The following is a 108,421-nucleotide window of genomic DNA, read 5'->3' on the forward strand; positions in this document are numbered from 1 at the left end:
CTCTACAGCAGGACCTTGTTTTTTTTTAATCCATTCTATATATAACAGTTTGCATCTGCTAACCTCAAACTCCCACTCTGTCCCTCCCCTGCCCCCTTGGCAACTTGCCTTCTTTTTCAACTGCAAGTTTCTGTAGAGGGAACCTTTTGAGCTTTGTACAAAAGTGAGAGCGATTTTCCAAATTCCTGATTCACTCCATGAAAAGGTGGGATGTATGTCCCACCCACGGCCATGAACGTGGAAGTTCTCACTTGCAAACTGGCGTCTGTATAAATGACATTTTCAGGAGAACGTCCAGTCTGGGGGGACTTCTGCATAAAAGGAGAGCGACCCTCCCGTGTCCTCACAAGGGCCAAGGGGACAGGTCTGCCTTCGGTGAGGGCCCCTCCACCGTGACACGCCCCCGGCTCCTCGGCTGACCCTCACTCTGCCTCTGGGGCCCCGTCCCCTCCTGCCGCCTTTGGCAGGTCGTGGGCAGTGGGGTGGCCCCATCAGGCCCCCGAGAGCCCCCTGACCGTGTGTGTCTCTTTCCAACTCCTCGCTCGCCCCAGTAGCTCTGGAATCAGTCACCCTGCAGACAGGAGGGATCAGGACACCCCCAGGCCCCCTGGTCCCAGCTCACCATTGTTGGGACTCCCGGCCTTAAGAGACCAGCCCCTCAGGCCCCCTCGTGTCCCAGGTAGGAGGGCCAATACCGTCCCCCAAGTTGTCCCTAACGCGCACGGCACACACAGCGTGTGCAGCTCCCCAAGGCTGGGCCGGCCAGACCCCAGGAGCTCGAGGGCCAGCAGGGTCCTAAGCATCACTGGGAACGGGAACGCGCCAGCAGGTGGTGCGTACTGGAGCCTTCTTGTTTTTCAATGGTTGGGACCTCAGTTACGGTCCCAGCAAGGAGTGGCCTCTCGGCTTTTACCAACAGACACGTGTTTCTGAGGGGGCTATGCGGCCCAGGAGAGTGTGGATCTGTGGGCTGCACCCGGGTCTGGACTGCGTAGGGGAGACTGGAGCCGGAGGCACAGGTGAGGTCACCTTTCTGGGTTAGGTGTAGGGGGTTCAGCTGAGAGGGCCGAGGGTACCTCACTCTCCAGCCCACCGCCGACATCGGCACTTTCCCTGCGTCTGTCATCCCCACATCCCACTTCCACATATACCCATTCTGACTGGTATCACACACACACCTGAATTCACACGTGTTCTGAAACGCCTGCGTTGTTTGGGATGCAGGTGTTTTAATGGACACAAATACAAGCCCTGTGGGCCCCACGGTGTTCCTGTTTCCAGGCAGCTCCTGGCTTTAAAAACGCTGCTGTGGGTCCATCTAACCTGTTACCCCTGCCCCCTCACCCCCGGCTGGTGGGCAATATTCTGTGGGGTTTCTGGTCGCCTGCCCTGCCCCCTCCCCAAGCGAGGACAGCCAGGGGCCTCTGCCTCCCCAGGTGCAGTGATGGTGGAGAGCATCCGCAGGAGTGCCCTCTACACAGCTGTGAGGACCATCCCAGGGCAGCGGGCATCACCAGAGTGCCAGGAGCTCCAGCTGCGTTATCTCAGGTATGTCCTCATGGACATGGAGGTGTCCCTTTCCTCACCTACCCGGGGAGGGGCAGGGAATATCTGGACCAGGAGCAGGCAGGGGTGGGCGGATGAGGACATGCCTGGCTGGGAGAGCTTTGAGATGCTGTTCTGCGTCAGAGTTCATTAATTCCAGGAGGACAACCCGAGAGGGACACGTGTGGACCAAAGACCATGGCCACGGGAAAGACTGTGCACTGAGAGGAGACCCCCCCCCATGCCCGACCTTAGCCAGGGGGCAAGTCGAAAACTTCAGAGCCATTTGGGTCCCCAGCTCTAGGGCCAGTTCTCCACCCTCTAGTGAAAACTTCCTGCTAACTAGAAAACAGGGATCCAATAAGAGTGACAAGCTTGAGCAGCGAGAAGGGGTGGGCCCCGGAGCTGGGGGCAGCTGGCTTCCGGGAGGAGAAGGCGCGATCAGTGGGCAGACGGTGGGAGGATGGTGATACAGCCCCGCTCTGGCTCCAGTTTCCTGGTGAAGGTGGAGACGTGGGTGTCGCTCAGCCGCAGGGGGGACGCAGGTGGGACCGCGGGCAGAGGAGGAGGGGTAAAGTCACGGCAGAGGGTAGGGGAGCAAGGGTGCCTGCCCGTGTGTCAGCCACGCTGGGGTCTGCCCAGGGGCGGGGCCAAGGGCAGGAGAGAGGGGAGGGAGGGGCGACGAGCAAGGGGGCGAGTCATTCCCTGAGACCAGGCGAGCTCTGGATGAGGCTGGGGGGCGGTGCTAGAGCCGGGGTGGGAGGGGGCGCTTGGGTCTCTTTTCCAGATGAAGTCAGGGGTCCTGGGTGTGAGCACAGGAAGGGGGGGCTGGGTAGGAGTATTGGGTGGCTGGAGGTGAGGCAAGCAAGACAGCAAGACCAGGGGGTCAGATGGTCCGTCGACGTGGGTCATGGACACTAGGGAGGAGGAGGAAACGGAGCCAGCAGCCTGTGTCCTCAGTGAAGGAGCTGACCAGCAGGTGGACAGAAGGCCACACGCTGTTTTGAATAAGAAGGACGAGAAATGCCTTGGAGGCAGAAAGGATCCTGAGCCCTTCGGGATTCTGTACTGCCAGGGTGTGAGGGGAGGAGAAATAGCACCCAGGGGAGGGCCCAGGGGAGACGGCGAGCCAGGAGAACAGGAGAACGTCCCCGGAAGAGGTGACACTCGAGGGGGCTTTGCTGGCCACGGATCCCACGGTGCCATCGGTCAAGTTGGAGGACAAGGGGAGCGGGGAGGTGTGTTGAGTCAGCGAGCGTGCAGATCTGGAAAGAGGGTCCATGGCCCGCAGGCTCAGTCCCCTGGGAGCGATGGGTTAACAGGGGAAGCAAGGCATGGTGGGAGCAGCCCTGTAATCCCCTCGAGGGGACGCAGAGAAGCACTCCCAACGGCGTTCCAATAGTGCGAGCGCTTCCGAAACTGCTGGGATGACAGCTCCCCCTGGTGGTGGAGCAAGTAGACGCTCTGCAGAGGGGGCCCTGGTCTGTGCCCAGAGAACAGGGGGCAGCCGGGGGCCCCCATGCCTGCAGCTGAAGGGCGGGGCAGTTCTGACAGCAGTCACGCCCAGGTCCACCACCTACGCCTTTCACATTCTCATTACCTGTTGGAAGATTCCAGCCCAGTAAATTCATTATCAGGCGTAAAAAAACCAACCATCTCCCCATGTGTCACAGCTTCCGCAGAATGTCCACGTGAACTGCTTAAAAACTGCTACCTTGTAGGTAAAATTGATTCACTTTGCTGAAAGCCTGAAACTAACACAACGCTGTAAATCAGCTGTACTCAAAAAAATTTTTATCTGCTACCTTGGACAAAGAAACATACCTCGCTCCAATGGGAGAAGTTTTAGCTTAGGAAGGATACTGATTTAATCAATTTGAGCATAAAAATACCAGCATCTGGATTTTCCCTCCCACATTTTATGATAAAAATTGTCAACCTTAATGAATAATTGAAAGAACTTTGCAGTAAATACCCATATAGCCACAATCTGGATTCTCCAACTCACATTATAATATACTCATTTTGTCCACATACCTGTTCAGCCAGCCATTTCTCTGTCCAGTCAGCAGGCCATCTTATATTTTGATGTATTTCAGAATGAATTGGGACATCACTGCATTTCACCCCTCAACACTTTAGCATGTAAACTATTAACTGGAGTCCAATATTTGTTTCAGCCCCTTTGTTTTTCTTTTGGGGTAAAACATGCATACAATAAAACGTGCATATCTTCAGCATACCACTTAATACATTTTTGACAAATACATACACCTTTGACCCATATTCCCATTGAGACAGAATGTCACCATCAACCCAGAAAGTTCCCTCCTGCCCCTCCCCAGCCAATCGCCCCTCCCATCTCCCCCAAACAACCACTGTTCTGATTGTTCCTGTTACAGATTTGGTTTTGCCTGTTCCCGACCTTAACATAATTATAAAGTACAGTCACCCCTTTGGTATCAGAGGGGAATTCTAGGACCCTGGAGGATTCTAAAATCCAAGGGTGTTCAAATCCCTTATATGAAATGGTGTAGTATTTGGCCCACCCTACCACAAACTTTAAATCATCTTATAACACTGTATAAGTACTTATTAATACTGTATTGTTGTTTAGTCGCTAAGTCGTGTCTAACTCTTTTGCAACTCCATGGACTGTAGCCCGCCAGGCTCCTCTGTCCATGGGGATTCTCCAGGCAAGAATACTGGAGTGGGTTGCCATTTCCTCCTCCAGGGGATCTTCCCCACCCAGGGATCAAATCCACGACTTGGCTCCTGTGTTGCAGGTAGATTCTTTACCACTGAGCCACCAGGGAAGCCCCTTGTAATACCTAACACAGTGTAAATGTTATGTAAATAGTTGTAAATATTATGTAAATAGTTGTAAATACTATGTAAATCCAAGGTCGATTGGATACAGATGTGGAACCCATGGATACGGAGGGCTGACTGTATAGCAGCCTCGGGCGTATGGCAACACATTTGAGAAGCTGCTCAGATATTCCTAATGTACCTCTGGGCTGGGAACCTCTGCTCAGGACCAGGCATTTCCTCATGCTATGGATGAGGAAATGGAGTCTGTGAGCATTTTGACATTGGGGCACAGCTAGTTGGGGCTTCCCAGGTAGCGCTCGTGGTAAAGAACCCACCTGCCAGTGCAGGAGATAGATGCGGGTTCCATCCCGGGGTCAGGAAGATCCCCTGGAGAAGGAAATGGCAATCCACTCCAGTATTCTTGCCTGGAGAATCCCATGGACAGAGGAGCCTCGCGGGCTACAGTCCATGGGGTCGCATAGAGTCGGACACGATTGAAGCGATTGAGCATGCACGCAGGCACAACTAGTTGGTTTCAGAACTGGTTCTCCTTGCTGATGGTCTTCTGTTGACTGAACAACGGGGCTTCTAGAACAGTGGTCCTCAAATGTCAGCATCTACTGGGATCCCCCTGCAGAACTGGGGTGGTGTCCAACAATGAACATCTCTCACAAGCGCCCAGGTGCTAACTGATGCTGACAGTCCAGGGACCACAGTTGAGACCCATGGCTCTAAAAATCAGGTTTAAAAATCACTATTGGAAACCAATGATGTCATTCCTACAGCTGGCCCCAGTGGGTGAGCTGCATAACAGGGAGACCCGGAGAGGGATTAGATACGGGTGGTGACCACACTGGAGCGGGGTGTACTCATCCCAGTTGGCTTTCTTTTTTTAAGATCATTTATTAATTTATTTATTTGGGGCTGCACAAAGCTTTGTCTAGCTGCAAAGAGCAGGGTTACTCTTCGTTGTGGCGCGTGGGCTTCTCATGGCGGTGGCTTCTCTTGTTGCAGAGCACAGGCTCTAGGCACAAGGGCTCAATAGTTGCGGTGCATGGGCTCAGTTGCCCCGTGGCATGTGGAATCTTCCCGGACCAGGGATGGAACCCGTGTCTCCTGCATTAGCAGACAGATTCTTATCCACAGTACCACCAGGGAAGTCCGAAGCAGACTTTCTTAAGATCTTTCTCAAAGATTATACCCAGGAATCACTCTGTAGGACTAAACCCCTCACTCACTATATGCGCAGCATGGGGTGAAAGAGGTGCTTTCAGAGGAACACGCCGAACCATGTTTTCATTTAATTACTTACGAATTGATTTTAATGTGCATTAAGAAAACAGCAAACCCATGAATTCATACCCACTACATATTACTTAGATCATTTCCTCTCTAAATAAGTTTATTAAAGGGATTGATTTGAAGAACCAATATTGATAGGCTCAGAAGACAGGTGTTATAGGTATGTGGCAAAGTGAAGGCTAACTGAGCTCTGTGAAACCTGCTTCAGAAATTCCAGAGAAAGTGTAAGCTGCAAAGTCTCACTAAACAGCATGTCCTCTTTGGAAGACTCATTCTTTTTCCTGCAGTCTTTAAATCCTCATCCTAAAAGGGCTCGCAGGTGGTTCAGTGGTAAAGAATCCACCAGCCAATGAAAGAGATGCAGATTCTGATCCCTGGGTCAGGAGGTTCCCCTGGAGAAGGAAATGGCAACCCTCTCCAGTATTCTAGCCTGGGAAATTCCATGGACAGAGGAGCCTGGCAGGTTACAGTCCTCGGGCTTGCAAAAGAGTTGGATGAGGCTGACCACATACAAAATATCAGAACAACTCCAGTTATTTTGTATTTGTATTCTGTGATTTATTTTAAATACTGTTCTCAGCATCTTACAATAGCTTGCTTTCTTTAAGATATGTGACTTTACATATTTTCTGCAATTGAAAGTGCGATTTTTATAACATTTCAGGACGAGAATTCTTTTTCCTTGAGGAATACAGTTTCAATTTTATAGTGAAAGTCGGCTGGAATTCAAGACTGCATATAGGAAATTAGAGACAAATTTTCAATGTCTTTTTCATTTATAAATGAGTTGCATTGTTATTAAAAAGCAACGCTATTCAATTGCATTCCTTTCTTTATTTTACACTCCACCTCATTCCATATAGATTTGAGGCAACTCTAGCAAGAACACGTGATAAAGTTAAAATTTAAAACACTAACCCTGGGAATTAAAAGAAAGAAGCCAAGGGGAGGGAAAGTAAAAAACAAATATGCAAACTTCACAGGCCCAAGTGGGTAATAAAGTCGAGTTTCACATTTGGCTTTGAGATCCCTGGCAGCTGGAGAGAAAAGAGACAATCTTTTCATGATTTTCGTTTTGGAGAGAGAAGATGTACATCACTTCCTCAAGGAAAGCAGAGCTTCTCCCAGGACTTAGCAAAAGATGAAATTTATCAGAATGCAGGAGCATTGCATGACATAATGGATCATGTCCTTGGCATTCCTAAAACAGAACAGAATAACCTCCCTGACACCGTCAGAGTGAAAGTGTTAGTCACTCAGTCGTGTCTGACTCTGTGCAACCCTATGGACTGTAGCCCACCAGGCTCCTCTGTCCTTGGGATTCTCCAGGCAAGAATACTGGAATGGGTTGCCATTCCCTTCTCCACGGGATCTTCCCGACCCAGGGATCAAACCTGGGTCTCCCACATTGCAGGGAGATTCTTTACTGTCTGAGCCACCTGGGAAGCCCGACACCATCAAAGGTAACAGTAAACTCATCATGTTGTTTTCCCTAATTCTCATCTAAAGCCCTTAGAATCGGCCCTGGCTATAAAGCTTCACGTCAGAGTTTCTCTTTATAACCAGCCTAAGATGGTGCTAGTGGTAAAGAACCTGCCTGTCAATGCAGGAGACATGAGATGCGGGTTTGATCCCTGGGTCAGGAAGATCCCCTGGAGGAGGGCACGGCAACCCACTCCAGCATTCTTGCCTGGAGAATCCCACAGACAGAGGAGCCTGGCAGGCTATAGTCCATAGGGTTGCAAAGAGTCAGACACGACTGAAGCGACTTAGCACACCGAAGTAAAAATCCAAGTGAATTTGAGATAGGGGTCCAGTAATATTTCCTTACTGGTGTATCTTCTCTCCCTCCCGCTCCTGCTCCCCCATCACCACTTCATCCTTTCTGTTTCTCTCCCTTCCTGCTTTCTGACTTTTCTAATAGACATCTAAAACTCAGCATGGACCCAGGTCCTGATCTTCCCCCGGAGTGCCCCGTCAGTACCTCCCCTCCCTCAGCTGGTAGCCATCCTGTCCTCCTATTTGCTGAGGCCAAAAGCCCTCCCTCCAGCCCCTCATGCTGTCCATCAGGAAATCTCACAGTTCCGTCTTCAAAACATATCCAGGATCTGACCATCTGACCACTTCTCGCCACCTCTGCTCTCGCCACCCCACGTGAGCCACCAACAGATGTCACCTGAAATATGCATAGCCCCTTCTTAGGCACCCTCCATCCTGCCCCGCAGGACTCCTCCCTAATCAGTCTCGGCACAGATGCCAGGCTGGACCCCTTGAAATCATCCATTCTATCATGATGGGTGTGGGCTCAAGCCCCTGTGATGGCTCCCTCTTTCACTCAAACAACATGGCAAAGTCCTTCGTGGCCATAAGGCTCCCCCTGAGAAGGCCCTGGTACTTCTCGGACCCCACCCCACACTTTTCTCCAATCATATGATCCTTTGCTGTTTCTCGAACCACCAAACAGCTCCAGCCTTTACCCTGGCTGTTCCCCCTGGCTGTCCCAGGAACAGCCTGGGACACATTTTTTCTTCCCAGACACCTGCAAGGTTCACTTCCTTTTCAAAGATCTCTTTCTCAATGGAGCCTCCTAACTTGATTGCCCTATTTTAAGTTCCACTTAAAAGGGGGGCGCAGGGGACTACCCTGGTGGCCTAATGGTTAATAATCCGCGTTTCTACGTCAAGGGTTCAGGTTTTTTTTTTTTTTTTTTTTAAGGGTTCAGGTTTAATCACTTGTTAGGGAACTAAGATCCCACATGCTATGCAGCACAGGCCCCCCTCAATTAATTGATTTAAAAAATAAAGTTCACTTGCCTTCCCCTTCCAATACAACTTATCATGCTCAGCGGTTTCTTTTCCCTGTGGTTCTAATCTCCTCCTGGAAATCTTTATAATTTCATCATGTAATTTACATACTTATTATTGTATCAATCAGAATAGACTGGGTTACGTTATAGTAACAAAGACCCTCAAAATTTCAGTGACTTAAAGAAACAAATCTTGTCTGTCCTGCTCTAGAGTCTCAGGGACCTAGGCTGACTACACAGCCTCCATCTGAAATGTGTCCAGTTTCCACATCAGAGGGGAGGGAAAGCTCTGGGGGCGGGTGGCGGGGGGGGTCTCACATCAGCAACTAAATGCTCTGGCCCGGAAGTAACATCACGTCTCGCAATTCACCGGCGAACCAGCCGCGTGGTCTCACCCAACCACAAGACCAGGGAGCAGAATCTTACCGTATGCCCAGAAGATGGAGAACTAGGGCCATTTAGAGCAGGGGTCCCCGGCCTGCAGGACCTATCGATGGGCTGAGATGGAGCTGATGTAACAGTAACAGAAATAAAGTGCACAGTAAGTATAAGGCCCTTGAATCATCCCCAAACCTTCCCCTCTGTCCGTGGAAAAACTGCCTTCCACAAAACCGGTCCCTGGTGCCAAAAAGGTTGGGGTGATTTATTTATAGCACTAATAACCACTACAACTTTGCCTCTTTTTATCATTTGTTCCACACCACCCCGCCTCCCGCCCCAGAACATCAGCTTCACAAAGACAAGTCTCTCTAGCACCTGGAACAGTGGTTTTCACGTAGTAGGTGCTTAATGAATATTTCTCGAAGCAATGGATGGATTACATGGTTAGATGCTATCTGAAACAGAGTGTATAACTATAAATCCTACATCACATGCATATACTGCAAACATGCAGGAAAAGGGCTCTTAATCTATGCCTGGCCCTGTTCTGGAAGCCCATGAAATTCTTTTCAAATTTTTTTCCAAGGAAGGGTCCTATGGCTTTCACCAGGTTGGCAAAGGTGCCTTTAACACAGACCAAGAACAGGTGGTCCAGAAAGAAGGGGTTTGGGGTATGTCAGGTACAAAGCCAGACCCCAGGGCCAATGTTAGTATGTTAAAGGCAGCAGGTGGGTCACTTCACCTCTCTGAGCCTCAGTTTCCTCTGTGCTTTGGGCCCGCAGTGGGGATCAGCTGAACAGGTGGTCTCCACACTGGCCAGCAATTCACAAAAGCTGGGCCCTGGGAGGAGGGGTGGAGGGGGCACCTTGCTCACCCACGCGGTCAGTGCGCCATCTAGTGGACAGAGTGGGCAGTAAGGGCCGCTAGCACACACCTGGCCCTCCTGGATCTCAGGAGCCAGCTGGCGCTCAGGAAGGTTTGATGTCGTGCAAAGAGTTGTGCTCTTTGCGACCCCATGGACTGCAGACCACCTGTCTCCTCTGTCTGTGGGATTTTCCAGGCAAGGATACATAAGAAGGTTCATCTATGCACATCGTAGAGAAAGGCCTTTTGACTTTCCCTGCAGGGCAGGCTGAAACTCCAGGACTGGGCAGCCTGGGGCGATCATCTTCTCTGGGGCGATCATCTCCTCTATCTCTCTGACTCATGGGCAGCAATGGGAAATCATGCAGGAAGAACAGGACTGGACGAGTGAGGCAAAGGAGGCAGCTGACTTGGCATCAACCTGAAGGGAGCGCCAAGCGACTCGGTGATCGAGATACCTTAATGCAGCATTTTAGAAAACCAAAATTATTGCAAAAAAAAAAAAATCTATGATGAACAAATTAGCAAATCCTCAAATAAAGAGAGGATCTGTTCTCCTGATCTTTCCATCCGCCTTGGGCTCCAGGAGGGCTCACAGGGCAGTTCTGTGTCTTACCAGTCTGGCCCCGAGGAGAGCCCCAGAGCTGACCCAGGGGCACTGGCCACATCAGCCAGGGGCCAGGCGGCACCAGAGCCTGGGGTCCAGAAGCAGGTCGTCACCAAGAATTCCATGGCCCTGAGGAAAACGGCAAACTCCAGTCCCAACTGTGACTCCTTTAACCCCGGGGGAGAAGACCGGCTCACGCACGTTTCTCTGCCGTGATGGAGGTGGGCACCCACCCAGCCCTCAAGGGGCCACCATCTTTGAGCTGAGACCCATATGGACAGGAACGAGGGATTATGGGATTCTCGGTTGGACTTCAAAGGAAAACAGTGACGCCAGGGGAGACTAGAGCTCAGCTTCAGAGCAGTGAATCAGGTGAAACAGGCCTGGCTGCTCCTGGATGTTCTTTCCCCACACAGCCAAGGATGCAACTTCCTGCCTCTAGATTCCTGAGCAACGTGACAGGACACCCCCCGAGGATGTCTCCCACCCTGAGATGCTGGGGTCCCTCCACAGACATGTCATCACACCAAGTTGACACCCAGGGCTTGGCATCCTCCGCCTCGCCCATGGAAGCCCAGCTGGGGTGGTGGGGTTTATCTCCAAGGCAAACAGAGCCACCCCCATTATCCATGACTGGCTGTGTTTACTGATGACATCACATCCATCCCGGGCTTCCTGGTGGTGACTCAAGGGTGAGCTGCTGGTCAAGATGAGTCTTGCTGGGACCCACCCAAACAGGCAAGCATCTGGAGTCACCCAACCGGAGTGAAACCCTACAGGTGAAACACGGCTGCTGATGCAAGGAAGGTCAGCGAAGGGGCATCTCAGAATACCCACCCCTCACACAGCACTTTGTGGCAGCCTCTGTCCATGCCCTGTGTATAAAACTCACAGCGTCTCATTCCCCTGTCTCAAATGAGAGAGAGAAAAAAAAAAAGGCTCACAGTGGGCAAGTGTCCTGCCCAAAGACCCAGCCAGCAGGTGACAGGAGGGTCTGCTTACTCGCTGGTGGCAAAGGCAGCCAAATCCAGCCTGGAGAAATAATTTCAAAAGGCAGAGAGGGCAGAGAGATATTCCACAGAGAGGCGGGCAAACCAGGTTGGAACAAATCCATCCGGGAACTGAGATCTCTTACATGTGGGTTCAAATTCCAGCAGGCTCCCAGCTTCTTCCAAAGAAGGCTTCTCCAAACAGAGGCCCAGGAATGACTGCTTTCAGCCTGGTCATCCGGCCGCTCTGTAGCTCATCCCTTTCTCTCCCATCACAATTGCTAAAGGTCACTGACTCAGATGGGTGGGCCATCGAAAAACCTAATAAATCTACAAGAGTTCACTGTGCTGAAAGTAATGATAACAATAATTAAATTTAAAATGTGTCTGTAGGGTAGTTGCACAACCTGTGAGGGGTGTGGAAATTCCATGTCATTCGACCAACCAGGCTCGGGGCCTGAAGGTGAAGGGAAAGAACATGCCAGCAGGTCTCTCTGTTGACAGTGGAGCCAAAGCAGGCTGGAGATCAAAGGCAGCCTGGCGGGGGAGGGGCGGGGAGGGGCAGGGAGAGGCGGCTGCAGCCCCAGCATGTGAACCTGTGACCTTCCTGCAGCCTGGGGGCCCCGAAGTCCTTGGACAGGGCCACGGCCAGCCCCACACAGCTGCTTCTGACTCCTGCGTATTTCGAGGGGGAGCCTGGCCGGATAGCTGCCTCCCTGGAGAAATGCCGTGAAAGGGGGCCCTCGCTGCCCTGGGGGTCATCTGCAGGACTGTCCACCCTCCTTCCAATCGATCAGGACCCGGAGGCCCAGGGACAGAATGTGACTTGCTCCAGATCACCCAGGGGCTGTCATCACTATACAGAAACGAAATTCACCAGGCCTGCTGTCCAACGCCCTTCCGGCCATATCAGGCACACTCTGTCCCCTTTCAAGGGCAGCAGGAGACTCCTGTCACCAAGCCACCGTGGGGACAGGGCCCAGGAGCCTAGGGCTACCCCGATGTCGCGTCAGGAGACCACAACCTGGAAACATCACAAGGCACCAATGCCGTTACTTTTTCCAGCTGTATGGAGGAAGAATTCCACTAAGGTTACACCCAAGAGTTGACCTAAGAGCTCAACATCTATCTCAGTCAGAAGGAAAGGAAATACGCACAAATATTTGGTCTGCTTAATATCAAAGGTCTGAATGACCTCAGGAGTTCTGATATTTCGTTCCAAAATCTCATCTCCTTTCATTTTTTGAAGAAAGCTGCTACTATAGGTCGGAGAAGGCAATGGCACCCCACTCCAGTACTCTTGCCTGGAAAATCCCATGGACGGAGGAGCCTGGTAGGCTGCAGTCCATGAGGTCGCTAAGAGTCGGACATGACTGAGCGACTTCACTTTCCACTTTCCTGCATTGGAGACGGAAATGGTAACCCACTGCAGTATTCTTGCCTGGAGAATCCCAGGGACGGGGAGCCTGGTGGGCTTCCACACGACTGAAGTGACTTAGCAGCAGCAGCTACTATAGGTTAAATCTTCCAAAAATGATGAACTCAATTGCAGGCCTAGAGATGGAGCTATTATTTTAGTTAATAATAATGCAGGAACACTTTCTACTCAGGGCCCCTGGGGACAGTGTCATTGTTTTTGTTTTTGTGGGAATGATGGCTGACTCAGAAGTGAAGCAGGTGATTTATCTCGACGGGGTTTTTATTTGCCAACTTTGAAAAATGATTCAGAAATATACTTCTTGGGGAAAAAAAGTGAGTATAAAGTTGTGTTTTGATTTCAGTAAAATAAAAATGCTCTGGGAAAGTGGCCTAAGGATATAAACTCACAATAGGGGATTTTCCAAGAGAGTCCTAATTTTAATAATATTCTCCTCTTTGGTCTCCATAATCACATTCTTATTTGACAGTTCATGGGTCTTTTCCATTGTATTTCCGAAATCTGCTCGTTCTCCAGATGAAGAAATGTAAATATATTGAAAGTTTCAAGAAGCCCTTTTTCACCATTTGGATTTTTCATCTGAAAATACAATGACTTCAGCACAATCCCAAATTCTCCCAAATTTTAATGACAATATATATGTCACTTAGGAATGCTTTCAACTGCAAAGAATAGAAAATCCAGTGCTCACTGCCGGGGTCCCATTCATTCTCTCTCCATCATTTGTTGATGTCACTCTTGTTTGCCGCGTTGAGCTTGCAAGACGGCAGCGCTGATGTCACACGTGTTTTCTGGGAAGTTATTTGGGCGCCAAGCAATTGGCTTCCTAAACCCCCAACTGTTTTGTTTCTTCCCCAAACCCCAGTAGATATTTGTTTACTTCATTTCTTTGGCCAGAACTGTGTCCGTTTTGGCTTTCCCAACTCCAGCCTGCATAGTAGAAAACGTGCCCTTCCATGCCCGCTTGTTGCCTTACCAAGGTTATAGCAACTGTAGACTTTATTTATTCGTCTGTTTGGCTGCACTGAGTGTCAGTTGCAGTATGTTCGATCTAGTTCCCTGACCAGGGAGGGAACTCAAGCCCCCTCCCTTGGGAGTGGGGAGTTTTAGCCAGTGGACCAGCAGGGACTTTGTGTGTGTGTGTGGGCTCAGTCGTGTCCGACTCTCTGCAGCCCCGTGGAATGTAGCCCGCCAGGCTCCTCTGTCCCTGGAATTTTCCAGGCAAGGATACTGGGGCAGGTTGCCATTTTCTGCTCCAAGAGATCTTCCCAACCCAGGGATGGAACTCAGGTCTCTTACATCTCCTGTATTGGCAGGTGGGTTCTTTACCACTGGCACCACCTGGAAAGCCCACCAGGGACTTCAAATACCTCTAAATATTAATACAACAGAGAAAGCCTAGAATGCAAGCTTTTAATTGGTAAGTGCATCCTATGGAGAGTATTAAAATAGCAAAGCTCTTTCCACCATGAATTTGGGCCCCAGGTACTGCCTGACGTCATAGCCAACGCATCCTGAAAGCTTTATAGTCGTGGGGTACTCAGGGGACGTTACAAACCAGCTTACGTGGCAAAGTCTGCCTTTACGGCTCAGCAGGGTTTCCATTGATCTTCAAGCTTTCTTGTACTTCCTGGTCAATGTCAATAGGTTGGGGACATTTTTAACGAAACACATAAATTACTACTCAAGGTCTTTGCTAAATTATTAATCATTGTATGCATTTGCCTAATGGAAATTTTCACTTTGTGCTGAATTTCAAGATCCCCGGGGCTAATACTTCCCCTTTTAGTAAAAGGTTGCATTCTCTCATTGTTTATTGCTCTCACAGACCCATGGAAATTCAGAGTCAGAGCAGAGGCTCCATGTAGACAGAGGGAAATGTTACAGAAGGTCTGAGTTGTTCTGAAAACAAATTACTGAAAATGTCAGGGCCCAGCGCTGAAGGGGCCTGCATGGTGAGGTGGCACCTCGCAGGCACACGGATCCAAACACGGGTGTGTGACAAGTGGGCATGCAGAAAAAGAAAAGTTCATCAGAGACAGGCTTCTGCTCTCCCTGAAAGAGAATTAAAACGTTGAAAGACATCATCCTGGTGGAAGAGACTATTATATCACACCCCTCAGCGCCCCCTGCTGATCACATTGAGGAACTGCTTGATCAGGTGGTGGTGTGGCTTTCCTGCTGTGACGGCAAGGTCGTTGCTCAGTCACTCAGTCGTGTCCTACTCTTTCTCAACCCCATAGACTGTAGCCCGCCAGGCTCTTCTGTCCATACGATGTCCTAGACAAGAACACTCGAGTGGGTTGCCAAGGACAGGAAAGGAAATGAGAATTGCTTATCTGGCTTCGTAGACTTCTGTAAAAGCATCTCAGAGCATCTTTCTCCAAGTTTTCTCTCTCAGAAAAAGCCCTTGGTGAACGTAAAGTTGTTCTAGAATTTATTGCACTTGTTTATCAAGGAAAAATATCAGGTATACAGGGCAACACTTTATTAAGTCCGAAGAGGAAGTTTGCAGCTGTGGTCGATGTTTGGAATTTGCTAAACCCAGAAAACAAATCTGCTTAGGAAAAGACAGTCTGGAACTTTCTCTGCTGATACATTCCTGTGGAAAAAATCAAGACAAGCAGAAGAAGACTGGCCAGGCAGATCCACTTCCACAGACTGGCCATTTGCCCGTGATGCCAACTCACGGTGGTGTCTTCAGAACAACAGACCACTGTCTCCCTTTCTGCCCTTGGGCCTTCTTGAGTAAAGAATGCTCAGGTTATCTTGGCCTCTGGCAGAGTCTCTCTTTATACAGGCCAGCCGCACCTGGAGACATCTAGACATCTGGACAGAAGTTTAAAAAAAAAAAAAATCAGACAATTTTAGAACTAAAACTAACTTGAAGACCAACTACCCTATTTTCAGAGGTGGAAAAAAAACAGGCCGAGAAGTGAAAACTGCCTTGCCGGGTCCTGCACACGGACAGACAGACTGGTACAGAATCCTTCCTCCTCCCCCAGCCCTTATCTCTCCGCGAGCAGTCTCACAAGGAAACTACAGAGGCGGTTTTAGGTTTCCAGCTGACTGGACCACCCAGAATTTCTCCAGTCACAAATTCCTTAAAGGATAGATAAAACGTAACAAGAATATATAATACACAGCTGAGTTTGCAAGAAAAGAGACACCAAAAACACAAAGGAGGAAACCAAGCCCCGGGACAGAGGATATGCCCGCCCTCAGGGGTGTGCATGGACGTGTGGGAGCTGGAAACGCTCCCAGGTGTTTCAAATATGAGGTGTTTTATCTGTACGCTTCCATGCTAAGTTGCTTCAGTCGTGTCCAACTTTTTGCGACCCCATGGACTATACAGCCCACCAGGTTCCTTTGTACATGGGATTCTCTACGCTAGAATACTGGAGTGGATTGCCATTTCCTCCTGCAGGGGATCTTCCCCACCCAGGGGTTGAACTCGAGTCTCCTGCGTTGCAGGTGGATTCCTCACCGCTGACCCAGCGGGGAAGCCCATTTATCTGTGCAAGAAGGGGAGCAGACGCTGAGACCCATTCATACAGTGGGACCCTCCAAAGACCACATGTCAGTAAGAGGGGCATTTGAAAATACTTATTGGTCCCGGTAAGGAGGACAGAGGAGTTTTACTTAGTTGGGGTCTTTTTAAATTGATTGTATTGATAAATATAGAATGAATGTTCTTTCTTATTTATTCTTTTATTTTATTTGTGTCTTTGGCTGTGCCGGTTCTTATGAACAGCTGCAGCACGTGGAATCTTCGGTCATCACTGTGGCACGCGGGATCTTTTAGTTGCAGCACGTGGGGTCTAGTTCCCAGACCAGGGATCTAACCCGGACCCTTGGCATTGGCAGCGTGGAGACTTGACTGGACCACCATGGAAGTGCCTTAAATGGGGTCTTAAGGAGAAAGAAATACCCTAAGAGAAATCAACAGCCCAGGCCTGTGACGCTGGGCAGGTGCAGAGCCTGAATTTTACCTTCTTCAGTGGTGAGCTGCTTAGAGTGCCTGGTAGGAACATGTACAAAGTTTTCCTGGAGGAGTACTTTACAACTCATCCCACCTGGGCTTCTTAATGACAAAAATGGATCATTATTGAAGATGACCCCATAATAAAAAATTACCAAAATTGATAAGGAATTGATGGAGCCTCCATGATAGACAATCAGCAGATACAACCATGCTGAATGAAACAAAAAACAACCAAACCAGGTAAGATTAAACAAGCAAAAACCACACAGAACTATCTGGTAGAGACTATAAAGTAATACTGTAAATGATTAAGAGATGAAGAAATAGAAACCTAAGGAAATAACACTCTGCAATAAAACACTGGAAGATCTATGGCAAGAGATTGGATTAGTAATTTTTTAAATTCCCACAAAGCAAAGTTCAGACCTCAGTGGTTTCACTGGTAAATTCTACTAAACATTCAAAGAAAAATAAATACCAATTCTTCATAAACTCTTCCAAAAAATAGAAGATGAGGGAACACTTCCCAACTCCCTCTATAGTGCTGGCATTATCAAAATCAGTCTAAGACATCAGAAGAAAACAATACACCAATATCCCCTATGAATGCAGACATAAGAGCCATCAACAAAATACTAGCAAACTGAATCCAGCAACAAAAAAGAAGTATTATATATCATGACTGAGTGGAAAATTTCCTAGGAATGCAAGGTGGATTCAACACATAAAAATCAACCATTGTTGATTATTTCACAGAATAAAGGTCAAAAAACATACGATCATCTCAATGGACACAGAAAAATCATTTGACAAAATCCAATGCCCTTTCACGATAATAACTTTCAACAGACTAGGAATAAAAGGGAATTTCCTCAATCTGATAACTTCTAGAACTAATGAACAAGTTCAACAATGTAGTGAGTTATAACATCGAATAACAAGAATCAATTACATGTTTGTATACTTACAATGAACGGTCTGAAAATGAAAAAGCAATTCCATTTACAATAGCAGCCAAAAGAAAATACTTAAGGAATAAACTGAGCAAAGGAAGTAAACTTATACTCTGAAAGTCACAAAGCATTGTTTAAAGAAGAAAAACTTAAATAAATGGAAGGACACTCCGTGTTCATGGATCAGAAAATGTAATGTGGTTAAGATGGTAATGCTTCCCAAACTGATTGACAGAATCAATAAAAACCCTTATTAAAATCCTCAATGCTTTTCCTGCATAAACTGTTAAGCAAATCCTAAAACTGATAAGGAAGTACAAGACACCCAGATACGGCTTCCCTAGTGGTCTGTTGGTTAAGAATCCACCTGTCAATGCAGGCAACACAGGTTCAATCCCTGGTCCAGGAAGATCCCACAGGCCACGGTGCAAGTAAGCGGCTGTGCCAGAACTTACTGAGCCAGCGCTCTAGATCCCGAGAGTTGCAACTACTGAGCCCATGCGCTGCAGCTACTGAAGCCCGTCCACCCAGAGCTCATGCGCCACAAGAGAAGCTGCCACAATAAGAAGCCCACGCACTGCAATGAAGAGTAGCCCCCACTCACCGCAACCAGAGAAAGTCCGCTTGCAGCCACAAAGACCCAGCGCAGCCAAAAATTAAATAAATAAGCCTTTAAAAGAAAAAGACACCCAGAATAGCCAAAGCCATCTTGAAAAAGATTAAAAAAAAAAAACAAAGCATAAAAGACAAAATTAGAGGACTCACACTTCCTGATTTCAAAACTTACCACAAAGCTACAATAAGATAGGGTGGCACTATAGTGGTAGGATAGAGCAATTGAACAGAACTGAAAGTCAAGAAATAAACCCTTATGGTGGTGGTCAAGTGATTTTTTTGCATGAGTGCCAAGACAATCCAATGGGGGAAAGAGTCATCTTTTCAACCAATGGTGCTAGAACAACTGGATGTCCACAGGCTAAAGGATGAGGTTGGACCCTTTTGCTACACCTCAAAATTAACTCAGAATGAATCCGTAGACCTAAAACTATAAGATGCTTAGAAGAAAATATCGGGGTAAATCTTTGTGACCTTGGTTAGGCAATGGTTCCTTAGATATGATACCATAATCAAACGCAACGAAAGGAAAAAATAGGTAGGTCTTAAAATTTTTTCGTGCTTCAAAGGACAATATCCAGGAAGCTAAAAGACAACCCACAGAAGAGTGGAATATAATTGTAAATCTACATAGCTGACAAGGGACTTGTACCCAGGGTATATAAAGAATGGTGACAGCTCAGTAAGAAGACAAAATACATTCTGTTCATGCCAATGCTTTGTTACCTATTGATAGCTGTTGAATCTAGAATCTGTATATTCCCTTCTAGACTTCAGACCCATGATTTGTTTTCCAGTGGTCTATTTTATTGTTGTTTTTTTTTAACTGAAGAAAGCAAACTCTGATGCAGCTGATTTCTCATGAAATGAAGAGCATCTTGGCTTTCTGATAAACTCATCCTCCTAACATTTCTTGAGCAAAAACTATGTGCCAGGGACTGGGCAGCCTGCAATGAGCAAGTCAAAAATCAGCCTGCCCTTGGGGCACTGAAGGGTGTCTTAAGTTCTTCAGATGGGTTGTGGGTGGGAAGAGACAATCAACAAAAAAATGAACAAGAAAAAGACTAGTTAGTGTCTTTGTTTCCTGTTGCTGTTCAGTTGTTCAGTCGTGTCCGGCTCTTTGTGACTCCATGGACTGCAGCATGCCAGGCTTCCCTGTCCTTTACCAACTCCAAGTTTGCTCAAATTCATGTCCTTTGAGTAGATAATGCCATCCCACCATCTCATCCTAGGTCACAACCTTCTCCTCCTGCCCTCAGTCTTTTCCAGCATCAGGGTCTTTTCCAATGAATCAACTCTTCGCATCAGGTGGCCAAAATTTTGGAGCTTCAGCTTCGGTATCAGTCCTTCCAATGTATATTCAGGGTTGATTTCCTTTAGGATTGACTGGTTTGCAGTCCAGGGGACTCTCAAGAGTGTTCTCCAGCACCACAGTTCGGAAACATCAGTTCTTTGGTGCTCAGCCTTCTTTATGGTCCAGCTCTCACATCTGTACATGACTCCTAGCTCCTGTAACAAATACTACAAATTCAGTGGCCTAAAACTGTACACAGTTATTCTCCTGAAGTTCTGGGCAGATGTCTGAAAAGTCTTGGCTGAAACCAAGATGTCAGCAGGGCTACTGCCTTCTGGCCCTAGTTCCTCTGAAGGGAGAACCCACATACTTGCCTTTTCCAACTTCTAGTGGCCTCCTGTGTTTCTCGGCTTGTAGCCTCCTCATCCCTCTTTAAAGTACATCACTCCAGTCTCTGATATCATATTTCCTCCTCCTCCAGCTTCTCCTGTGTCCCTCCTGTAAGGAATTTTGTGATGCTAACTGGTCCATCCAGAAAATCCCAAACAATCCCCTCCTCTCCAAACCCTTACCTTGATCACATTTGCAGAGTCCCATTTGTCATACAAAGTAGCACTGACACGTTCCTCCGAGGATTAGGGCTTGAACATCCTGGGGAATCTTTATTTTAGCCTACTATAGCGAGCAATAGGGCTTCCCCAGTGGCTTGCGCTAAATCGCTTCAGTCGTGTCTGACTCTGTGAGTCCATGGAATGTAGCCTGCCAGGCTCCTCTGTCCATGGGATTGTCTAGCTTAAGAATACTGGAGTGGGTTGCCATTTCCTTCTCCAGGGGATCTTCCTGACCCAGGGATGGAACCCGCTTCTCCTGCATTGGCAGGTAGGTTCTTTACCACTAGCCCCACCTGGGAAGGCCCTGTGGCTCAGTGGTAAAGAATCCACCTGCAGTGCAGGAGATGCAGGAGACACAGGTTCGACCCCTGGGTGAGGAAGATCCCCTGGAAGAGGGCATGGCAACCTATTGCAGTATTCTTGCCTGGCGAGTCCCATGGACAGAGGAACCTGGCAGGCTACAGTCCACAGGCTGCACAGAGTCGGACACGACTGAAGCGACTTACCACAGCGTGTAGCACAGCTAGCTAGTGGTAAGCACTCTTAGAATTAAAATAGAATGCTATGTTACAGATGGCTTGGAATACTACTTCAGGTCAAGGAAGGTCTCTAGGCTGAGCTTCACATTTCCAGGAAATACTGTAGAGGGGAGAACATTCTAGACAGAGGAAACAGCAAGTGAAGAACTCTACAGCAGGGGAATTCCCCAGCAATCAATGGTTAGGACTCTGTCCTTTCAATGCAAACGACAGGGTTCCATCTCTGGTTGGGGAACTAAGGGAAAAAAAATAAGGAAAAAAACTCTACAGCAGAATCGATTTGGAATGGGGCAGGAGTCAGCGCTGTTTGCATTGGAAAGGTAAGGGAATTTTCAAGTCACATTTGCTTTTTCAAAATAAGAACACTTAAAGCCCCATCCCCTCTCTTGGTCTTTATCACGTGTGTGTGTGTGTGTGTGTTCTTTCTTGCATTTTTATTTTTAATTGAAGATAAGTGCTTTACAATGCTGTGCTGGTTTCTGTCACACATCAGCATGAGTCAGCCACAGGTATACATATGCCCCTCCCTTTTGAACCTCCCTCCCACCCCCCACCCCATCCCATCCCATCCCTCTAGGTTGTCACAGAATGTTGGGTTGAGCTCCCTGCATCATACAGCAAATTCTCTTGGTCTCTAAATGGGAATTTGCCCCAAACTGCTGTTATTGGCAGGGACCTCTTTGGTCACAAAACACAGGACAATCCTCGTGGACACCCCAGAGCGCCCATCAGGGCAGACAGCCCTTGGGCAGGCTGTAAGCTCAGCCACAGAAAGTTCAGAAGAAGAAGGCAGACATCCCAACACAAGAGCCTGTTTGGAGTGTGGCTTTCAGAATCTCATTGATACTGTCACCAGCAATTGCATCTTGCAACTTTCATTAACGTAAACAGGATTTTTGGTTATTTAAACTCAAATAGGAGCCAAGAGCGGAGAAGGCAATGGCACCCCACTCCAGTACTCTTGCCTGGAAAATCCCATGGCCAGAGGAGCCTGGTAGGCTGCAGTCCATGGGGTCGCACAGAGTCAGACATGACTGAAGCGACTTAGTAGCAGCAGCAGCAGGAGCTAAACGAGGAAACCTTGGTTGTCTGCCCCTGGGGAGGTGTGGAGCTGATTTCCAGCGAGGCCAGGCCTGCTCTTCAGGTCTGGGTTCTGGGCAATTGGAGAGCAGCTACAGTGTTTTCTCAGCAGTTACAACCGGCTTCTCACCTTATCCTGTGTCATCCCTTTCCATTGATTCACTTCACTTCACTTCACACTGAGCATCATTAAACCTCAGAACAACAAAGACTGTGGGTTTTCAAGTTTGCATGAAACCAACACGCACACCTGAGGAGCCTAACACGTGGATTTTTGAGGGCGTTCTCGTCTTTGTGGACTTATAGCACTTTTGACTGTACTACAGCGTTCATTGCAGTCCTCCTTAAATTCTACTTCCTGCACTAGTTTTAAGGTCTTGAGTCAAGGCCAGTACACTTTGTACTTCACTATGGCCCTCAGCAGGGCGCCTGGCACAGAGCAGATAATCAATACTCATTTGTTCTTGGGGACTCAGCGGCACCAGTCCTAATATTGATACAGACCAAGAGCTGACCATTCTCTAAGACTTCTAAAGGAGCAACCAGGAAATTATTTCCATAAGGGAGATTTCATTAATATAGATATCTGTTAGAAGGTCTGCCTACACTTGTGAACCTGGCCCTTCGATCAGATTCCAGTCTCAACAAACAAACTGGACCGTCTGAGATGTGCTGGTTTTAAAGCAGTTTGTTAATTGCTATCTCTTCCTGGCTGAGCTGTGGGGTGTTAAAGGTTAAGCCTCTGCTCTCTTTCTGGCTCCTCAGTTGACTGCCTTGCAGCAGAGGGTGAAATGATCCCACTCATCAGAAGGCCTGGAGGGAGGTTCTAACACAAAAGGTGACCGACCTGCAAAGTTAAGGAAGCGATTTTCAAGTTTAAATGAAAGCTGACAGACATCCTTGAAGAGCCCAGTACGCAATGCTGATAATGGTAAGGTCATCAGTTCACTCAATATGGCAAATAAGACCCACCAGGCAAATCTTATGAGTCAGATGCTAGAAATCTGTTGAGGAGAGGTAACTGCTTCCACTGCCCAAAACCTAAGGGCTCCAACACCCAAGGATCCATTACCTTTTGGTTCTCAATTACAGTACGCTTTATAGCTTGCAAAACACGATAACCTTGTCCGGGAATCCAAGTGGTTGATTCTGTCCTAAATCTAGCTGCATCTCATGCTTTCATATTCCCATCTAGGCCAACACAGTGCTTTCTTTGTGTATGTTTCCCAGTGAATTTTATAACGGGAGAAGTTTAGAAGCTTCATCATAGCCCATAAAAGATGAAATTCCACCCAGATAGAAGTTTTTTAGATACAGAATAAGATCTCCCGCTCTGGCTGGGTGAGTATCTCAGATACCAAGTAGTGTTTCAGGCTGGGAGAAGCCTGTTCGGGGTCCTCAGGCTGGGGTTGAGGTGGAGATAGAACAGGGAGCTTCAGGAGCCGCCCTAAGGAAGAGCATTACCTCCACTATACCTGCGTTCACTAGGGGCTTCTAAATCTTTTAACGATCTTGTGACTAGCAGGGTTATATTGCACTAATTTAAAAGTCCTTTTTAAATCTAAGTTTGAAAATGTACTGCCATTTCTGTAACCAGACCGTGGCATTTATTGATTTTTTTCACATTATCAGGAACTTCCAAAAAGGATTGCAAGCGGCTGCCCCTTTCCCCCATCTATGAGAGCCTTTGTCCTGAGGTCCCTCAGATCTCTGAGGTCGGGGATTCGGGAGGGCAGGAAGGGGTCAAGCAGGGAAATGAGTACAACTAGGGGACACAGCACCCGCGGAGAACGTGGGCGTCAGGGCCCCTGTCGCCAGCACTGCGAGGGGCACTAGAGAGCTCTAGGACCACAGAGGTGTGACCGCCTACGGTGCGGGCTGAAAGCGGAACAGCGTCGCGAGCCCGCCATGGACCCCTCACGCGGTCGGGGTCCCAGCTTTCCAGCGCCTCAGGTGGAGACGCCCCGCCCACTTGGCCCGGCGCGCCTCCGCCCCGCCCACACGGGGCCTCACCGCCCCGCCCACCACGGCTCGGCCCGCCTCCTCCTCATCGCCCAGGGCGCCTCAGGTGGGGCCGCCCCGCCCGCCCGGCCGCCCCGCCCACCCCGCCCGCTTCAGGTGGGGCCGAGGGGCCCGCCCTGCCCGCTCCGGCCGAGTCTGGCCGAGTTTCCTCAGCTTCTCGCCGGCGGCCGCGGCGGTAGCGCTTCAAGTTTTGACGTTTTGGCCGCCGGGTCGCGCGATTTGCACTTCCCGGCCGACGGCTGGGGAGGCAGCCGACGCTTGAGAGCCCCTCAGCCGCGCCCCGGCGCTCCACAGCCGCCCAGAGTCGGGCGGCCACGAGGCCCGGCCGCGTCCTCCCGCGTTCGCCCGCCCGGCGGCTGGAGCCATGTCGCGGGGGCCGGAGGAGGTGAACCGGCTCACCGAGAGCACCTACCGGGTAACCGGGCCCGGGACCCTGGGGGCGCCGGGGTTCGAGAGCGGGAGATGCGGGGACTGGGGAGTGGGGGGCCGGGGGTTCGGGGGCGAAGAGGCTGGGACCGTGGGGACGTCGGGGTTTGAGGGCGGAAGACTGGGGCGCCAGGGTTCGAGGCTGGGGGTGCGGGGAGAGGTCCGGAGCCCTGGGGGAGCCGGGGTTCGGGGTTCGAGGCCGGGGAAGCGGGGACGCCCCGCCGGCGGCCGGCAGTCCTCGCCCGGGGGGACGGTCGGGATCCTTCACCTTCGAGGTGAGGAGGGGACTTTACGCGGGAATGTCCTCCCCTCCCCCTCCTTTCTTTACCCGGTCCCCTCCTCTCCCTCCCGGCGCAGGAGACGCCCGGCAAATTACACATTTCACAACCAAACGTCTTCGGGGCGGGAGGGTCCTGTGTCGCCCCTGGGGCGCGTCTTCCCCACATCTTCCCCTCGGGGTCGGTGGCCTCGCCGGCCTGGCTGCGGCGCCTGACTTCTCGGAGAGCCGAGCTTGAGTTTCCTCCGAGAATGCAGGGGGAGACTCCCAGGTAATTAGCCAGCGCCAGGTGAGCGGGGCTCGGCCCTGGGGCCTGCGGGGGGCGCCACCGGGCCCAGAACTTCACTGGGCCCTCCGAGAGACCCTGCCTCACTCAGCTTTACGTTCAATTTGGCTTTCAGATATCGATTATTTGGGGAAGGTTAATGGGAGTCTAAGAACGTCCGAGGTTTGAATAAAGTTGACCCAACCTTAAGCAATGCGTTGATGGTCATTCTCTTAACTTGTACTTATTACGAGAGAATGTTTCCAGAAACATAGATTTAGGATTAGTGGCCAGTTTAGTACGTTTAAGTACGTATAAATGAATTCCAGTTTGAAATAAGATATGTGTTTAATCATCTGCTATTAATAGAACACAAAACAACTTTTGTTTTAATTCGGCTTAGGCTCATGGAACCCAAGTTCTCCGAATGCATTTGTAGCCATTTTTAAGACCCACAGTTGGGTCATTTGTATAGATTTTTTTTTTTAACCCTAAAGTTTAGTTCCTAGATTTGCAATTGAATTTGCAAGTGAATTCCGGAAATCAGAGAGGTTTATTGACTTTTGTTGGGTAAGAATAAAAGCATGAAAATAGGTTCATAATCCTTTGTTCAAAAGACTGGTTCCCTTTGTCTGAATACACAAGTCCTGTCACATATGGACTATACTGCATTCACACTAAACACAGTAGATACAATTGTCATAGCATTCTCAGCTCAGTAAGTAACCGTGACCAAAATCTGGTCCTTATTCATGTTTCCTTAGAAGAAAGCAGGTTTTAGAAATCCCAGAAATTTGAACGTTAAGATTTTACCTTTCTGTTGAAATTGTTTAGATGATCCTGAAATGGTGGGGGTAGGAATGCGTGGGCTGTTGACTGTGTTAATATCATGTTGTTACTCTTTGACTTGGGAGTTGTGGCTATTCTGATGACTGTCAATAAAGGACAGTAAAACTGTACGTTATTGAGGAAAGGAGATCATTGCAAATTTGAGTAGAATTGCACACGCCCGCCCGCCCGCCCGCCCCCAAGCCTCCAAGACACAGGCTGGTATATCTTTCCAATCTGAGATGAGATATGACTCAGGCATCTAATCCTGAAGTCACTTTTCTCTGCTTTTTCTCCCAGTTCTTCTTCACTGTCACTTTTAGTGGTGACTCAGCAGAGGGGCTGTGCTCAAGTGAATTACAATCCCACAGATATCAATTTTGCATTACCCAAAGAACTGAGGCAGGAGGAAGAAGGTGTGGATTTCATAGTTTGGGTTATGCATGTTTATCGACACTGTTGCTTAGTCGCTAAGTTTTGTTCAACTCTTTGTGACCCCATGGACTGTAGCCCACCAGGCTCCTCTGTCCATAGGATTCCCCAGGCAAGAATACTGAAATGGGTTGCCATTTCCTTCTTCATAAAACATTGTAAATCATTTTCGTATTTTGAAAGGCTGTGATACCCTGACGATCAGAGACCTGTACGTTATTGCTTTCCATTCCCAGGTGTCTTAAAACATACTAAAAGCTCACAGATGTTTACTGACTGACTTTAATCACCATTTCCTCGTTAATGTTTTAGGGTCAGGTTTAGGTTGGGATGGTGGGATAATAATTTACAGCCCCAGACAGCAAGTTTATATATAATCTATAAAGTGAATGCCACTAGCTCATGCTTTGACTATGATAGAAATGCACAGTGAAATTTCACAGATCTGATTGAAAGCCCATCATCTTTTCACCACCTCCTCTTCAGGTTCTTCCTCCCCCAAACCCCTCAAAACCAAACCTGAAAACAATTTAAGTTTAATATGGTAAGAGTCTCCCAGCAATGTGGATGAACCTGGAAAAGAGATCTCCTTGATGTTACCTGGCAAGTTAGAATGTTTTACTAATAGAAACGCAGTCTAACCAGGTGCATTTACAAAAGCCGCCTGCAAATGAGATTTTATGACTCGCATGGGTTTTGATGTTTTTTAATACTCAAATTTCTCTAACTTTGAAATAAAGGAATAAATTCTTTAGAGAAAAAGGGGAGTTATGAAGTAGTGTGATCCTCTGTATGCAGTATCAAATATCTTTAAATATTTATTTAAACATTTGCTGAGTGTTTTTCAATGTGTACTTAGACAAATGGTTACCAGAGAGCCATACTAAATCCCAGGAGGATGTGTGTTTTACGACTTTACGAGCAAATGGCAGGATAGTAAGCCCCAAAATGTCAGGTGGTGTCACTGTTGCTAATTAGAATTAAGCCAAAGATCCCTCCCCACACTTCAGTCTATATGACACCCATAATTTCCCTCAGCAGCTTGCTTGTGATTTTGCATGGGTTTTCTGATGAATGCATGCTTTAGTGGTACAAGGAAGAAGTAAAGTTTTAAAAAAAAAAAAAACCCTTAATTAAAAGTAACCACACACACACCGAAGTAACCACAGCCTTGCTGGAAGTTAGACCTGTTGGTCTGAGGAAGTTAAGGAGGACTGGATGTGATGTCACCCCTCCATTAATCTTGCTGAAGCAGCAGTGATGGGGGAAGGGACACAGAGGTCTTTGTTTAAATGTCACCTCCTCCGAGTCCCACTCAGCTTTAAAATTGAAGACAACCCCATCCGTCTCCCAGCAACCCCCACACTCACACCTGTAGTGCTCACTGCCTTAGCATATATTGTTGTTCAGTTGCTAAGCCTTGTCTGACTCTTTTGTGACCCCATGGACTGTAGGCCACCAGGCTCCTCTGTCCACGGGATTTCCCAGGCAAGAATACTAGCACGGGTAGCCCTTTCCTTCTCCAGGTCATCTTCCTGATCAAACCCGAATCTCCTGCATTGGCAGACAGATTCTTTCCCACTGAGCCCCCAGGGAAACCCTTAGCATATAATATATATTTATTTATCATGTATGTTTATCTCTACTCCAGCTCAAATGTGAGCTCCCAAAGGAAAGAAGCTTTGTTTGGCTCTGAGCACCTAGCACACAGTTCCTGGCACCCAACAGGTGTACATACTTGATGAAGAAATGAGCCTTTAACTAATTTAGTAAGCTTCTGTCCTGTGCCAGTCTCCCCGCTCCCTCCCTTGACACTTCATAGAGCATTTGTTTCATTCTAATTACACATCAGCCCTCCAGGTGGGCCTGTTTATTTACTGTTGAGAAAGTGAGGCCCAAAGCCTGAGATATCAGTGCCCACAGGCCAGTTCCCCTGCCAGCCTCCATCCCCATTCCTTGGTATAGGAATTTAGTTTGTGGTAGCCAACAAACGTGCAAACCAGTTACATTTTCATACTTTGGTGCCTAAGGTGTCACCCAAAGTTTGTTATGCTAACTCATCATCAGCAGCATATTGTGAACAAATCTTCAAGTAAGAAAATGAGGGATTTGGTTCTTTCACTGGGTAAAGCAAGCAGTCTACACCTGTGTGCTCAGTTTTGCTTGTGTAATGGTGGTTTATTTTCTCAGCTTGGGTTTAAGTGGGGATGTTTCAGTGAAAGTCCTGCCTGGTTGGCTTCCATTGTGGCCTGTGGCATATAGGTCTAGGCTTTGAAGCTGGTGGCTCAGACAGTAAAGAATCTGCCTTCAATTCAGGAGACCCAGGTTCGATCCCTGGGTCGGGAAGATCCCCTGGAGAAGGAAATGGCTACCCACTTCAGTATTCTTGCCTGGAGAATCCCATGGACCAGAGCCTGGTGGGCTATGGTCCATGGGGTCACGAAGTCGGACACGACTGAGCAACTAACACTTTCACTTATGTTTTTGGAAGCTTTTGGTCGCTGTTTATGTTTATTGCCGTTGCCGTGTTGGCTGCTTGGTATCTTCATCTGTTCCCATAACACTGCTTGCTTCAGGTATGCTGAAGATAAAATAGCATCTGCAGAAGCTTAGACAATTTGGGCTCCATGATGACTAAAAAAGGGAATTGTAAGAATCAGGTGCCAGGTAGCAGAAAGGGTTGCCAGGTATCAAATATTAAACTGCACAGCCCAGTGTTATAACATCTTGTCTGTAAACACAAAGCCAAATAATGAGTGTCTTTTCCTGTCATAACATCTTTTCTTGATTGGAAAGAGGTTTTAGAACTATGATAACATTGCTATGCGGACAGAGCAGCGTCCTTTATTAACAAGGCTGGGGCCACTCAGACTTGTGACACCATGCACAAGTTCCAGGTTGCCTCTGACTTTACATGTGTGACGTTATTCCAGGCTCGGGCGTCAGTTCTTACCCTGCACTTCTGTCATAATGAACTGCACGCAGACCTGCAGGGGAGACTGACGAGTGTGCGGTTGCAACTGTTTGGATTGCCTTTTCCCCTCAGAATTCCACACAGCTATTTATTCTGTTCAAATGTAAACTCATTATAAAAGCAACACAAATATTCATTGAACTTACCTGTTAACATTTGGAAATACATTTGTATTTCTAAACCTTTATTTTTTATTTTTACTGACGTACAGTTAAAGATTTACAGTGTGTTAATGTCTACTGTAGAGCAGTGATTCAGTTATATATGTATGTACATTCTTTTTTAAGATCCTTTTCCATTATGGCTCACAGGATATTGAACATAGTCCCCTATGCTGTACAGTAGGACCTTGTTGTTTAGTAGGACCTAAAACTTTGTATTGAACTTTAGTCTACATACTGAAAGGTTTGCTTAGGCTTTTATAGCTCACTGAATTGTCACAAACTGAACCCACATGTGTAACCAGCACCCGGATCAAGAAGTAGACTGTGACCAGCCCCGGAAGCCCCTCTCACGCCCCCTTCCAGGCACTGTACCCACTCCAAGATAGCTACTCTCCTAACTTATAGCAGCACAGGCTAGTTTGGCTTTTCTTGTCTGCCTCCTTTCACTCAATATGTTTTTTGGATCCATCCATCCGTATCACAGCAGTAGTTGCCATTAGTTTTTCTTTCACTGTGTAGTATTACAAGGCGTGACTGTATCACAGTCTGTTCTTCTTTGAGGGGTGTTTGGATTGTTTTCAGACAAGTCAAGGATATTATGACTAGTACGAGTCTGGTGGGCATCGGCCCTCATTTCTCTTGGGTGTCTACACAGAGGAGTGGAGTTCCCGGATTATCAGGTATTTAAATATTTATTCAGCTTTGGCAGAAACTGCTAAGCTGTCTGCCAAAGTGGTTGCATCCGTTTACATTCCCACCGGAAGTGTGTGAGAGTTCCTGTTGGTTGCTCTACAACCTCACCAACAGTTGATATTTTCCTTCCTTTTCATTTTGGCGGCTCTGATGGGTATATGCAAAAGTTAAAGAAAAAATAAATTCAAGGTGAAACAGTTTGCCGCAGGCTTGCTGGTTGGAGGTCTGTAACCGCAGCAGGAACGCCATCTCCCTGGGGGATTCGAAGACAGATTCAAAGACAGAATAGAGACATAGGGATCAGGTGCCTGAGAGAGGCATCAGTGGTAGTGTTCAGTAGAATCAAAGACAAATTTCAGTTTATGGACTCTCGGACTCTCATACTGAACACATGAGAAGCTTTTCTTGTGGGCTCAGGCCCGTGGCGCCGGCAGGATGGCAAGTGTTGCAGTCTTCATGCTGCCAGGAAGCTCCGTACTCACCGACGAGACCACAGGTGGCATGATAAACAGTACAAGAAAGCCCATTTGGGCACAGCCCTGAAGGCCAGCCCTTTTGGCGGCACTTTCATGCCAAGGGAATTGTGCTCGAAAAAATAGGAGTTGAAGCCAAACAGCCAAATTCTTCCATCAAGAAGTGTGTCAGGGTTCAGCTAATCAAGAATGGCCAAAAAAACCCCCCTGCTTTTGTACCCAATGATGGTTGCTTGAATTTTATTGAGGAAAATGATGAAGTTCTGGTTGCTGGATTTGGTTGCAAATGTCATGTTGGTGACATTTCTGGAATCCTTTTTAAGGTTGTCAAAATAGCCAGTGTCTCACTTTTGCCTTTATACAAAGGCAAGAAGGAAAGACCAAGATCATAAATTTTGGTGACAAAAGCACGGTAGTAATAAATTCTCATATATCAAAAAAAAAAAGTTTTCTTGTGTAAGAGGTTTGGGAGGCATAGATGAACCATAATTAAATGAACTAGACTGCTGGGAGTATAGAATCAGAGTTATTTGAACTTTCTAGTTAATTGAGTATTAAGAAGAGTTATGACCAACAAAGATCATGGCATCCTATCCCATCACTTCATGGCAAATAGATGGGGAAACAGTGGAAACAGTGTCAGCCTCTATTTTTTTGGGCTCCAAAATCACTGCAGATGGTGACTGTGGCCATGAAATTAAAAGACGCTTACTCCTTGGAAGGAAAGTTATGACCAACCTAGATAGCATATTAAAAGCAGAGACATTACTTTTCCAACAAAGGTTCGTCTAGTCAAGGCTATGGTTTTTCCAGTGGTCATGTATGGATGTGTATTGGACTGTGAAGAAGGCTGAGTGCTGAAGAATTGATGCTTTTGAACTGTGGTGTTGGAGAAGACTCTTGAGAGTCCCTTGGACTGCAAGGAGATCCAGCCAGTCCATTCTAAAGGAGATCAGTCCTGGGTGTTCATTGGAAGGACTGATGTTGAAGCTGAAACTCCAGTCCTTTGGCCACCTCATGCGAAGAGCTGACTCATTTGAAAAGACCCTGATGCTGGGAAAGATTGAGGGCAGGAGGAGAAGGGGACGATAGAGGATGAGATGGTTGGATGGCATCACCGACTCAATGGACATGGGTTTGGGTAAACTCTGGGAGTTGGTGATGGACAGGGAGGCCTGGTGTGCTGTGGTTCATGGGGTCGCAAAGAGTTGGATATGACTGAGCGACTGAACTGAACTTTTCCTTTCTGTGTGGCTTTTCTTAAAAACATACTTTACTGTTACAGGCACAATAGATTAGTTTTTAAAAGCATTTCAGTGAGTTACAGTTAAATCAAGAGGCTTCAAGACTAGTACTTTTTTCTAAAGGAAATGTTATTTTTAATTTGGGTCTTCTCCACATTTAGATTGTTCATGCTTGAGAACAAGTCCCCCAGATTATACGTCTCTGCATTTCCCACAGTTATCCATATTTTATTTATTTGTGTGTGCTGGTTTTAATCTTAGAGGCTCTTGAAAACTGATATTTTTATATAGATATATATAGAAATAATATAGAAAATATTGGGGAAAAAAACTATATTTTACTGAAACCAGAGAATTTCCAAAATTTCTGTGGATATTTACACTGAAAGTAAGTTAGCTAGAATCCCACACTACTAACTCGTACTGTCACTCCTTCAGATATTTTTCAGTGCATCTCTCCATGTCAGTCAGTATTGTGTGCTTCATCATTTCGAGGACTCTCCATTCTTCGTCAGAATTTATTCATCCACCCACCTCTGTTCTTGGACGTTAGGTCGTTGCCAATACCTTGCTATTAAAGTACTGCTGTGAACACCATTGTAGGTGAAACTTGCACAAATCTGGGGTCTTTTCCTTAAGCTAAATCCCCTGCAGGAGTTTGAGGGAGGGGTAGTCAACATATTTGCTATACATTGCAAAATGCCCTCCAGAAAACATCCCAGGCCATGCTGTAATCTGATTGTGTGAGAATGTACCTTTCCTGAACCTCAACCAATTAAGTAGATGTTTTAAAATGGCTTCCTTTATATATACATATCATATATATATATGATATGTATATATCCCATAGAGAGGTTTTTTTTAAAAAAATAGTAAAACATGTATAAAACCTATAACAGGGTAGTTTGTGGACATTGGCTGGGAAAACACCCGAGATTTCATGTCTGGCAGTCATGGGTGTAATTTCCCCTATAAACTTTGTACTTGATATGTCTGCAGTAATTACAGCTCTGCAGCCCTTGAGGCCTGTATACTTTTGTTCTTACTTTCCTCAGCCTTGATTTTATCATTCTCTTTACATTTTCCAGACATTGAGTCTGTCTTTCTGGTTTATCATTATTTTAAGGACTGTGTTCTGGTTATAACTCAAATCTTTGTGGATAAAGGTGAGACTTGTGGAAATGAGGTGAAATGTTGCTGGTTTCTCTCTCCTTCGAAAATAAATGAAAAATATCACGAGAATGTGTTCCCAATCCAGAAAGCAAACTTTTTTTTTTTTTAAAAAAGCACCCCTCGGAGATGTAAGGGATTGCTCAAGGCTTTCCAGAGCTATGTGCTGAGAAAGAACAGCTGGTGAGTGAGGGTGCCCTTGGGTTTGTTGCTTAAAATGGTTTTATTTGTGTGGTACTTTGGAGGTTAAAAGTCCCTGCTGCTGCTGCTAAGTCACTTCAGTCATGTCCGACTCTGTGCGACCCCATAGACGGCAGCCCACCAGGCTCCCCCGTCCCTGGGATTCTCCAGGCAAGAACACTGGAGTGGGTTGCCATTTCCTCCTCCAGTGCATGAAAGTGAAAAGTGAAAGTGAAGTCGCCCAGTCGTGTCCGACTCTTCGCGACCTCATGGACTGCAGCCTACCAGGCTCCTCTGTCCATGGGATTTTCCAGGCGAGAGTACTGGAGTGGGGTGCCATTGCCTTCTCCGTAAAAGTCCTAAACAGTAGTAATTCCTTCACTAAAATACGAAAGGATCAGTTCAGTTCAGTTCAGTCACTCAGTCGTGTCTGACTCTTTTCGACCCCATGAATCGCAGCACGCCAGGCCTCCCTGTCCATCACCAACTCCCAGAGTCACCCAAACTCATGGCCATTGAGTCAGTGATGCCATCCAGCCATCTCATCCTCTGTCGTCCCCAATCCCTCCCAGCATCAGAGTGTTTTCTAATGAGTCAACTCTTCGCATGAGGTGGCCAAAGGACTGGAGTTTCAGCTTCAGCATCATTTCTTCCAAAGAAATCCCAGGGCTGATCTCCTTCAGAAAGGACTGGTTGGATCTCCTTGCAGTCCAAGGGACTCTCAAGAGTCTTCTCCAACACCACAGTTCAAAAGCATCAATTCTTCGGTGCCCAGCCTTCTTCACAGTCCAACTCTCACATCCATACATGACCACTGGAAAAACCATAGCCTTGACTAGACGGACCTTTGTTGGCAAAGTAATGTCTCTGCTTTTGAATATGCTATCTAGGTTGGTCATAACTTTCCTTCCAAGGAGTAAGCATCTTTTAATTTCATGGCTGCAGTCACCATCTGCAGTGATTTTGGAGCCCAAAAAAATAAAGTCTGACACTGTTTCCACTGTTTCCCCGTCTATTTGCCATGAAGTGATGGGACCGGATGCCATGATCTTCGTTTTCTGAATGTTGAGCTTTAAGCCAACTGTTTCACTCTCCTCTTTCACCTTCATCAAGAGGCTTTTTAGTTCCTCTTCACTTTCTGCCATAAGGGTGGTGTCATCTGCATATCTGAGGTTATTGATATTTCTCGCGGCAATCTTGATTCCAGCTTGTGCTTCTTCCAGCCCAGCGTTTCTCATGATGTACTCTGCATAGAAGTTAAATACGAAAGGATAGCTGTGGTTAACTCTAGGGTAGAGGAAGAGGGGTTTTTATGTTTGTCTTACACTCTGCCTTCTGGAGTGTTTTATGTGAGTGGATTATGTTTATAATATTTAAGCTTAAAAAAACTCCTAGAAATTGATAGATCTATTCCATATTAATGGATAAAAAATTTTAAAAACTAACCTAAAATGTGTTGCTTCCTCTGTTTTGCAAACTGACTTTCTAAGGGTAAACCTAACTTAAAATCTTACCATTTTCTCTTCATTTTTCCTTGTGGGGAGCACGTGTTTAACTTTTAGTAACCTGAAACTATGAATGCAGCAGAAGAAAAATCCAACAACTAGAAAAATTCTAGTTCTTACAACTGTCTTTTCAAACTCTTATGCCTGATGTTGCAAGCAAGCAGCTGATCCCCTTCAAGGTGCAGCTGTATCCATGAACAGTACAAACGCAGGAAGAGACGTGTGCAAGGAAGAATAGGTACAAAAGTGGGATCAGCAACCTGCCAACGCTAGAAGGGATAGAAGTTCAGATGATAACATACTGCCTGTAATAAACCTGTAAAAGACTGGGGCTGGAGTTCAGGACAGATCTCAGCTAATGAGTTCAGCTACAAGCCACCCTGGCCCCTCCTGAGTTACAGGGAGGGAAGCCCCGGTCTCTGGGGAGAGGAGAGAGGAGGACCAGAGACCAACCTGGTCACCTGTTGGATTCAGATGCCTGAGGTCTAAGCTAACCAATCCCTTTCTGGCCACAAAAGTTCAAAGGACAAAAGAAAATCAGGAAAATGATAATTCTTTATACTTAAGTGCTGCAATTAAAAAAACAATTAAAATTTTAATAGTTTTAATGGACCAAATGGTTTATTTTTTCCATGGCTTCATCTTACACTTGGAGTGCCAGACAATCTATTTCTAAGTGCATAGACACTTTAAACATACAAAACAGTTGTTCTTACATGACATTCAGTCCCACTGTTGTGCCCCTAGGACTGACGACTTCTACAGCGAGCCAACCCATCCTTTGTGTTACCCCAGATTCCTGTATGTGCTCGATGATGTATTCCTCTGTTTGACCTTGCCTTCAGTTTTCACCCACCTCATATGACTGTTGTGTAGATTATATGGATACAAAAGTTGTTAGGACAGTGTATTAACTGCGAACAGTAGTTATTTTTTGTTTGCTAGCCCGTAGCCACCCTACCTGTGTTGATTTTCATCTGTCTTGTTTACTGCTTATCCTCAGCATCTAGCAGAGTGACCAACCCATAAGCGGATAAATGAATAGTGTTAATATTATTGGCACAAATTTTTTTCTTGGTCAATGAGCTGTACACTCCTTGAGGATTTTTTGAAATCTCTCATCGTGCTGATGGCACAGTAAGAACTTAAAAATATTTGTTGGGTAAACACAGAAGCTGTGTGCTGATCACACAGTTGTAATGAAACCCTCACCTGCTCCGTGGTGGGTGGAACTGCAGGTGCACTGCCGATCACGGCTACCATGTTCCAAGCAACTGTTAGGGGTGCGCCAGCTTCCCATCTACATTCATTCCTTCAGCAGCTCTCTTGTGCACCAGGCTGTGCCAAGCACAGAGGTCACCCATGGGAACCACCCTGGAGAAGGAACAGAGCCTGCGCTGTTCTCGAGTTTATAGTTTATGGCAGGACAACAGTGCCCTTCCCTTGGCCTCAGCCTGCGCGGGGCCGCCCGTTCCGCCGCCTCGCGCCTTCTGCACTTGCAGTACTGGAGGTGGCCTACTTTCACCGGTTCTGCTCTTCGGCCTTGTTTCCTTTGTCCTAGTGTTGGGAGAAAGGAGAAAAAGAGGGATGTATAAGCAAGTTAAGTTCAAGAGGACTTTCTTAGGTAGTTTGTAAGCAGTCTTGGTAAAGTTGGCTGTATGAGAGAAGTAGCTGAGAAACAACACATAGCAAAAGTTTCAGAAGTTTGATTCCCCTTACCAGCAACAGAACTATATTTAAAACAAGCAAGCTATTTTTACATTATTTTGAGTTTTTGAACTCTTTCTGATTGCAAGGGCTTGGATTTTAATGCAAAGCAGAATGACCCATCTCATGGGCTCTGACTGAGGGACATTCATTAGAATTGTTCCAGGTATCATGTAAGAGTGGTGTTTGGAAAGAACCAGTAAACTAAAAAAAGGAATATCGCTGGATATTTGAAATCAGTAATTTACCGCTGACCATTGAACAACACGGGTTTGAACTTTCTCAGGTTCACTTATACTTGGATTTTTCTCAGTAGTAAAATCAGTATTGCTGTATTGATGGAATCTGTGGGTATGGAGGGCCGACTGTACTCATATTTTCAACCATGGCAAGAACGGGTGCCCCTAACCCTCTCATTCATGTTCAAGAGTCAACTGGACTTTGATCTCGTAAAGTTCCTGTTGCTCATTACGTATCAATACTTGGGGACTTTCTAAACAAACACAGCTCAGCACATAAGACATTCTTCCTGTAGTTTCATTGCTTTTAACTCCATGACACACCTTTTTAAATTAATAACTGGGCAGACAGGAACACTTAACCAAATGGTCTAGCGCACCCTACAGCCTTCAAAGTATGTGTCTGTTGAAAGCTATTTTAAACCTAGTAACTAATCAGTCACTGTTTCCTTAATAGATACCATCTATCTTGGTAAAGTCATATACTTCTAAATGATACTCAAGTTATATTAAAGATATTTGCATTTCTTATTTTTACGATGTCAATCTAGATTGCCTGGGTATTTTTTTCATTCCTGTCTCCCTCAGACTCTGCATTTTCAAAGTCTAAGGGAGCTCCTCGCTCAGTCACCTTTGGGTCCTGTACATCGAGCATAGGGCCAAGCTCACTGTATGTGAGTTGTAAGGATTGACCAAGGCTATTGTAGTTTTGAAGGCCCAAACATGAAGACTTTACAAAGTTGTGTGTGTGTTAAGTCGCTTCAGTTCTGTCCAGCTGTTTGTGACTCCATGGACTGTAGCCCAACGCTCCTCTATCCATGGGGTTCTCCAGGCAAGAATACTAGAGTGTGTTGCCATTTCCTCCTCCAGGGGATCTTTCCGACCCAGGGATCAAATCCACGTTTCATGTCTCCTGCGTTGGCAAGCAGGTTCATTACCACCAGCACCACTTGGGAAGCCCCTGAAAGTGTGTCGGTCATTCAGCTATGTCCAACTCTTTGCCGCCCCATGGACTGTAGCCTGTCAGGCCCCTCTGTCAATGGGATTTCCCAGGCAAAGTGAAGTGATCCGTAAGTCCACATTATCTAGTATCTATCATTGCCATGATAGATTGGTCTCCCCACACACACACATACACACGAATACCAGAAAAGAAGGCGATCTCTAGATTCTGATTGAAAGTTATGCAGTAGTTGTCCTGGCACTGTGGCTATAGGAAGGATTATTTCCCTTCTTTCAAATAAGAACATGGACCTCTAGGAACCAAGCGAAAATGGGTACTAGTATTATCATAGCTGGAATTTCAAGAAGTAATTCTTTTTTAACTTCTGACGCTCAGGTATTACTTCCTTTGAATTTAAAGGTCCAAAAGTTGCTTAAATTCTGGGGCAGTGTACCCGGATCCCCTTGCTGATGGAAGCCAGTATGGGCCAGGCATTGCTTCTGCGTCCGATAACACTGGCAGTTGGCAAGCTGGGGTTGCTTGCTCTCGGTGCTGCCCTGAAATTCATGCAACTGTGTGGAGTCACAGTACTGGCTGGACCTTGGACCCGGTATAATCATCTACACTTAAAACCACAAGGAAAAGTGGTTTCAGATGATTCCACTCACAGACAGATGTGAAACTTTTGTCTGGTGTTTAAAGTTAAATGAAACTTTATAGTGTTGAGTAGGGTTCAGGCTGTTGGGTTTTTTTCCAAATTATGTTACCAGAGGATCGTGAACACTGATTGCCTATAACATGATTCTCCCTCCACAATTTTCTTAAAAGAACAACCACTGAAACCTAGTGCCGTAATTTACTGGGCAGGATAGCCCTGGGACATCATTTTTGTTGAGAGGTTTGATAATTTTGTCCAAAAGATTTGAACAGTTACAGAACACACTTCTTTCTCACCCCAGTGTGTTGGGACCTTCTTATTCTGCTTAATTGTGCTTGGCTTCAGAGCAGTTTTGGTGGCCTAAATGAGTAGGGAAGATGGAGTTTTGTTACAGAACTCTGTGTCTTTAAACAATGAAATAAAAGATCCTGGAGATGTGACTGCTTCTAGTTAACGGATCTTAAGAGGTAGCAGTACATACCTTTCTGGTTCAGGTCACTCTGCTTCTCATCACTTGATTGGTTCTTAAGGAGCTTAGGACCTACCAGGTTCTCTGAACTCTCTCAGAATGTTCTAGGAGAGGCTAAGCCCAGAGAGCTGGCCCTGTGCTTTACTAACCTCTGGCCCAGTGGCTTCTTGGGCAGAGGCCATGTGGCGGGGGCGGAGCCTGGGACCCTTGGCACCTCATGGCATCATTTCTAGCATGCCTTTTGTGCTCTGAATGAAGGACTGGCTTGGCAGAAATAATTATCTATAAGCCAAAGCCTGGCTATGGATGAAGAAAGGAAAAAGGAAGGCAAAACAATGTTTAAGTCAAAGTTTTTGAAGCTGTCCTTTGAGAGGGACGCAATAAGAATTTTTTTGCCTGGAGAAGCTTTGCCAAACTCCTTCCTCAATTGTAGCTGGAGAGACAGCCGCTAATCCAGCAGGAGATTCATCTCCAAATGGCTGGGTTTTCTTTATCTACTAATGGATCTGATTGATTGAGTGGCGGAAGTTGCTGCTAAAGCTACATGGGCTTAAGTGCTCTTCAGACCAGGAGCATCATTCTCTCTGGTTCTGGACCAGTGTTCACAGAGGACAGTAGATGGCCTGCGTCTGAGCACATCTGACTTTTCGGTGGGCAGCAGGCTAGTCAGAAATCACAGCTCTGTAGCCTTGATGAAGGTTATAGTCTTCCCAGGTGTAAGGACAAAAGTCTTCCCAGGTGGCTCAGTGGTAAAGAATCGCCTGCTGGTGTAGGAGATGAAGGAAATGTGAGTTCAATCCCTGGGTCAGGAAAGATCCTCTGGAGGAGGAAATGGCAACCCACTCCAGTATTCTTGCCTGAAAAATTCCATGGACAGAGAAGCCAAGCGGGCTACAGTCCATGGGCTCACAAAGAATTGGACAGAACCAAGTGATTTCGTGTACACATACACCCTGAGCAGCCCAGGATGTTGAGAAGAGCTGTCAAGGATTTTCGTTGTTACTGTTTGTTTTTTGTGTTTTTTTTTTTTAAAACATCTTTATTGAGGTGTAACTTATAAACTATAAAATTCACTCATTTTAAATGTACAATTCAATAAGTTTTTAGTCAATTTACAGAATTGTGCAGCTATTACCACAAGCCTATTTTACAACATTCCCGTCATCCCACAACGGTCCTTTGTGCCCATTTGCTGTCCTTTCTCATTCTCAACCCCAGCCCCGGGCAATCACTAAAATATTTTCTTTGTCTTTTCTAGATATTTCATAGAAATGGAATCATACAATAATAGGTAGTCTTTTGTGACCAGCTTCTTTCAATTTTGGATAATAGAGTTTATCCATGTTGTACTTGACTCATTTTTTATGGCATTTTTATTCCATTTATGGATGTATCATGTTTCTTCACCTGTTCACCAGTTAATGGACATTTGAATTGTTGCCAGCAAGGTATTTTTTTTGCGAACTATATTATCACCTAAATATTTAAAAAATAATTTAAATGTCAACTTGGAGAAACGTAGAGTTGGGAAGCAAAATTCACAAGGAAAGAATGGCATTTATAGGCTTTGTAAGCCTGTTATGGGGCTTCCCTGGTGGCTCAGTGATAAAGAATCCACCTTCCAATCAATGCAGGAGACATGGGTTCAATCCCTCGATTAGGAAGATCCCCTAGAGGAGGAAATGGCAACCCACTCCAGTATTCTTGCCTGGGAAATCCCATGGACGGAAGCCTGGCGGACTCCAGTCAGATGAGACTTAGTGACTAAACAACAGCAAAGCTTGTTATGACTTAGTAGGTAAAGGGCAGCGTCTTGCAGCTTCCATGAGCCTCAGGTTGAGCTAATGAAGCCACGAGCAGTGCATTCCCTCACTCTGGGGATCCTGGCCATGGCTGATCAGCCCACCTAGTCGTTGAGTCTGTGTGCCCATCAGATGAGCTGAAGGCACTGCATGCAGCCAGCTCATCCAGGAGCACACACAGCTCTTACATCATTCTAAAAGAATTCAAGCACTGCCACTGTGAGCACAGCTTGGGCATTAGACGGTTCAAGCCTGCGCTTGGTGCTGGAAGTGCAGTGATCCTTGACCTTAATTCATTTCCTTAGTTTTTACTAGGGAGACAGAGTACACAGGTAGTATCCTGTGAGGTAGAGAAAAGCCTGTTGAGGAAAGAGAAGCAAGAAACAGACCTGGAGAGAGGAGGAGGAGGAAGGTCGAGGAAGCGTCTCTGAGACCGAGGTGGCCAGATGGCCAGGAGAAAAGCCTGCAAGCAGGAGAGCAGGACCCTTGCGTTGGCCTGTTGAGAGCACAGCCCAGAGGCCACTGCGTCTGGAGCGCAGCGATGGGGGTGAGGAAGGGTGGCGCAGCCTCTGATTGCGGGCCATAGCCATGCTCTCCGTGCCTGGTCCTACCCTGCGGTGAAAAGGACAGAGGTCACTGTTGACTTTCCTCCATGGTAGACTCGGGCTCTCTGTGTGTTCTCTATGCTTAGTCATGTCTGACTCTTTGCGACCCCATGGACTATAGCCCTCCAGGCTCCTGTGTCCATGGGGATTCTCCAGGCAAGAATACTAGAGTGGGTTGCCATTCCCTTCTCCAGGGGATCTTCCCAACCCAGGGATCAAACCCAGGTCTCCTGCATTGCAGGCAGATTCTTTACCAGCTGAGCCACCAGGGAACTACCTTTATGTCTCTTCCCCTGCTTAGATAGTTCAGTCCTGGGTCCTTTTTTAATGCTGACAAGGGAAACAGTTTGTGGTACTTAAACAGTACTTTTCACCTATCAGGCAAAAAAGTGTGATAACACCAAGTGTTGGTGATCATGGCAAAATAGTACGGTGGTTGTAGAAGCACAGATTGCTGCAGCCACTTTGGAGAAAGTGTTTGACAATATCGAACAAAAGTGAAAAATCTATCATGTACTCTGTGCCCAGCGATTCTGTTTCTAGGTAAATTCTTCCCCGTGTGCACAGACATGGACAGCTTCTTGCCAAACAGTTGGTATTAGCAGTAATTTGTAAGCCCTCTAGATGTCACTTAGATGAGGAAGTCAAAAAATTGGCTTATGTGGTTGTGGGGGTCTGGAAAATCTGAAATTATAGGGTAAGCCAGCAGCTGGAAGTCCATGAGCAGAACATCTTCTTCCTCAGGGAAACCTCAGTTTCATTCTTAAAGCCTTTCAATGGATTGAGTGAAGCCCACGCAGATTATGGAGGATAATCTCCTAAAGGCTACTGGTGGTTAACCACATCTTCAGAAGTCCTACACAACAACACCTAAATTAGTATTCAGTCGACTAACTAGGTACGGTAGCAGACACACAAAATTAGCTATCACAAAGGGATACAGAAAGAAGTTAAATAGGAATAAACTCAGTTAACACATATCAAGGTCAACAGGTCTCTGAAGTATAACATTGAATTTTTTAAAAAGGTGTGACAGTAAAATTTATTATATGATACTATTTATTTAATTAAATGCTCAAGCAAAATTACCAATCCTGACTAAATATATGTGTGAATAAAATGAGTTAGAAAGTTTCCAGTCAATTAGCTGTTCCCTGTGGGTAGGTAAAAAAGATATGAGACTTGGATGGGGTGGTTAAAACACCTTGTGGTTTTGCCATGTAGTTCTGTAATGTTTTAATTCCTTTTCAGCAAAGGAAATCAACATGACAGTGTTAACCATTACTAATTCCCGGGAGGACTACAGGTAGTTGGAGAATCTTCTTTTTCTCCCCTACTCCTTCCCTTTTTTTAAGGGAAAGAAAAGGAGAAAATCAGAAATATTTGTTTGCCTGGGTAGAACTTGTCCATATTGTGTAACTATTTGAAGATTAATTATACTCATCTAACATCAAGAGGAGTTTCCCTGGTGGCTCAGCAGTAAAAGAATCTGCCTACCAATGCAGGAGGTGTGGGTTCGATCCCTGGTCGGGAAGATCCCCTGGAGAAGGAAATGGCAACTCACCCAGTATTCTTGCCCTTGCCTGGGAAATCCCATGGACAGGGGAGCCTGGTGGGCTACAGTTCATGAGGTTGCAAAGAGTCAGGCATGACATAGCAACTAAACAACAGCAACAAATCAGGGGTAAGATTCTTCCCCAAAGAAAATATTGTAGAAACTTGCATAATTTCTTACCCTAAAATAGTGATCTCTGTCATAAAAGCATTTTTTATCTCACTTTATTGTATAGTCCTCCTCAAAGAACTTATCTGGAGGCCTGAGGGGTGAGTGCAAAGGTTAGTGCCTGGGCCTGATTCTAGCTATGGGACCTTCGGGGAGGTTTTTATATTTCACGTCTCAAAGTTTCATGTCTCATCTGTAAAATGGGGGTGATAACTGTTGCATTGTTAGGGTCTGAAGAGAGAACCCAAGTGACGTGCCAGGCCTAGAGCCTGAAACATAGACTCTGGAGCATCAAAATGCATCTCAGAAAGAAAAAAGGAATTGAGTTTCCAACTGGATAGAGCAGATAATAATTACACCTCCAGTTTTCTTGGTACCGCCTGCTTCTGGAGGTTTCTGTACTCATGGTCTCTCTCACCCTGACGTGACACTTTGAGGCAGGAGAGCCCGGATCATTTGTTTTCACCTTTCTGAGAGGAAGCGGTGGTGCCTGGAGACTTCTGTGTAAATAGGAGTGCTCATCCCCCTGAAGAGCAGACTAATACTTCGAGCTCCTGTCTTGCAACGTTAATTACTATAGTTGATTCAGTGCACTAGGAGTCAGGTGCCCTGAAGAGCACACAGTAAGTGTTCCATAAATGTTAGTTATTATTTCATGGAATCCTCATACCCGTCATGAGGTAAAAATGAGTTTTTGCCACCTTACAGACGAGGAGACTGGGGCTCAGCAAGGATAGATGTGATTTGCCCAAGGATTCGAGGCCATAGTGTTTTTATGCCGTGTTCCCCCACCCCTCATGTTCATTGCTACTGGGATGGCATGTTACAAATTATTTGTTGTTCAGTCGCTAAGTCGTGTCTGACTCTTTGCAACTCAGTGGACTGCAGTACACCAGGCTTCCCTGTTGTGCACTATCTCCTGGAGTTTGCTCAAATTCATGTCCATTGAGTCTGTAATGCTACCTAACCATCTCACCCTCTGCAGTCCCCTCTCCTGCCTTCAATTTTTCCCAGCATCAGGGTCTTTTCCAATGAGTCAGTTCTTCCCATCAGGTGGCCAATGTATTGAAGCTTCAACTTTAGCAACAGTCCTTCCAATGAAGATTCAGGGTTGATTTTCTTTAGGATTGACTGATTTGATCTTCTTGCTGTCCAAGGGACTCTCTAGAGTCTTCTCCAGCACCACAATTTGAAAGCATCAGTTCTTCGGCACTCAGATGATACTAATTGATCTGTAATACAGTTGATAGCTGGTAGCCTAGACAGATCATACAGACTGTTCACATTTGACTGGTGGGAAGCATTTTTCTGTATGTATATCTTCGAATATGAGTACTTTTTCTCTAACTTAATATTTCAAACAAAAACATCTCAGTTTCTAATTTTCTTGGCTTCTGCTCCCCGTTCAAGATGGGCATGAACACATGGCTCTTCAGACCATCAGTTAGTCCACAGGCATCTGCCCTTTTGCCAGATTTACTCACCATTACTTTCCCTAAGGGCTCCCCAAGGTGGCTTAGCGGTAAAGAACCCACCTGCCAATGCAGGAGATGCGGTTTGATCCCTGGGTCAGAAAGAGCCCCTGAAGAAGGAAATGGCAACCCAGTCCAGTATTGTTGCCTGGGAAATCCCATGGACAGAAGAGCCTGGGAGGCTACAGTCCATTGGGTCACAAAAGAGTTGGACATGACTTAGCAACTAAACAACAACAGCTTTCTCTAAAGGCAGGGGACGTAATCACATACTGATGATGTCAGTCTAGAAACTGCAGCTTCCAACAACACCTGGAAGAAGGAAGTGAGATTTTCTATTAATACAAATGACTTCTATCTAGAAGTAATCTCAGTTAGCCCTGTTGTTGTTGAGTCACTCAGTCGTGTCTGACTCTTTGTGACCCCATGCACTGCAGCACGCCAGGCTTCCCTCTCCTTCACCATCTCCTAGAGCTTGCTCAAACTCATGTCCATTGAGTCGGTGATGCCATCCAACCATCTCATCCTCTGTCATCCCCTTCTCTTGCCTTCAATCATCCCCAGGATCAGCATCTTTTCTAATGAGTCAGCTCTTCACATCAGGTGGCCAAAGTATTGGAGCTTCAGCATCAGTCCTTCCAATGAATATTCAGGATTGATTTCCTTTAGGATTGATTGGTTTGATCTCCTTGCAGTCCAAGGGACTCTGAAGAGTCTTCTCCAACACCACAGTTCAAAAGCATCAATTCTTCAGTGCTCAGCCTTCTTTATGGCCCATCTCTCACATCCATACATGACCACTGGAAACTATAGTTAGCCCTTATGAACAAGTATTCATGTCACATGAAATTAAAAGGTTCCTTGTTTAAGATTTGTGACATTTTGCTAGATTAATTCACATGAGACTATTTAAAATAAAATATCAAAAATTTCAAAGATACATACAGTACCTGAATCAAGTTATAAAAAGCCCCATATTAGAGATTCTTAAATCACTTTTAAAGCTTATTCTAGTGTAACTATAACCCACAGTTTTCAACTGAGAAAAGTTAAAACAAACAGCTGAAATATCAAATAATTTGTCCTTGGTCTTGTAGAGAATTGACAAAAGAAATGGAAAGAGAAACTACTGCTTAGGAATGTAAGGTCAGCTCAGTTTAACTATCTGTCTAGTCATATTTGTATTTATGCTTTATAAATATCCTGTAGTTTCATACTGGTAAAGGTAATACTTTTCAATAATGAAAGAAAAATCTAAATGGTGACAAAGTTGAAACCATCATAAGATTGTATAATACCTTTTACAATTATGACCTGTAACTATGCATGAGGCAGAGGAATTGTATGAGCTAAACGGAGCAACTAGAAATCTGGTGGGATGTGCCTGTAGGTTCTCAGTGGCCTTTTCCTCAGTGGTCTGGGGACTAGCTAGGGACAAATTCCCTAAGGCCCAGAGTTCTTGTGACAGAACCAACCCTCTTCACTAGGAGGTGCAGCACAGGTACAACAGAGATGTTGCCAGTCGTCTTTTTTAGCCTAGAAGATCCATTTTCTTCCCTGAATGGAAAGGAAACTCATTTTGGTTCAGATTGCTTTGACACATTATCCCCCTCACTGAGCAGTAACTGTTGGAATACTTCCTAGGCTTTTGTTATTGATGGTAACAAAATAGTGATTGTTGGCCCAATAATGCCTTTTATAATGTATTTTGTTTTTATACTTGGAATCTTACGCCTTTTATTCTTTGTGCCAAACTTAAAATGGATTTGTTCATTATTGCTCTTGAGTCTAAATTTGAGTCTCTATAAACAATTCAGGTCTTGGCAAGCCTTGACACGCATGGCCTTTGACCCAACTACTGCCCTCCCCCTCAAAATTTAGGACTTGTCCAATTCACAAGGACATCCATTGCTATGATAAAAATTTTGCAGATTGTGAATTATGACAGCCACACTGCTTTTCTGTTCCTGAGTTTAAAAATACATGTACTTCAGCTAAAATAGCTAGATTAATGGCCAACAGCCAGTGGAGAAGTGGATTTTCCACTATTCAAAGAGGCCAGAATTTCCAGGGGAACCATTTCTGTAGCAAAACCTAAAATAAAGAATTGAAGTATATGTTGATCTTCCAAGCTTAAAAATTCTTGTGTTTTTTTTCTCTGAAGTCAGTGGTGGTCTTTGTCTTAGTTGAACTTTTTTACAGTTGAATCATTTGGATAATGGTTTATGCTTGGTATTAACTTTGAAAGTTCTCATGAATTCATTGTTTTTGAAATTTTAAGAGAGGAGTTATATGTAAACAGTCCAAGAATTCTATCAAGAAATCAAATTCTATTTTGAACTAAGAATAATCTTAGGAAAGAACACAGAGCTTAGCTTCTTTTTGTGACTGCTTGTCTGCTAGAAGGCAGGTTGCTCTGTATTGGTATCCTTGTACATATTACCATCTAGACTCACGTAAGATTATTGTAAGAATTTTAAATGATGTTTCAAAATAGTTTTATCTTTTTATTGGAAAGCAGCCATTTTCTAATGAAGTTATTACATTTTAAAAATTACTGAAATCTCATACATTGCCTATGGGAATGTAAAACAGTACAGCCAGCTCTGGAAAACAGCTTGGCAGCTTCCTGTGAAGTTACACATCCATCTCCTGTGTGACGCGGTGGTTGAACTACCAGGTGTTTATTCTAGAGATAGGAACACTTACATTCACTCACAAGTCTGTACGTGATTGTCCACATCAGGGTTATTTGTAATTGCTGAAAACTGAAAACGACCCAGATGGTCAATGGTGCAGTGGATAGACTGTGATACATCCATGCCCTGGACCACTGACAGAAGAGAAAGGAATAAGCTGGTGATACACCCAGCAACTTGGGTGGTTCTTAAGGACATCGTGCTGAGTGGAAAAATTAGTCTCTAAAGGCCACATACTGTACAACTCCACCTATATTACATTCTCACAGTGACAAAATTATGATGATTGAGATCAGCGGTTGCCAGGGGTTAGGTTGATTGGGCTTTATTATAAAGGGGTAGCATCCTGGAGACCTTTGTGTTATTGGAAGAGTTCTGTATCATAATTGTGGTGACGGTTATACAAATCTATACGTGTGATAAAACTTCGTAGAAACAAGGCACACACCCTGCAAATTAGAGGTATAACAACTGGTAAATCCAAATAAGGTCTGTAGTTTAACTGTGTTGTACCAATGTTGGTTTCCTGGTTTAGATGATGTACTTTGGCCATTTAAGTTCCCATTGGTGGAAGCATACATGGGACCTTTTATACAGTTTTTATAACTAGTTGTGTGCCTTAAGCTATTTCAAAAGTAAAAACTTAAAAGAATTAAGGAAAGATGATAGAAATAGCAGCTATGGCGACAGGTCCCTGTGATCAGTGCTAAGACTGACTGGCTTGCCAGGGGACTGGTGAGAGGGCAGCCTCGGCTCTGGGGCTTCATGGCTTTGCCTGTGAAGGAGGCTCAGCTGACTGGCTCCAGCAAGACAAGCTAAGTGGACTTCCAGTTAAGCGTGGCCCATTGACCTCATATGTTTTTCTTCTTTTCCGAGAGTACATTAAAATGATGGCAAAGGAACTTAACCCCCTGTAAATCCATAATGTAGATACCTGAGAAAGGAAATATCTATTGACCAAAAGCCTAAAGAAATTTGGGGTGATAGAAATGGACAGAGGTACGATAACTGCCTTACACGAACCGAAAGAGCCTGCAGAGAGGAGTGCCGCAGAGAACTGAGCCCTTCACCCCAGAGAGCCCCCCGGGCTGCAGAGCAGGCCCCACAGAAGGAGGGAGCCGCAGGGCTGGGACAGGCATGACACAGGCGGCTCACCTCCAGGCCCCTGGCTGCCCCGGCCACCGTTGTCACAGCTGCTCCCTCTGCCTGGCAGCCAAGGTGCAGTCTCAGGATGTGTTACTCAGCACTGCTCTCGACTTGGAGACCCCAGCCGAGGCACTGAAACTCAGGAAGAAGTCAGCACGGTGAGCTGTGGGATACTCAACCGCCTTCCAGACCTGGGAAAGCCGGCTCCCTGGTGACTGCTGTTTCCACCCTCCGCCCACCCCCAGGGATAGGAAGTTAGAAGTTTCTCTGGAGAGACCCCGTGGCCCTTGGTTACTGTCTCTTGGCCAGTTTCTTGACAGCTGACTCGCTGTCCAGTTGTTTTGAATGAAGCTGCCTAGTCAATAGCCACCCTGAATGCACATGCGCACACTTCCAGCCAGCGCTTTAGGGCTTGCTTCCTAAATACAAACTGTTAGTCAAGGATCACCAGACATGTAAGGAATGCCTCCAACATCAAAGACAGTTAGATACCCAACAGTGGGGGACTGGCAGGTAATAGCCCTCAAATTACAGTTTATTCAGATAAGAGATGATACCACATCCATGAAACAAGAACAGGATGCCTTTTAAAAGGAATGATCAAAAAACTTGAAAGAGCCCAAAAATATATCAAAAGTTTTAAAAACAGAAGAGTTGGAAAGTAAAGTTGAGGCTATCTGTCAGAGACAGAACAAAAAACGAAGAATCAGAGGAAAAGGGTAAGATGATTAGAGAATAAATCCAGGTTATGTGAAATCCTTCTCAGAGTTCCAGAGAATGAAGAGATGAGAATCAAACAGGAACATTTTTCAGACCTGAAGGATGTACTTTTCTCTATGGGTAGGGTCTGCTTGAGTGCCAGTAAAGTAAATTAAAAAAATACCCACACTGAGACAGACCACTGTGTAGTTTCAGAACACAGGAATAAAGAGAAGGGTTCCAGAAATAAGCCCCTTCCCCTGCCCCATCTCATCAAAAAAAAAAAAAAAAAAAGTCATATACAAATGACAGCTGACTTCTCAGTAGCAAAACTGGATATTAAAGAGAGTGGAGGGCTTCCCTGGTGACTCAGTGGTAAGGAGTCCTCCTGCCAGTGCAGGAGACACAGGTTGGCTCCCTGGATCCAGGAGGCTCCCACTTGCCTCAGAGCAACTAAGCTAACGTGCCACAGCGGCTGAGCCTGTGCTCCCGAGCCCAGGAGCCTCGGCTACTGGCACGCCCTAGAGCCTGTGCTTGCTGCAGCTAGAGAAAAGCCTGTGCGGCAGCAAAGACCCAGCACGGCTGAAAATAAATAAAATTATTTTAAAAAATAAAGACAGTAATATATAAGGAGCAATATCTTTTAAATCCTAAGGGAAAATCACTTTCAACCTGAAATACTCTGCCCACCGAAATACCAATCAAACATCAAGGTAAATATAATTTCAGACACAAGGGGACTCACATCTACCTCCTATGTCATTTCTCGGGTCATTCTTAGAGAATGATCTCCAGCAAATAGGGATAAATGAAGAAAGAGGAAGATGTGGAATCCAGCTAATGAGACTCTCGTCACATGGGAGACCAAAAAGGGACATGTGAGGGCAACAGCGTGGCAGGAAACGGTCAGGCCAGGCTGAGCAAGAGGACAGAGAGTCCTTAGGGATGTTCAGGGGAAAAAAAAAAAATGAAGATTAACTGACCACTTCGGCTTGAAAGATATCAATAGGCTTCTGTTAGATCTCATGGAGTGTGAGGAAGATGCATGGAAAAATCTAAGGAGGCATTGGAATGAGACTTGTTAATCTCAGGAGAAACAAAAAGGTGTATCAAGAAAGGAAGCACCATTCTTGGTACATTCCTTACATTGTAGTGACCAGTATTTACAAAGTCATAATAAATATTGACTATTGATTTTCCAGGAAACTGCTGTTATGTAGGGAATACTGGAAACAAGGAAAGTAGAGTTGTTTACTGTAGCAGAAGGCCAGTGGTTATTGTCCAAAGTCAAGAAGTCAAGAATATTAACCAAAACTATGGCAGTAAATACAAAAGAGCACTTTCAGTGGAGCTGTTACATGGGAGTAAGGCCAGGGGTGGGGAAGGGTTGAGGCAGGGATTATTTTCCATTTTTTGTCTAATAAAATAAAATGCATCTAATAAAATAAAAGTTGATAAAAACTTTTAATATTAAATAAAAGTTATAATGTTCTTTAACAAAGAACACTTATAATAAAAGTTATTATGTTCTTTCTCCCCTGCTAACATGTAATGGAGAACCTCTTTATCCTGAAGAATACATGTGTTATGTTTCTGCCCCTTTGAAAGTTGTGTGGTTTTTTATTCTTTGTTGCTTGGGCCTCTACAAACAAGGTACAGATTTTGGTTGAGGCGGGCAGTAAAGAGATTTGACTGGTCTACCTGGAAAGATTAATATTGTGAAGCTTATTGTTTGTAGGTGGGACAAATACATTTGGTCACCAAATATATTCAGAGCCTCATAGGAATGATTTCTTGTCTGTAACATCAGATTTAGGATAGCGTTTTAAATTTAGACTAATGTTCTAAATAGTTGCCTGTCTTGTCATAGTGCTTCTCTCTCTGTTTATGACCTTCTATTGATGTTGAAATTACGCTTTTAAAAATGAAATCCGTGACATCTGCAGAGATAAGAGCATCATGAAGCCCAGAATGGGAAACCACATCTCCACCTCCACTGCTGTGAGCACAGGCCCTGGTGCACACCCCACAAATATGTAATGAATGAACTGATGGCCTGGAGAAAATGCCAGTGACCACCTACAAAGAACGTTCCCAGCTGTCCTGTGTCCTAGAGCCATCCACAGCCTCCCTCTCCTAGTAATTGCAGAGCAAAAACAGCTCTTAGAAATGTCTGTTCTCTTGCTCAAATTCCTGTCCATGGAGTCAGTGATGCTATCCAACCATCTCATCCTCTGCCACCCCCTTCTCCTCCCACCTTCAATCTTTCCCAGCACCAGGGTCTTTTCCAGTGAGTTGGCTCTTCACATCAGGTGAGGTGGCCAAAGTATTGGAGCTTCAACTTAAGCATCAGTCCTTACAATGAATATTCAGGCTTGATTTCCTTTAGGACTGACTGGTTTGATCTCCTTGCAGTCCAAGGGACTCTCAAGAGTCTTCTCCAACACCACAGTTTGAAAGCATCAATTCTTTGGCACTCAGCCTTCTTTATGGACCAAAAATCTTCTTTATTGATAGCCAAAACACTGTCCATATACTTAAGTTCCTGTCATGCACCCGTGTTTCCTAGTGTGACGGCCATTAACTTACCTAAACCCAAAAGGAGTATTGGCTTCTGAACTGACAGCCCCCTGCAGGGTGTGCTTTGTGGGGACTGTATGTCTGCTGCAGACTCCATTTACAGTCAGTTCTAGGCAGCTCCAGGGCAGGCGTGGCCAGGGTCACGTGGCCGCACCAGTTCCCTCAGTCAGGATGGATGTGCTCTTTCCTGCTTTTGAATCAGCATCCATGACTTTGTGGACGGTACCACTGGGCACACATGGGGATCCTTGGCTATGCAGTGATGACCTCTAAAGGTTACTTGGTCTAGTGGTCACTTATTTTCTTAATTTGGTTTTTTGTTTGTTTTTCAGAATGTAATGGAACAGTTCAATCCCGGGCTACGAAATTTAATAAACCTAGGGAAGAATTATGAAAAAGCTGTTAATGGTAAGTGTCTGTTTTCTAAATTTATAAATACAGAGGGCATACAAAGCCACTCATTAAATATTTTACTTAATTATTTTTAAGTACTTGTTACTGAATTTCTAAAATACCTTTAAATTGGTACAGTTTATAATTAATCTACAGAACTTTGCAATGGTAGGATATTAGTTTATTTGAAATGAGTGAATTGAATAATAGACTACTATAAGTGACATATCTTAAATATCAGATTTTGCTTTTTGAAATTGCTTAATCTTTTATATCATTAAAATATAAACATGTTTTCTACTTTATAAACCAAATTCTTTGTAAACCAATATATTAAAAAGGTAGTTAAAATGTTAGGATCCTAAAGCATAGGAATTACTCTCCTTTTTATTTATATAGAAGAATTTCTGATCTTTGAGTGTATCATTGGGTGGGGGGCGATGTATCACTTTTGCTAGTAATATGAGAAATAAGATGTTTAGCCTGAATGGAAAAACATCTAAATTAAAAGTTGAACTTAGATTCTCATTTAAAATGGACTCAAGCATTGGCTTTTGTCTCTCTGTGAACTAGAGTCAGTTGCTGGTTTGAACAGATTTTGTTTGAGGAAGGTGATGTGCGTCTACACATGCATTCCCCTCCCCAAGGCGGGTGTTGTCAGAGATCACCTTGAAAATAATCACCAAATTCTAACACGGTCAGAACCGTTCTCCATATGTAGCACGTGTCACCCACCCGCCAAACATTCAGATCCCAGTTTCACCATCTACCCTGATTCACTGGGACCAGCATGTAACATAAGTAGAAAGCTTAGTTTCCAACAGTAAGATTTGAAGAAGCCTTCAGGTCAAGCTCTGTGTCTTTTCTCCCCGTCTTGCTTCTGTCCTTCACAATACGCCCACCTCTGGCTGCTCCCTGGGGATGTTTTGAAAATAAACCTGCGCCCTCATACCCTCAGCCTGGGCATGTGCCAGGAAAGGGGAGGTACTGGCAAGACTTGGGACGCTGGATGACAGGCGCTCTGCTGTTGCAGTCGCTGCTGCCATAAACTGCTTGTTGACTTTCCTCTGGATCTTGGTGCTCTCGGCCAGTGTCCAGCGTCAGGAAGTGCAGCAGACCTGGCCTTTTCCTCCCTCACACCCCGGGCAGTATGGATAACTTCTGTGGGTGCCCCCTCCCTCTTTTAACAAACTGGAGCCTTGTTTTGCAAGCTGACTCTCCCCTGATGAGGGGGTAGGGGCCTTCCCTGGTAGCTCAGAAGGTAAAGAATCCACCTGTAATGCTGGAGACCCCAGTATGATCCCTGAGTCAGGAAGATCCCCTGGAGAAGGGAATGGCTACCCACTCCGGTATTTTTGCCTGGAGAATTCCATGGACAGAAGAGCCTGGCAGGCTACAGTCCATGGGCTCACCAAGTGTTGAGTATGACTGGGCGACTAACACTTTGACTTTTTTCTCCCCTGATGATCACCTAGTCACAAAGTCGTCACCTTATCCATCACCATGAAGGAGAGCACTCTGACCTGCAGTTGTTTTTTTCCTTTCTAGCATGAGCTGCCTCTCTGAGACAGAGATTTATAAAGTGACGCAGTGAACAGCCCACAGCTTAGCCTCCTGCTAACAGGACTTCTCCCCAGAGCCTCTTATCACTTTAATACCTCCTGAGGCCTATTTTGCACTTCATAAGGTGTTTCCAGAATTTCTGAAGGCCATCTGTTTTTAGCTGAAGCCATTGAGAAACTTCAATGAAACGTGTCAAGTCCTTGGTAAGAATCTGTAGTACAGTCAAGGAGGCCATGTGTGCAGTGAGGCAGCAGGCACTGCTGATAAACAGCACGGTCAGGGGTCTGAGCGGAAAGTCAGGAGAGCAGGCGGGAGGCCGTGCGTGGCTGAGCGGGCTGACAGGGGCAGCAGGCCGCCGCTGCTTTCTAGTGCTGCAGACACAAGAGACAGCCTGCAAGCTGAGCCCCGGGGTCCGCACTCGCGTGGGTGCAGAGCATGGGGGAGTAGAAAACTTAAGGTGGAATGAGGTCCCATTATTAGCATATCTGGATGCAGCATCGGTTACCTGTTGCTGTGTAACACACTGCCGCTGAGTTGGATGGCTTCAGATGACAATAGTTCGCTATTTCCAATGGTCCTATAAAGGCAGTACAGTTGCCTGTATGCCCGAGACTGCATCGCAGTCAGAATCGGCTGGGGCCAGGGCTGGGCTCACCTCCTTTCTCAGGCCTGGCCGGCTGTCCCAAGAGTACAAGCCCTGTGGGAGTTATGCCTGCTTGTACCCCATTGGCCAAAGCAAGTCACATGACCAAACCACTCCTCTGTGTCCTAGACACCACCACCAGCTGGGAGGTGTGATTCATTGAAGGCCACAATTATAAAAATCCATGATGAACTCTGTGGAGTGAGACAGGCTACCCCTGGGCAGTGGGAGGCCACTGAAGCTTTTTGAGCAGAACTGTAACCTAGTGAAATCATATTTTAAGGAAAAGTTTTCTGGTGGAAGTGTGTAATTTAGGTTGATGAAATAGCTGGTCAGCCACTAAATGAGAACTAATGAGCTTCATTCCTTAAAACAGTAGCCTGTATAAAATCTCTAATATATTCACAAGAGGGAGTACAATTATGAAAATACCAGTTTCTTTTTTTTTCTGGATAATTTTTACATTAATACAGCTTTATCATAAAAGCAGGATATTTTACTAGACTAAGAAGATTTAATAGTTTTAAACATAAGTCAACAGTTAGTGAAACTGGAAAAATTCGAAACTGTTGTAACTGAAAAAATTTCAATGTAGTATGTGGATACAGACCAAAAATTTTGTTTGTGTTGTGTAATCCTGTATTACCCTTCTCCTGCTAATTTGCTTTGCAGCTTATCAGTACCTCAGAATTTTAAATCTTCCCACTAAAATATTACATACATTAACTTGACAGTTTACTGGCTATAAGCCTTGTTTTTAGGTGGAGGCACCTCTTTTTCAGTGCTAGCTGAGACCAAAGAGTCAAAGAGCACTGTGATTTGAACCGAGGAAGTGACCATGCCAGCTGGCCTTGCGTGCACTGCCTCTGTTTCTTCACTGACCTTAGGTCTGGCCCAGAATGTCTCTGCTCTGCTCCCCTTCATGAAACAGGGTGGTAACATCAGCACCCTGGGTCTTAATGCTGTCTGGTAGATGAATTAACTTAAGTGGCGAATTGGAGAGTCTACCTAAATGCTATTTGTTGTTGTTCTTTTTTTATAATTATGCTTTATGGTTATCCTCAGTTCAGTTCAGTCACTCAGTCATGTCCAACTCCCTGCGACCCCATGGACTGCAGCATGCCAGACTTCCCTGTCCATCACCAACTTCCAGAGTTTACTCACACTCACATCCATTGAGTCGGTGATGCCACCCAACAATCTCATCCTCTGTCGTCCCCTTCTCCTCCCGCCTTCAATCTTTCCAAGCATCAGGGTTTTTTCAAATGAGTCAGTTCTTCGCATCAGGTGGCCAAAGTATTGGAGTTTCAGCTTCGGCATCAGTCCTTCCAGTGAATATTCAGCACTGATTTCCTTTAGGGTGGACTGGTTTGATCTCCTTGCAGTCCAAGGGACTCTGAAAAGTCTTCTCCAACACCACAGTTCAAAAGCATCAATTCTTCCGCCCTCAGCTTTCTTTAGAGTCCAACTCTCACATCCACACATGGCTACTGGAAAAGTCATAGCTTTGATTAGATGGACCTTTGTTGGCAAAGTAGTATCTCTGCTTTTTAATATGCTGTCTCGGTTGGTCATAACTTTTCTTCCAAGGAGTAAGCGTCTTTTAATTTCATGGCTGCAGTCACCATCTGCAGTTACTTTGGAGCCCCCCAAAATAAAGTCTGTCACTGTTTCCTTTGTTTCCCCATCTACTTGCCATGAAGTGATGGGACCAGATGCCATGATCTTAGTTTTCTGAATGTTGAGTTTTAAGCCAACTTTTTCACTCTCCTCTTTCACTTTCATCAGGAGGCTCTGTAGTCTTTTTGCTTTCTGCCATCCTCAGTCTTATGAAATAATACTGTAGTAGATCATTACATTTCCTAAACTTATTTGTATATATGTATGAAGTAAAAGCTGTAACTTTTGTAATTTTTTAACTCTCAAGACCTGCAAAAATAGATTCATCTATTTGCCATGAAACTACTTTTTTGGCAATGGCAACCCACTCCAGTGTTCTTGCCTGGAAGATCCCAGGGACGGAGGAGCCTGCTGGACTGCTGTCTATGGACAGAGTCGGACATGACTGACACGACTTAGCAGCAGCAGCATCTTCAACCATACTTGTAGATTAATTAAGTCTATGATCTCTTCCACCTTTTTTCAACTTGAAATATCTTTTAAAATCCATCTTTGAAAACAATTCCCGCTCTACACAGGGGCAGAGTGGCTGGTGTGGCCTCAGGTTTTCTTCTGAGTGAGAGGAGATTGCTTAGGGATCTTTTATCTCCAAAATCCTGTGATTTCCAAGGCTCCCAGGCAAAGTGAGGTCTGTGTAAGAAGCCAGCCTTTGAGCAAGATAAAATATTTTCTCCAAAGTCACACTAAATAGCCTAGGTCTTGTTGAAAATCTTGCTTACTGCATACCGAGAGTCTCCTGAAACCCAGCCTGCTGTAAAGTAAAAGAAGGGATTGGTATTAGCAGCTTCAACTAGTTTGTCCAATACACATGCTATTATGGCATTTTTAGATTAACCCTCTGTTTCACTTGCCCAACAAGGTCATGTTAGTTAGTTGGAAGTAACAGTGGAATTCAAACCCAGATTTGTCTTGCTTTTGACATACTCTCCAACCACCGCCCACCCCACCCCCCCAAAAAAGGAAAGAAAAAGTAAACCAAATCAAGAGCAGATTTCTATACCTTATAATGTAGTTTTCAGAATCTGTTTTAAAGGAGAAATGTGATTTTTAAGATAAGTTTTCCTGTCTCTGCCAAAAAGGAGGGGAAAGAAAAGCAGAGCATTCAGTTATTTTTCAGGTAATTGTGTTGTTTTTTGAAATGATAATGCATTTCAGATTTCATACACTTTTCTCCTGGCAACAATATGGTAGTTGCTTGTGCCTTAGATTATCTGTTTCAACAGGAAAAAGTAAAAATGCCGTCAAAGGCCCGGGTGCCTAGGCCACCCCATACAAGCCCCTCCAGCTAACCGCGTTGCAGGCTTGTGTTGCTGTAAGTGACCAGCTGGCTGGAGTGGACATGTCCCAGCCTTGAGCCTGTGTTAGGAACACAGCCGCTCTGGGACTGGCGTCGAGATCAGCTTCTCTGGGCCTCCAGCCCCTGCGGCTGAAGGTTCCCAGGGCTGGTCAGAGGCAAGGGTGCCCTGGGTGCCGTCCGGTGGGGGGGGTCCTCCACCCAGCAGAGCTCTCGAGCACCACCCCTGCCCTCTCAGCCACACTCGCCTTGGCCACAAGGGACTCAGGTGTTCGGAAGGAAACCTGTATCGCTTCCTCCTTTCTGTCTGTAAGTGACTATTCTGTGTGCCACCTTCCCTCTCTAGCTATGATCCTGGCAGGAAGAGCCTACTACGATGGAGTGGCCAAGATTGGGGAGATTGCCACCGGGTCCCCCGTGTCAACAGAGCTGGGTGAGCTGACCGTCCATTACCTGTCCACCTAACTTGAGCCGCGGTTCCTGGGCTGCCGTTGTACGAACCCGGAGAAGAGCACACGGAGAAGTGGCACAAATGCAGAATAGAAAGGGGGCACTCGGGTTCCTTCGCCTCTGCGGTCTGTCCGCAGTGGAGGCTTAGATGAGGGCAGGCCACTGGGAACTGGGCTTCTGCCCCTGAGGTTTGGGCCCCAGCTCCCCCTTGAAGCGTGAAGCCTGGGAGCCCTGACCTAGATTCCTAACTGGAGGGGTGAACACCAGGCCTCCCGCCACTGACAGAGCGTTTCCTGTGAGTCACCCCGCAGAGTCCGGCTCCTTTACGCTCTGCTCTTGGCCGTCGCTGCTTCCCCAGTCGCCCTCGGTTGTGATTTTTCCGGTTTTGCTGGTATGAATGGATCCCCTGTGCACTCGCAGAGGGTGCGGGCAGCCACACCCGGGTGCGCCGAGGCTTCTCCGTACAGAGCTCTCTCACTGTGCCATCTCCAGAACCTCACACAGAAGCATCATTTTAAAAACTTGTTGAACACATCTTACTTGACAAAGGGTAACATTTCAGACTTCACAGTGTGTGTCAGAATTTGAAGGGTTCAGAAAACCAGAGGAAAGGATTGGCACAGTGTGTGTGCTTCCTTTTTAAAGAAAAGTGCGTCCCTCTCCAGTTAAAAAGTGGACCGGCAAGCAGAGGAGGGGCAAAGGAGCATGTGTGTAAGGTTCAGATAATGGGTTTCTGTGCTAAGTGTCTTGAGGGTTTTTTAGATACGGTGTTTTTCCACGATTGCTTGGAAAGCTCTTAACTGACCCATAAAAGCCATGGAACAAGTTCGAGGTGTGGTGACGGTTCTGGGGTTGGAGGCTGGGCTGCTGGGTAAGGCAGTGGATCTGGGCCCTTGTTAACTTTCTCTGACAACTTTTGTACTCAAAAGAGTTCATAGTCTTGAAACCTGTAGCCAAAAGCCTGAAGTGATGCTGAATGATCAATAAGTCAGTACTGCGATATGTAATAGAATTGGTTACATGCAGAAAATTTTCAAAACCCTGAGTAGTCTTCTGTTGGTGCCATAACTTCTGCATGCTCTGGCAAGATCTGAATTCTAGTAACCCCATCCAAAGTGGATGAATTTAATAAAATACAGTGTAAAAAAAAAAAATTACATGCTGTTATATAGACAGAAGCAGTAAAACTTAGGACGTTTGAGGGATGATTGGACTGATTATAGGTTCCAAAAATAGAACTTAATTAAAAAGAAACATCCTATTTGTGTCAGGCATCATGCAAAAAAAATGCCTGATCCTTAGGCTAAAACATACGGTGCTTTGACTCAGCGTCATTCAGTGTGCCTTTTTAATGTTTTATGGTTCTTGCCACTGTTTGAATAAGACTTCTGTTCCACACCTTACTTGATTCAGCTGTGAGTTCATACTGTTGAATCAACTGTTTCCACAGCAACCGTGTTGTTATAAACATAGTCTTAAAACTTCAGCTTCAATGAGGAAAGCCTTCGTGCATATGTATTTCATTCAGAGGGGATGGAAATTACTTGCTATGTTTCATTTTTGTTCCAAGTTGCCCTTTTCACTTATATTCACTGTATCATATACTTAATTTTCTACTCACAGCCATTCCATGAGAAAGTTCTGTCCTTGTTGGAGTTGCTTTTGGAGGCCTGACATGTTCTGCTTTTGATTCATTTAGTTTATCTTATTGTTAATGTTTAGACTAAAATACTACCCTGTTTCTGTTTAAATTCCTGTATGGAAGAGCAGAGGACAATTCATAGGAAAAAGAGAAAGACCTAAAGTAGATTGTGTCTTTCTTGTTTTTCAAGAAGATTCTCTTGTCTGGTTTCTGAACTTGTGGTATTGGTGTTAAGATCTGCAGGGGAGTGTGTGCCCCGACCACACAGTTAGCAGGTGGTCCGACTTGAGAATCTGGGCTCCTCACCTCCACACTTGACTGCGCGTCCCTGAGGCCAAGGGAAAGGAAAGAGGCAGTCAGTCAGGTCGCGGTGGGGACCTTTTGGAGAAGGAGATGACTGGGAATTGTTGGTGTCTGAGCAGCCAAAGCCTAGGGAGGGGCGGCACGGGTGCTGTTTCGAGCTCAGTGGTCTAGGGGCCCACCCAGGAACACCAGGTGTCACAGGTCAAGGAAGATGGAAATACCAGAAGTGTTACAGACATGACGTTTGGCTTCTTAATGGCTGTTGCTTAACCTTTGGACTGCTTTGCTTCATGTAGAAACTCGGGTCTTGGTAAGTGTGTGCTGTGAGCACGTTGCCTCGTCTCATCCTAGGGAGTCCCAGCGGTGGACGTGACCTCCCAGGTCTACTTTCCAGGGTGGGCGCTCAGCCCACATTTCCTCAGGGAGCCCATAGACTGGAAGAGTCATCCTGGCGGTCACGGCTCCTGCACGGGCGTGAGATAACCTCTGGGGGCAGCCACATGTGCAGCCGCCAAGGAAGGTGGCGGGGGCTGTGAGGTCGTGACCTCTGGGCGAGGGTGGTGGGCAACCCAGGTGCCGCCCAAGAACAACCCTGTGAGCAGGCCGGGAGGCCGGCCAGGTCTTCTTTTCCCCTGAGGCTGCCCACTGCCTGAGAGAGGCTCAGTGAGGCTCGCGCTGCTACAGCGCCATGTCAGCCTGCACCTCCGCAGGCCACACGCCCCGTCGTGAGTGGGGGCAGGACCGAGGGAGCGGGCGCCAACACATTCTGGGTGGCCGGGAGATGGAAGGAGAGAGTGTGCTCTGAAGTCTGCTAGACCAGAAAGATGCCTCTCTCGTCACTTCATACGTTCACAAGTGTTTGAGAACTCAAAAATCTATGCTGCTTGTTTTCATCAGCATTATTCTCTTCCATGAAGTGGGTGATATGTTCATAAGAATACACATTTTGCCTTGATTATCCTTGATTCCTCATGAACAGATTTTTTCAATTCTCTCTATTGTATCTTCATTTTCTATTTCATTAATCTCTACTCTTACCCTCATTTTCTTCCTTGTACCATCTTTGGGATTACTCTACTGTTCTTTTCTAATTTCTGAAATGATACATTTAACTCATTAATTTTAAATACAGGCAAGACCACAAGATGGCCATACAAGTTAAAACTATGCAAAGCCATCTTAATCAGTGAGAGAAATTATGATTGTCCTGTGACCTTTAAAAATGTTTGTCAGAAACACTAAAAACTCTCTTACTGTCAGTTATAAATGTATAAGGAAATGGAAAATTGACTTGGAACTTTAAAAATTTCTGTTGGCACTGTTTTGTAGGTTTTTTTGTAGAAGTCTTACACATTTTTATATATGCATTTTTAGATACTTATGGTGTTTTTGAAAGGCCTACTGTATATGGCATTTAAATTTTTTTTCTAGTCAATTCTGTTGAGTTTTCAATTTCATTCTTTGTCATTACTATCCAAATTAATTTTATCATACTTTTATAATTGTTTTATTGAGATCTAATTAATACATAGTACAGTTCACCCATTAAAGTAATATAGTTTAGTGATTTTTAGTATATTCACCAAGTTTTAAATTATCATCAGAGTCAACTTCAGAATATTTTTCTCACTCCAAAAAGAAATCTCATACCCATTAGCAGTCACTTCCCATTCACCCCCAACTCCAGCCATGCTGCTGCTAAGTCACTTCAGTCGTGTCTGACTCTGTGCAACCCCATAGATGGCAGCCCACCAGGCTCCCCAGTCCCTGGGATTCTCCAGTCAGTAACACTGGAGTGGGTTGCCATTTCCTTCTCCAGTGCATGAAAGTGAAAAGTGAAAATGAAATCACTCAGTCGTGTCTGACCCTCAGCGACCCCATGGACTGCAGCCCTCCAGGCTCCCCCATCCATGGGATTGTCCAGGCAAGAGTACTGGAGTGGGGTGCCATTGCCTTCTCCAAACTCCAGCCATATTTAACCATTAATATATTTTGTCTATTATAGGTATGGTTTTGCTAAACATTTCATATAAATGGAATAGTGTATAGATCTACCACATTTAATTTTACCAGTTGATGGACATTTGGGTTTCTTCTACCTCTTAGCTACTAAAAATACTGTTACTATGAACATTTGTGTACAAATTTTGTGTTTACCTACATTTTTCCATCTCTTGGGTATACACTTAGGAGTAGAATTGCTGGTTCATATCGTAACTCTAAATATAACCCTTTGAGGAACTGCCAGACTGTTTTTCAAATGGAATGCACCATTATACATTCCACCAGGCTTCCCAGATAGCGCTAGTGGTAAAGAATCAGCCTGCCAGTGCAGGAGACACAATAGATAGGGGTTCAGTCCCTGGGTCGGGAAGATCCACTGGAGTAGGAAATAGCAACCCACTCCAGTATTCTTGCCTGGAAAATTCCATGAACAGAAGGAGCCTGGAGAGCTTCAGTCCTTGGGGCCACAAAGAGTTGGACATAACGGAGCACCTGAGCACATACATTCCACCAGCCGTGTATGAGGGGCCCAGTTTCTCTACATCTTTGCCAACACTTGTTGTCTTTTTGTTTGGTTGGTTGGTTTTGTATTGTAACCATCCTAGGAAGTATGAAGTACTGCTTCATTTGGATTTTGATTCACATTTCCTTAGTAGCTACTGATATCAAGCATCTTTTCACATTCTTACTAGCCATTGCGTATCTTCTTTGGAGAAATGTCTATTCAGATCTTTACCCATTTTTAATTGGGTTATTTGTCTTTTAGTTATTGCATTTGCTGGTCAACTTTTAAAAAAAAAATTTGTTTTCTGTTTTGATCCTTTTTATTATCTATGCAGTTTGGGGTTCTTGACAGTCTAATTCTGCTGGTGCTTTGTAGCCTCTTGATTACCATTCACGAGAGAGTCTTTCTGGAAGGGTTTTTTTGTCATCTCATTGTTCTCTTGAATGTTGGGGTCACCTATGGAGGTATAAAGGTTTGGTCATTGAAAGTCACCAAGAAATGAAAAGTAGAAATGCCAAGTAATAGTGGTGCTTCTCTGATTTAAATTATGTTTACTTCTTAGAAAATAAAAATAATTGATATAATAGGACTTACCATTTGATAAAACTCTTGTAAGATATTTAGAACTTGCAAAGCAATAGAAATGCTCCTTTTATTTTCTTCATATTCATACAAAGTTATTCTGCCAATTTTGTGGGGAAGTGACTCAGACTTTATAGAAAATACTTTAAATATCTAAAATTTATAACCTATTCTAATTGTCTAAAACTTAAGAAATAACAGCAGGTTTTAATTTTCTGTAGGTCAGAAAATTAAATAATATATTTATATATATAAAATATATATATATTTTTTCTTTCTATATATCCTTCTCCCAAGGAAGTCATTCCTGATGGTTTTCTCTTGAAACTTAAAGCTCCCTTATGAATAAAGTCTGTTCTCCTATTGTAGAAAATACTGAGAAAATGTGTCATTACTTTGTCTCAACTGTAATTGAAACTGATAGAAAAATATTTTAATGATTCAAGAGAAATGCCAACTTTTAATCATTTTTGTGCTAAATGCTATCACTTGAAGATTTCTAATAAGAATTAGCATATATTTTGAAATTACCTTCAAATCATTTTACTGAAGCCTCACCTTTTATCAGTTGTACCTTAACTGAACAAACTAGAGCCAAGGGGCTGGCCAGCACCGACAGGTAACTGAAATTTGAGGGGGACCTGGCCGTGCCCACTTGTTCGTGGTTGTCCACAGCTGCTGTCAGGCTGCAGAGAAGTTCGGCCTCTGAGACCTGAACTGTTTGTGGCCTGGCCCCTGGCACGCCCTTATCTGACAGTGGAAGGCCTGTAGGGCCATCCCGTTGCTTAAGTCAAGACCAGCGACCATGTGAGGGGTTTGAAATCCTTCTCTCCAAAGAAAGAGCAGCTCCTTAACCACCTGGGTTTAGGACTGCACTTTCTGGGATTGTTTCTACAGACTGCTACTAAGTGCTTGGGGTTAACACACATCACAGCACAGTCCCAGGAACCACAGCGGGCAAACAGCTCAGGGGCAAAACTGCCTTGCCCTGTCAGGAGGGAGGAACGAACAAACAAACGCAAAGCCAAAGACCAGAGCTCTGCAGTCAGGATTTGGCAGGTAAAATATTTTAATCCGCTGTGTTTGTCAAAGAGTAAGTCATATGAATAATGTTCATGTGACTCAGGTTGTCAGGGTGTGTACCTGGAACTGTGCACATAAATCTTTATCACAGGTACACAGTTCCACTCTAGCAACAGTGCTCGTTTAAAAGAGGAAACTGAAGTTTGTCTAAAACTTCCAGTTTTGTCCTTAAATCAAATGACGTTTATTTTTTAAAACTTAGAAAATATGGAAAAGGTTGGAAAGGGAAAACAGAAATGGTCAGGGGAAAATATTTTGGCAAAATATTCAAAAGAAACTTTGAATCCGTTTTTTCATCTTTAAACCATAGAAAAATAAAGCTTGTTCTCATTTATTTCTCAAGGAATAAAAGGGAACTCTGCTTTGGGGAAAGGCTTCCCTGATGGCTCAGAGGTTAAAGCGTCTGCCTGCAATGCGGGAGACCTGGGTTCGATCCCTGGGTCAGGAAGATCCCCTGGAGAAGGAAATGGCAACCCACTCCAGTACTCTTTTGCCTGGAGAATCCCATGGAGGGAGGAGCCTGGTAGGCTACAGTCCATGGGGTCACAAAGAGTCCTACTCGACTGAGTGAATTCACTTTTACTTTCACTTTCTGCTTTGGGGAGCTGACAGATTTCCTGTAAGGTGTAAGAACCTCAAGGTCACATCTATTTAGACTATGTTACTTTGTTCCAATTTAGCCAGCTATTACATTATTTTGAAGCATGTATTAAATTGTTTAGGCCAATTTCCTAAATTGAGCGCAAAACAGAAGATTTTATCTCTTCAGCATCAGGGAACCTAGACAATCATAGGTTTGCTTTTGTTATTGATATGCAGTTTAAAAAAATGTTTATTACACTTTTGTCTTGTTGACACTCAAAATCCAACCTGACAGTCTTGGGTCTTAAAAATAAGAGCATGGGAGGAAAAAAAAAAAAAATGAAATATTTTTAAAGAAATGTTGTTTATTCAGAGAAGTATCTCAAACAGATTCCTAAAATTTAGGTAAAATAGAATTAATACCAGAAGCAATGAGAAAGCTAAGTTGAGCCAAAGCAGTTGTTATTGATCAAAACCATTTATCTTTTAGTTGCAGGTAAGGCTCACTTTAAAGAGATTAAACTCCTTCCCACAAAAATAGGAAAGAGTTAATAAGGAATTTATTTTATTTGCTTAACTTTGTGTCTGCCAAAGGCTTACGAACTCCTTTGATCACTGTGATATAACTCTCTAAAGCAGGTGCTATTGTTATTTTCACTTTACAGATGAGGATTCTGGTATTCAAAGAGAGTTAGATGACTTGCCGAAGTCACTCATCTGGTTAATGGCAAGTTAATTGGAGCCCAGGAAGTCTGTCAGCGGCGCAGCCTATTATGCTGATTTAATTTTCTATGCGTCGAAAAGAGGAGCTTTTTCTGAAGTGATTAATTTTATGGTGTCAGATCATCCTGTCCATTATAGTTCAGATAAAAGATTGTGTAAAATAGTAAAGCATCATACAATCTGAAACTGATTCTTCATGCAAGAGTCTGTATTTTGTGTTTTCATCAGATATAATCAAGGCTTTGTATTTCATATTAGAAACATTTATTACATGACCATGAATGTTTCTGGTCTTCAGCCATTTGGAAGTAAATGCACTTCCTCAGGTACTCTTTCCTGGTCTGAATGACTTAACAGAATTATTAAAAGTAAGGAGGCCAGTGCAAATCAACTATCCCTCAATTAAAAAAACAAAAAGGAAGAATGCCAAGGAGCACATGAAAAGATGCTCAACATCATTAGCCATTAGGGATCTGCACGTCATAACCACAGTGAGGTACCACTCCACACCCAACAACAGCTGTAATTAAAGAGACACCAGCATGTGTTGGTAGAGAAACGGGAACTCTTGCGCTTTGGTGGGAGGGGGCGGGATGTGAAATGGAGCAGCTGCATTGGAAAAGAGTTTATCAGTTCCTCAAAACAGGAACTTATGACCCAGCAACTCCACCCCTTAAAGGTCTACTCAAGACAAATGGATGCCCACACAGAACTTTCACATTATTCCCAGCAGGCACAAGGTGGAAACCACCCAAACACCCAGCGGCTGATGAATTGATAAACGAAACACTGTGCATCCACACTATGGAATGTTCAGATCAGATCAGATCAGTCGCTCAGTCGGGATGATCAGATCAGTCGCTCAGTCGTGTCCGACTCTTTGCGACCCCATGAATCGCAGCACGCCAGGCCTCCCTGTCCATCACCAACTCCTGGAGTTCACTCAGACTCACGTCCATCGAGTCAGTGATGCCATCCAGCCATCTCATCCTCTGTAGTCCCCTTCTCCTCTTGCCCCCAATCCCTCTCAGCATCAGAGTCTTTCCCAATGAGTCAACTCTTCACATGAGGTGGCCAAAGTACTGGAGTTGCAGCTTCAGCATCATTCCTTCCAAAGAAATCCCAGGGCTGATCTCCTTCAGAATGGACTGGTTGGATCTCCTTGCAGTCCAAGGGACTCTCAAGAGTCTTCTCCAACACCACAGTTCAAAAGCATCAATTCTTCGGCGCTCATGGAATGTTACTCACACATAAAAAAGCACGATGTCTTGATGTGTGCTTAAACATGGATGGATCTTGAAAACATCATAAGTGACGGAAACCAGATTGAAAGGCCACATATTTAAGATTCCACTCATTCAAAAATTCGAATCAGCAAGTCCTTAAGAGAAAAAGCAGATTGGTAGTTTCTGGGGGTTGAGGGAGGGGACAATGGGGAGTGACTGCTTAATAGGTACAGGGTTTCCTTTTCAGGTGGTGAAACGTTTTTGAACTGGATAATTGATGGTTGTACGACATTGTGAATGTACTTAATGTCACCATTGGTAAATTTAGGTTATATGTATTCTATTGCCAAGAAACATAAGTATGCCACTTCTGTTAACTCTTCAGTATAACTAACTAATTCACACTAAAAACAATATAATAGACATTGTAATAATTTGAGAGGCTAGTTGTGCACATTTCCCAGCCCTCTGTGAAGGGTTTTAGTTGGCCCCACCCACCAACTCAGAATGAATAACATGGTAAATGAATTTTGAGTTGTAAAATGAGTGAGTCATTGGCATGTAATGTACAGCAAGATGACTATAGTCAATAATGTCATCATGTATATTTGAAAGTTGCCAAGAGAGTAAAACTTCCTATCACATACACAGCAGTTTTCAGTAGCACTGTATATAGCAGGGCAGCTGGCCTTCTCGTGGTGGCCGCTTCGCGGTGTGTGCAGACATCGCAGCGTCCGTTGCACACCTGAGACTAGTGCAGTATGACATGCCAGCTATGCCTCAGTGTGAAAAACCTCTGATGGATTGTGTTGGCATTAATGGAAATTCAGAAGTCTCACTGAATTCTCACAGCAGTCCTCTGAGGCGGGGGGTATCGTTCCCACTTTTTATAAACAAGAAAACGAGAACTTAGGTTAAATAATCTCACACGGCTAGTTAGTAGTGAAGCTGGGGTTTAAATTCCAGTTGGCTGATTCCCTGGTGAATGAAGGGTTTCCTATAGACTTCAGGTCTCAGCTTTAAGGCCTCTCAGTTTCATGACATCTTTAAAAACCCTGTTGGTAATTTTGAATTTGGAATTTTCTACTCCTTAAAGCAGATCCGACAAAAGTTGGATTTCTACGCAGAAAACGAATTACAAAAGTAGTCTTTAAAACCTGGAAGCCTGGGTGTGCACCAGAAGATGTACACATACTGTTCCTGAAATCCAGTGGAAGCAAGTCCCAGGAAGCCCGCACTTGGTATTTTCTATACACTTGGCTGCCCCGGGTCTTAGTTGCAGCATGTGAACTCTTAGCTGTGGCATGTGGGATCTAGTTCCCTGACCAGGGATGGAGCCCTGGCCCCTGCACTGGGAGCTCAGAGTCCTAGCCGCTGGACCACCAGGTGAGTCCCAGGAAGCCAGCATTTCGCTCAGTGTAGAAAATGGCCTTGGCAGCAGTCCTTCTGTAAAAACCTGCTAAGGAGTTGTGAACAGCTGTGCTTACAGTAATGTCCCAGAGGATTCTGAAGCTGGGTATCCTGATGGTAGTCCAGTGGTGTCTGCTCCAGGGAAAGTCCAGAGGGGGAGGGAACAGCAGCTACCGCAGGTGTGGCACCTCTGCCCCCACAGCGAGGCAAGGATGAGAGAAGCAGGCTCCAGGATGAGCTTGGAAATGCTTGTTGATGGACTGAATGAGTGTATCAGATAAGGGTGTTGGGCTCCTCCCTTTTGACCCTATGAATCAGGTTTCTCTAGGCTTTCTTGAAACCATGACTGTCGTTTACAAGCTTAGTAAACTTGATCCCCACCTTCAGGATATCTACAGCTTAGTATGGGAGATTATGAAAATATACACACACACATAGCTTTAACACAGGAGCAAGGGCCAAGAGTGAAAGGTACAAAGCTACAGGATTCCATGGGAGGGGGTGATCATATCTGCGGGTGGAGGGGCTGCTGAGTCAGGGGGTGCTGTAATCTTGTGGTCAGCCCAGAGATGGAAGGGGGTGGGTTCTGCTGGAGGGAGCAGAGGGACGGGACAAGTTCAGCTTGCCGGGATTCAGGGCTCGTGGAGAGGATCATGGGAGATTTTGGATATACAGGTTAGAGTTATTATTTTGAGTGATAGGCTACAGGTTCTGTGTTCCTATGTCTCATTTCAAATTGAAACAAGGTTTATTAGGACTAAAAGGTTTCTGCATGATGAAAAGCTGACTGATGCTTTAGGAGCATAAGTTCAAAGATTAAAAATTATGAGATGAAAAAAAAAAAAATTATGAGATGACTAAAGAGGCAAACTAAACGACACGCTCTTTACAACTAAAAACTGGGCTCTTGATGCCCGGAATAGGTCTGTTTCTGTAACTGTTGAGTGTAGTAAGACGACACACATATATACATGACTCAGGTGTTTATAACTCAGAGCCGTGGCTGATAGTAGCTTCCATTTTTATAACAATAGAAATTTGTGACATACTAAGTAAGGTTTCTTTTTTCTCTTCATATGTATATGATTGAATGTTTTAATATTATCTCTTATTCTTTACTAGATCTCGCCCAACTTTCCATTTCATATTAATATTTAAAAACAACTTATGAGTCCTCTAGGAAGTTTAGAAACCATTTGATAATGACTATGAGAATATACTTCAAGTTTTTAAAAAATTAATACTTTTATACTGAAAAATGAACTTAAGAAACAGTTTTGATCTTTATCCTTTTAAAATAGCTGTTTTAACATAATTAAAATCTGTGGTTATATAAACTATCTTGGGCATTGCTTTTTTTCAATCTAAGTATAGTTGATTAACAATGTTGTATTTGTGGTGTACGGCAAAGTGATTCACTTTATATATTATATATATATCTATATATTCCTTTTCAGATTCTTTTCCATTTATCACAAGATATTGAATACAGTTCCCTACACTATGCAGCAGGACTTTACTTATTTATGTGCAGTAGTTTCTATCTGCTAATCCCAGACTCTGAATTTATCCCTCTCCCTGCTCTCCCCTTTGTAACCATAAGTTTGCTTGCTGTGGCTGTAGTCTGTTTCTGTTTTGTAAATAAATTCATCGGCACTTTTTTTTTTTTTTTAGATTCCACATATAAGCGGTACCATATGATGTTTGTCTTTGACTTACTCCACTTAGTATGACAACCTCCAGGTCCATCATGTTGCTGCAAATGGCATTGTTTCATTATTTTTAATGGCTGAGTAATATGCCATTGTGTATATGTGTATACATGACATCTTCTTTATCCATTCATCTGTCGATGGACACTGAGGTTGCTCCCATGTCTTGGCTATTGTGAATAGTGCTGCTGTGAATACTGAGGGGGCACTGCTGTTTTAATTGAGCCTTTCACGTGTATTTCTTTGAATTCATAAGTAATCCATGTGATCATCATTTTGATGGCTACCTCCGTCTCACTCCGTTCAGTTTTCCTCTGTTGGTACCGAGGTAGAGCCCCTGTGCTGGGGAGGAGGGTGAGCACAGTAGTACTGGGATGAGGACAGGGTTTGTTTCTTCTTTGCTTTCATGAAAAATTGTCCTTGAACAACAGGAACAAAAAAAAGCCCTTCTATGGTTTTCTGAAAAGTACATAAAACCCAGTATTCAGTAATCAAGGGATTGCAGTAGTTTTTCTTTCCTCATTTAAATATCAGTATGTTCAATTCAGTGAGTGTTCAATTGATAGGCGTTGTTCTGGTCACTAAGGCATAAATCAACAGGTAAAGGTCCCTGCTCTTGGGAACTTGCGTTCTAGTGGGTGGTAAACAGGTCTGATTTGCCAGGTGGTAATAAGGTGAGGGGCCGATGAGTGATGGAAAAGAGGGATGGGATGTAGCCAGTTTGGGTAGGGGGTCAAGGAGGTACGGGCTAGAGGGAGAGCGGCAGGCAGATGTCCAGGGAGAGTAGTCCCTTGGAGGCTGGAAGTGCAGCGTTCCTGAGGCCTTGTGAGCTTGGGTCGCAGTTTGGAAGCCAGTCGGTAGAGGTGCAGTTAAGGCTGGAGAGAGAGGGGCTGAGGGCTGGAGAGGGGCTTACAGGGGTGGGACAGGTCCTGTGGGGCCTTGTAGGTCATGGTAAGAATGTTGTCTTTTAACCTGAGGTGGGGGTGGGGAGTTTCTGGAGATTTTGAACCCCAGAATGAAAAGGTTTGACTTAGGCTTTAAAAGGCTCTCTCTGGCTTCTGCGCACAGAAGAGACTGTAGAAGGGTGGGAACAGGGAGACGGGGCGGGAAGCTGTGGTACCAGTGCAGGTGAGCAGAAATGCTGGGTGGGACTGGGCATTGGCTGCCAGGGGTGGGTCAGGGTGGCTTTCAGAGGTCTCAGGTTTGGCCTGCTAGACCCAGCGGAAATGTGAGTCCAGAGTTCCCTGTGTGAGCGTGTAGTTCTCCACCCCCGTGGACAAGACGGGCCCGTTTGCTCACCCGGGATCACTGAGACTCGACAGTGTGCCCTGTGGCTTCCCTCAGCTGGAAGGAAGCCAGCAGTCGTGAGCATCACAGCGTGCCAGATGCTTCACTTCTGTGTCCTCGTCTGAGTCTCACCGGGTTGTGTCAGGGGCTGTTTATTTACACGTCCACCTCACAGACGGTCCGGGGAGGCAGGGAGCAGCCCTCCCCACCCCCAGAATGCCTCACAGCGCCAGGAACTTGCCAGTGGGGACCCTTTCCAGAGCGCCCTTCTCCAGTGTGAGCTGGGCTGCAGGCGTGGGGTCCCTGCCATTTGTGATGGGTCATCATCTTTTGATGGCTCCTTTCCTAAAGCATTTTCTGTTTCAAAAAGTTCAGGTGCCAGAAGCAGGCTGGCCACTGACCGCTCTGTTTGGCTACTTGGGCCTGTGTGTGTGTGTTTGGGCCACGACAGTTGCGGGAGGCCGGTTGTCACCTGTTGCCCTGGGGAGGCAGTCCTGCCCCTTTAGCTTTACTTCCTGCATAACCGACACGTTGAGCTGAAATGGCTTCAAGCCGCCAGGCCAGCCCTCCCCAGTGCATCCGTGCCTCTGTGATGCCAGCCACACACCACCCCACCCACCAGGCAGCTGTTCCCAATCAAAAAAAGCCCTACTAATTAAAGCGTCCCCTCAGACGCTGGGAGACTTGCCTTTCCCTGTATTTCACACGTGCCATGCATCATTCTGTCCTCGGGGCCCAGTGGGAAAATCCAGGTCCTTTCTCATGCTTGAGTGAGGATGCAAGGGGGTCAAGAGCACAGGCTCGGGGTCAGACATGAGTCCAGATTCCAGCCCCACCTCCTTTAGTACTTGTGTCATTTGGGGAAGGTCCTCCAAGGCCTCCGTCTGAGCTCCCGCCTCCGCTCAGTGGGGAACAGAGCTCCTCCCTCTGAGCTGGTGAGGACTAAGCAAGGCCATTTCTGTGAGGCAGCCTGCACGTGCTGACCCTCTGAACATCAGAGATGTGCTCTCCCCTCTGAGCTGGAAAAAGGTAAAGAATGCTGGACTGTGAGAGCACCGGGTTACTCTGCTTGTTCTTACTCTGTGTTCCCGTTGTCCCTGTGGAGTAAGAGAGAGAATGAAATGGATTCTGGATTTTGTGGAGTCTCCCTTAAATTCACATCATAATAGAACTAACCAACATGCACCTGGGGTGTGTGGTTTTAGATTAATGGCTTTCCACTGGGAGCAGAAGCTTTGTTTTATTTCGTGTTTTTAAACTTGCCTAATTAGAGCTAGTTGCTTTAAACTGAGACAGCTGTAGTCTTTTGAAAAAATTCACTCAAAATTTTTAAGATGGTTTTTATCCATTAATACTGAATTGAAACTGTTTCTCCCTGACTTTTCTCTGTGTTGACCTCATTGTTGTGTTTCGGGGTCCTGTTTTAATTATTTTAAATAATTTACATCTTTCAGGTATAGCATTTTTAACATTTAAATGAAAATGCCTACAGTTCATTAGTGACTCTGTAAGAATAACCGGTTGTCACCTTCATTCATTATTACTAATGCTCTTACTCTCATTTTTGCTGGCTTCAAAATGGTTCTCTTTTAGCCTTAATCTACTAAGTGATGAAAAAGGAAAATGAATAATTAATGTTAATGTACCTCACGTGATATAACTAATCTTTTAATGTTGTATTTTGCATTCACATGTAAGAATACAACTGCTTGCAATCTGTATATGGATGCAAAACTGATCAATTATCTGATATATAATATATACACTTGAATAAACATTGTTCTTTTAGCTAAAATAAGAGTAGTGCATTAACATCCAACTTTTAATATCTTCATTACAAATCCTGTACTTTAACTTAACAGCACTTATTTACAGCAGGTAGGCTAAATTCTTTTAATTGCTAATCAACAATGAAGTAGAAAATGAACATTCAGTTTGCTTCCTGAACCAATCTAATGACAGAATTATCACCTAAACCCCAAATCTCTACCCTACTTAAAATAATACTTAGTTAAAATCTTCTGAATGGACATCTTTACTAGGTATTACCTTAGGTATTGTAAGACTAGATCTCTGATATTGTAGATTGCATTTGCTCTGCACCTACCGGAAAAGACTTAATTCTAAAACATCCAGAAGGGTTTCTAATGATAATTCCCATTGAGAGTTAAGTCCTGTTATTAGAATAATTTGTCGTTGTTTAGTCACTAAGTCGAGTCCGACGTTGCCACCCTGTGGGCTGCAGCACACCAGGCTCTTCTATCTTCCACTATCTCCCAAGTTTGTTCCAATTCATGTCCATTGAGTCAGTGATGCTATCTAACCAGCTCATCCTCTGTTGTCCCCTTCTCCTTTTGCTTCAATCTTTCCCAGCATCAGGGTCTTTTCCAATGAGTCGGTTCTTCACATCAGGTGGCCAAAGTACTGGAGCTTCAGCATCAGTCCTTCCAATGAATATTCAGAGTTGATTTCCTTTAGGTTTGGTTTGATCTCCTTGCTGTCCAAGGGATTCTGAAGAATCTTATGCAGCACCACAATTCAAAAGCATCAATTCTTCAGCACTCAGCCTTCTCTGTGTTAGGATAATAGTAATATTTTATCTTTAAAAGCATTCTTACATAAGCTTAAAATTAATTCAGCATGTCAGTCCTATGGGGTTTATTAGTTTCCATTTATTCTTTCTTCAGACCTTATTCAGAAAAATGTCTCTTAAAAAAGAAAAAATGTTTTAATGTTTCTTTTTCTAGCGACCTCCTTAATCCACTTTTCTTTTACTGCCACACTTCCCAAACAAGTAGTTTATACCAGCTTCTCCCTGCCTCTCCCAATCTTTACCAGAGGTCAGGAAGCTGGGAGGTGTCAAATGCTAAGTGTCTAGTATGTGTCTTGCTCTTGGCACGTCTCCCTTGTTAGGATACTTAATCCTCACAACTCGGGTTGCCAGGTGTCTGGCACTGAACCCACGGAGTCTGGGATTGTAGCTTCTTGCTTGGCAAACTGAAAATTTTATAAACAAAAATGTCTCGTTTTCTTTTTTTAAAAATTATCTTGTTTGTGGCTCAGGAGCCTCTGAGACTGGACCTCAGTGTTACTAAATCTTGGTGATAAGAAACCAAAGATGCCAGGAATTTGCTCCTGGAGGCCCTGTGGGTAGAGACAGCCCCAGGTGACAGCCGGCTCTGCTGAGGCTGCAGATGAACGCCCAGAGGTTAGGGCCCAGGCATGTGGGTTCCACCAAAGTCATTTTTCCTGGAGGCACTTCTGTAACCAGTATGCGTATAGCAGTAGAATCAAACACTACAGATGCCACCTTCTGAGGGGTCCAGCTTTCACTGGTTTTCTTCTCTTGCCATCACTGAACTTCCATGCTTTACTGTAGTCAGCCTTCCATGCATTGATTCAGTGTATTCATTAACGACCAGACTCTTAAGGCCTGTATGTTCCTGGCGGGCACCTGGGTGGGGGGGCCGGCACACAGGTAACGGAATCAGGAGATCCACTTCTCTTCCATGTGTAACTGCCAGAAGCTTCAGACGCTGCATGTGTGTTCCTCCCAGCGAGGGGCTGGTTCCTAATCACTGCAGGGCCCACGCGACTGCCGCAAATTTATTTTTAATTAATAGGCTTTATTTTTTAGAGTGCTTTTAGGTTTACACAGAACTGCGAGACCTCACAGAGTCGTCACCCTGCTCTGTCCCCTGCTCACTGTTTCCTCTGTTTTTAAATCTTGCACCGGTGTGGTGCATTCGTCACAAATGATGGACCAAGGCTGGCACATGATTAACTAAAGACCATAGTTTACATTGGGGCTCTATGAGCTTGACAAATACATAAAGTGCACCCTTACCAACCTTCGGCAGTCACTGATCCTTTTTTTTCCCATCAATGTTTCTATAGTTGTGCCTTTTCCAGAATGTCATTTAGTTGGAATTGCATATTAGGCAGCCTTTTCAGACTGGCTTCTTTCACTAAGCAACATATATTTAAAATTCCTCCATCTTTTTGTGGTTTAACAGCTGGTTTCTTTGGTTTCTTTTTAATCCCTGAAGAACATTCAGTTGTACACACGTGCCACAGTTTGTTTATCCACTGAGTTGGGTTGTTTCCAGGTTTTGGCAGTATGAATAAAGCTGCTTTAGGTATTCATATACAGGTTTTTCCACAGACGTAATATTTCTAGGCATTTGAGTAGACACCTAGGAGTACAATTACTAGGATAAGACTAGTTTTGAATATAAGAATAGTTCGAATAAATTGAGGAAGACTGTTTCCCTGGTAAGAAACTGCCTGCCTTGAAGCCGCAGGAAGTTCTGCGTTCCCGTCCATCGTGAATGAGCGCTCCTCTTGCTCCACATCGGCATCTGGTGTGTCAGTGTTCTGGGTTACAACCATTCTGATAGGTGTGTGCTGGTATCTCCTTTTAATTTGTAAGTTCCCATATGACATGGAGAGCATCTTGTCATATGCTTATTTGCCATCTGTATAACTTACATTTTAACTGAGCAGTTTTTGTTATGTTTGAGCTTTAAGTGGTCTTTATATTATTTGGGATACAAGTCCTTTATCAGATATGTGTGTTGCGGATATTTCCTCCAAGTCTGTGAACTTGTCTTTTCATTCTACTAACAGTAATTTTTGTGGACCAGAAGTCTGTGATTTTAATGAAGTCCAGCTTGCCAGTTTTTTCTTTCACAAATCATGCTTTTGGCGTGATAGCTAAAAACTCAGTGCTAAACCAAAGTCATGTGAATTTTCTCTGGCTTTATCTTCTTAAAGTTTTATTGTTTGGCATTTTACATTTAGGTGTGTGCTCCATTTTGAGTTGCTTTTTATGAAAAATGTACGGTCAGGCTCTAGATTTGTTTCTCTGCAAGTGGGTATCTAGTTGTTTAGCACCCTTTGCTGAAAGGACTGCCCTTTCTCCATTATTTTTGTCCCCCTTGTTGTCTTTGGGTTGCTTTTGAAAATCCTCCTAAATGGAGTGTTAGTTATAACCCACTGTTATTATCCTGGAGTCCTGTTGATGGGTGACGTGGTAAAGTATTGGAGAGGAGGAGCATCCTTTATAATCCCATGTTTAAATCTCCATTTTGGTTGTTTTGTGGTGTATTACTGGTTTTTAGTGGCCACAGTATGGGGGTCATGACCTTCCGAAGAGTTTCTCAGGCTTTTTTTCCCTCTCTTACTTGAGACAGGAAAGCGAGAGGGGCTGCAGGTAGCTAATTGTCCTTCCCCAGATCAGATAAGGCTTAGAAAAGTGTTTCCCTGGAGGGCTAGCCTTCCTTACTCAGAACGCAGCAAGAACAGGATAACTCTGGGCAAATTTCAAAACACTTTCCCCTCCCCACCACCAGAAGCCCCAGAGGAATTTTCTCCATTCCTTACAATACAAACTTGGTGGGGGGGTGGGGGTGCCTCCTAGAGACGAAACTCCTGAGAAGTGAGCCTGCGTTGTTTTTAACTCTCCACACGGAGCCTCCAGTGATTCCCTTGCATTCCTGGCAACCGTGGCTCCAGCATCAGTTTCTGCTCCCTGTAAACTCTGATTTTCCACATCATTCTAATTCTCTGATGAATCTGAGAGTTGTTTTTCAGTGTGTTTAGCTTGTTTTTTGTTGTGAGTAAAGGAGTGACAACTTCAAAGCTTTTTACGCATTGGAGCAGAAGCCAGAAGTGCCCTTACAGTTGGTTCTAACCAACAGCAGTCAGGTATGCCTGTTCTCATAAGGGATGGATCCTGATGGAGTCCTTTTAACTACAGTATTGTGAAAGGCTGTGAGGCGGAGGAAAGTGGAGTGTATTCTGTTTGATGGTGGGAGATTGAAAATTTTCCTTTGGAGACCCTGGGAATAAAGGTGGGGGGGGTGGGTCATGAGAGAGGAGATGAGCTTAGAAGAGTTTGGTGTCTATTTCTCTCATTCTGTAAGTCTTAAGAGTTCTTCCAAAGCATTTAAAAGATATACACACACACACACACACACACATATATATATATAATATATAAGGCTTACCAGGTGGCACCAATGCTAAAGAATCTGCTGCTGATGCAGGAGACATAAGAGACACCGGTTCGACCCCTGGGTCAGGAAGATCCCCTGAAGGAGGAAATGGCAACCCACTCCAGTATTCTTGCCTGGAAAATTCCATGGACAGAGGAACCTGGCAGACTACAGTCCACGGGTCGCCAAGAGTCAGATACAGCCAAGCATACACGCCATATTTGTATAAGGAGCAAAAAATAGTAAAACACGGTGACTAGTTACAGGCTGACAGCCTCATACATGGATTTTATTTCGGGAAGATGAGTGCTCACCCAGAAAATGGCTTGTTGATTGGGGAATTCTGTTGGCATATGTCATGCATCATGGGGCTCACTTGCTCCTCTGCCTGGGCACGCACACCTTACTAGCCAGTGTTTCTCTTCAGTGCTCAGGACAGAATCACACCCACCCAAGCCTGTGAAGAGCGTGTTCTGGTTACCACCCGCTCGCTCCTTTGGCATTGTGCCTGTCTGCATGTTGTTTATTTGCACAATTTCCATAGTGACGAGAGAGGAGCCCCTCCATCCACCTGCACCCAGGGACTTGGGTGGACAGCGCTGAGAGATGTTCTGAGATGCTGGCAGGTTGGGTCGCCTGTTGCTGGTTATTAACGACAGGCTCTGTGCTAACTCGGTGTTGATAACCCTGAGTGCATCTGGTTTTGTTTTTTTTTAACATCTCCCACCTGTGTATAATTTGCTTTTACTTTCATTATATTTTTTCTGCATCACATTAGGTATTTGGAAAACTCTCCTGATGCAGGAGACATAAGAGACACTGGTTCGATCCCTGGGTCAGGAAGATCCCCTGAAGGAGGAAATGGCAACCCACTCCAGTATTCTCCTAGCCTGAATCATTCTGACTGATTTAAGCAAAATTATTTTAAGTAGATCTGATTTGCTCAGAATAGAGTGCTTGATTTTCAAATAATTGGTTTTTGTTGCTGTTTATTATTCATCTCCAACCGGGAGTTATTTATGGGTTTAAAATAGATGTGAAAAGTATGGCCTTTTTACAGTAACTCTTTTTTTTAATCACTTTTCCTTTAATTCATATGGTGTAACTTTAGGCCCATAGTGGGTTGGCTTCCACCTTGTCATTTTATTGTCCGATTCCACTTGAAGTCACATGGAGGAAATAGCGTGTGACTCAGTCATTGCTCTGCACTCTCCAGAAATAACAGACGTTGTGAGTATCCATGATCAAATATAAACGAGAAATAACCCTTATGCCTACATGTTCTGTGTCCCCGAAGTCTGCTAGTAGTTTCCCTCTGGCTCCTCTAAACTTACATCATGAACTGATGAATAATTACCTAGTTGAAAATATATTAATAGTGCCATGACTAACCCATGTTTCAGATGAAAACCTTGTGTTCATACAGGTAATACTTTTCAAAATTTTGTTTTTTAAAGTCCATACTGTCTATTGGCTAAACATGTGTATCTTCATACAGTATTGTCCAAAATGTTAGACAGATCTGTTCATGGTTCCTAGAATTAGAGTGATACCACCAATAGCTATTATTTGTATGAATTTTAGAGAAAAAATTGATGGTAGACATTGACTTTTTAGTTGTATCAACATCATGATTTTGAAAAATAGGTATATATTTCAATTCCTTTAATACTGCCATTTAAGAATATAATTTATTCAGACTGGGTTACATTACTGTACTTACTATGAGTTTCTTCCCAAAATATTGACTCAAAACCTAAAAGGGACAAAAAGGAAATGATTGATCCCGTACATACGGTGCTGTAGTTCCTGGGACCGACACGTAGGCTCCTGTTTGGGCGTTTACTTAGTTCTGCTCCACTGGATTCTGGGCTATGCTTTCTCAACTGCTCTTTCTTTTTTCAAAACAATTTTTTTCCTCCCAAATGTAATTTATGAAAAAGTAGGTTATGGAGCTAAGAGTAAAACGTGTGTGATTCCACATCTCAGACATAAAGTAACACTTGCTTTATTAAGAGTAAACTTCTGTACATTGAACATAAAGGCTGTTTTCATTTTCTGTTCCAAGATACTCTTTGGGCAGCTTGCATAATCACAGGAAAGATGTTTTTTAATCCTTTTTATGCCTGAGGACTCAGAAGTTGCTGCTCTGAGGTCGGCATTTAAATTCCACCAACAGTGAGGGACTTAGCAGGGGTAAGGTTAGGTGTTCCATTCCTGCCCACAGAGTGAATGGTCTGTTTCACTGGGCCCTTCCATCAGGCTCTGCAGTGGGGAGGGGGCGCGGGCAGGAGGGGAGAATGAGGAGGGGGTGCAGGCAGCCGGGGCTCTCAGGTCAGGCCGAGCACCCACTTCAACAGTGCTGGTGTTCTCACAAGCCCAGACTTATGGCAGCACATATCTCGGAGTCGATGTTATATAAGATTGTAGAAATAAAGTTCTTGACAACATGAAAAAAAAAAATTGTGAACACTTTCCTCCTAGCCTGAATCATTCTGACTGATTTAAGCAAAATTATTTTAAGTAGATCTGATTTGCTCGGAATAGAGTGCTTGATTTTCAAATAATTGGTTTTTGTTGTTGTTTATTATTCATCTCCAACCGGGAGTTATTTATGGGTTTAAAATAGATGTGAAGTGAAGTTTATTAATATTTCACCTCAGATTATTTCAATACATGAAACGACATTAATGTAATTATATTCTTGGTCAGATAAAGGCTTCCTTTGTGAAGAGCTTGGTTTGTGTATTTGTTTCATGGTGAGCTTTAGGAGAACGGAATCACAGGATAAATGGAGTCAGGATCACTGAAGATGCACAGTGGGTGCCTTGATACCCTGGCGGGGGCCCTCACACTCATGCTTATCCAGCAGCAGTTCTTGGAATCACATGGTGCCTAGGGGCTTCCGTACCTCTAACCTATTAACCCAGTTATATCCTTCCAGGAGATTCTCTGTCCCCACCACCCACCATGGTCATTTTCAGCAACACCGTTCATGGTGGGCTTCAGGCTGAGGAGTTGGTTTATCTGGGACACCATGGGAGGGAGTGACATTTTACATGTAGAATTGGAGAGCCCCCTGGCACCTGGGAGGAAGGAGATCCAGAAGAGAACGGGCTGGGAGTCATGAGAAATGAGAGCTAGAAAGAGGAGGGCAGCTCCTCCGAGGTCCAGCTGGCAGGTTGACACGTGTGGGGCGGGGCGTCTGGGGACTCCCCCACCTCTGCTGGAGCAGGTCATCTAGCGAACACGGACGTCCCATGTCATCCCCACGGGCCGCCTCTGCTGGGCAGGGGAGGGCTGGCACGTTTGTCACCCAAGGAAACAGGATGAATCAGGGCGCGGTTCCACCCCCAAGCTGGCCCAAGCGATGGCACCAGGGAGGGAGTGTGACACACGGCAGGGCGTCAACCCCTAGGGCTGGCTGGCAGCCCGGAGCTGGGCTTAGAGAACATGCTGAGTGTGCCGGGGGGCATGCTGAACACGAGGTGCCCGATGGGATGGCAGGTGGGTGTGTTCAGGACGGGTTGAATTTCTGAGTCTGAAGATGAGGGACGAGCCTGGGCTGGCTGTCCTAGAGTCAGATGTTCTCAGGTGTCCCCAGAGCTGGGCACGGTAAGAGTCCTTTGCACAGAGGTGCTCGCTGAAGCCCGAGTCCAGTCTGCAGTCTTTCCCTCTTTTCCCACGTCTGCCGTAGTCATCCTCTTCATTCTCCCTCCTCAACAGCCATTCAGTTTTGCCCAAAGAGTTTCTTTTCACCTGCCCACTGAACTGTAGGATGGTCCCCCCGGCACGTTGTGTGGTGTGGTATGACTTGGTGGTGGTCCAGGTGACACTCTTGCTCCCAGTTCTTGGATATCAGACCCATTTGGTTCCTGTAGAGACCTCCGTTAGCAGAGGGAGGCTCTTGTTCCCTTCCTTCTAGAAGCCGGGAGGCAGCGCTCTGCCACACACCGCAAGAGATGCACCTGGAGCATCTAGTTGCTTTTTAGAGCAACAACTCCTTTGTCCTGGAATGTGTAGCCCCAGGAGACAAAACAAGGTCCCTGCTGCGGTTTCCCAGATTTTTTTTTTTTTTTAGATTTTCCAGAGCGATAAGAGAACTAATATAAGAAAAAGAAAATAACCTTTATCTTTTATGCCTGACAGATAATCAGATTATCCAGGGGATTAGATCAAAAATGAGTCATTTGTTCCTATAATTAGTTACTATAATGACCAAGATAATCTTTTGTAAGAGAATTTAACAATTAAACCGGATAAGTAGGCTTCAGCTTAGGAAATGGGTAAATAGCGAGAGGACAAGGGGAGTTTGAAGGCAGAGCTGGCGGGTGTTGTGGAGTGTTGTTGTGGTGGTGTTGTCAGCTGTGTCCATCGGGCGTCCACCCCTGCTGTTGGGCCATAGCCAGTGTTCCCAGTGCCCCGGGGCCTGGTGCCCACCTGCCCTGGGAGCAGCTGTGGACTAGACCTCACCCACCAGTTTACTTCCTCTCGTATCTTTACAACACACCACACGATGGCTTTTCATCCTAACATCCCTGATTTTGTTCACAGGCCGTGTTCTCATAGAGATTTCGAGTATCCACAAGAAACTCAACGAGAGTCTTGATGAAAATGTATGTGAACAGTTTTTCTATTTACCAAATATACTTATTTTATTTTGCTTCAAGTCTCAAACCTGGTCTCAATTTTTCACTTGTGTTCACAGTTCAAAAAATTCCATAAGGAGATTATCTATGAGCTGGAGAAGAAGACAGAGCTTGATGTGAAATATATGAATGTGAGGACCAGGTTTTGCTGCACCTGCCCTGGGTGGAGGGCGCCCGGGGAGGGGAACCGAGTTTTCAGGGAGGCTGCGCTCGCCCGATGGCTGAGCCTAAGGAGAGCTTCCCCACGGTTGAGCTGGCGGGGCAGTGAGTATGAAGGCTGCAGTACCCCGTTCAAACAGCCAGACAGGAAAACAGGTGCAACGTTTACCTTACAGGCGACTCTCAAAAGATACCAAGCAGAACACAGGCATAGATTAGATTCTCTGGAGAAATCGCAAGCTGAATTGAAGAAGATAAGAAGGAAAAGTCAAGGAGGACGAAATCCATTCAAATATGAATGCAAAGAGATTGAGGTAAACCTTTCAGCACTGTGTTACTTTATTTTGGGGTGGATGGTTTATACAGTTAATGGGAGGCATGCTTATCTCAGTCAGCCTATACTTTATCCATCAGATGTGCTGCTGCTGAAAGTCAAAAATAAGCATTTTGACTTGGTGGGAGCTGAAGGCCGCAGAGTTCCCCAGAGTTAAGAATAATTAGTCAAGAGCACTGGTGTTTTCTCCTGACTTCGGGAGAGTGATAAGCATTGTGTCCCCATTTTACAGATGGGAAAAGTGAGGCTTCGGTTAACTCACATGGTTGGCACTTGTAAATGTGATTTGATCTTGAACTTTCTGGTTCCAAAAGCCATTATTTTCCAGTGAAACATGATCCTGTCCCTGGAGTAAAAGTAATATTTTATGCAAATTGCCAAGTGGAATGTAGGGCCTTTGGGAACCTCTCTCCAGGCATGGGTCAGGGACCTTAATGAGAATGTTGATATCTGCTCAGATCAGATTAGGGCTCTGTTGGTCTGTCTAATGTTTATCTGCCTTCAGCATTCACTCCATTATCAAAATAAATCCTCTGTAAAGATGGCAGGAGATAAGTGTCAGGCTGGGTAGCTGTTTGGTTCCTCATGTCATACTTGTATAATTATTATTTATTTTCCTAGTATGTAGAAACCATTACTTCTCGCCAGAATGAAATCCAGAAATTTATTGCAGATGGTTGCAAAGAAGCCCTGCTTGAAGAGAAAAGGCGCTTCTGCTTTCTAGTCGACAAGCACTGCAGCTTTTCGAGTCAGATACACCATTACCACATGCAGGTGGGCGCAACAGCAAGTGTTTTCCTCACATTTAAACGCCCTCGACGTGCTTCACCTTCCATAGGTGCCCCAGTATAAAGCAAGGGGCTCGTTTTGCCAAGGAAAGAATTCTAAGGAAATCATTTTTGACCAACTTGAATGAGTAAACTTTTAGAAATGTAGATGAATTGGTCAAATGTTTGCTTATCATGTTGAATTTAGTAACACCCACTCATATTTAATCAACAGCTGAGAAATGGCACTTTTTCCCCTTTTCTCACCCATGAGCCAGCCTCTCTCAGACTCTCCCTGATGCATCTTCAGCACCAGAACCACGGGGTGAGTCCCGCCAGCCCGGACTCCACCGGGGTGGTCTGAGAGGCTCGCCTGGGGGTCCGTGTAGACGGTGTTGCTGGATATCCTGCCCTAGACCACAGACCCCGTCACAGCTTCAGGACCGCTGGACGGGGTCCTCTGTCACTCTGCTCAGGTGTGAGCTCCTGACGCCATCAGCCCCATGACTGGCGCTGTCACCCTCCTTCAGCACGTGCAGTTGTGAGGCTATCCTTCCAGGAGTCATCACAAACTGTGTCCTAGATTTCCTTCCCTCCTTTTTTTTTTTTTTTTTAATAAAACTATGGAATCTATTGGGCTTCTGTAAGCATCCAAAACTAGCAGTGACTGAGGTCAAATATTCACTGTTATTCACGATGAAGTAATTTAGAGAGCACTTCATCATGTGAGAAGCGTTCTAAAAGCTTGGATATAGGGCTGCTTCCTTTTGGGGGGAACCTGGCCTTGTATGCATGCATATATCATAGTTACATACTCCATAAACTTGAAGGAATATTCAGCTACCAAATCTAAATAGCCAAGGTCTCCAATTGTCACAGAAAAGAAAAGCAAACCTGCTGCATTCGATGACAACATTTGTCCCCAGCACTTCTGTAGTAGCTTCGGCACTGTTTCCATGGTGAGGGTGTCCACCGGTGGGGGCCGGAAGCAGCCTTGAAGCTCTCTGTGACGACACCCCGTCTCCCCCAGCGATGGGGCAACTTTCCAGAGAGCTCTGGTAGTTGACAGAGTCTTCCACACGCTGAACCTTGGGTCCCAGTTACGTTTTTCTGCGTGACGCAAGCCAAATTCCCTTCTTTCTCTACCAGGAGTCTCTTTGGTGCCTTCCCTGGCCCCAGTGCTTTCAGTGGCTCCTTGGACACAGCAGCCAAGGCCGTTGGTCCCTGGCGTGTCCAGGCCACAGGCAGGGGACAGGAGTGGGGCGAGGGGCAGGGTTCAGGATTCGTATCGGCACCCCCAGACCATGCCTGAGGAACACAGAGTCTAGATGAAAACAGTACAGTTGTTACGAAAATAGTTTCACAAAAGATGCTCTACTTCCCTCTTCCAACTAAACTGCCGCCTAGAAAGGGGGGGTGTCATAAGGGCTCCCGGGAATCCGGGAGTCCAGTCAGAGGAAGAGCCAGGCTGTGGGAGGCAGGACAGACACCTCCGCCTCAGGCTGGACGGTCTCAGCGCTGTCTTCCTGAGTCTCTGCACCCAGCTGCTGCCTGCCCAAGGGCCCCGCCGGGCTGTGGTCAGGACTTCCACTCAGCACTGTGCTGACTCCAGAGAACCACCACGCTCCGCCTCTGGTCCCCCTGTCCCGTAGAGCACCTTCTCAGGACAGATCTGATTCACCACTCCAGTGCGCCAGGCCTCTTTCTCTGGGGTTAAGTCCACTCCTGGTCCTCTTGCTCCATCAGAGGCGCTTCTCATGGAAGGGGTTGGAGGAAGACACAGGGGTCAGCAGTTCTCGGGCCCCTGAGAAACATGGGGGTTAACACAGATTGCTCCACCTTCTGTGTTAGTTCTGAACTTCTGAACCATCAACAATCCTTGTATCAGCCTGAACTCTGCCCACACTGAGGGAGACAGGAAATCCCTTTACAACAGGAGCCTACGTGCTCCTCAGCAAATAAGACACGGCAGATCCTCACAGATGCTTCAGCTACTGCTGAATTTAACTCCTCGCTCCCACACTTCCGGTGGTAAGCCAGGAATCTGAGTAGTAGTAGTTACCATTTGTGTCAGTCTTTCTAACAATACACGTTTGTTTGTCTTTGGTTTTGTTTCTTTTGAATTTATAGTCTGCAGAACTGATCAATTCCAAACTGCCTCGGTGGCAAGAAACCTGTGGTGATGTCACCAAAGTGCCAGAGAAAATCATGAACATGATTGAAGAAATTAAGACCCCCATCTCCACCCCAATGTCCGGAACGCCCCTGCCTTCACCCATGATCGAGAGAAGCAGCATGGTAAGAGCTAGTCGTCACCTCAAGATTTCAGCCAGATTTGCACAACAGAGCAAGGCCGCCTTTGTCAGTGGAAATCACGGGCCACCCGTATCACTTCCGGGGCCTACCTTTCCTCACTGCGACTTCACCCTTCCAGCAGCGCAAACACCAGACGTGGCCCCTCTCCCTCCCCGAGGCTGGGCTTATCCCCAGACACATGCTGTTGCCTGCCAGTTCTCCCCCTGCCCAGCACCAACCGCTGTCCATACAGAGATGACCTTGACAGTCTGGCCTGTTACACAGCAGGCAGGATGATCCTGGCTGGATCGCAAAGGCCAGAACCTCAACAGGCAGCAGAATGTTAGCAACAGAGGATTCTGAAAACTTTCAGGGAGGGGAAAATGGATTACTTATTACAAAGAAAAGAGAATCCCACTGAAACCACACTTCTTTTTAGAAAACTAGGTGTCAGAAAGTAAAGGACTAATGCCCTCAAAATTCTGTGGAAAAATACTTTTAAATGGAGAAGCCTCGAGCCAAGCAGCATTTAAAAGGGAGCCTCGAAACCCACAGAGACAGAAAGTAGATGAGTGCTGTTCAAGGGCTGGGGAAAATGGGGAGTAACTGCTTTAAAAGGTGGGGGGAGCTTCCCTGGAGGGCCATTTTGTAAGACTCTGCACTTCCACTGCAGGGGGCGAGGGTCCAATCCCTGGTCAGGGAACTAAGATGCATGGGCAGCCAAAATAAATAAATAAATAGACAAAAGAAGGGGGTATTCTTAAAATAATTAAAAATGGGGCATTACACTGCAAACAAGAGAATTTGGGGAAGAAAATGGAATTTAAAGCATATAATACAAAACGGCCCTGGGGATCGATCTCTAATGCCATTGCTGTGTTATACTCGGATTAAACTAATAAGGAATTTTTTACAGGTTGGGCAAGATTGTGACAGCCTTTCTAAATACCCACCAAAGATCCCCGCGGCTCCTTCAGCCAGAGCCTCGACCAGCCCTTTGATCGATCTGTTTAAGAACCCAGCCACAGTTGCACAAAACTTAGAAAGAAAAAATAATTTAACAGGTGAGCTGTTTAGTTGAATTTCCTTTAAAATACCTTTAAATTTCTTAAATATTTAGGTAAGTGTGCCTTGAGAACTACATCCCATGAGTCACAAGGAGTCGGCCATGACTGAAGCACCTTAGCGCGCATGCATGTTGTGAGCTGGAAGTGAACCCACGTGTGTGGCGGCACCGGCTCCACGCTGGCTCAGGGGACGCACACCTCCACACAGGGTCCAGGTTGATTCTAAAACTGCAGGACGTTGCGTCAACAGATATGACTTCTGTATGCTGACAGATGTTTCCATAAACATACTATTGAAAGGTGTTACATTTTCAATACACGCTTAGAACAGAGCCTCACACTGTGTTCCATATCCACTGGCAGCTGAGATAAAATCTCCTCTTTTCAATGAAACGATGAAACAGATGATAGAAATTCACATATCACAGTTGTGGTTCCTAGTCTCACCGGTAGGCTGCGATTGAATTATACTCAGTGTTTTTCATCATCACTAACAGAGCATGTCAAAATTCTCCAAGCCAGGCTTCAGCAGTACGTGAACTGTGAAACTCCACCAGCTTGAACATCCAGTGGATCGTCGAAAAAGCAAGAGTTCCAGAAAAACATCTATTCCTGCTTTATTGACTATGCCAAAGTCTTTGACTGTGTGGATCACAATAAACTGTGGAAAACTCTGAAAGAGATGGGAATACCAGACCACCTGACCTGCCTCTTGAGAAACCTATATGCAGGTCAGGAAGCAACAGTTAGAACTGGACATGGAACAACAGACTGGTTCCAAATAGGAAAAGGAGTACGTCAAGGCTGTATATTGTCACCCTGCTTGTTTAACTTCTATGCAGAGTATATCATGAGAAACGCTGGGCTGGAAGAAGCACAAGCTGGAATCAAGATTGCCAGGAGAAATATCAATAACCTCAGATATGCAGATGACACCACCCTTATGGCAGAAAGTGAAGAGGAACTAAAAAGCCTCTTGATGAAAGTGAAAGAGGAGAGTGAAAAAGTTGGCTTAAAGCTCAACATTCAGAAAACGAAGATCATGGCATCTGGTCCCATCACTTCATGGGAAATAGATGGGGAAACAGTGGAAACAGTGTCAGATTTTATTTTTGGGGGCTCCAAAATCACTGCAGTTGGTGATTGCAGCCATGAAATTAAAAGACGCTTACTCCTTGGAAGGAAAGTTATGAGCAACCTAGATAGCATATTGAAAAGCAGAGACATTACTTTTCCAACAAAGGTCCATCTAGTCAAGGCTATGGTTTTTCCAGTGGTCATGCATGGATGTGAGAGTTGGACTGTGAAGAAAGCTGAGCTCCAAAGAATTGATGCTTTTGAACTGTGGTGTTGGAGAAGACTCTTGAGAGTCCCTTGGACTGCAAGGAGATCCAACCAGTCCATTCTGAAGGAGATCAGTGCTGGGTGTTCATTGGAAGGACTGATGCTGAAGCTGAAACTCCACTACTTTGGCCACCTCATGCGAAGAGTTGACTCATTGGAAAAGACTCTGATGCTGGGAGGGATTGGGGGCAAGAGGAGAAGGGGACGACAGAGGATGAGATGGCTGGATGGCATCACCGACTCGATGGCCATGAGTTTGGGTGGACTCCGGGAGTTGGTGATGGACAGGGAGGCCTGGCGTGCTGCGATTCATGGGGTTGCAAAGAGTCGGACACGACCAAGCGACTGAACTGAACTGACTGAACAAAGCATTTCATGCTTTCTGGAGGCTTCAGTTTCAACTGTTAACGTTTCTTAACCCAGCTGACACACTCTGAATAAATCAGGAACACGTCTTGTCTGCAGGCATTTCTGATGGCTTCAGCTAGGCTCCACTCTTGCCTGCAGTTTGGCGTCCAGGACCTCAGGACTGTGGTGGCACTGGGCATGTGGGGGTCTCACAGGCCCCTTCGGGGTGAAGGTCATGGCAGACACACAGGGCACTGCTAGCGAGAGTCCACAGGCTGTCCAGCGCGTGCAGCTGTTGGGGGAGACGAGACTTTCAGAATGTCAGCTGCAAAGATGACACTGTAGTCACTCACCTTTGAAGACCATGAGTTCTGTACATATAACGTAAGGTGAAAGCATACAGCACTGTGTGCGGCCCGGTCATTCACAGGATTCTTTGGTTCTTGTTGGAAAAGCTAAATGAAAATCACTGGATTCGGTGCAACCTTGATAATTAGAGTAGGCGGCATGTCAAGCAGAGAGCAGAGTTTACATTGTAGTGTCAAAAATTTCCGAGGACGATGAAGAAAGAGATTCTGCATTGTTTTATAGTAAATAGTAGGCTAGCAAAATTTGAGTGGAAAAAAAGGTATCTGGAAAAAAATGTTTCCATTCCATTTTTTTGTGGGCGTTAGGGTGGGCTGCTAAAGACCAGCCCGCATTTGAGCTGAGACCTGACAGCGCAGCGATGGCTGTGGAGCCTGGCCGCCTGCGTGGGGCTCATCTGGTTCCCGGGTTGGCCTGGGCGCCGAGGGAGGGGTCGGTCCGCGGGGGGCGGGGTCAGCACGTGCTGCCCCACTCGAGGCTGAGCGGCCACGCTGTCCACAGCGTCCTCCTCTCTCGTGGCACAGGCTCTGGGCAGTTTGGTCTGAGCTGGTGCCTGACAGCGGTTCCGTGAGCTGTGGCAGGCGAGCGGGGCGGGGAGAGGCGCGGGCTGGGTGGTGTGGAGCACTGGCCTCTATGGGCCATCCCGAGAGACTCCGTGCAGGTGAGGCTGGGCCACACGGCTTTATCCTCTTGGTCTGAAGAGCCTTCGGCCACAGGGCTCCTCCTCCAAGAGGCCTCGGGCCAGGCTTAGGCGCTTTCCCTGTCTGTTGCTGTCTGTCCAGCCACAGGTGGAAGTGTGGGGATAGAACCAATTGGCGTCTCAGTGGAATGAGTGTGCTGGTGACATGGGGTGGCCGGGTTTCTGGCGTTGGCATCTTTGAACTCGCCCAGTCATTCTTGAAAAAGTCATCGCTGCCCTGCTTGCTTCCCACAGGTTCTTCCGTTGACCCCAATTTGCCGCGATCGGTTTCCATGGCCTCCGGACTGAACATGGTGAAAAAGCAGAAAGTGAAAACCATCTTTCCGCACACGGCCGGCACTAACCAGACCTTGCTCAGCTTCGCACAGGGAGACGTCATCACGCTGCTCATCTCCGAGGAGAAGGACGGCTGGATGTACGGGGAGCACGACAGCACCAAAATGTGGGTCCCGGGCTGGGCCGTCCCCACCCCGAGGGCTCCCGTCGAGGCCGTCCTTGAGGGCAGATAAGCGCCTCCGCCCCAGCGAGGCCACACTTCAGTGACAGTTCTAGCCTAGTTAGCTGCCACTCGTCTATCTGCGTTGTTCCCAAGCTGTGTTCTGCATGTGTGGGCATATAGAGATAAGTTTTTAAAAAATTTTGGCCATACTGCATGGCACATGGGATCTTAGTTCCCCAACCAGGAACTGAGCCCCTGCCCCCTGCACTGAAGCATGGAGTCTTAGCCACTGGACCACCAGGGAAGTCCTATCGATTTGATGCGCATATAGGAGTCACCTCTGAAAGTAAAGGCACTCGTTGGTATGTGACTTCAGATTTCTCAGGATAACGCTCTCTATGAGATCTGGCACGTGAGTTAGTGTGAATGCCAGTGTCCTCATTCCAACTGTGTGTGCACAGGCCTTCCTAGAAGGTTAAATTGAGTTTCTGTGTAGATTATTCAGGTACTAAGTTTAAGCCGAAATGGAAACAAAAGACACAAAGGGGATCCAAATAGAAATGGCATGTATGTAAGACGCCTCTGATGGGATGGGATGCAAGTGGCCCAGCCGACCCCACCACCCCCGGCCCCGAGCGGTCCCCAGGCCTTTCCGGGCATGTCTGTGGCCTGCATGTCGGCCGCCAACACCCCAGCAAGGTCGTCTTCCCCCCCGCTCTCGCCTGCAGGAGGGGCTGGTTCCCGTCGTCCTACACGAAGCTGCTGGAGGAGAACGAGGAGGAGGCCACGAGCAAGCTGGCACCAAGGTAGGAGCGCCTGCGGTTCAGCCGGTGGGGCTTGCCGGGACCCCGGGTCCCCAGGCGCGTGGGGGTGGATCTGGACGAGCGGCAGAGCCTGCGGCGACGCCACGGCTGGGCTGGCGGCTGCGGGTGCTGCTCCCCGCCTGTTCCTTCCCGATTTCCTGTCGTCCTGGCGCTACCCTCTGCTGGGAAGAGACGCCCCCTTCCTGGCCCACGGTCCCTCCCAGTCCCGCTGCCCGCCACAGTAAAGTCCCAGGCTACGCGCCCGGCCTGTCTGCCCTGGTGAACACATGTGCTGGAACGTTCTCCTGCACTTGCCCTCTTCTCTCTCTCCCTCACCAGCCGCCTGTCTTCGGTCCCCTCTCAGGCCTTTCCTCCGCCCTCTGCTCAAACATGGGGTCCTCGGGACCCGCCCTCGTCCTTTTTCCTTCTCGTGCTCCCTGAGCCACCGTGTCTGCTCCTGTGGCTCGAGTCACATCAAGGGGCTGCACTCGGCACCTCTGTGTCCCACCCAGGAATGACTGGCACTGCTGCTCAGGAGCTGGCCGCTTGCACTGACCAGGTCATTTCTTTCTCACACGACCTTGTGAGGTGGGGCCCCGGTTGAAAATTGAGGAAACGGGCACAGGGAGCCAGAAGTGATGGAGCCAGGACGAGACTAATGTAGGCAGGTCTCTCCCGGCCGAAACAGGAAGATCTCTGTGTGAGTTAGCTGGCTGTCCCGCGGGTCCTCAGAAACACGTCCCAACAGAACGTGGCATCACCTTGACCACAAACTGCCTCGGCCACGGTGTCTGCCGTGTCAGAACAACCGCCAGATCCATCCCGCTGTCTCCGGGACCGCAGACACTGCCCCAAGTCCTTCCACGACCCTTGCTCATGGCCAGCTGTGTGTCTGTCCTTTGCGGAACAGCTCAGCTGCTGCTGGCCAAGAAACAAGACTGAGTGTCTTCAGGGTGCTGAAACTCTGGCGTGCTCAGTGCTTTTGCTATATTTTCTTAAACTGGATCAAGAGTCAACCTCTAATGGAGCTAGTTTTCCTCTCCGTTTGTCAGGTCTTTTAAAGAATCTCTTTTGAATATACATGTGCAAGCCAGCAGAGACACTGGCACACAGAAACACCGACTGTTGCCTGGGAAATCCCTTGCACAGAGGAGCCTGGTGGGTTACAGTCCACGGGGTCACAAAGAGTAGAACACGACTTAGCGATTAAACAGCCAGTGGAGAAACACTGCAGTGCTGTGTGTGGTAATCTCCTCCCGCCCCACCACTGTGGATCTCTAATCCACACAGTTCCTGTCGGAGGAGACGCAGGATGCCTGGGGTGCGGGGGCAGGTCTCCTCTAACCCGCGTCCTCCGTTCCTGTCACTAGTTTGGCGCCTGTCCGCAGCGTGAGCACCACGAACTTGGCGGAGAAGAGCAGCGTCATGATCCCCCCGCCGGACTACCTGGAGTATCTGTCCACAGGAGCAGCCACCGCTGAGAGAGAAGACATCTCCCAGAAGGCTTCTAACCATAAAGCCCCGGTGCCCAAACCAGAAAGCACGCCTCCTGTGAGTAGGGCCCCGATCTGCCGGGTGGGCTCTGGGGTGCAGGGCCCCTTTCCCTCCGAGCAGGAAGGGGGTGACCCTCGGGCGGGGCACGCACTTGCTCCCAGGGCCTGCAGATTCTGTCACGCAGCCTTTCAGCCGCCTTAACTTCTGTGCTCCTCTTGTTTTTATCTTATCTGTAAATGATAGCTGGCACCCACGAGATCCATCGTTTCCCAGACTGTGTCCAGTTTCAAGCTCTCCTGCTTTTAATCATGTCTGCAATCCTTTCGTCCGCTAATCACCTTTCTCTGCACTTTCTTCAGTTTTCATATTGTTTTCTGGAGAAAGACTGAAGGTCCACAGTAGTGATCTAATCACCACGCCTTCAGGAACTGCGCCGTTTAAGCCCAGGACTGGGACAGAGGCCATGAGTCACTTCATCCATCCCAGAGACAGTGACTTTGTCTTCAAGCCAGGCCCGGTGGGCTCTGGAGGAGTTGAGAGAAACTCAAGTCCGGCTCTGGCTCTGCTGGAGCTTAGGCTCTAGTGATAAGATAAGCAGTAGACTGAGAGATAGACAAAAATGTCAGAGCTGGGAGCTCCGTGGGGGATGGAGCCAGGTGCCATGAGGACAGCGGGTGCGGCGACAACTTGGATGGAGGTCAGGGGTCAGTTCTCCTGGGATGCTGACTCAGTGATGAGGTGGGCTGTGTCCCCAGCTGTGGAAGCGTCTGGAAGGCAGAGGCAGCCTGGTGCCCCCACTAGCCCCGCCAAGAGCTCTGGGCCAGGACCTTAGCTGGGGCGATTTCCTGGGGAGCGCTGCCCGCCGAGGCCACCTCCGCAGCCAGAGCCGTCGTCCTGAGGGGGGTGCAAGCCCCGAGACCAGGAGCCAAGAGAGGCGCCTCCCAGACAGAGGGAGCCAGAGTTTACAGCTCCTGGCGGGGTGTACTCGGCAGGAGTCTAGAGGAGGTTCTTGTCCTCTTTTCCCACAATATAGATTATACAGCAGAGAAGGCGGAGAGGATGGAGGAAAAGGGGGTGACTGAGAAGGAAGGGGCTGGCCCGCCAGGAGCAGGGACGCGGGTCCCCTGTGCCAACGGGGAGGGCAGACTTGGGGCGGAGTGGCCGATGTTTGCTATCTCAGTGCCAAGGGAAAGGTCGCCCTGAGGGCAGGCAGAGTGGCGCTGAGCAGGTTGGAAAGAAGAGAATCTGTGCCGTAGCTGTTCTCAGAGGGAGAAGGGGATCGTGCTCCGGAGACGAGGGCACATAAGCGGATGGTGCTGTCATAAGCCTGGGCCGCTTCGACCGCTGCTTCTTTGTCGTGGGTTTGTTCTTTCTGTGGTGCTTGCAGGAGCCATGCACCCCCGCGGGGTGTCACCACCCCCAGGGGCCTCTGTTCGCCTCTGAGTGGTGCCGGGCGGAGTCGGTTACAGGGAATGAGGCTCTGAAAGATGGGCCCCGGGTACGGGGGGCCCGTGCCTGCCTCCTCACAGGCTGCAGGGCGGGTTTGGGTCCTGGAAATGCCATTTTGGAATCTCATTCAGAAATGTCTTTGGCTTCTCTTCCTAGATAAGCACGCTGCGTGACTCCTTGTTTTCACTGTTATCACTGCAAATCACTCCAGCTTTCTAACTCCAGAAATTACTTTCAGAAGGATAGGGAGCTTTCCCATTTTGTTGGTGAGAGATGTCAAAACTGGAGATGCTGCTTGAAAGGGCAGATCTGAAATGCTATTTCATTAAAGGGCCTGGTATATTTTAAAACAATACTCAAACTATTTGGAAATGATCTTAAGGCACTTCTAAAAGCATAAAATTCCTTTTGCTGAAAAAAAAATCAACTTACAATTTGCATGTCACAAAACTCAGGATCCAGGCGCACAGGCGTGGGCCTGCTGGTCTGCAGTGTCTTCTTCTGGATTTGATTTCAACTTTTTTTATGGAAAAATTCACACACACATGAAAGTGGAAAGAATAATCTACTGATTTGGTCCCCCAGATTTACATATAATTCATTTATAAATCTTGCTTCATCTCCTCCCTACACATTCCCAGGTCAGCAAAGCCAGTTCCAGACTTGGTATTATTTCATCTGTAAATACGTTAAAGTTCCTCTTTTCTCACAAAACCAACTCTCGTATCGTTTAAAATCGCATTAACTCCTGGATATCATCACCTGGTCACTTCAAATTTCTGACTGTCTCATTAAAAATTTCTTGATGGTATCGTTGTTCGAATCTGGACCCAGGCCAGCTCCCCACACCATCGCTGGTGATCTGGCCAAGTCTCATGACTCGCCTTTCCATACCTAGAGATCTCTGTGTCATCTCTATGTAGAAAACCCAGGTTACTAGTCCTGGAGGGTGTCCCCAGTCTGGATTTTGCTGCTTACATCCACATGGTGTCCTGTATTGAGTTCCCCTTTCTCCCTTGTTTCCAGCCGGGGTCAGAATCTGCTGTTGTTGTTTGTTGGCTGGTTTTGTGTGGCGGGAGCATTTCATCTGTGGTGGTGGCCAGTCCATCTGCGGGCCAGTCTGGTGGTTTCCTTCTGTGATGACAACCATTGATGATAATGACCACCCAGCTCTGTAACTTGATAAAGGTTGCACAGACAGACCTCAGATGTAATGGGTTAGCTTCCAGACCATCTCGATAAAGCAAGTCACATGAACTTTCTGGTTTCCCAATGCATGTAAGAGTTATGTTTACATACACTGCAGTCTATTGGGTGTGCAATAGCATTGTGTCTAAAAAAGCGATGTATATACCTTAATTTAAAAATACTTTATTGATAAAAAATGCCAGTTAGCTGAGTTTTCAGTGAATTGTAGTAGTGACACCAGAGACCACTGGTCAGTGGTCACTATGATTATGATGATAATGAAAAGCCTGAAATATGCAGCGTGTGACACAGAGACATGAATTGAGCAAATGCCCCTGGAAAAATGATGCCAACAGACGTGCCACAAACCTTCCATTTGTAAGGGGAAAAAAAAAACCAGTATCTGTGAAGCAGTCAAGTGCAATCAAATGAGGTCTGCCTGTATACTGCCTTTTAAGGTAAAAGAATCTTGCCCTGAAATCGTAGCTAACACTGGAATTATAAATGAAAACACATTTTAGCTAACAGCACTGAATTCAGAAGAAAACATGTTTTAACTTTCAGTGTTTTTACCACGTGGATAAAGCTCAATGAAGAAGGCATCGGTGTGGTTCTCACCACACTGAATGGATAGAGTGAAAAAAAATCCTGGTTTTAGATGTCGGCACAGTCCGTGATGATATTCGTTATTAAGCATTTGGCAGTTTAAATGAGTTCTAACTTTATTTTTAAACCTCCCTGTTGGCTGGATCATAACAGACTGTCAGCACCAGGAGGCCGTCTTGGGAAGCACGAGGACCAGCTGGGGAGCCTTTACACTGCGCCCACCTTTTTATTCCTTCCGCTTCCTTGAGCAGCAGAGCCTTAAGTACGTCTCTCTCCCCCTAGGCCCAGGGTGGCCTAGTGGCCGCCTCCCCGCCAGCAGGTCCTCATGGAAGCTGCTGCCCTCCCACCAGGACCGGGTGTGGGACCTAAGCTCAGCCCCTGGGCTCCTGTCTATGCAGTCCTGGCGGCCCCCAGGCAGAAGCCTGCTCCCCACCGTGTCCTGTCGCCCTCGAGTCAGTAACTTAAGGTCTCCCAACAAAGCCTGAAACCTGATGGCTTCACTGGTGAATCCTGTGAAATGTTCAAAGAATGAATGCCAGACCTGCTCCAACTGTCCTTACAAGTGAAGAGGAGAGAACTCCTAACTCATTGTGTGAGGCCAGCGCAGCCCTGGCACTCGGGTCAGGCCCCTTATTTCTGTCTCACAGGCCGGAAGGCCTTTTTCAGTCTTTGATTTTATTATGATTAGTGGCCTTTAATTTTTGATTTCTTCGAAGAACATTTAACAGCCCTACCTATCTAATGAAAAGGCCCTCCTTGTGTGAGTTCCCATGGTGATTCGTTGTTGCTGGTTTTGCAAATGTCAGAATGAGTGTTGACGAACACTTTCCTTCATGATAAGCGAAACCTTCCGTGAAAAGGGAACAGGCAGAGAGTTGATACCCATAGCAAGGTCGCAGCGACGTTAGCAGCGCACATTTCCATGGCATCAGACTCTGCTGACCGACTGAAACCTTCGGGAACACGGCCACCCGGCACGGAAGAGGGCCTGCAGGTCCCCTGGCCTCATCCGGGCGCGCCCTGGCGGGCTGATTACAGCCAGGCCTGCACCGGGCTCCAGGGAGACAAACCAACCCAGGAGTCCAGTCCAGGGAGCGGCGATGAAGGGGCCGTGGAGGAAGTGTGGGGGCAGGAGGCGGGGAGGGCTCCAGCTCCAGGGTGGGGCATCCAAAGTGGCTTCCTAGGGGCGAGCGCATGAGCTGAGTCCTGGAGGAAGAGCTCTGAGGAAACCCAAGGCCTGCGGGCGGCAGCACAGGCTCTGGTGACTGGGTGGCGGCTGACTCCTATTCCATTTCTATCGCTTCATCTCGGGAAGTAGTATTTCCTGATCCTCTGCAAACTGCCGGAGACGAAACTGCACCTCTGTCACAGCCTTCGACCCCGCCGCCTCTGCCCGCCCTGTCCTGTCTGTGAGATGAGCTCCTGCATCTCATTGGTACTGGGTCAAAGCGGCAGTCAAGCTGCAGGGCGGACGGGACGGGTAACCGGTGCTGCCCCCAGGAGAGCCCCTCGGGGCAGGTGCAGATGCCCGTTTTTCACCGGGCCCTGGTGGCCTCTTGCAAAGACAGGAGGCATAGAGTTGAGTCATCTGTGCATCAGTAAACCACCCGGAGAGTTGATGGGTCAGACAGAAATGTTCCAGAACCAGGCAGGCCAGCAGAGTGGCCACTGGACACAGGTGCTGCTGAGCACTTGAGAAGTGGAGAGTGCAAAGAAGGAACCAAGGCTTGGATTTTAAATTCGTGTTTTAATTAGTCACACGGCGAGCAGCTGCCATATGGGACAGCCAGGTAGAGCTCACTCGAAAGAGAACGAGATTCCATTTAGAAACCGATCCGGAAGGTAAGGGTCAAGGAGCAGGTCCCACGACAGGCCTGTCCAGGAGCTCTGAGGCCGGAGCCTCAGCCCTGGGATTCCATATCTCAGAGGTTCTCACGCCCTCTTCCTTAAGCTGTTTACAGCAGCTGATAACGCTGCAGAAAACCAGGGCCAAACGCTGGGGTCCAGGGAAGCTGGCACAGCAGCTTGACGTTACAGCGGTTACGTGTAGATTTTGCATTCACACAACCACCGAGCACGGCCAGTCACCCGTAGTTTTGTTTGAACACCGGGATGCTTCGGGTACCCCGGGGGCTGCCTCCCAGCTGCTGTGTCCTGGTGCTGTGAATGCTGGGGTGCGTGCAGCTCTTTGAATTACATTCTTATCCGGACATATGCCCAGGGGTGCAGTTGCTGGATCAGAGGGCAAGTCTGTTTTCAGTTTTTTAAGGACCCTCCACACTGCTCTCCACAGTGACTACACCATTTTACATCCCCACCAACAGTGTAGGTGGGCTCCCCTTTCCCCACACCCTGTCCAGCATTTGTCATTTGTAGGCATTTTAACAATGACTGTTCTAGCCGGCGGGAGGGTTGTACCTCATCGCAGCTTGGATTTACATTTCTCTAGTAATTAGTGATGTTGAGCACCTCTTCTTGTGCGTGTTGGCCATCTGTGTGTCTTCTCTGGAGAAGTATCTATTTGATAAGTCTTCTGTCCACCTTTGGATTGGGTTGTTTTTGTTATTGCGTTGTACAAGCTGGCTGGGTAAGTGGCTCAGACAGTAAAGAATACACCTGCAATATAGGAGACCTGAGTTCGATCCCTTGATCAGGAAGATCCCCTGGAGAAGGAAATGGCTACCCACTCCAGTATTCCCGCCCGGAAAATCCCATGGACAGAGAAGCCTGGCAGCCTTTAGTCCGTGGGGTCGCAAAGAGCTGGACACAACTGAGCAGTTAACACTTTAACTTGTGTGAGCTATTTGTACATTTCGGAAAGCAAGCTTTTGTTGGCAGAATCATTTTCAAAGACTTTCTCCCAGACTGTAGGTTGTCTTTCCATTTTGTTGATGGTTTCCTTCGCTGTGCAAAAAGCGTGTAAGTTGGACTAGGTCCCATTTGTTTTGTTTTTGCTTTTACTTCTATTGCCTTGGGAGACTGAGCTAAGAAAGCACTGCTGCTTTTTATGTGATTTATGATTTTTATGTCAGAGATGCCTTGCCTGACAGCCCTCTTGTTAGGACAGGGTGCTCCCAGAGCCCGGCTGGTGTATTGGTGCCCACGTTCGTGTGTGCTGCTTGTACCAACTGGAGCGGGCTCTAGGGGGCACGGGTCGCGCACCAGGGCCAGTGGCTTCAGGCGGCCCGTTAAGAGTCATTTTGCCCTCCTTCCTCACTGCACGGGCTGTTACTTCTTGCCACTTCCCCACCAGGGCTGGACTCGGATGCATCGACTTCACCGTCTTGTTCTCTGAGTGTCGTGTCCCCAGATGACACAGCTCGTGAGACCCCGACCAAGCTCGGTTCACAGTTCAGTTGAGCTCCAAGGTTTCTGCCTCGAGGGCAGCGGGGGTGCCGACGTTCAGCAAGCAGGAGCCTTCTCTAAGATGAGGGCACATAGGGGAGGGGGGACAGTGTCCTGCCCTGGGGACGGGCAGGAAGGGAGTTTCCGTTACCTGCCCTGCGGAGGCCGCGTCCGGGGTGGAAGGCTCAGCAGGAAGAACGCTTCCCAGGTGGGAGGACACACCCACCACCCCTGAGCCGCAGCCGGGACTCAGCCTCCCCCCGGGCGCCATGAGCACACGTGGGGCTGCACAGCAGGCATCGGGGAATGTCTGTAGAATGCCTGTAGAATCATAAATGAGCCCTCCATCCCCGTAACACAGGAACCGCCTACGCCAAGGCCTGCTGAGCGCGCCCTGTGGGGACAGGCCTGGGGTCATGCTGACAAGCGGGGCAGCTGCTCTGGGCTTCCCCCTGAAGGGGAGACAGGGAATCGGGGTGCCGGGCTGACTGCCCTGGCGGCGAGGTGCCCCCTCAGGATGAGCTGGCTGGCCCCGGGTCCAGGCCATGGTGTCCAGAGGCCCAGGCCCACAGGAATAGGTCTGAAAGCAGCCCTGGGCCCCAGGCCCTCTGCCTCAAGGGTCTGTACTTCCGGCACCGCACAGAGCTGCCCCCAGGGAGCGCTGGTCACCCAGCGTGACACTGCCCCCTCCTGGGCTGCCAGCTCCGAGCAAGCCCATGCGGCAGCCGGAGCAGAGGTCTGGGGGGTGAGGACACGCCCTCACCTGGCCCCTGGCCACGCGGGGACCAAGCCCCGGGAGGGCTGGGCGATGCCCCAAGGTGGAGACGGCGCCTGTGCTGCTCCGTCCGCCCCAACCCCCACACTGACGGGACTTCCTACGAGCTCAGGTCTCTGGCTGGCAGTTGGCACCAGTCTGTGGGCACCAAAACCCAACAAGGCTTCCTTCTGACTTACTGCTCCTCACGGCACCCGTCAGGACCACACTCCCGGAAGCTACCCCTAACCACCGGCTCTCACCTAGGCAGACCAGGCGAGCAGCAGCACCCAGCGCCTCCCGTTCTGGCCCTGATCCCTCAGGGGACTTAGATGTCTCCTCCCCAGTGAATGGACACAGGGCAGCTCTGCGCTGCTTTCAGCACTGTGGGCTTAAGATGTCTGTACCCTCAGGTCTTATGAAAACGTCCTCTTTCTCTTTCCCACAGAATAATGCAAATGGGTTTGCAAAGCCTCCTTTCCTCAGGTAAGTTAACTTCCTCCCTAAGGGCCCCTACTCCCAGCTCAGCCCAGGAGGCCTGGGCTCGCGACCTTAGTTCCTGACGGGGGACTGAACTTGGGCCCTTGGCAGTGACAGTGCTGAGTCCTAACCACCCAACCGCCAGGGAAGTGCCCACCTCTGACAGAGGGGTGCCCTCCTCTCTGTGGTCCTGCCTAGGGTGCAGGGGAGGGTGGTGGTGGGAGAGCCTTCCAGGACGGGCCCTCCCTTTGGATCAAGGCAGAAGCCAAGCCCATCCAGCGCCAGACCCACAGGCCTGAGGCCTCGAGATCAGTCCCCTCCGAGTCCAAAACAAAACAAATCAGTGCTTATAACAGGTGGCATGGAGAGAACCATCCCAGAACGAACTGTATAATGTTCAGAAAATGCCTGAAATTTATAAAGTGTATGTTACAGAGCAAGGGTAGTCACTGGCTGTTTTCACATCAAATCCCTGTCTTGGAGTATTTCTGCCAACATTTTTTTCTCCCCCGCAGTGGAGAGAACCCCTTTGCTACTGTGAAACTCCGCCCGACAGTGACGAATGACCGCTCAGCGCCAATCATCCGATGAGAAGGCGGCCCCAGCCTCCTGGTTCCCCGTTGGGCCCTCGCTGGGGAACGATAGGTTTGTGTGTGACAAGCGCCGTCCAGTTGTAAAACTTCACCAGAGGGCGTCTGATTTTACGTGTCTTCTACTTGAGCAAATCAGCACATTTTCTAAGTTAACATAGTTGGGTTTACACATTTCTTTAAGATAAATCATAGTTTAGTTACAACTCAATCATTTAAAAGTTTTTTCCTATTCTGTTCAAAAATAGTAAATGTCGTTCCAATCCTTACTGTATCACTTTTTAATATTCTGATTATTAATAGCCAGAGTAAGAGATAGTGGATGCTTTTGTGACTGGCTTTCTGCACCCAAATGCAAATGAGATCACAGTTTTATAAAGCATGTGTTCTTAAATAGCATTATGTTCAAAGAAAATACTGTATAAATTTGCATCCTAGCATGCAAATAATCTTAAGCAATATAAATTATGAGGATATTGTATAACACTTAATTCTTTTAACTTAACTTTAAAATTTCTGTTTACTATAGCCCTAGCCAAGATGAAGCATCCCACAGGTTCCCACGATTTAGACAGCTCTAGAGCCCTGAGGATCCGCCTGGCCCTGTCACAGCCGGGGTCTTAGTACTTGAGTAGTTCTCGGACAGACTGAGCTTGGTACTGTTACCTAACTAGAATGACCCACGGAAACCCGCCAGGCTGTGCCTCACGGGGGCCTGGTTCACAGGGTGGCACCTGCCTCGGGAGACTCCACGGGCGGGAACCAGGCCTCTTGCTAAGCTAGTTGACCAAAATTACCTCCAGCACTGTTTACTCCGAAACCTCTCAGGGTGCAAGTCTCTCTCCTTTTCAGTTGGTACTGAGACGGCCAACAGCCCAAATAAAGCCGGCCGGGGGGAGCATTCCAGCCCAGCCCCACCCCGCGCGCTGGGCCCCTGCAGTCACGGCAGCGCTGGGTCGGCTCTGCTGTCAGGCCGGCGCCACCTGGAGGAGGGGACGAGGGGCAAACACACACCCAGGCTGGGCGCCGCGGGGTCTCGCTCCTGATGGCGGCTCTCGGTTCTGCCGTGATGTCGTTCCTCTCTAAGCGCGAGAATGACTGAGCGCAGGTAGACGGTGTGAGGCGTGGCGCTCCCAAGGTTGGTGCTGTCCTCGCGGCTGGTGGGCCACGCAGACGACCCCTCGGTGGTGGGGGTCTGGGGCCGCGTGAGGGCCCTTGGGGCAGCTGTCCAGCAGCAGCCACCGTGTCCACCAGCCAAGATGCTCGGGTCAATCACGGGCCTGGCTCCTCTCCGTTCATGGGGCCGTTTCCTTCCCACTGCGGAGGCAGGGAGGCATAGTGGGCAGGCTCTGGAGGCTCATGAAGGGGCGGGGGTCTTGCACCCACTTTGGCAGTCATGCGGCTGTGAGGCCGCAGTGCTGGGGGTCTCGGGCCCTGGGGTCCCCAGGCCGCGCACACCCCCCTGCTCACAGGACAGAGGCCAGGCGGTGGGTCCTGAGCATGGGCTGCGTGCTCTGCAAATGTCAAGGTATCAGGCTTCATTGTAAGAATAAAACTTGAAAACGAGCACTTCTTTGAGCTGTGTGAGGGAAAGTCACCCACCCGGGACGGTGTTGGGGGGTCAGGGCTGGGGAGGCTCTTTTGTGACAGTGTGCACACACTGAATAAGCAAGACCAGATAAACAATGGTATGGATCTCATTTATTTAAAACAGTATTTCTCCCCTTTCTCAAATTGAAGACTGCGAAAAATAAAAGCAGTGCTTTATTGAGCGTCGTCGCCTGGGAGCGGAGCTGCCCACGTCCTCACTCCGACTCCTCCCTGTGCCCCTCCTCGCCCGCCCAGTCCACCCGCCTCACTGCACAAAACAGTCCAGGAGCTTCACCAGATAAAGCTACTGTACACGACATTTACATCAGAAAAAGCGGGGTGCGGGAGAGCCAGGTGTGCTCTTCCCTTTAAGTGAAGTTGGCTCCACAGTTGGGGCATCTTCGCTTCCTCAAGGCGAAACAGCAGATGAACCCAAAGGGGAACAGGACGATGGCCAAGAAGATGCCCAGGAAGGTGAACGAGTCCTCCAGAACCCCGACCCTGCGGAGACAGGGGGCGCTCGGTCAGGGCGCCGCTGCAGAGGAAACGCGCAGGGGGCGCCGGCCGAGCGCTCGGCCACGTGTTCTCTCAGACAAGGAACGAGCAGCAAGTGCTGGTTCCTATAAACACTTACATCGCTAAGAACACGAAACCCAAGTCACTGTACAGTATTTTTCCCACTGTTGTCAAGTTTTAGACTTATTTTTCCATTCCCTAGAGGGAAATTCCGGGAACAGTGATAGTTTGGATTGTGTGTGGCTTTTACTGTGGGAGGAGGGGGCAGCAGGTTCACACCATGTCACTTACCTTGGGAGGTTGAATCTCAAAGCTCCTCTTTGGAAAATTTGGAAAAAGTCACATTAACCCTCCACGTGCCCAATGTATGACCCCCAGGACCACGAGGGGCCAGCCCCCAACCACATCCCCAAGAGGTCACCACCCAGGGCCGGGGTCCTTCTCCAAGGCCCCAAGGCGGGTGGAGCAGGAGCTGCCACGTGCCCTGACAGCTGCAGTGAGACGCCTGACGCCAGCCCCCAGCCCCAGAACCGCTTCCCTCCCACCCCGGAGCTGCAGGGGGCAGCGCTGTGGGAGAGCAGGGACCCACCCACCCCACGCCCTCCCCATCTCCCTGAAGCCCTGGCGCCCACAAACGCCGGCAGGAACTGCCTCAAGGAAACACTCTCCCTCCAGCGCCCCAGGACGCTGCAGAAAGTCAAAGGGGGCTCTCGGGAAACCTCCGACTCGCTGCCCTCCCCTGGAGACCTGCGCTGAGTTCAGGAAAGGCCCAAGCAGCTGGACAGTAAGGCGGCCCGCAGGCCAGGCCCGCTCCAAGGGGAAGCACAGGGCTGGCACCACACCTCTGAGCCCCTGCCCGCCCAGGCTGCACCTGCCTGGCTCCAGGGCCCGCAGCCCAGGAGGCAGGAGCCCCCGCTGAGAAAGCACCGGGGCCGTGCTTGGGGGGCTGGGGATGCCATCCCCAGGGCCCCACGCAGGCGGGGCTGCCCCTCAGGCCACTGGAGCACGGCTGGGGGGCCAGGGCCCCCTCGGGGCACCTACGCCACCTTCTCTACCTGTGGCTGAACCCAAGTCAGCGGTTTGTCTGCTTGGTCAGAACATCCAAGGGGGAAACGGGGGACAAGGGCCCAGGCCTCCCGCTGGGTCAGCTGCACCAGCTGAGACCTTTCAGGAGAGGCCTGCCCCAGGGTCACCGGGTGCCTCGTGCCCCTCCAGGAACGGGGGACCCAACAACAGACACTCCCCGAACACCCACCCAGACTGGACGCCCTGTCATCTCACTTAAGGCCCAAACTGCTAAGAGGCAGAGCCTAGAACCCTGTGCATCCCCTCGGGGGCTCCAGGAGATGAGGGGCAGGCCAGGCTGGAGAAGCCTGGAGGCGTCCCCCTCCCCCCAGGGCATGGGCAGGGCCGGCCCAGCCGCCCTGTCTGTCCACACAGACAGCCCCTCTGGGATGTCTCCTGGCCTCTGGGCTCAAGGGTCAAACAGCAGCAGCCCCACCCAGACCCAGACGCGGTCTACAGGGCACAGGGGGCAGGCTCTCATCGGGCCCTCCGTGGCCTGAGGGCACAGACACGGGGACCCCGACAGCCCGCCCCACGCCCCGCGCCCCGCACGCCTCAGCCCGCAGACCTGCGGCGCGTTCTGTGCAGATCCTTCCCTCCAGCCGGAGCAGAGGGCAGCCCTTCCCATGCCCTTGGTGGGAGTCCGGGTTTGACGGACGACTCCCTCTCACCTCCCCCCCCGGGGGGGGGCCAGGCCACCCCGAGTCTCTGGGGAGGTGCCGGGCCGCTCCCCTTGGGCAGGGAGGGAGGCTCTGCTCACACCCTGCTGCCCCAGGGACCAGGAGCCTCCGAGCCTCACCTGCACCCTGAGCCCACGCCTGAGCTACAGCCTCAAACACCAAAGGCTCTGAAAGCGGGACTTTTTAACAAAGTTGGTAACAAACTCAGCTCACAGCCGTTGTGACCTCAACTACCATGAGGCCGTTTACAGTCTTAACGTGTCTGCTTCACGGGAACGTGTGTATCCTGCTGCAGAAACGTTCGCTTCTGACGATGGGTGCTGCTTGCCTGGACCGCAAAAGCAGAGTGGATGTGATTTACTTTTTTTAAACTGAGAAACTCAGCCTGGTCTCTAGGCCAATCCTGACACAGCAACAAGCCCCCGAGTACAGACCACCCAGTCCCTGTGGGGCCCCCACCCATCCTGCCAGCCCCTCCAGAGCAACCTGGTGTCTCCTCCTCCAAGCCCCTCAGAAGCCCCCATCAGCTCAGCTCTTTACCAACAGCTTCTGAATCCAGACTAAGCAAAGCCCTGTCTGTGTTCCTCCGCAACAGAGGTGAAAAAGATATGGAAGCTGGAGAAATCAGGTAACTGAACACACGCATCTCGCTGCCTCTGACCTCACAGAGAAGCTGGGCGCTCGGCCAGGTGGGGCTCCCTCCCCAGGAAGCTGGACCAAAACCTGCTGGGGCCGCGAACAGCCCAGACCCAGCCAGGGGCCCTGCTCTCTGAGCCCCCCGCCCTCCGAACCCCGGTGGCAGCAGCAGCACCAGCCAGCCTCCTGGGCAGAGGCCGGAGGACTCCACCTCCTCCAGGAGCCATGAGCCCGGAGCCAGGTGGGGACAGGGCAGGGCACCCCAAAGCACTGGGCAGCCCCCTTCAGAGACCGGGTCACGTCTCGTCCCCTCAGGACACACGTGCCCCACCCGGGGTCCCAGGGCCCCACTCCAAGCAGGCCTTCCCCGGGACAGGTCTCAAGAGCTCCGGGGAGGGGGGGAACGGGGGGACCCGCAAGGCTCGAGGCCCGCAGGGTACTCAGGGGACACCAGGCTCAGTCCAGGACAGGCTGGGCTGGACGCCCCGCCAGCTCTGCGCACCCCACCCACTGCGGACCGTCAGGCCGGGGATGCCCCTGGGCGGGGGAGGCTGGGGCGCTGGCCTCCTCGCTGCCCTGACCTGCGGGCAGCATCTGCCCCCCGCGGCTGCCCCCTGCGTGCCGTCTCAGCTTCCAAGACCCCAGCCACCCCGGAGCCCCCTCACCACCCTGGTCACCCCAGGACCAACACCCAGCGGTGCCCAGCAGGACCCTAGGCCTGGACTCACCTCTGGCTTCCACGCCGGGCCCGGTGCCCTCTGCACAGGCCCGCCCCCCGCAGCCCTGCCACCGGGTCCTGCATCCCGGGACAGGCCCCGTGCCAGGGGAGGACCACCTCAGGGCCGAGGCCGAGGCCTGGGCCAGGCGGTGCCCGGCCCACACCACAGGGGCCGAGGGTGGTCAGGGGTGGTGTGCGTGCGCTCGTCTGCTGCTGCTAATAAAAGGAGACGAGGTCGGGCTACCCACGCGGGCTCCGACGGTGGCAGAGGACCAAGTGGTACGGGCCTCGCTCAGGGAATCACGGACGTGTGACTCCTGCAGATGCCTGCCAGGCTCCCAGGGCAGAATGGCCAGGCGGGTGGGCTGGGAAGGAAGAAACACGGTCACAGGACAAGCTGCCTGTCTCCCAACCCACCGCCGCCAGACGGGCCAGCCAGTCCCCGGGGTACCCTCCCCAGCCTCCTTGAGGTGCCGACTCCCCAGACCCGCAGAGGCTCCTTGGACACACCTGGCCCCTGGCCTGTGGCAGCAGAGGGCTCTGCAGCGGGGCAGCACCCTTGCGGAGTAGCCCGGCTGCTGCCCTCTGTCCTCCGACAACATCAGGGCCGCAGAGGACGCGCCTCAGAGGCAGCAAGGGGGTCAGGCCCGACCGAGGCCCCGAAACTTGTCCTCAGTACATGCGCTCCCCTCTCGCTGCGCCCACTGTCCAGAGGCCGGAAGGACTGTGACCCCAACCCAAAGAAGGAAGCCTGTTCCGGATGCAGGGACCCCCCACCCTAGCCTTCGTCAGCCCCAAGCCCCTTCCCAGAAGAGCAGAGGGACAGGGCTGAGAGCAGGAGCTGGGGTCCCAACCCATGGGAATCACTCCCGTCCTGAGGAGCCCGGGGATCTCGGCCCCCAGGACCTGTTGCTGGTCTCCTCTCCTCCATCCAGGGCCCGGGGCCAGCCAGACCCTGGAGGATCCACCAGCGTCCCCCTACCCAGATGGGGCACCGGGCCCGCCAGCAGCTCGCACGGCCAGGACGGGAGCCTGGCTCCCAGGAAGGCTGGGCCCCACTCTGAGACGCTGAAAACCCAGGTGGAGGGCTCCGCTCCAGGAGCCTTCCTCAGACTCCTCGGCTGCCAGCCTGACGCCCTCCTTCGACTAGGAGATGGCTTGAGACCGCTCATGCCCAAAACAAGCCCCTGGAGTCAACCAGCTGTGCCACGCACACGGGCCTGAGCGCCCAGGACCCATCTGGAAGCCAAGCACACTGGTTCCCTCTCCCCGCCCCGCTGTGCCACTTCCCCCGATGGCTCTCTTGGCCAGGCCCAGCCTTGACCCTTGCCCTGCCCGGCAGCTCGTGACCAGCTTCCCAGGCCATGCCTCCCCACTCCAAGCCCATCCACATGCCTCCAACCGATCGGCTCTGCCGCCCACAGGTGCCCGGGGCAGGGAGCGGCTCTGGAGGCGGCCAGTTGTCTCCCTTTCCTCTTCACGTTCTCCAAAGGCCAGACTGTTGCCAGCCGTGTCAGAAGACACACCTGCTTCAGGTCCGCCACTCAGGGTGCCCCGGCCACCGCAACCCAGAGGGCTCTCCCCTGCCCACCGGCCCCTCAGCAAGCGCATGGCTGGCTCTGGGGGTCCAGTTCTGCCCCCATTCCTAGGCGTCCTTCCCCAGCCCTCCAGGCCTCCCCAGACAGCTGATGCCCAAGACTCAAAACTGTTAACTTCCCTTAGACGCTGCTCAGGGCCTTCCTGATACACTTTTGAAACTAAGGAAACCAGGGTTTCTCAATTCCATCTCACCAACTCTGACTTCCGCACCCACACCCCCGCCCCTACAGGCTGCCCCCTGGCAGATGGAAAACTCGGTTCTGGCTAAGTCTGCCCTGACTTTCGGAACCGTCCATGCACTAAAATCCACCAAGGGCAAGAAATTTGAACCTTCAGGACAGCATCTAGTAGCTATGTCTCAAGCCCTATAAAACCAGAAGATTCTGGCGGCTGGACTTTTAAGGACGTACAATACCGCTCCCACCCAAACAAAGAACCTCGGCGTCCCTGTCCTTGCGCAGCTGCCGGCCAGATGTGGATGGAGCGGCCCTTACCCGTCACCCCCAACCCTCCAGCTCCTCCAAGACACCGGTCACCTGAGTCTGGGCTCTCCTGCCCAGCTCTCCAAACGGACCCTTCCGGGGAAAAGGGAACCTCTGGCCACCTTCGAGAAGCAACCACAGAGCCACCTTGCAGGTCCCAGAAGCAGGGATAGCAGCAGGCAGTCCAACTGCTGCCACTTCCGAATCCCATCCCCATGGGCTCAATGCCCCAACAGCAACGGGGGGAGAGGGACGGACACCCAGTCCCCTCTGCCACATGAACCCTGGATGGACCCAAGGACCACTGGGCACGCTCTCTCCCACAGCTCAGGTCAGCAGCTTGGCGGGAGACTGACCACATCTCCCCCAGATCCTGCCTTTATGAGGCTGTGAGCGTGTCCTTAGTGACTTCTGGAGCCCCCAGGCCTGGGACATACCTGCAGACTGGGCAGCCTCCGACCACAACGATGGAATTGGCAGGGTACCGGGTGACATTCCGACTGTGGATGTTGTAGACCCTGGGGTGGTGGGTGGGTATCCCTGTGGGCAGGAAGACACATCAGAAGAGGGCAGGGAGGAAAGAGGGTCTGAGGTCCACTTCTCCTGCCCTCCCCCCCCCCCCCACCAAATGCTCGCATCCTTTTCAAAATCAGGACGACAGCTGCGTCCACTAAGTGCCCACTATAAGCTTTAATTAAACGTTAACTTGTGGACAGCGTCTCCTTAATAAACTTAGAGCCGCAGAGAGATGGACGTGCTTCCTACGAAGAGCGAACTGGGCGCGAACGACCCGCAGATGGGCTCAGGGCAGTCGGGCGGCGCCCAGATTCGGGGGCCCGACCTCCAGTTCCGGGGACGGCGTCGTCCCCGACCCCCTGCACGGTCCGGACCCCGGGGTCTCCCCTCGACCGCGCCCCCCGCCGCCGCCACGTCCGGAGAAAAGTTGGTTTCGGGGTTAAAGGTCGCGGTGGAACTCCGCCCGAAGTTCGCTCCCAGGCCCCCGGCCCGCGCCCCGGGCCCGGCCCCGGCGCACCTGTGACGAGGTAGGGGTAGGGCGGCGGCGGGGCGGCGGCGATGGCGCCGTAGCCGTGCGGGGCGCACGCGAACTCGCCCTGGCCGGCCTCCAGGTTGTAGGCGGGCGGCCGCTCCTGCAGCAGGGGCTTGTGGTCCATGGCGGGCGGCGCCCCCCGCGCCCGGCTCGGCTCCCGCTCGGACTCGCCCCGGACTGCGGCTCGCTCGGACTCGCGGACGCCCGGCGGCGGGACCCGCAGATCGCGGGCGGCGGCGGAGGCAGCGGCGGTGGCGGCAGCGGGGCTGGGCCCCTGGAGGCGGGCGCCGCGGGCTTCCCCCCGCGCCTCCCCCGCCGGTCACAAGACCCGGGTCACGTGGCGCGGCTCCCGCGGGGGCGGGGGGAGGTGCGGGGGGCGGGGCCGGCGACGCTTAAAGGGGCCGCGCCCTCCCTCGGCCGCCCCGCGGGCCGCTAGTCAACGGAGACCCCGCGCGCCTCCCCGCTGGGCGTCCCGCGGGGGCGGGAAGTTGGGGGAGACGCAGGGGGCGGGGCCGGCGGCGCTTAAAGGGGCCGCGCCCTCTTCGGCCGCCTTGTCGATGAAGACCCGGCGCGCCTCCCCGCCGGGCGCCCCAACTCCACCTCCGCGGCCT

The 108,421-nt window shown here is 47.8% G+C and overlaps 2 protein-coding genes, 1 long non-coding RNA gene and 1 pseudogene across 3 annotated transcripts; 2 read left to right on the forward strand and 2 right to left on the reverse strand.

Moving 5' to 3' along the window:
* Positions 1-14,567: 14,567 nt before the first annotated feature.
* Positions 14,568-25,722, reverse strand: LOC129638093 (uncharacterized). Its single transcript, XR_008707699.1, has 4 exons — positions 25,627-25,722; positions 20,166-20,244; positions 19,964-20,091; positions 14,568-15,575 (listed from the first exon to the last, which is right to left on the reverse strand). It is a non-coding gene; the product is annotated as an uncharacterized LOC129638093 (long non-coding RNA).
* BAIAP2L1 (BAR/IMD domain containing adaptor protein 2 like 1) lies at positions 23,944-99,750 on the forward strand. Its single transcript, XM_055562628.1, has 14 exons — positions 23,944-24,260; positions 51,551-51,626; positions 57,138-57,224; positions 80,854-80,915; positions 81,008-81,079; positions 81,284-81,421; positions 82,063-82,215; positions 84,339-84,506; positions 85,420-85,567; positions 88,563-88,770; positions 89,496-89,573; positions 90,941-91,121; positions 98,855-98,892; positions 99,402-99,750. Exons 1-14 carry the CDS (start codon positions 24,210-24,212, stop codon positions 99,475-99,477), a joined length of 1,536 nt encoding a protein of 511 aa, XP_055418603.1. The 5' UTR covers positions 23,944-24,209; the 3' UTR covers positions 99,478-99,750.
* On the forward strand, positions 28,956-30,804 carry LOC129638132 (40S ribosomal protein S23-like; annotated as a pseudogene).
* A 1,407-nt stretch (positions 99,751-101,157) lies between the features above and the next one.
* On the reverse strand, positions 101,158-108,136 carry BRI3 (brain protein I3). The gene is made up of 3 exons (XM_055562629.1): positions 107,796-108,136; positions 107,200-107,302; positions 101,158-101,567 (listed from the first exon to the last, which is right to left on the reverse strand). Exons 1-3 carry the CDS (start codon positions 107,932-107,934, stop codon positions 101,435-101,437), a joined length of 375 nt encoding a protein of 124 aa, XP_055418604.1. The 5' UTR covers positions 107,935-108,136; the 3' UTR covers positions 101,158-101,434.
* Between the last annotated feature and the right edge of the window lie 285 nt (positions 108,137-108,421).

The sequence above is a fragment of the Bubalus kerabau genome, chromosome 23 (assembly GCF_029407905.1).
Source record: "Bubalus kerabau isolate K-KA32 ecotype Philippines breed swamp buffalo chromosome 23, PCC_UOA_SB_1v2, whole genome shotgun sequence".
Lineage (NCBI taxonomy): Eukaryota > Metazoa > Chordata > Mammalia > Artiodactyla > Bovidae > Bubalus > Bubalus kerabau.

What these genes read in the sequence shown, in the direction of transcription:
- BAIAP2L1 (XM_055562628.1), top strand. Translation starts at nt 24,210, where the DNA reads ATGTCGCGGGGGCCGGAGGAGGTGAACCGGCTCACCGAGAGCACCTAC. An exon ending in ACGAGAGTCTTGATGAAAAT is followed by an intron (nt 80,916 to 81,007) that starts GTATGTGAACAG and finishes TTGTGTTCACAG; the next exon opens with TTCAAAAAATTCCATAAGGA. An exon ending in GAGCACGACAGCACCAAAAT is followed by an intron (nt 88,771 to 89,495) that starts GTGGGTCCCGGG and finishes TCTCGCCTGCAG; the next exon opens with GAGGGGCTGGTTCCCGTCGT.
- BRI3 (XM_055562629.1), bottom strand. Translation starts at nt 107,934, where the DNA reads ATGGACCACAAGCCCCTGCTGCAGGAGCGGCCGCCCGCCTACAACCTG. An exon ending in CTACCCCTACCTCGTCACAG is followed by an intron (nt 107,303 to 107,795) that starts GTGCGCCGGGGC and finishes TCCTGCCCACAG; the next exon opens with GGATACCCACCCACCACCCC. An exon ending in GGAGGCTGCCCAGTCTGCAG is followed by an intron (nt 101,568 to 107,199) that starts GTATGTCCCAGG and finishes CTGTCTCCGCAG; the next exon opens with GGTCGGGGTTCTGGAGGACT.